This window comes from Cyprinodon tularosa, unplaced genomic scaffold, assembly GCF_016077235.1.
Source record: "Cyprinodon tularosa strain WSP-4 unplaced genomic scaffold, ASM1607723v1 ctg501, whole genome shotgun sequence".
Lineage (NCBI taxonomy): Eukaryota > Metazoa > Chordata > Actinopteri > Cyprinodontiformes > Cyprinodontidae > Cyprinodon > Cyprinodon tularosa.
The window spans coordinates 144,411-247,399 of NW_024039232.1; the positions used below are offsets into that span (position 1 = coordinate 144,411).

General features: G+C 39.0%; 2 protein-coding genes across 3 annotated transcripts; both read left to right on the forward strand.

The window, feature by feature from the left end:
- Positions 1-6,044: 6,044 nt before the first annotated feature.
- Positions 6,045-65,165, forward strand: LOC119795168 (xenotropic and polytropic retrovirus receptor 1 homolog). The gene is made up of 15 exons (XM_038303023.1): positions 6,045-6,484; positions 31,742-31,793; positions 44,540-44,641; positions 44,725-44,948; positions 47,834-47,983; positions 48,122-48,205; positions 49,026-49,107; positions 51,468-51,557; positions 53,131-53,228; positions 53,336-53,515; positions 56,353-56,794; positions 58,765-58,925; positions 59,002-59,135; positions 60,515-60,736; positions 62,226-65,165. The coding sequence occupies exons 1-15, from the start codon at positions 6,416-6,418 to the stop codon at positions 62,278-62,280; spliced, it is 2,145 nt and encodes a 714-aa protein (XP_038158951.1). The 5' UTR covers positions 6,045-6,415; the 3' UTR covers positions 62,281-65,165.
- A 12,047-nt stretch (positions 65,166-77,212) lies between these two features.
- Positions 77,213-93,142, forward strand: ttpa (tocopherol (alpha) transfer protein). 2 transcript variants are annotated; one of them, XM_038303022.1, is made up of 5 exons: positions 77,213-77,438; positions 86,682-86,835; positions 91,341-91,534; positions 91,899-91,991; positions 92,067-93,142. In XM_038303022.1, the coding sequence occupies exons 1-5, from the start codon at positions 77,259-77,261 to the stop codon at positions 92,295-92,297; spliced, it is 852 nt and encodes a 283-aa protein (XP_038158950.1). In that variant the 5' UTR covers positions 77,213-77,258; the 3' UTR covers positions 92,298-93,142. The 2 variants fall into 2 exon arrangements, with proteins under 2 accessions (XP_038158950.1, XP_038158949.1); XM_038303021.1 differs by having other exon boundaries at positions 77,214-77,438; positions 91,881-91,991.
- Positions 93,143-102,989: the final 9,847 nt, after the last annotated feature.

The window sequence follows — 102,989 nt, forward strand, 5'->3', positions numbered from 1 at the left end:
TGCAGCATCTTTTTATTATTCCTACCAGAGATTAGAGGTTTAGTGAAGTCTAATCTGGTCATTTTATCATTCAAAATGGCCGACTGCAAACAATCACAATCCCAGCTGTAATTTCTATGCTGAATTTAAATATGTCTGACTTTGGGGTTCATGAATTATCATGGAAAGTCCTCTCTGTGCCCAGCGGGTGCTGATAAACAGCAGGCAGATGTTGGTTTAACTTCTAACCTTGATGTTTTGGTTTGTAAAGAAATCCGTATGGAAACAATAAAGAGATTATATTATTCTGCAAAAATTGGGTCACGTGTTTTTTTTTTAGCTTCAAAGTAAAAACACAGACTTTTTTTTCCTCCAAACCAAAAAGAATGTATGCAAGAAACAACAAAAAATACCTTTTAAACCAATTTCCCTTTAACATGTATTTTACATGAAAAAAAATATCTTTGATAAAACAGGTGATAAAGCCGAGCCTGCAAAAAAAATCTGTATTCTGATTTTTCTTTCCTAAAAACATGATTTAAATTAGAAAACAATACGGAGGTATTTGGAGATTTAATCAAGTTTGATGATGCTCTTTTACTTTAAAGCAGATAATACTTTAACAGAATAGGAAAAATAATGAACTTGTCTCTTTTTTGAAAAAGAAACCCAAATATTTTTAGAATTGTCAGTGGCTGAAAAGTAAATCTTTATTCTAAACTGGGTCTCTTGACAAAGCTCACTTTTTGAGCTTCTACCTTCCTGCAGATGATTCAGGTCACATATAAACAGCACAGACTGAGGGACAGTTTCTACACCAGAGCCCTACAACACAGCCATCTTTAATGACATTATGATGGTATTACTGGTCCAGGCAGGTTCTCGTGCTGGAACGGCATCAGATCTCCCTAACATGCCACAACAAAGAGTTTTACACTCCTCCTACTCATGCGTTTCACTCTCAGGACTTAAAACATCTATTCCTCCATATTTTTTTGCTGTGTTGTTTGACGACACCTTATTGTTAATTTCTGCTTGCAGGTCAGTTCGGACCCCTTACAGTTCACACTGAATTCAAATGCAAACCAAATTTTAAAGGTAATATGAGTGACCACAAACAAAAATCATATTACCAAAATGGGATTCAAGCATTAACAGAGATTTATCAATCAAACCAGCAGGTGATAGTTTTCCATCTGGAAAGAGGTCAAAACATGTATGATATTTATCAATTAAATGGTAACAGTAACATGACTCATGGTGTTGTCCAACAAATATTGTCAAAGATTCAGCCAATCAGGTTACGCTGATCTGCACAACTCTCTATCTCTTTCAAATTCCTAATTTTTATGTAACTCTACCTAAATATTTGAATTTTTAACAGCTTGCAGCACTTGTTTAAAATGATTGTAAATAACAAGTTGCTGAGAATTGAATTTTGCTCACCTGACGTTTTGAATTAAACTGAATGTTGAATGTAAAAATGTTCAAGTGGTTCAATTAGCTTTTTCTGTATGAGCACTCAGCCTTAAAGAACACCTTAAGGATGAATTACAGAGGCTGCAGTTCCCAGATCCTTCAGTACCCTCCCTCTGTCTCAGCTTCCTGCTTTTCAGCGATCCTGCTGCCATGTATAAACAGTTCTTGTTTTTCTCGGTCAGTGTCAGATACCTCGTTGTTACCATCCTGTTTTTTTTGGCATCCTGCATTGACATTAAAATCCGCTCTCACTGCGCACCGCAGGCCTTACCTGTGCAACTGGATCCTCAACAAAAGAATATAAAACAGAACCCTACAAACAAAAAGCGTCTGAAAATATTGGTGTGGTAAATAAATAAGAGAATCCACATATAATTTCCCTGTTTACATTTAAACAGCCAAAGTGCTTTGTTTATAAATAGTAAACTGAGCTAATCTGGCCTCGACCGCCTGTTAATCCGCAGTAAGTATCCATCGACATTTAGTCCTAAGTCATGTCTTTATGTTTCTGCAGGCTTTAGTTTTCAACTTTGCTCAGTATTTCTTAAAAAGTGTAAAACCCATTTTACAATAACCTTCATTGTGCTCTATGTTAGATTTATTCGCTCCCACAAAGGTCGTTCCACACCCACACAGGGTGTGCACATGGATTATGTATTCTGACTGCTTTCTTTTGATCGAGTGACATGCTGAGATTTATTTTCAAACTAAAGCATTCTATATTAGTGCCTTATGATGACACATTGCGCAATATCTCAGTCAATACACCCAACCCATTCGGTTTTCTGTGTGCAATGTCATTACACTCACAATCTTCTCAAGGTAATCTGAAAAAAACACTTAAAATGCATCAACAAAGCTAACTAATTAACAGTCATGTAAAAACAGATTCAACCTCTTTGATGAAAAATATTTAAATACCTATTGGAAAAAAAGTATAACCACTAAAATGGATTTAAAATGACATAAAAGAACCTCGGATCAACTGTTATTATCCATTTAACTAAACACTGCACAAACATGAAGCTCACTCTAGGTGTTTTCATGGTACCTAAATGGTAATTACAAAACATTTCATTATGGTGATAAAATCTAGGAAGGAATATCCAATAATCAGCAAATGAAAAGTTTGTGAAAGCTGCTGTTTTAGCAGTTGATTAAAAGGTCTGCCTCTTGTTAGTACGTTTTAGGCTTAAAACTCTGCTTTTTGGAAGCATATAGTTATATAGTGACTCAGGTTATCCTGAACTATCTCTATAGTTATGCTGCTATAGGCTTAGGCTACAGGAGGACATCGGGACAGCTTTTTATAATTGTTTTTAATTTTATAATTCTTCTCTGTCCTCCAATGCTCCAGTAAGAGTTCATTCAACCCCTAACTTTATCTTATCTCTGCTTTTTCTCATCATAATAGCTACACCTGGTCCCGTTTGGCTGTGACACCATCAGGTGGTCCGCTGCCATCAACACCTTGGATTATAGATGATAGTGTTGGGCCTGTTATTTTAGGGCTTAATCCTGTCTCTCTCACAGGCATAACTATGGGTCCCAGCTTTTACTGTTACTACCTATGTGCTCTTTTTCACCCCTTATGGCAGGAAAACTTTCTCAGAACTCATCCTCTTCCCTAGACAGCATGTATATATGTTTAGATCAGTGTTTTTGTGTTCTTCTTGTATGTCTGCTTCTATCTCCTTGAATTCCATCCACATCGACATACGGCAAGTACATCACAACATACTTGATGTATGTCAAAGTGTTCCAGCGTGCTTCTGCTACTTCAGCATGCTCATAACTTATCTTATCTTATCCCTTCAGTTTTCGGTCACATTTATTTGCTATGGACAAGTGATTAAATGTTCTTGATGTGTCTGCTCTATGAACTTATCAAATTAAAGTCCATTATTTTATAACTAGGATTGGGTAAGAAATTCATCTTACTGAATAGAATGGAGTATCTAGTATAATACCTGGATTGGTCTGTTTTGTGAAGAGCTTTGAAACACTGCTGTCAGTTGTGATATAATAAAGTGATTTGTATTTAATAGAGAAATAAACAGGTATTGCTCATGCAAAGCAATGACAAAGAGATCTTTCATATTTAACAGTTAACAAACATTTGGAAAAGATTAAATGAGGATCTTATGGTTTGCAACAGGTTAAATTGGAACGTTTAACATTTAATTTAACTTAGAGCCAGTCTGTTCATGTATTTTTAAGTTGGAACTCAAATAAATTATATTGTGTGATATATTAAAACAAAGAAATTCTTAAAGTAATCAGCAGAATTGTGGACCTCCACACGCTCAGTTTCTCTTAGGACGAAATCCCCAAAGTTGGTCGTTAAGGACCGCTGTCCCGCAGGTTTTAGAGGTTTCCCTGCTCCAGCGCAGCTCATTTTAATTGAAAGCTGTTTAACAGGCTTTTGCTCTACTGCAATCATCATAATCAGCTGTGCTAAAGCAGGGAATCCTCTAAAACCTGCAGGACAGCGCACCGACTTTGGGGATGCCTGCTCTGAGGGTTCAATTTCTAGATGATTGAAGGAGCACTGTCTTTGTTTAACCAATTATAACATCAATGTAAACAGCAAAGATATCCAATGATGATGATATCCATAAAAGTGATAACTCCGCTGTCCAAAAGACAAATGACATGCTGTGAATGTGAATATAGACATTCAGAGGTCATTACTCCAAATAAAGCCATAAAAGCATGTTTACAATTTGGAAATGCAACAAATAACAGTGACCTTGATTTTTAAATAGCTTGTCCTGTAGTCTGTTCCAACTAAAGCTGAAGGGTTTGTTACATTGAACTTTGGGGAGAAAAGTACCAGGCTGTAAACATAAATTCACATCTCGGATTTTAGTGAAGGAAATAAATGCAAAAAAAAAAAAAAAAAAAAAAGATAAATTGATAAAACATAGAGGGTGTTGAAGTTATCCGAAATGAAGCAGTGCAAGATATAATCAAACACCAGAGGGCGTCATTCCTCATCCTCCGATGGCTGCATCTCCTAAAGACATTTATGTGACTATTTCATGTCGAACTTGGACAATTTATCTTTTGTGCATCTAAAAAACGATATTTTTTTTTACATTGCATGTAGGTATAACATGGCTTCGACAGCGTTATGACTTTAAATAATTCCGTAATACCATGATCTCTTTGATTTTGTATTAAGTAATTCTATTAGGATTTCGGTCATTTAAAATAATCAAATTGTAAAATATTCAACATGTTCTAATTTGGGGAAAAAATGTGTTTCTGTTATTTATTCGTGACTGCATCGTTGAGGCACGTGCGCATACAATATGCAGTGGAAAGTTTCCACATGAATTTTCCACCTCAAAGAAGAAACGATTACATCTACGTCATTTTCACCCAAAAGTGACAGGGCAACGTCACAATTGTTGTGTTCACGTGACACCGGAGTGCATATTTAAGCTATATTTTTAAGCTAATAAATATTAGAAAACCATTGAAAGCAAAGATTGATGCAGAGACAGTTCTTGATGATATGTGTGAACGGAACTTTGTTTTTATTTTCAATACACAGTAATTATTTCCAGAGATTGAACTAATAGCCTAAATCTTCTAAATGTATATATTTAAAAATGATGGCAAGGGAAATTATGCAAAATTAAGAATATATGAGTGAGTTGAATTAAAAACCATATAGTCTAAAATTTGGATTATTTGTTATATTGTGTTCTTTCGTTGATCTATAAGAAGATCTAGCCTATTGAAATAACAGGGGGGAAATCGCTTCGAGATTGTTTTTAGGAGCAGTTTTCCCACTGTACTTGAAAGCAGCGCGGGGGAGGAGGTGGATAGAGATGTATGGCAGGCTAATTTGACATTTACTTAGCTGACTGAATATATATATGTTCGAGATGTCTCAAATGCATTCCTTCCTAGACAAAATGATATCTGAAATAGTAATTATGACTAACAGTAACTCTACTATGTAGATCTGAAATTAGAATTCATCCTCGCCAGAATTTATTTTTAGATAGGAAGAATGTTATTTTAGATGTCTAGAAGTAAAAGCCCAAGACTTTGACTCAGACAGATTTATTTTGTCATTTTGAATACACAAGTGTAAACAAAACTACTCTCTAGACAATTTCACTTTTTAAATTCACATGAATGGGAAACGTGACGTCATTTGTACAAGGAAGAATTCAATTTCAGCTATCTGAAATGTTAATTTTAGATAGGAAGAATGTTATTTTAGATATCTGAAATGTTCAGTTTTACTAGGAAGAAATGCATTTCAGACATCTGAAATATATAGTTGGTCAAGCTAATAAATGTCAAAAGGACCACTTAACATTTCTAAAGATTTCTAGGTATTTGAAAGGTTATTCTTACTAGCACAATTATATTTTTAGCAGCCTGAAATGTAATGTTTTTAGGAAAAATTTAGCTATTTGTACATTTCTGGCTTCGAGGAATGTAGTTTTGACTAGGAAGAATCTTATTTTAGAGGTCAACAAATGGAACAATAGAGAGGAAGGTGCTTCTAATTAATGTTAAAACGGCCTGCCATAACCCTGAGGATGAAGGTGCGTCAGAGAGCGGGAGGAGGAGGATAAGGGGGGGTAGCTAGACCCAGCTAACACCAATACTGGCAGCTTGTTTATCTGTGTCTCAGTGCAGTCTGACTGACATTGATGTCACGTACAGAGACAAAGAAACGCTGAAGAAACGAGTTGATGTGTAAACCAGCGGACACTCCGTTTCGAAAAGTAAAACAATGAGCAAATGGTGAAGGAGGGCAGGGTGAAGACAGAAAGGGCATCTCTGAGTGAAGCAGCAGCAGCCTCCTCCTCCCGGACTGTAATCTGCGGATGAGAGTCGGTGTGTGACCCGCGGCTCAGCGGGAGCTCTGCTGCCGATAGGAGCAGCTGATTACCGGTGAAAACAGCAGAGACCGCAGACAGCCACCATGAAATTCACCGAGCATCTCTCAGCTCACATCACACCGGAGTGGAGGAAGCAGTACATCCAGTATGAGGTGAGCGAGCTTCACAGGTTAGCCCGGCTAGCCGTCCGGCTAGCTCTCTGGAAGCCGGGCTGGATGTCTGTCCAGTTAAGGAGGATTTGTTCAGCCCCAGAGCGGCGCGTTAACAACAACCTGCCGCCATGGAGCAAACAGGAAGGGAGGGAAAGTGCTGCGAGTTGTTAGAGAAACAGCAGCAGCCCTTAGCTAGCAGAGCAGCCTGCTGGGTTTGTTTAGTTTCTCTGTGTTTGTTTTTTTTATCGGGCTGTTTATGGGACAACAAGATGTCCGGCTGAGTCAGCGGGTTTCACATGATTTAATCTTTGCGTCCGTTGACCCCGATGGCGGCTGTGAAACAGCTGAGACAGCTGCTGATCCTGCGGCTGTTTAAACATCAGAGGCGCTGATAACTCAATCTGCGACCTTTGACCAATTAGGGCCGCAGGGATGAAGGCCCCCCATGACTGAATGTCGGTGGGACACTTTATCCATCCTGCTGGGGTGTGCGGAGAAAAATCTGCAACTAAAGGTTACAGAACAGTGGAAAATCACCATCTTCCCCAGCTTATTCCCAGGCTCAACATGGTTGGATATTTAAAGAAAATGTAAAAAAAAAAAAAAAAAAAAAAAGGGCAAGTTAGCATTTTAGATCACTTACCCACCCCTCACAAATGGAGTCTCCCTCCAAAGATCTACATTCAGCAAAGATAATGCTACATGGCTGGACATCTTATTTTGGCGTTTGAACAATTCGATGAGCCCTTAACCAATTAAAAATCAAGAAAATCATCAACCAGTAAAGGTCCAGAGACATTTTTAGAATTTAACACTGAAATCAAATGAGTTTTTATGCATCCATGGTATACACTGACTTTTCAAATAAAATATAGAACATTTTTCCATTGTTAAAATCTAAAGTGTTTAGAGAGAGAACAACAAATCGTTCAGTTTGGTATATTGACAGTTTCCCCATTCAAATATTTTGTAAAGTACCTGAACTGACCGTTTGTTATTTCTTTATTCTGGCTTAATGAGAGCAGTGGGCTTTATGCTGCCATAGTGGAGAATCCTGCTTCACCGCAGCAGGTTGAGCCAAACATCCTCTAAATGTGCAGGGTCATCTTTGAGCACCATTTCACTTTTCTTTCACCAGTTCACCACAGTTCTTCCAGCAGTCCACTCTTTGTCTGCTCTCTTTTTCTCATCATCTTCTCCTTCTTTCCCATCGCCCGGCTAGCCACAAGTTTGCCTGCTGTGTCTAAAAGTAGCAGCAGCAGCAACCCAGCCTGACAGCAGCTCATTGGCTAATTTAGATCACATGCCGCCTGGTCATCACAGCAGGTGGGTCCAGATCTAGACTGCAGTCTGCTATTCCCTGACCTCTAATACATGACCTACTGTAAATTAAGTTGGAAAAAAAGTTAACAAGTCAGAAAAAAATAAAAAGTTAATAAGCCTTGTTAACAATTATATTTAGGTCCATAAACAAAAAAATGTAAGTGCCACTATCATCATTCTTCCCACTTTACAAGCAAAATCAATGGGAACTACTAGACACATCTGCAATCAACAACAATTATTGAAGATTTCCAGAGGACTTCACCATTGAAGTTCACCAGAGCTATAGTGAAACTGACAATGCCCACGAGCATGGCAGCTGGATGTTGTAATAAATTGGGTAAAAGTGGAAAAACATTAGTTATTTCACCTTTCTGATTCCTGATCCTCCACGGCCGGGTTCGTCGTTGGATTGCCAACTTGAAGAGGGAGGATTTGCAATCGAACTTCTGGCCAGAGAAAAAAACATGTAATATGAAGCCAACATTTGGAAGAAGAATGTTTTCAAGATGACTTTGATAATAGCGTGTTGTAACAAATGCCAGATACAGCACTAGGACTTGATCAACAGCCGATACCGCACCGTGGCAGGTGGCAGTAGTGTTCTTTGAAAAACATGAATGCCTCCAGTAAAGCACATTCAAATGAAAATTACTCTTCATTAAAACCACTTATCATTTATTTAACAATATGTAATAATTTAGTACTTTCAGAAGTCTGAATTCTGAATATGATCACACCTTTCCATTAATGGGACTGTGGTCTGCACAAAATAAACCCAGATGCTACTAAATCTACACATCTGTGTCTAATTTTATTAAAGAGTTCACCTTTAATTCACAGTAACAAAAAGCGAAATGTCTTTAAACTTGGAAAACAAAGTCCAGTGGTTTGTTTTTTACCTTTTTAAGACTTGTTTGGAACAAAAAAAAAGTAATTTTGAAAAGAGGAAACTCTTTAAGTTTTAAGAAAGAGAAAACCTTTTAAATGAATCCATTTTAAATGAGAAAAAAGCTGCATTTGATAATGAAGGCTTCTTAATTTGAAGATGAGTAAAGAATGGTGTGAATTCCCTCCAGATGTGCATGCACAGGCCTCTGGTTTCTCTTCAGCATCGATACCATTTGCTGCAGATTTTCTAAGATCAGACCTTTACAGCCAGACAGCAAGCTGACTTTCTGACACCTTTCATTGTGTTTAGATTGTTTAACAAAACATTTCATTCAGCAGAAAAGTGTTTTGGTGATTGGAAACAAGGCAAGCATCTTTTAAATACCGTAATCTCCTTTTACTCAAGCTTCATTAGCTACATCACAGTTAGCATCTGCTTCATAGGAACAAAGTGGAAACAGTGTTTCAGAGCCACATATTCTGCCTGTGTGAAATCTCTCTCTACATTGGAAATAATGCGTTCCTCCTTGTATATACACTATATTGCCAAAAGTATTTGCTCACCTGCCTTGACTCACATATGAGCTTAAGTGACATCCCGTTCCTAATCCATAGGGTTCAATATGACGTCGGTCCACCCTTTGCAGCTAGAACAGCTTCAACTCTTCTGGGAAGGCTGTCCACAAGGTTTAGGAGTGTGTTTATGGGAATTTTTGACCATTCTTCCAGAAGCGCATTTGTGAGGTCGCACACTGATGTTGGACGAGAAGGCCTGGCTCTCAGTCTCCGCTCTAATTCATCCCAAAGGTGTTCTATCGGGTTGAGGTCAGGACTCTGTGCAGGCCAGTCAAGTTCATCCACACCAGACTCTGTCATCCATGTCTTTATGGACCTTGCTTTGTGCACTGGTGCACAGTCATGTTGGAAGAGGAAGGGGCCAGCTCCAAACTGTTCCCACAAAGTTGGGAGCATGGAATTGTCCAAAATGTCTTGGTATGCTGAAGCATTCAGAGTTCCTTTCACTGGAACTAAGGGGCCAAGCCCAGCTCCTGAAAAACAACCCCACACCATAATCCCCCCTCCACCAAACTTTACACTTGGCACAATGCAGTCAGACAAGTACCGTTCTCCTGGCAACCGCCAAACCCAGACCCGTCCATCAGATTGCCAGATGGAGAAGCGCGATTCGTCACTCCAGAGAACGCGTCTCCACTGCTCTAGAGTCCAGTGGCGGCGTGCTTTACACCACCGCATCCGACGCTTTGCATTGCACTTGGTGATGTATGGCTTGGATGCAGCTGCTCGACCATGGAAACCCATTCCATGAAGCTCTCTGCGCACTGTTCTTGAGCTAATCTGAAGGCCACATGAAGTTTGGAGGTCTGTAGTGATTGACTCTGCAGAAAGTTGGCGACCTCTTCGCACTATGCGCGTCAGCATCCGCTGACCCCGCTCCGTCAGTTTACGTGGCCTACCACTTCGTGGCTGAGTTGCTGTCGTTCCCAAACACTTCCATTTTCTTATAATACAGCTGACAGTTGACTGTGGAATATTTAGGAGCGAGGAAATTTCACGACTGGATTTGTTGCACAGGTGGCATCCTATCACAGTTCCACGCTGGAATTCACTGAGCTCCTGAGAGCGACCCATTCTTTCACAAATGTTTGTAAAAACAGTCTGCATGCCTAGGTGCTTGAATTTATACACCTGTGGCCATGGAAGTGATTGGAACACCTGATTCCAATAATTTGGATGGGTGAGCAAATACTTTTGGCAATATAGTGTATATTCCTAAGTATGTGTAGCTAAATAATGAATTACTACAATTAAGGCCCTTAAGTTAATGGAACAATGCCCTTGATCTAAAAGAAAACCTGAGGCTTTGTTTTAGAAAATGGCAGATTATCAGTTAGTCTTTATTCGATTGATAAGAATAACAATTTTTTATTTAATTGCTGAAGCTGTCTCTCTGAGCATCTGCTCCTCCTCCTGGAAAACAAGTTGCCGCCATCATCATTCAGCGCAGAGCAGTGATTGACTCTCCTCCCAGGAAGCACCTACCTTGAATTTGGTTTATCTGCCCAGTAAACGGCTTACCCTTTTACTCAGATCTGCAAACAGTGATTTGAGGCAGAATTCAATCATTTCTGATCAAAGTTTAGTCAAAATGTTTCTTTTAGCAGTTCTGTTCACAGGTACTGTCTTCCACAGCCACGCGACTGAGTGATAACACTCACAAATAGTCCTAGTAGATATGGAGGTCTGGTAGAGCACCTGGATGTTTTAAAATTGCTGAAAAAGTCTAACAAAACACGTGCAGTTTTTCTAGCATAAAAAAACTTTATTTGGGCCCCTTAAACTACCAGAACTACTTTTTCTCAGGACGTAACCGGGTAGAGGTGAGTATTGGCATGAGTGTTGCGATTCGATACATGTCGCGATACTTGGGTCACAATACGATATTATCACGATATTGCAGTATCACTATATATTGCCATATTTTCCCCAGCTATCAAAATCAAATGATGAGATAAAACAGCAAGTGCTGTATATTTTCATCAGAAAATATTGATTAGGTATTATTATCCATGTTGTTTGGGGTTTTCTTCCACTGTCACTGCCTCAAATACAGATTTGGTGCTGCACGCACAGTTAAAGGGCTCCACAGCGCTTTCTGCCAGAGTGGTGGTGCAGAGGTAGCCCATTTTCCCATCAATGTTTTATGTAACCATTTTTTTTTTTAAATCGATACTAAGAAGTGAAAGATTGATATTGTGTTGGGCAGCCGAATATCACGATATATCGCCAAAACGATTATTTCCCACACCACTATAACTGGGATACTGTTGCTTCTCAGTTTCTGTTTCACACAACTGATTGTCCGATAAGCGGAACTATCTTTTTACAGATACATAATGCCTGACATAAGATCTTTAATGTTGATTCAGTGTTAAATTAGCTGATTATTATTTTAATAAACATTGAACCCTGATTATCTGATTGTTTCAGCTCTACAAGCAATCCAGATGCAGAGGTGGATAATCCAGGTCCTGAAAGTAAAAAGCCTGTACACAGATCACTTCCAACCATTGGCTTTTCCAGCCACACAGCACAGACTCCTCACCTGGTTAAGTGAACGGGATGAATGAAAACAAGGCACGGTTTTTAACTTTCTGGACCTGGATCAGGCTTTTAGCTGGGGATATTTCATTGATGTATCACATCTTTAGGCTTTGTATGGCTTAGGAGGGTCCGGGGGTATCCTCCCCTGGAAATTTAGACTCTTTGAAATGCTATTTCTTTCATTTTGAGGTGGAATGCTGCAAACTTTTGGTCTTTGTTACAACACTACCTTTGTCCTGATTATGGGAAGAGCTTGACTAGAGTTGGAAATTTCATAAGGAAGACATGAGATCATTTATAGGTACAGGATTATATTTCATACGATAATTCAAACAATGATACGTTCACGCCGCGATTTGAGCAGCAAGAGGTGCAGCAAAAACAAAGCCTTTTGTGCTTGATGCACAGTTAAAGGGGAACACAGTTCTTTTACATTGGACCCTTGATTTTACGTTATTACATCATGTTCTACTCACCCATATGAGTTTTGTGCCATTTGGAGCTGTTCTGAAGATATTCTGTTAGGTTATATGCAAGTAACGTCTTCCTATGGGCAACGAGTTGAAGGCACAAACTAAACTTTTCATAATTTATTCTTTATGGTACGCCAGCATTCATAACCTGTAGGCGAATCGCTGTCCTCCAGACATCCACGGTTATATTTTTTATATTTATATCGTTTAAAAACAAAGCGGACTGTGTATGACATCATCTGGATGCCGGACTAGAGTTGTGACAGGCAGCCCGGGCCGCAGGCGGCTACGCTCTTCCCCTTCTATTCATTCTAGCTAATCTGAATCGTTCAATTCCATTTCCAGAGCGAGCAGAGTGGTAGTAGCACTAGACATCTTCCAGGCATGTGAGGAAAACTAGCTTCAGTTTAGCGGACAGGAAGAATGAACGGTAGCCGGCGCGAACGGATGACGTCATAAACACGCTGCTTTGTTTCAACAATATCTAAATATAAAAAATATAACCGCGGATGTCTGGGGGACAGTGATTCGCCTACATGTTATGAATGCTGGGGTACCATAAAGAATAAATTATGAACAGTTTAGTTTGTGCCTTCAAGTCGTTGCCCATAGGAAGAAGTTACTTGGATTACAAAACCGAATATCTTACAAACAATTGTGCTGTGATTAGTGGGTATAAAGGGGGGATTTGTTTACCTCACAGACAAGACAAAAAAACTCCCCAGGAGCCAGCAGATGTGTTAGCCATGATGCAGAAATGTTTCTGACCAATAAAAGACGTCAACCAGAGGAGAAAGGCAAAAGCCAAACAAACATGGCCGCAACGGCTTCAGCTGGAATACCCTTGATTTCTTTTTAGTTTTGTGGGTGGAAAGATTATGTGTTCCCCCCAATCAGACCTGGGCAGATCTGTTAACAGTGCTAGTTGTGAATCCAATTAATCTGCTACTGCAGCTGTGATTGACTAAACCGAGGCAGGAAGCCAGTCAGCTCGAGAACGTCCCTTCTTTTGGAAACATTTTCTATATGAGGCTTTCCTATTGAAGTCCGTTTTCACCACATGAAAATAAAAAAATGCCAAATAGTCATAAATATGAGATACAAAGTCATAATTTCAACTTTCAAAGTCATAATGATGAGATACAAGTAATTCCATAGAAAGGGGCTTCCCTTCTTTCCCTACTTTCCAGTTCGATAGCGAACTTTAATTTGAATTCTACACGGTATCACTGCTTATGCCAGGTGACAATTTTTTTATTGTGACATTTAAAGAGCCTGTGTTTTTTATTTTTATTTTAATTTAGGATACCATCCACTTTGCAGTTACAAGTAAACATCCCAGATTTTGTCTTGCAGAAAAATTCCAGAGGGGTTGTTTATCTGCCATCATTTCTCATGCAGGGATTTTGGTTTATAAATTCTATTTAATGGTTTTGTTTTGCGTTTATCAGCAGCTTCAGTGTCTATCTAATCCATTTGTGGTCTTCTGAGTTTTCTTGGAATCAAATCTCTGCTCACCAAGATCACATATCTAAATTTACGAGACAGTTTAAGATCATTATGCTTTAGCGTCGTGAATGAGGCTGTGAGTCTTTGGTCATGAGTCGTAGCAGCTGTAATCATATTTTGCAGCTGTAATCATATTTCATAGCTGTGGAAAACCTACAGGTCGGGCTAATAGTGAACCAGACCTGAAATGTTCCTCTGAATCCAAGAAGCGTGCTGCTGTTCTCAGACCTACAGGTCAAAGGCTGCAATGAGCTGAGCTTGCTGTGATGGATTTCTAACAGCGAACAATTCAATAACACATCTTGTGACTGAACCCTATGTAATCAGCAGCACTTAAAAAAGTCATTACATTTTAGATGACTTTAATTTTCACTTTCTTGTTTAGATAGAGCTGAATCTGAGATATTCCATTTTACAGTTGGTAATAATAATCTTAATCTGTCATATTAGGTGGAGTTGGTTCCTTTAGAGTTGAACCACATGGAATCTGCAGCCGCTAACCGCTAGGCCACCGCCCCACCATCTACTGTCATGATAAATTCTGCTTCCAAACCTTAAATGGTGTGATGCTTAAATAGTTTTCTTTATTGGACCAAAAAATGTTGGTTGTGTTTTAATGTTTGAAAATGTGAAACCTATTATAGCATACTGCTGTAAATTGTGTGATGCTTCTGTTTTTGATCAGCGATTGTTTAATCAGAGTTTGTGCTAATTTTCATTATCGATTGAATGATGCAGGTTTTTTTAAGCCAATGCAGATCCAGATTTATTGGACATCAGTCTAACCCGTCTGCAAAATGTGCTGCACATGTTTTTGGGGTCCATTTTTATATAAAGGACATATTTTGAAATTAAGGTTTGATAAACCTTTTAATGAAAAAAAAGTTTTGAGAACGCTTTGTTGTTTCCTCAGATTTTCTTTCCAAGTAATTTTTTTTCTTTACTTTTTTGAAACAATTTTTTTTTTTTTTTTTTTTTACAGGCTGTACATTTTCAAGTTTTATTTTTCCTCAAAAATCTTTTTTATAGATCGAGTTTGATTGGTTACATTCTTTTTCCATCATGTTTCACCTTCTTTTCACTTCAGGCTCAAATAGAAAAAGCGGCTCTTGACGTCGACACTGACCAATGAAATGTTCTTGCTAACATCCAGCAGACCAATCTTCACTCTTCACTCCAGATTAAAGCCCGCCTTATAATCGAGAAGAATTTAACTCGTGAAGCTCGATCTAAAAAAGAGAAATTTTGAAAAAAAAAATCTTAAATTAATAAGTAAAATTTGAAAAACAAACATTTGAGCAAACGGTAAAGTTACCAAACTTTCTTTTGGATTAAGACTTTTTCCAAAGTTGTTTTCTGGATTACAATTTTCAAAATTTCCATTCAAACAAAAAACATGACAGAAATAACATATTGAAAAAAATAACAGAAAATATTAACGATCATTAAACATGTTAAAATTTGACCGAGCCGGTTCTCATTTTTAAAGTAGGTCATGTCTGATGATTAATACTTAACTGTTGTAGCTCGCCTGGATTCTACAGCTAAACCGCTGGGAGGCTAAAACCTTTGAACATCAGGTTTGTGTATTTACCTGGAGGAAGCTGTAATTTAATCAGTGTGCCTTAAAGAACGTGCCTCAGTCAGTGGGAAGGTATGCAGCAGAGCAGGCAAAGAAAGGACCAAACTTACCAGTTGCTCCACTTCTTCCTACTCCCTCAACAACAACCAGGCCCAATCCCAAACTGGCCCCTGGAAGCAAAACCTCTTTTTGTGCGCTCCAATGGAGGGTCCGCTACATTAAGGGCCGTCACAAACCACATAGTGGGTAGGGTGAGTCTGCATCAGTGCAGGCTCACTGGAATTCGGCAGCAGGCGTTATGACAAACTAGTGGCGGAGGAAACGCCAATGTAAGTTCTGCTGGTTTGCTGCATCTTCGTCACGCTAATAGAAAATCACAAGTTAGGAAAAAAAGACGTGTTTAAAGCAGAGGTCACTGATTCACCTGCTCGCTAATCCGGACCCAACCTGATTTTAAACAGCTATAAATTAAAGCATGTTGTCCGGCGACAGTGTCTAACTTCACTTGCACCGCTTCTCCTGTGAATACGGTAAAGCCCCCCAGAGCGTCCGGCTCCAGGCTGCATGTGATCTAAATCAGCCAATGAGCTGCTGTCAGTCGGAGTTGCTGCTGCTGCTACTTTTAGACACAGCAGGCAAACCTGTGGCAAGCCGGGCGATGGGAAAGAAGGAGAAGATGATGAGAAAAAGAGAGCAGAGAAAGTGTGGACTGCTGGAAGAACTGTGGTGAACTGGTGAAAGAAAAGTGAAATGGTGCTCAAAGATGACCCTGCACATTTAGAGGATGTTTGGCTCAACCTGCTGCTGTGAAGCAGGATTCTCCAACATGAACAGAATCAAAAATAATAAATATGGATCCAGGCTCAAAATGAGCTCCTTATGTGCTTTAGAATGGCTTTGTCTCCATTCAAACCAGGTTTAAAGCCTTGCAGGGCAGCATAAAGCCCACTGTGAACATTAAGACAGAAAAAAAGGGGGAAAAAAAGGTCTGTTCAGGTGTTTTATAAAAAAAATTGAGTCAGGACCTGAAAGATTGTTGTTCTCTACTTCAAAAACAATTTATTTTAAAATGCAGAAACGTTCTATTTTTTTATATATTTTTTTAATTTAAATATTTAATGTATAACATGGATGCATAAACTCCTTTATTTTATTCTAGTGTTAAATTCTGTTTAAAGTAACGGATTATAATTAAAAATGTCTCCGGACCCTTACTGGTTGATGATTTTCTTTATTGGGACTCCATTGATTTTTAATTGGTATTTAATTGGGGGGAACGCATAACAATCTTTCCATCCACAAAACTAAAAAGAAATCAAGGGTATTTCAGCTGAAACCGTTGCGGCCATGTTTGTTTGGCTTCAGCCTTTTTGCTCTGGTTGACGTCAAACACATCTTTTATTGGTCAGAAACATTTCCGTATCAAGGCTAACGCATCAGCCGGATCCTGGGGAGTTTTTTGGTATTAAGCAATAGTAAAGGGCCGTGCAGGTGGCGCAGTGGTTAGCGTGCACAACCCATGTACGGTGGCCTTAGTCCTCGACGTGGGCGACCCGGGTTCGAACCGGCCTGTGGTCCTTTCCCCCATGTCTCTCATACCCCCTTTCCTGTCAGCATACTGGCAGAAAAGAATGAGCCGCTAGTGCCGTAAAAACTTTCATTTTGTAATAATACAAATTAATTTGAGTTAATTTATATTTCAATAACAGTCATGTTAAAAGTGAAATACAGATTTCTCCTATTTTGTTTTTTTAACCATTTAGCTTTCATGATTAGCTTCAACCTCTGAGGGTTGTGAGGTTTTGATAAAACAACAATAATCTGTATCAGCCAGAGTCCACCTGATTGGTGCGTCTCTGACTCTGCAGCCTGATTTGGAGTTTCTCTTTGCTTAAAAATCTGCTAAACATCTGTTTGCAATCTCCCCCCTCTCTTGATGTTATGTACTATTAAGGATGATTTTCTCATAGTTCGATATGTTTGTATTTAAATGCTCTCTGAAGCACAGCAGCAACTATCATGTATCCCTCTCAGGCCGCTCTCCCTCTCGCTGCCTGAGCTGTAGGTTCTGCTCCGGTGGCTGCAGTGTTCTTCTGCAGAGGTCGGCATAGAAATAGTTTGGTTTTTTTCCCAGCTGTGACTGCAGCGCATTATTTATGTGAGCCGCTCTGTTTATTACGATCTCACAGAAATAAATCGATTGCTTCAGAATAACACTTTCCTCTGTTTGCAGTTCAGCCGCTTTAGCCTTGTTGCCTGTTGTTATAGTGAGCTTCAGCAGCCAGCACATTTTTAGGATGCATTTCATCTTAACTTGGCTTTAGAGGCTGGTAGACGTAAACAACTGTCTTTTTAATGAAAAGGTCATATACGAGGAAAGAAAAAGGTTCTTCTGGTCTTTGTCTTTAATCCACGTTGAATTGGCGTGCCTTCAACAGTTTTTAGTGTGAATCATGTAGCCAAAAGTTAAATTTTTAAGCATTATAGTGATTTTATTTAGATTTCTCTTTGCATGAACAACAAGCTTGTAATTTTATTTTTTCATGTGCTTAGTTTGCTGCTCCAGTCCTTGTTTTCCAGACTCTACTGCGACCTTTAGTGTGAAAAAGTTCTTACTTCTAATCACATGCATGGATCTGCTGCTAGCGCTGCTTACTCTTTTTCTATAGACGATTTTTTTCTGCCAAAAACCAAGAGCATGCGTTTTCAATTTGACAGCAGGAGTTTCAGGAGCTGAAGCATCTTTGCTGCTCTAGCTGCACGGTGGTAAAGTGGATCTGATGCGCATTGGACGGAGCTACCTTATCCTTTCTTTCCCTGTAACAATTGCAGCTGTATTTGCAGTAATCAGTGGGTAAAAACTAGTTTAAATATGTTTTTAAATGAGAAAGTCCACCTGAAAACTTTATCTGAGCAGTCAGTTCATCCAGATTACGATCCTGCCTTCAAATATTATTTTGCTGTCAGAGCCGCTCAGACCCCCGTAAACCAGCGGTGCGCTGTCACTGGGAGTCCCGTTCAACGTTGGCCTCTGGCCCGCTGGCCTCTTCGCAGTTCACTGCTACTGTTCACAGTGGCTGGAAGTAGATGTTAGCGTTTTACACATATGGAATCCAAACTGCAGGCACCAATTAATAGAATCGAACATATTTTGCCGGCAGGTTTTGGCATTTTAATTTAATTTAGACGTTAATAAACAGTTTTAGAGGAGTGATCATAGTGCTCTGCATTAGCAGCACTGTGTCCGTCTCCCTACCAGCTCCCAGGTCAGCTTCTCTGATTGGTTGATGTGTTGATGTGTTTTTCCAACACCAGCATCTGCTGCTTCTGAAGCACGTCATGCTTGTCAGAAGCTCAACTCACGACGTGCTGCGGGACCTGTTGCTGCGGCTTGTTGACCAGCCATTGACTTTGTGTATAAACTAGCTGCTTCTGCTGCTTGCGGTCTGACTCCTTGACTCGGAGGCAATCCGTCACACTAAGCATGCTTGCAGCGACTGTGGAGAGAAAAAACTCCCTTTTAACAGGAAGAAACCTTCAGCAGAACCAGGCTCAGTGTGAGCGGCCATCTGCTGAGGCCGACTGGGGTTCAAAGAGACAGAAGCAGAGATACAAAAAGCAGCTGTAAAAGGCGGCCCCGTCCAGGAAACACACAGCCAGGCAGACAAGCTCCAAGGCAGCTCCCATGTCAGAGGATGAAGAGAGCACATCCAGCCAGTCATGGTCAGAGAAACAGGACTACACTGAAAAACAGGCAGATCTCCAACATCTACAAGCAAAGGTGTTGATGGAAGCAGCACAGCTGATATTTCACTCCAGGATGCAGTCACAGCCAAATAGGAACAGATGAGGTGAAGCTCCAGCAGTCTAAGCCTATAGCAGCATAACTATAGAGAGAGCTCAGGATAACCTGAGCCACTCTAACTATAAGCTTTATGAGAAAGGAAAGTTTCCAAGCCTACACTTTAAAGTAGACAGGGTGTCTGCCTCACGGACTAAAACTGGTAGTTGGTTCCACAGGAGAGGAGCCTGATAACTAAAAGATCTGCCTCCCATTCTACTTTTAGAAATTCTAGGAACCACTAGTAAACCTGCAGATTGAGAGCGAAGTGCTCTGTTAGGAACATAAGGAACAATCAGTTCTCTGATATAAGATGGAGCTTGGCCATTTAAGGCTTTATATGTGAGAAGGAGGATTTTAAATTCTATTCTGGATTTAACAGGAAGCCAATGAAGAGAAGCCAGGATAGGAGAGATATGATCTCTCTTTTTAATTTTCATCAGAACTCTGGCTGCAGCATTTTGGATCAGCTGAAGGCTTTTAACTACAGTTTGTGGACTTCCTGATAGTAAAGAATTACAATAGTCCAGCCTTGAAGTAATGTGGGGTTAAAAAAAAAACAAATTAAAAATTATATATATATATATATATATATATATATATATATATATATATATTAGTATGTTGGAGTTTTAAAAATGTGCAACTTGAGGTTGACATCAGGGGAGCACAGTTTCACACGTACGGTTCACATCTTTCCTGCTCATCTCTGTTTGTTGGTCCAGGTTCCTGCTGTGTTTGCAGACGGACCAGATGTCTTAAGTTGCTCCTCACCGCTGTATTTAAAGCCCTTTGCTCGTTTGCTTTTGGCTCTCTGAAAGCTGTTTTGGGCCTGTGGGCTTTCTGAAGCGTTTCTCTGCGAGTGTCGTGTTGTTGCAGCAGCAATGTTTGGTTGGATTCGCTGCAGGGCTGCCTGACTTACAGGGGGATGCCGGGGCTGCTGTAAAGCAATGTAAGCAAAAAGAGAGACAGGTTTCTGTGTAGTTATTCATCCTGCTGACTGTGGCTCAGAAGGTAGGGCTTCATCCAATGACCTGTAGACGATATTGCGATATTTTATCCAGCTATCAAAATGGAATATATAGATAAAAAAAGTATTTGCTGTCTATGTTCATTAGAAGATATCGATAATTCATCGCTGATTGTAATCCATGTTGTTTGGGGTTTAAGTAAGCCAACCTCTTCCACTGTGACCGCCTCAACTACATGGCATTACACCGCACAGAAAAATATGGCAAGCCAAAAATGCCAATATTCGCATCTAATTATCATGTTAAGATTGAAATTCACCCGCTAAAACATTAGTTGGCGATGCATGTCGATGGAAAACGGTTTTACATGAAAATAGGCATGGAAATGGATTTAAAATAACAGCAAAGTGCATGTAGTGGTTATATTCCTAAAATTAAGGCTTTGTGAAACGACAATGCAGAGAACTTTGGCAACAATGCTGCCACACAGCGCTCTGTGCAGAGCTTTCCACAAAGCAGATCTGTGCTGAACTTTATTGGTCCGGCTGCCTTGATCAGCGATGGGACGCAACCAGTTCAAATACATTGGCTGTCGGAAAAGAAGGAAGGACATTATTATCATATTAGGAAAATGCGCTTCTTTTATGCGTATCGTCTTGGTAAGAAAGCGCGTCAAGAACACACGTTTTGACCTGTCACTACGTGCGTTAAGAATGGTACCATCATGACAGACGTAAAAAGTCGCGCTTGCTGGTAAAAGACGGTGGAAAAAGCTGTGAAATTTCTGAAAAACGGGCGATTTTAGTGGTTGAATTTCAATCTTAACATGATAATTAGATGCGAATAGTGGCATTCTTGGCTTGCCATATTTTTCTGTGCGGTGAAAAGGGCTTCACGGAGCTATCTGCCACAGTGCCGGTGCAGAGGTAGCACATTTTCCCCTCAGTGTTTTAGATAAAAATGTTTAGTTTTTTTTTAAATCAGTATTAGGGACTGAAATCAACATTATAAGCCCTCGTGTTTGAATAGGAGAATAACTTCATGTAGGTTGAAATTCTTTGCAGTACTCAATGTTCATAAAAACCTTTCAGATTAGTTTGCCTTTAACTACAGAAGTGTAATGCTCTTTAGTCAGATTGTTGAAACATTGCAGCTGATTGACGCAGAGGGGAAAAAATAAAATGGTTCTGTTTCATCTTGCATGATTGTCAGAGAGGAACTTTAAAGATAAGATGTTCATCTGGAGCAGATGTGAGTCACAGGACTGTGACTGGATCAGTGACAGACCGTCACTCATCCGGTGTTGGTTTGAAAGATTAAAACATTATTTTACAACCCAGATATGCTGACATGAAATGATCTCAGGAACCAGATCCGGGATCATTGACAAAATGCTTTCATGTTTAACAAAATATAATCATTAGTTTTAGATCATTGGCAAACTAAATTAGGTCGACCATTCATAAAAAAACAAACAAAAAAAATGACTATAAGCCTCCAAAATCTGGTCTTTTTCTGATCCGTGGACAAATTTGCTTTTTTAGTGCTTTTTACCTGAACTGTTACATTTAACTGAACTTTTTAAAGTAAGATCAGTCACCTCTGCCTGTTCTGAGCTTCCTTCAGTCAGCATGACCACCTGTTTTGGATGTGATCAACCATTAAATGGCCGTTATTAGGAATGGCTTCAGGCTGAGACTCTGCTACCTTCCAGTAGGTTTCTGATGGCTGCAGGGCTCGATGTTAACCATTGCCCGATCGCCTGGGGCAAGTAGTTTTTATTGTTGGGAGAGTTTGTTGCATTTGCCTGCCGGGCAAGTGCAATGATCGCAAAAAAAAAATATTTATCACTCAAAATTACTTTAAAATCACTGACATTCGCTGAAAACAACCCACAAGCGTTGCCGGCGCCATCTTTGTTGTTTTGTACACATTCTCGCGTGATTTGAAAAAGCCACGTGATTTTGCGCTAGATGGCGTGATTCAGCTCTTGGGGAGAGAATTGGGGAGAAACAGCAGCTGGATGATGAATTTAATCTATACTATAATACACGCTAGATTAGAAAATGATCAGTCAGGGATTAGGAAAATAATAATAATTGTATGCGCACAGTGTAAATATTTCTATCATATGGCAGTCTTCTGTACACATACACATTACAAAATGTTCATAAATTTTTTTTTCTCTTAGACATTGGAGTGGTGCATTAAAATGTTATAGAGCTAAACATGTTAAATTGGTGAGTAGTAGTAGTAGTGTAAGTTTTTAACCTGTCAAGTTTTTTTTTTTTTTTTTTTTTTAACATTAATATTTATATTTTTCCAAGCACACAACAGTTTAAAGCAACGTTTAGTTTGAAAAGAATGTGCAGGAAGGATTGAAAAGCATGTTAACACGGTAATGTAGGCGTGAGTTCATTATCTGACGCATGCATATACACACCAGGAACCTGGAAACTTAAAAAATACTGAATTACAATAAACATTTAAAAAACAAACATGTTTCATTGATATATATACAAAAATGAATATTAGGAACTATATTTATCAAACATTATACTTGGCAAGTAAAAATTGTTTCTGGGTAAATGAAATGTGAAAGTCACTTTGGGCAAGTGGTTGACGTCAACCCCTGGGCTGATACTAGGCAACTTTTAGGTGATAACGGCCGCTTCAGCCGTCTCTGATACTAAGTTTTATTTACAATTAAAAAATAAATAAAAGTAGACAGAGTGTCTGCCTCACTGACTAAACCACTAGTAAACATGCAGATTGAGAGTGAAGTGCACAAGCAACAATCAGATCTCTGATATCAGATGGAGCTTGGCCATTTAAGGTTTTATATGTGAGAAGGAGGATTTTAAATTCTATTCTGGATTTAACAGGAAGCCAATGAAGAGAAGCCAGGATAGGAGAGATGTGTGAATAAATTCCACGTTAAAGTCCATGCAGATTTAATTTGGTCAGTTAACAGGATATAAGTTGTTTTTATTTTTTGGTTTAATATAAGTGAGATGCTGATACATTTTTTTTTTTTTTTTACAATACATAAAGAACTACTAAAATGATTTTCAGATCAAACATGAATAGAATATTTCTGCTGTCAAAAAGGAAATTAATTTAGGATTAAGATTCACTCAGTAAAAACAACCTACTGAGCCTATCGGCACAATCTGAAGCTTCTATGGAAGTGATAACCACTAATAACGGCCATTTAATGGACGATAACATCGAAACCAACACAGATCTTCCTTCTTGTTTTGCTTCTTTTTTTTTGTTATTTTTTTTTTATGTCAAGAAAAAGGCCACTTCCCAGCTGAGTCACAGATTTGGTTCCATGCATTCAACTATTCCTATTAGTGCTTTTATGTCGACGGTTTCATTGAAACCAGAAGGAAATACTTTAATATTTCAAATATCAAAATATCCATAGCCTCAATATTATTTTCCACTAAAATTAATGCTTTATTCCTCCACTCTAGATGTTCGGTGGGTGTGTTTTGAAAAATGATTTGTTTGGAAGAAAAAGTCTCAGCAATGACCTTTGCATTTGGAGAAGAAGAGATCCCAATCTGAGCTTATAGGTCTGCTATGTTTTGGTCTTATTACTCCCTAAATGAGCATTTTATGTGGTTTCGCTTAGTCAGCGCAGTGTTGCCGTTGAGGTTACTGGTCCTTCAGCAGTGGGAGGAAGTTAAGAGCACAGCAGCCATGTGTGACGGAAAGTCAGCTGCTGATGGAAGCTGCTTTCAGGTGCAGCGAGGAAAAGAGAAGCTGACAGAAAAGCAAGGGTCAACCATTCTTTTTTTTTTTTTTTTTTTGTAGACATTTGCTTAAAAGACAAAACAAGTCATGTTTTTTTTAACAATAAAAACAAACAAACAGGTATTTTAATGACTGGATATTCCTAGTAGTTGTGGCAGGATAAGTTCATGTTGTGTTCAAATCTTTATAGCAGCAGAGATGATTAAAGTATGAAGCTGCAACATCTCCTAGCATTTATAGACTGATAAAGCAAAGAAGCAACACTGATCCAGCTAATAAAAAGATGGCTTTGTCCTGAAAACACTGACAATAGCAATAAATGATGTTTCTATTAGTATTTTGCTTCAGATATTGGACATAAAACTTTAAGGCCAACCAGGATGAAAAGTGAACATTTGTAAGATTTTGTCATCAGATTGTTACCGACATAAATATTTAATATTTAAAGTGGTAGAAAATGACATTTCTGGATTCTGCAGTGATCATCAGTTATCTCTGCTCGTTTAGACAAAGTCTTTTTGGTTCCATTCAAACTAAACATTAAATGACTTTATGCTACTTAAAGGAACATCAAGCCTTGAAAAACTCCAGTAAGGCAGGCAGCTCAGACTTGGTGTGTTTAGGCTCGTAGTTGGCCTTGGAAGATGGCTTCCTGTTCTGATTGTCTCTTTTTCTGATCAGGAGGAAGAAAAGCAGGAGGACCAATTAAAAAACAGACATGTCCTAAAGCACTGTGGACAGAGACCTGTTAGTACGGTCGAAGAGAGAGAATGGTGAACGATGGAGATGCATGAAAAACCACCACGATGGTTGCTATAAAGCAATCCTGGGTTCTGCTCAGTAGGAAAAGTTTTCACATCCAACGGTTCTCAAGCCTCTGAACTGTAGCTAATAAGAGTTTCTGATGAGATCTAAGAAGTCAGCAAACAGCCTGAGTTCAACCTGAGTGCCACTCAGATCACCTGACTCTATAGGACTGAAGATCAAAGTTGATAGATGATTGATTATTTACTTATTGGTTCACGATTACTTATAAATGAAACTACTTAGAAAAAGATAGGAGATAAAACATGTTTTTTTTAACATTAATGGCTAAATATTTCTTTAGAATATGCTGAATTAAAAAAACTAATTGCATCGCTATATTTTAACAATGTACTGTGCTAGCTACGCTAAACACTAACTGTATAAAATTAGGACTGCAACTAACCATTATTTTCCAAATCAATTAATCTGTTTTGTATTTTTTCGATTAATTTATTAATTATCTGATAGCCAGAGTTGCCTTAATGAACATTTTTTACTAAATTGAACTTCTTCTGGAAGAGTATATTTGATAAAGCATATTGACTGATGGAAAAATGTTCTTTAACTTTCATGCAAAATATTTTTTTACTATTTTGACATAACTAGTGCTCTAAGTGGGTCGCTCTGTCAGCTAAAGGCATGTTTTAGAGTCTCTATATTCCAGTTAATGATTAATTGATTTCTAAATTAGTAATCAATTAATCTTAAGCTTTAGTGTGAGGAATTGCTGAAGAGTCAATGAGTCGATGCAATCAGCTGGTGTTCCTTAGATAGAAAACCTTGAATCAATCAGACTGGATGATCTGGTTGAACTGTAAAGTGCCTTTAGATGACGTTTGTTGTGAATTGTAGCTATAGAAATAAACTGAATTGAATTAAATTAAATAATTTGACAATTATTAAAATAACTGATTGATCGCGATTAATCAGATTGGTTATTTCAGCCCTAATATACATTAAAATGTTTTCTTACAGGGCTGCTCTGTGGAGCAGTGGGTAACACTGCTGCTGGGCAGCAATAAGGTTCTGGGTTAGATTCCCGGCCCGGGGTCTTTCTGCATGGAGTTTGCATGTTCTCTCTGAGCACGCGTGGGTTCTCTCTGGGTACTCCGGCTTCCTCCCACAGTCCAAAAACATGACTGCTAGGTTAACTGGCTTCTCTAAATTCTTAGGCGTGTATGATTGTTTGTCCTGTGTGTCTCTGTGTTGCCCTGAAATTGACCCCGCCTCTTGCCCGGAGACGGCTGGAGATAAGCGCCAGCACCCCTCGCAACCCCGCTTGGGATAAGCTTGACGGAAGATGGAGGGATGTTTTCTTTTACATTTAGAAACTAGACGCATTTATAAGATGGTAACTTGTTGGGTTACTGAATGATGTGAAACACTTCAGTGAGTAGGAATAGAAACTCTTTGTTTTAGTGTTATCCAGTGGTGGCAGAGATCCTGTGCTGTTAAACAGCGTTTCTGGTTCTGAATGCTAAAGCCCGGCTCCATGAGGTGGATTAACCCTCTCCAGCTAACGTAATAAATGCAAAATTCTTCTTTCATGTCAAAAATCTGGTTTCTATCATCACATCATCGCTTTCTGAGCATAGTGGAGGATTTAATGCTGCTCCGTCATGCTGATAACTTCAGAACCATATTGAGTGTTTGGATTTACTAACAGGACCAGAAAAGGTCAGTTCTTCACACTTATTACTATTAATTCCAGAAAAGACAAGACCAGCTCCATCAAGCATCCCGTCTGGCCTTCATTTGCTTAAGAATAAACGGCTTGTCTTCTAGACTAATAAACAGTGAATATCTGCATGTTGTAAAATTAATGCTACTATTACTGCAGTAATTGAATAACCAAGTTTCTTCCATATGCCGCTTTTATTACTGCATCTGTTTTGAACATTGCTTATATCTGGGAAAGCCACCGGCCACAGAAATGGGAAGAACATAAAGATCAGAGGCTTCTAGAGCACCCAACTGCAAATATAATCCAGTTATGATTCACATAATCCTTCTGACAGATTCACGTGGAGATGCGTGTTTGTCTGGATCTGAGAGGTGAGGAAAAAGAGCAGAGAGATTAATTATAAAGATTAGGGATACATATATATATATATATTAGACACACGTTTTCAATGATGAATCAACAAAAGTATAGATGGAAAAAGTCAGAAAAGGGAATGAAGAGTGATGGATTTGAAAGGGCAGTGGGCGTTTAAGTAGTCCTGTCCGAACAGCGAGGAGAGGATGAAGGGGAAAATGTCAGAAGTAGGGTCATCTGTGAGGATGATGAGCTCCTTGTTTTGGAAACTTGAGCAAACCCACTGAACACACACACACACACACACACACTAACAGATGGACTTCTATTATTTTTTCATTTATTTCTATGCTCTAACCAGAACCCTTGAACTTATTTTACACCTCAGTCCTTAGGAACCAAAGACACACAAGGAGAATCAGATCCTCCCGACTAAATGTTGCAGCACACACCTGCACACCCATTCTGTGGTGGTGTGAGAAAGAAAGCCTGCAGGTTTTATTTTTCTGTGAAGGTTGTGGTTTTAGTGTTTATGTCAGCACAATATAGGACTGATGAATTGTGCCTCCACAGGTTACTGTCACATGAAATGAAAGCTTGTTGTTCAGTCCTGTGTGCTGTTTAGACACCAGGCCCCATACACAACACAGCCAGATACAGCCAGCTGTTGGTGCTTACAGGCAGACGCAGCGAGCTTAGAGGTCATTGAGGCTTGGAGTGAATCCAGCCATTGATTTCCTGAGATCATCTAGAGCTGCTACTGTATCACGTTTATTATGGTTCTGTTAACTTTGTTTAATTCAAACCTCCACAATATAGTTTTCCTGCCTGAGAAGGAGGTCATTTTAACCTTGTCCCACATGTGAGGGCTGGAGTTTTAATGCTGAGTTTTTAATAAAGACTTCCTGATCAGGCTTTGATCAATGATTGAATACGTTAGATCAGGGGAAACCAATTAAAAATCAGTGGGGTCTGAATAAAGAAAATTAACAACCAGCAAAGGTCCAGAGACATTTTGATTATAATCTGTTTCTTTAAACAGAATTTACCCCTGAAATGAAATGAGGTGTTTATGCATCCATCTTATACATTGAATTTTTAAATAAAATATATAAAAAATAGAACTTTTTTCCATTTAAAAATCTAAATTGTTTTTGAAGTAGAGAACAACAATCGTTTAGTTTGGTATATAGACAATTTGCTGATTCACATATTTTATAAAACACCTAAACTGACTGTTATTTTTTTCTTTTTTCTGTCGTAATGAGAGCACTGGGCTTTATGCTGGTTTGAATGGAGACAAAGCCATTGTAAAGCACATTTCAAGGAGCTCATTTTGAGCCTGGATCCATATTTATTTATGATTCTGTTCATGGTGGAGAATCCTGCTTCACAGCAGCAGGTTGAGCCAAACATCCTCTAAATGTGCAGGGTCATCTTTGAGCACCATTTTACTTTTCTTTACCAGTTCACTGCAGTTCTTCCAGCAGTCCACACTTTTCTCTGCTCTCTTTTTCTCATCATCTTCTCCTTCTTTCCCATCGTCCAGCTTGCCACAGGTTTGCCTGCTGTGTCTAAAAGTAGCAGCAGCAGCAACCCAGACTGAAAGCAGCTCATTAGCTGATTGGCGTCACGTGCAGCCTAGTACAACATGCAGTAATTTATAAATGTTTTAAATCAGATCCGGACCGCGGTCCACTAATCCGTTCGCATTAGAGTTAAAAAAAAACATCCGCCAATGGAAACAACTAAAGCACAAAAGTTCAAGTGATTTCACTGTCTATGAAAATACGCTCAAAAGGTATTGGACAGACAAAAATGCACCGTTTTAACATTTTACATAAAATGTTCTACATTTAAAATGGTTCTAAAATCATATAATTTCTCTTAATAATATAAAAATCTTTTTTATTATAAGTCAGCAGAATGCCTTCTTTCTCATTTCTCTCAATCACATAAAGGCTTGAGAGACTCTCGAATTGGGAGAGTCAGGCACACCAGAAGGTGTTTTCTGTCAAACTCCCTGCAGTGTGTGTTTGGTGCTCAGACTTCCAGTTTGACCCTCTTCTATTCAGAAACATTGCTACTTTTTATGCAACGTTCTGCAGTTGGACTCTAGTGCACACTTCAACACATCGTACAGGTGTTAAAGGTGATGATTAAGTGCGGGCATACACTGTACTGTCATCGTAATTGGAAACTTAAGCGTGGGTTTTACCTCTGTTTTCAAAAGAAAATACAGGATAAATCCACATATGACGAACATATTTAGACTATATTTTTTTAAACGGGCACATATTGACCTTCTGTCTTGGTTGTAAGTTTAAATGCAAACCTTTTCAAAGGGGAAAAAAGTCCTAATTCCACATTCAGTAGAACCGATGATGCTTCAAGCATTGATAAACAGCATCTAGTGTGTGTAGTGCTGATAAAATTAGTATAAACATAGCAAGAAATGCTTATTTTCTCTTTAAACCAAATGATGATGATGCTCATGTTGAGCATAAAAAAAGAGCATGCATGTTTTTCTAAAATACCAGTGACATCAGACCAGTTGTGTCCCTAGTATTTTAGAGTATTATTTTGATCTTTAGTTCTTTGTGTAAGGTAGAACTGTTCGATAACATTTAAATAGCATAATAATATCATTCTTTTTGGAGGATTTTGGAGTTAATAAAGTCACCTGTGACATAAACACAGTGACTCAAGTTCCTGCCAGCTGAACTAATCTATGTTGTTATAGTGTTATTGTGAAGTTTAATTAATGGTGCATAAATTCACCTGAGAACTGATGATGTCGTCTGTGTTACAGACCCTGGCTGCGTGCACTGAAGTGTATTTGACAATAAAGTAGTGAATCTCAATCTATTTACTTATTTATTTGTATTTTAAATAGGTCTCTAGGCTCATAGGTCTTTTGTCCAAAAAAACAAACATAAAAATGTTCACAGCACCCCCTGTTCAAACTACTTCCAGTGGCCGTGGTTATCACTGACATTTTCCCACCACTGTTTGTTTATTGTTTCTCTATGTATGCTTACGTTTCTAAGAAAACCCGCTGGTTTAAATGGTGGTGGAAGGAAAAGTGTTTGCAATGGGGGCCTGAATGAAATGAGTTTCTTTAATATATTCCAGTTGTGTTTCAATCTTCCTCTCTGTCTTATTCACTTCCATTTACTTCACTTTACGTCGATCGCAAACCTTTCAGCGGACTTATTCTCAGGTTTTAATGCGCAATGAAAACACTATCATCTGATATGTTTTTAGTGCGGTACAGAATGTTGATTTCCTGTTAGCACCGAATATAAACCTTCAAATAGAGCTAAACAATTAATCGGATTGATCGTGATTAATCGATTATTGAAATAATCGGCAACTAATCTAGTAATCGGTTTATCAATAACTGGAGCATAGGGACTGTAAAATATGCTTTTAGCTGTCAGAACAACCCACTTAGCAGGGGCGGCACCAGGAATTTGGGGCCTCATAAAAAGGCATTGATATTGGGGCCCCACCCAAAAAATATATGTAAGCCTTTAAACTGCTATAAAGATGTATTAATTTATTTAATTCATTATCAGTATGTAAAATGACATGTGGCACGTAAACCCGGGTATAAGCAAACTGCCGGTGACAGATTGGGAGACCTAATGCGATGCAGGATGGGTGTTTTGGTCAATATATATTTATGCTTTGTTTCGCTGGTTTTTGCTTAAAAAGAGGGAAAACACAAAATTATTTATTTCACCGCTCAATTTTCTTTTTATATTTGAAAAATATATCGGGAAAAATCTTTTCTTCTTCTTTTGGGGCCCCCCTCAGGCAAGAGCCCTTAGAATATTCCTAAATTTCCCCTCCATGTGACACCCCTGCCAGTTAGAGCTCTAATTTTAATAAAAAAAAATACATATATGAATATTTTGCATTCAAGATAAAAAATAAATGTTTTTGCTGGTCAGTATGCTCTATCCAGAACCCCTCAAGTGGAAAAGTTTTAGTTTCACCAGGCTTAATTTAATTAAAAACCTTCTTAAAGCGACCTTTGGCTCTCCGATTATTAATCGATTTAATGGAAAAAATAATCAACAGATTAATCGATTTATAAAATAATCGTTAGCTGCAGCCCTACATTCAAATATTCGATAATGCTTAATTGGGAAGGCTACTCTTCCTCATCATGAGTAACAGTGTCGATAAAGTTTGGCCCCCCTGAAACCAGGTTTAGCGTTGCTAGTTTAGCTTTCCTTTACAAGCTGCAGCAGAGCTTCAGACTAGCTGTGTGGGTTATATGATGACCTTGGTTTCTCTACTGTTGGGCACAAAAGCACGTTTGTCCTGCTTGGCTCCCTTAGCTGCTGTTAAACACTGAGTTCTTTGTAGTCTCTCCAGTCCTTCTGACTTTCTGAAACACTTACTGATCACTCGACTATCAACCCTTCAACCAAGAGGGGACAAAAGAGACTGACTGTCCTGTTCTCTCAGTCCTGACTCAGCGTCTGCTTCATCACACCCTCTTCATTACAAATGACCTCCTCCCAGCAGCAACTGTGGCTCCATCTACTGCGTGTTTGCGGTTTTAACAGGACCGACTGGAAGCATCAGGGACATTATCCGAAGAAGAAAATCTTTGTATCTGTTTTTTATTGAAACTTGTAATAAAAAAAATTAAACGTTTTTTTTGTTTTGTTTTTCTAAATGAAATGACAAAAAACATTATACATGGAGATAACGGATGAAATCGGAATAAAGGCTACAATTTTATGCCAAACTTTGTTAATATTCGGCTAATGTTGGGGGGGGGACACAATTTTGCAATTGCAACGGAGCAGCAGGGTCCATGTCAGAGAAGGAACATAAACGTTTGATTTGTAACAGAGAAAGAAAAAAATCCTAATCTGCATTACTGATGATGGGTTTTCTTGTTTTGTTGACAGGCATTTAAGGAGATGTTGTATGCTGCACAGGACCAAGCTCCATCCATTGAAGGTATTTCACAGACCAACACCAAGACAAACATTGCACAACTAAACAAGGTCACATAATAAATGTAAAGAACATTTAATAAGCCCCCTTATTTAAAGTCTATTTAGTTAATTTGCACACAAAAAAAAGTTACATTCCTTCCAGTGCCTGCCCGTTTTTGGTTCCTTGTAGTAAAAGAAGGCAGTAAGCATGGCATAAGATGGTTATTATACAGCTTTGACTGCATTTTCTTTCTTTACACTCTAAACATGTAATATTGATCAAACTGGCTTCCATTCACCCTTTTTATGTCTTGTAACCAGATTACAGCCAGTTAAGATGGACACAAGTCCAGATTAGAACAGAAAAATGTTTAAAACAAAAATCATCGTATTGTAGCTGCAAGTGAATATAAAGACTTTTTGAGATTTGTGGGGAAAAACTGCAAGAATATAAAATCGAATATTTTTCACCAGCAGGTTTTAACATTTTCATAGTTAATGTAGGTATTTATAGTGTTTCTCCACAGCTCAGTAAGAACATGAGAAATAATGATCAGAGCTCTCTCTCTCCTTTGTACATAACAATCCATTCTCCTGGCTTTTGAACACCTGTGGAGTTAAACCATTTATTTATTTTTCATATACAGTTTCACAGAATTCAGTTCAGTTTATTTATATAGCACCAATTCACAACACGTGATCTCAAGGCACTTTACAGTTCAACCAGATCATACAGTCAAATGAATTCAAAGTTTTCTAGCTAAGGAAAACCAGTTGATTGCATCGACTCATTGACTCAAAGGCAATCCCTCACACTAAACATGCTTGTAGCGATAGTGAAGAGGGAAAACTCCAAAAGAAACCTCCAGCAGAACCAGGCTCAGTGTGAGCGGCCATCTGCTGAGGCCGACTGGGGTTCAAGCAGACAGAAGCAGAGATAGAAAAATCAGCTGCAAAAGGCGGCCCCGTCCAGGAAACACACAGCCAGGCAGACGAGCTTCGAGCCAGCTCCCATGTCAGAGGATGAAGAGAACACATCCACTCTGTCACGGTCAGAGAAACAGGACCACACTGGAAAACAGGCTGATCTCCAACATCTATAAACATCGATGTTGATGGAAGCAGCACAGCTGATATTTCTCTGCAGGATGGAGTCACAGCCAAACAGGAAGAGACGAGGCGAAGCTACTATGAGAAAAGGCAGAGAGAGCAGAACGTTAGAGACTGAACTAACAGATTCTGCAGAGTGGGAAAATAGAGATAGAATGATGAAAAAGGGTCCCTATGTCCTCCAGCAGTTTAAGGCTATAGCAGCATAGCTATAAAGATTCTAACTATAAGCTTTATCAAAAAAGGAAAGATAAAAATCTCCTGGAATAGGTTTTCTGGTTGTTTGATGCTGTGCATCCAGCTGCAAAAGTTCAGATACACTATATTGCCAAAAGTATTTGCTCACCTGCCTTGACTCACATATGAGCTTAAGTGACATCCCGTTCCTAATCCATAGGGTTCAATATGACGTCGGTCCACCCTTTGCAGCTAGAACAGCTTCAACTCTTCTGGGAAGGCTGTCCACAAGGTTTAGGAGTGTGTTTATGGGAATTTTTGACCATTCTTCCAGAAGCGCATTTGTGAGGTCGCACACTGATGTTGGACGAGAAGGCCTGGCTCTCAGTCTCCGCTCTAATTCATCCCAAAGGTGTTCTATCGGGTTGAGGTCAGGACTCTGTGCAGGCCAGTCAAGTTCATCCACACCAGACTCTGTCATCCATGTCTTTATGGACCTTGCTTTGTGCACTGGTGCACAGTCATGTTGGAAGAGGAAGGGGCCAGCTCCAAACTGTTCCCACAAAGTTGGGAGCATGGAATTGTCCAAAATGTCTTGGTATGCTGAAGCATTCAGAGTTCCTTTCCTTGGAACTAAGGGGCCAAGCCCAGCTCCTGAAAAACAACCCCACACCATAATCCCCCCTTCACCAAACTTTACACTTGGCACAATGCAGTCAGACAAGTACCGTTCTCCTGGCAACCGCCAAACCCAGACCCGTCCATTAGATTGCCAGATGGAGAAGCGCGATTCGTCACTCCAGAGAACGCGTCTCCACTGCTCTAGAGTCCAGTGGCGGCGTGCTTTACACCACCGCATCCGACGCTTTGCATTGCACTTGGTGATGTATGGCTTGGATGCAGCTGCTCGACCATGGAAACCCATTCCATGAAGCTCTCTGCGCACTGTTCTTGAGCTAATCTGAAGGCCACATGAAGTTTGGAGGTCTGTAGTGATTGACTCTGCAGAAAGTTGGCGACCTCTTCGCACTATGCGCTTCAGCATCCGCTGACCCCGCTCCGTCAGTTTACGTGGCCTACCACTTCGTGGCTGAGTTGCTGTCGTTCCCAAACACTTCCATTTTCTTATAATACAGCTGACAGTTGACTGTGGAATATTTAGGAGCGAGGAAATTTCACGACTGGATTTGTTGCACAGGTGGCATCCTATCACAGTTCCACGCTGGAATTCACTGAGCTCCTGAGAGCGACCCATTCTTTCACAAATGTTTGTAAAAACAGTCTGCATGCCTAGGTGCTTGAATTTATACACCTGTGGCCATGGAAGTGATTGGAACACCTGATTCCAATAATTTGGATGGGTGAGCAAATACTTTTGGCAATATAGTGTATCTTAACTCCAGCATTGAATACTGGGACCTCTTGACACGGCTTGATGCTGTCCACCACTGACTTTGCATCTTAATCAGATGCTTCGACGTCCAAAAGGCGTTTGACACCAATGCATCGTAACCAGTGAAGTTGTGAGTTGCAGAACGTTTATGATCCATCAGCTTGTTTGGCCCTTAACAGAACTAAATGAGACCTGAGAAATAAACAATTTTATTTTTTAAATTCTGATCATACTGGAACTCATGCGCTCCGATGTGGACGTAACTGGTGGCTAAACGACAGACAGGTTGGGGTGTAATTCGTGGCATACCTACTTTATATTTTGTAACGTTGCATTTGATTTACAAGCAGGGGAAAACTAACTTTGCCTGTAAGTTCTCGCTTAAACTGTTGTAGACTAACCCAGAACCTGTGGACCAATCATGTTGGTTTAAGCCGGGGCTGCAGCCGTACCAAACTAAATATGGCGGCACTGGAGCTGCTGCTATCACCTAATTTTTTTGAGTCAAATCAATAAATTTATCTGTGAAGGAACAGCAGCAATGTAAAAGTGCACGCTGTTGAGGTTTCTCATGATGTCTGGGCGCTGGTCCAGATTTATAATGTCTAGATGTAAACTTTTGCGCTTCAGATGATCAATCTGGCTTGGTAGATCAAAAGAAATTGGGAAATGTTTCTTTTTTGCTTTTATTAAGGTTTTATTCAGTCATTTATTTAATCTAGAGTTTTCATATTTCTAAATAGAATGCACTCAATTATTAATTACTAACTTATTATTCTTTCAACGAAAATCTAGGGTCATTACAACCAAAGGCTTTTCTATATTTTAATTAAATAAAAGCAATTTTCTTTTATATACTATTGGCTTTAATTGTATAACTAACCTCGGAACATGTTTATAGGTTAGTTGTTAAACACTGCAAAAATCAAATGATCTTGCAATTCTTCGAGACACACTAAGGATAAAAAAAAAAACCCATTGAAATGCTTTTTCTAAATAGTTCACAACTTTCAATCAGACTGAATTGAATTTAGTTGAATTAGAGCCACAATAACTTTTCTAACAAAAACAAGTGTATTTATTCCTCATGACAAATTAAATTACACGACTTTTTGGAAAGATTTTTATTTTATTTTAACTAATTTGAAATCTGAGTTAAAAAGGAGAAGTCTCGTTCTGTTTCTGATGCTTCTGCTTCTTTCAGAAAGCTGAGTAAGAATAAAGAGGGGTGTTGCTGGAAAAATAAACCTTAAAAAACCCTCAATTTTAAAATGGAAAGTATAGGCTGTTACTGAGACAGACATGTCATAAAGATAATGATGATGATGATGATGCAATGTGTTGAGACCTAGAGTGAAAACAGCAGAATAAGGCCAAAATGGGATAAGAAAATTACCGTCTTCTGCCTCCACCGTCTGTCCTTTTGCTCTGCAGGGAGACGATAGAGGGAGTGGTCAGCACTCTCCAATTTAGTTAATTTGGTGTCTTGTCTAAAAGTGTCTTTAGTTGGAACACTGTGAATCACTTAGTCTGCACAGAGTGACTCAAAACCACATGCTCAGACTGATGGTTGGATGCTGTTGATGAGACACAGATATAAAAGGTCCCCAAAAAACATTGTAACTGGAAATCTTTAATAGTTTGAATGGGAAAAAGGGAAGAAATATTTTTGTGTATAAAATAAGTTTCTGTTGATAGAGAAGCCAGTGTGTAGGTTGTTGAAATGTTACTTATTGCAAAGGTTTTTTTTTTTAATAAAAATATAGCGTTGATATTAAATATTTGTGTATATACCAAATGTTAAGTTTTAGAAAATGCTGTGATGAGCTAAGGCTGGGCGATATGAACAAAATCTAATATCACAATATATTTTGGCTATAATCAGGAAACGAGTGAATAAAATTGCACTGATATTCACATTGAAACTTTTGGTTTCACATTTAAAACATTTTATTTTAACATTTTATTTTAAATCAAAGCTTTTCATCAATAATGATACAGCCACAGGGTTAGGGTTACAAGGTAACAAGATCCCAGCAACCAAACAGGAAACGAAGCAAAAACACACAATGCTAAATAAAATGTAAAATAAAAAAGAGCTCTTTTGTGCATAATAAAAAAATGCAAATGAAAAACGAAATCGACCTCAAATTACAAAAACAAAAGTGGAAATACTTTCCAAAAATTGGAGCATTATCAGAGCATCTCAAAACTATTTGTATCGATCTTGCTGGGAATTTTATAGATTTTAAAAATTGAAATTTCATGTAAATTTGAGAACATTGCCAAGTTCAGAGAATGGCTGCAAAACCTCTGAACAAGACCACATAACATTACTGGTATTAAAGCATCTAAAAAAACATTTAAATAACATAATAAATAGTGTCTGTCATTTCCCTCCATCTTATTCTTTTTCTCTCATATGAGATAGCAGCCAATCGGCTTCACAGCTGATTTATTTAACATTTCAACTTGTGTGCAGGCAGACGCTGACATGTGGAGGATACAACATTCTTCATTTTGCAGCGGATGACATTTTAGGTGGAGGAATAAATGTGTAAGGCTTCCTTTTGCAGCAATGGTTTTACGGCACATCTGACAAATTACTGCCTTTTGTTCGACGTCCTCGGTGTCTGCTATATAAGATTGCTCATCTGAAACAACTGCTGTCGCCATATTTCGTTTGCCGGTTTCTGTTGTGTTTATTCCATGCAGAAAATAATCCTGTTTGGAGGAGGGGTTTATGATACATTCAAAGTGCCTGGAGAAGAAATAAAACTCTCAGTGAAAAAGATGCAGCCGGCTTTATATCCTCATGAATTTGTATTCAATGGTTGTGCTGTTGAAGATTCTCAGTCATCCAGGACATAGTCATTCCAAAAAAAGTTTTTAAAAAAATCCATTTGACTTTTTTTCCAAGTTTGAAGACATTTTTCGTCCCATACAGGAAGCTTTTTCAATTCAATTCAGTTTATTTCTATAGCGCCAATTCACAACACATGTCATCCTATGGCGATTTACAGTTCAACCTGATCCTACAGTCAGATTGATTCAAAGTTTTCTATCTAAGGAAACCAGTTGATTGCATCGACTCATTGACTTGAACGCAAAACCTCACACTAAGCATGCTTGTAGCGACAGTGGAGAGGAAAAAATCCCTTTTAACAGGAAAAAACCTCCAGCAGAACCAGGCTCAGTGTGAGCGGCCATCTAATGAGACCCACTTCGGTTAAAGGAGACAAAAGCAGAGATACAGAAAGCAGCTGTAAAAGGCGTCCCTGTCCAGGAAACACACAGCCAGGCAGACGAGCTCCAAGCCAGCTCCCATGTCAGAGGATGAAGAGAGCACATCCAGCCAGTCATGGTCAGAGAAACAGGACTACACTGAAAAACAGGCCGATTTCCAGCATCTATAAACAAAGGTGTTGATGGAAGCAGCACAGCTGATATTTCTCTCTAGTATGACACACAGCCAAACAATTTCAATTTCCAGCTTTTTCAATTCAAATGTCAGAAATAGTGTTGAGTTGGTTTCTGCAGAAGCCCAACAATGTCTTGTTTTTGCTTAGACAGCTCTATGGTTGCGATAGAGTCATTTCAAGTATTATGCGTGTGCAAACTCAGATTACATCGAGTATATTCGATGCAATGCCCACCCCTGTTATGAACTATGTTCTGATGATAACTATGATGAAGGTAAATCTTGGTGGCTGTTAATCTTTATGTGCAAAGCACCCAAAACTTTACCAAAGGAGACACAATATTCGAAAAAATACAACAAAAGAACACAAAACAAAAACAGCTACACTCATTAGTGAAACTTTACTGCTCTAAGTATACTAAGTATGAAATTTCAATGTAAAAAATTCTAGAAATGCACAGATTTAGGTTACTGCATGTTGGAGTACTTCTGTTAGGTTGATCCTGATGTTCTTTTTTAAGAGAAATGTATTCCCTCTGTAGGCAGATCAGAGTGTTTTACTTTTTTTTTTTTTTTTTTTTGTCTCTGGTCTTGAATGCTGGGAGGATTTTTGCTGGTATTTCTCTCTTTTTTTATATTTATGATGCATAACCATAACAAGTAAGGTAATTGTTGACATCCGGGAGCAACTCATTAATTCAGTTTCAAGTCAGTTTACTTCTATAGTGCCAATTCCCAACACGTCATCTAAAGGCGCTCTACAGGGACAATTCAACCTGATCAACCAGTCAGATTGGTTCATGGTTTTCTATCTAAGGAAAGCCAGCTAATTTTATCGACTCGTTGACTCAACAATGCTTGCCTCAATTCAAGCCCCATCTTCCATCAACTCTTAGGCCCACTGGGAGACCTTTAGTAAACAATATGGAAGAACTCCAAGCCTTTGTATCTCCATCACAGAGCGCTGACTTTAGTACAGTAATTTTTATTTTATTTTTTTACTTTAAATGCAGCAGGTTATTTTTTGGACTCATGTACAACCATCCAGATCTTGCAATAAAAAAAATGTAGGAAGATGGTCGCTGGAAGCCAAGGGACCCTGCAACAGTGTTTTGAGGCTACAGAATGGACTGCATTGGGCAGCCACATGGAGAGGACATTGGTGCAAGGAGTGAGTGTGTGACTGACTACATAAACTTCTGTGTTGATAATACCTTCCTTACCAGAACAGGAAAATGCTTCCCCAATGATAAACCCTGCATCACCAGTAATCTGAAGGAATTGCTTAGCAAAAAAAAAGAGCCTTCTGGAAGGGATTTGGGGAATTATTGAGGAGCATACAGAAGCCATTTGAGGTGTGGATGAGTAAAGGCAAGGAGGCAGGGAAGTCACCAGGTCCTAATGGTGTCAGATCCAGAGTCCTGAAGTCCTGTTCTGGGCAGCTCTGTGGGATTCTACAGCACCTCGTCTACCTTAACCTGACCCTGGAGACAGTTCCAGAACCAAAGAAGATGCAGCCATCAGTCCTCAGTGACTATAGACCGGTTGCCCTGACATCCACATCACGAAGGTCACAGAGAGACTTCTTTTGGTTCATCTCAGCAAACAAAGGAGCAGCTATCAAGACCCTGCAGTGTTTATATTGCTGTGGAGCTGGAGTTGAAGATGCCATTATACACCTGATACAACAAACCCAATGTCACGTAGACAAGACAGACAGAGCTGTGACGATCATGTTTTATGACTTCTCATCCTGCATTAAACATGATTCAGCTTGACTGACTTTGTTAGACACTCTACAAGACTCAGTGGGAGGCATCAAGAATAGCCTGGATTAAAAACAACCAAACAGATCACAGTTTGTTAGACTGAGGGGTCAGCTGTCTAATTAAGTGGTCAGCAGCACTGAGGATGGTAAACTCTTCATTCCTTATAACTTTGTACAAGTCTTACTTCCAGTACCTGACAGAGTCCTGTCATCTAGGGCTGGGCGATAAGACGATACATATCGTACAGACGATCAAGGATTTTTTATCAAAAACATAATGTGCACAAATTAGGAATAGTTGTTTTAGCCATTCATGTAAACAGAGTTTTATGGGGCCCCCAGGGCCCTACTGTAGGCAACTACCCAGTATTGCCTAATGGTAAATCCCCCCCTGCTGACAGGCTTCTTATGCATGTGGTGTGAATAGATCAATCCGCCTACTAAACTTCTAATTAGAAATCATCTCCTAGTCCCTTTAATTCACTTTATGAATCCCAAAAGGAAACTAGATGTTGTTGTGTTGTTGCCCATAACCGGACGTTATGGGTGATTTTCTCATCATGGAATATTTTTATTACTAATATGCTGGATTACTTTTTATCTGTGGACCCTTATGGCTGAATGGAGTAGAAACAATTGAAGATTTCATTTATAAAACTGCTACTGGACGCCTTCAAAGGTATGTCACTGTGGCTGCTTTGATTGTTTACATTTTGACATGCTGCTATATCTGTTTTAATTGTGCTTTGGTGCTTGCTATGTCCATAAAATTATCTTGGTGGTTGAATTGTGGAGGATCTAAGCTTTCCAATGATGTCTAACATCTCTATAGTAGAAAAGTTTTTACCGGTGGAATTTTATGCATTCTGAGTTATTACCCAACTTAACATCCACCGGGTCGCCGGCGACCTGGATGTCTTAGAGAGGTTAAGAATTTTTTGAAACTCATACTTTTTCCCTTTTTCTTGAGTAAAGAGGTCAAGTTGATGCTTCAACTTTTACCAGAGTGTTTTTAAACTGCAGTATCTATACTTCTACTTAAGTAACCAATGTGTGTACTTTTGACACCATCGTGTTGTTTTTAGCCATGGGGGGTTTCTTTAACAGGTTGATGTTGATGACTGTAGGCAGGAAGGTCTGGAGAAGCCTTTAAAGTCTGAAGACAATGCTCAGGGTTGCCATTTTGTTCTTTATAATCATTGGTCACATTTATTTTGAAATTCAATGTATTCATCTACTGATGTGCATCTAAAAAGTGACAGGCTACATCCTGACACTGTTATTCCTTTTTTAGCCTCAGTATATTTGAAAGGATAATCCTTGTTTCTTCAGTCTGTGTTTAAGTTGACTAAATTAAGTCAATATCTAGATTTAGCCTCTTTGCGTCTTTGATGTTTGGATGAGAATTGGTTTGTTGTTAGAGTTTGATCTAACCGTACCATTACTCTGCATGTATCAACATGTGATTACTTTAGATATTTTTATCTCTGTACCTCAAAGACTTGCAGCAGCCTTTTTTTGTAGTAATTTCACACTGGGATTTTACGAAGCTAAACGATCTAGTCAGAAACTGTTTCTGCTTTGTAAAAAAACAACAAAAACCTTTTGCTTTATGACATGATCAGAATGAGCAATTTTACATTTTTTATTTCAAGTTAAAGTAAATAAATCAAATTAACCTTTTTTTCTTTTAAAAAGATTGAATTTAAAAAGGTTTCGGTACAAAAACTCTACCAAAGGTAAAATTCAACAGCAGTAATTAAATAGTCGCTTTAAAGTTCACACTCTGAAGCTTTCTGCTGCCGCAGAGCCACTTTTGGACTCAAATATTTAAACTAAGTATTAAAATGTAAATGTAATGAACACAATACTTTTTTGTCTCCAACCTCAGAAAATACACTGTCAGTATTTCCTATTTAGGGTTCTTTTTTGTCTTGTGGTTTAAACTACACTTTATTGTCTTAAAGTCTTGTTATTTGTATTGTTATTCAAGAAAACTAATGATTCATTTAAAAGTCTGATGACCAAACCCAATTTATATTCTTTACTTTATAAATTTATATGATTTTTTTATAGTAGATATTGTAAAAATAAAAACATTAGTTTGGTGTTTCTCTTAATTTGTTTTGTTTACTAGACCATCGGTCTGCAACACAGCGCCAGAGCCTGGCTGTTTTAACCCTCTATAATGGATCATAATAAAAATTAAAACATATTAATGGTTTTGAATGTAGTATAATAACATTTTCCTGTCCTGTAAGCTTATATTTGAGGTGAACTTCCCCAATCTAGTTTTTTTTTTACACAATTCTCCACAATTAGCAACATCTGATAAAATAATCTGTGTGTTTTTATTTTTCCTAACATCCAAAATCTAGAAATTCAAATCCATAGGAGCAGATTTCCTATAGCAGATATTTTACAAAATGAATAAGTTGTTTTATTATAAAGGTTATAAAAAATGTGAGGCTTCCTATGATTTTAGTTAGGCTGGACTCTTGGATTTAAAGGTTGCCGACCCCTGCAAGTAGAGCAGTGATTCCCAACCCCTACTGATCCACGAATGCATTGCAGACGGTACAGTAAAATATTTTATTTCTTAGGTAGTTAAAAAAAATAAGGCTGGGATCTGTTTTGCTTTGTGAGGACTCAATTTAAAAATTAAACAAAAAAGTATTTTAGTCTTACTGTACATGTTTGAGTTCAGCTTAAGCTTTGACACATCAAAACCAAGCGGAAAACAAAGTAAAAGTACATCAGTCCGACTATAATTTTTGTTCTATATTTTGTTTTAAATTCCTCAAGTTTAAATGTGATTATTAGGGAGCTCCAGTTTGATAAAGGCAGATTTATAGTATAACTTTATTTAGATTGTTTTTCATTTTAGATGGAAAGCATACGGTACCTAACAATTGCAGGCTCAAATTAAAATATTGAGTAAAAAAGTTTTTATTTTATAATCAGTTATTGTACGTTCCACTTTTGGACAATCGTCAATACTTTTGAGTGAGAGGGGGACGGATGGTACGACAAAACACTGAAGGTTTACACAAGTCAAAAGAGGTTGGGAGACACACTGCTGTAGAGTAGCAGACCAGGATGCATGCAGGTCCCATGAAATGACTTCACCACCAAGTGCAGGATAAGGCAAGGAAAATATTTGGACTATTAGTCCTATTTATAAATGCATAATGATGGTAATACCTCGCCTATTAAGCCAGGCCAACAATCCCCTTTAAATACCCTTTCAGAGACATAGACATGTATGGGACATTGCAGACTGACAAAGAAGCCAAACGACCTCTATTCCAAAGGGATGGACCCGTTCGTCCGTTACAATTTGCATGTTTTCTGAACGCTTTGTTAGGCTCTGTATAAAGCCTTGAACTCAACGCTATTTCTGACATTTTGAATTGAAAAAGCTTCATGGATGGGAAGCGAAACGTCTTAAAACTTGGAAACAAAGTCCAGGGGATTGTTTTTAAACTTTTCTAGAATGGTTATACAGATGTTTAATTGACAATGAGAGAAATATAGATTTTTTCTGCTTTAAAATTTGTCTTGTTGATTCACTGAAATGAGTATTTTTAAATTCATTTAAACTGCCAGTGATTTTGCAACTGATTTGACTTTCAGTCATCATAGCATGTTTCTACAAGATTTCACCTTGATGAACTTTGCACTCCTGTGTTGCTCACAGTAAACGTTAAGGATTGTAAATAGATTGTGAACAGTGTCTGGTGATTATCAGTGAGAAAAAGCCAGCGTATCAGCACTGTCTGCGAGTTCAGCGTCTAATCAGAGCCTTGTCAGCACAGAGGTCGATCGCTGCAGAAGGTCAGATGCTGCTGCTTAGCATGATGTGAATCACAGGCTTTTCCATTCTTATAATCTGATGAACCTGCTAATCCAGACTATCACTCAGACAGTTAGGTCATTACTAACTACTCATTTTAGAAACGTCTGTCAGCTGTCTCCACCTCAGAGACACAGAGGATGACGGTAATAATAGAAAACAGTTCATTAGCAAACTTTCTCTTTACGACTGACTAACACATTAAAATCTGATTCAGTTCCTCTTCAGCTTGATTCAAATAATAAATCTATGAATTATTCCTCCAGTTGAAAGTTTAGCAAAGCTGGGTGACCTCACTGAACCTGAAGCAGAGCGTATTTGTCGTTACTTTGACTGTGTTGGCGATGAAATAGTTTTAATGACTGTTTTGAATGGGGGGCTCTCTCGTGGAAACATGCATTTGTTCATGTTTCCATTCAATCACTACTATTGCTTGAAAATGATTTCAATAATCTATTAATCTGGGTTAATTTTTCAGCCTTAACAGAGATATAATATATTAAATGATCCTGAGTGAAAAGGTGCCTTGGTTCTGATTTAAAAAAAAGTTAGAATCAACTAATTTATTAATCGATTAATTGTTTACTGGAATATAAAGACTATAAAATATGCCTTTAGCTGACAGAGCAACCCATTTAGAGGAGTAATTTGACCATCCATCCATTTTCCGTGTAATTATACCCAAATTGTAAAAAAGTATATAAACAGCATAGGTAGGTGATTGTACTTTCCGTTGACCTCAGCACTGATATGCTGTGCTTTTTTTTACTTTGATTGAAACCAAACTTAGTTCTTGAACAAAGTTCTCATAAAGTGAAGAGTTCTCCTTTCAGTGTCAAACTGTCTTTCTGGGCCACAAAAACAGAGCATGATTACAGACTGATGCTGTGGTAGATCCTGCTGCAGTCTAACTGCGCCCTCTGCTGGTCGGTAACCATAATAACGGTTTTTCATTGACTTGTGGGCCTCAGTGCTTTACCTGAAAGACGTTAGCATTAACATGAAAACATTACTGTATGCTTTTTATTTCTGCTTCTTTGCAGTCACAGATGAGGATACAGTCAAGAGGTACTATGCAAAGTTTGAAGAGAAGTTTTTCCAGACGTGTGAAAAAGAGCTAGCCAAAATCAACACCTTCTATTCTGGTAATGACAATGCAGAGTCTTCCTCATACATCTACCAGAGCATTTGTGCCTTAAATCACCTTGTTTTCCCTTAATCCCTCCAGAGAAGCTGGCTGAGGCTCAGCGGAGATTCGCCACGCTGCAGAATGAGCTGCAGTCCTCACTGGACGCCCAGAGGGAGAGCTCTGCTAACGGGCTGGGTGTCCGGAGGAGAAAAACTGTGTTTGCCCTTTCGCAGAAGGAGAGATGCAAACACAGGAACATAAAGGATCTGCAGCTGGCCTTTTCAGAGTTCTACCTCAGCCTCATTCTGCTGCAGAACTATCAGGTGGATGACAGCACACAGTTACAGCCTACTGGGCTTCAGATAGCACCTCTTATTGCATGTGGTGGAGCTTTTTCTCTGATACTTTACTGAAATGTTTTAATTTAAAGGTATAATGGAGCATTTTTGCTAATTTGTTTAAAGACTCCACTTAAAAAAAAATGCACGTACACAACCCTGTACATCTATTAAACGCGTGCGAGAGCGTGCACGAGTCCATTTCTCCTCGTGCACGCTGTTTAATCGTTGCTGTTCTCATAGCTCATAAAAACGTATTGTGCCTGAACGTCCGCCCTAACCCCTAAATCCCTCAATCACTATACAGAGTGGGGACTATATAGTAAACTCAGTCAATTTACCGTTCAGACAGATGATCCCTACCTTTTACTCCCTGTTGTTAACGATAATCAATTCAATTCAGTTTATTTATATAGCGCTAATTCACACTTTACAGTTCACCAGATCATACAATCAAACTGATTTAAAGTTTTCTATCAAAGGAAAACCAGTTGATTACTTCGTCTCATTAACTCGAAGGAAATCCCTCACGCTAAGCATGCTGGTAGTGACAGACCAGGAAAAAACCTCCAGCAGAATCAGACTCAGTGTGAGCGGCCATCTTCACTAAAAGAAAGAAAACTTTCTAGCAAATCTGAGCTTCCTAGTTTCTTCCAGAAGAAACTGAAAGAAACAGTTTCTTCCAGCCAGAAAAATCCTGGGGGGAAAAAAAACGGCATTCAGAAGAAACTTCCCACCCTGTGAGAAACCAACTGGACACCATGGACGTCCACATGTTCACCAGACAGACAGAGAATAGTTAATACTTCAGGCCTGGAGCTTTTATTTATACTCCCTGCAGCTTTTTCCTGCTTATATCCAACTAATATTACAGCAGGACGCTACATGTAGCAGCAGAAACTCAACATTTTTAAGTTCTCTTCTTGTCATCCCGGGGTGACAGTAGAGGTGTTCACAATCTGTTGATATTTATCACGTCTGACTTTATCACATCTGCACAAAGCTCCAGTTTTCAAACCATACATGAAATATCCCAACAGAGAAACCTGGGTGGGATGAATTATTTATATCAAATGGTTTAAACTGATGCCGAGCTGATTATACAGCTGATTATAGAAACGGGATAAATCTATCAGTTATTCCCTAATGTCAGTAGATCCACCTTCATAATATAACTGATTTAGTTCTGGATACAGCGTCCATCATTCACATGGTTTTCCTTCACCCTATCAAGATAAAATTCCCTTGATGGCTCAAACTACAGACATCTCACTGGAACAGTTTTCAAGCAGATCCTCCAAACCTGCCTGAAAACTAACCTTTGGTGGATTATTTAGGATATATTTTACCCTAAAGAAAACTGGATGCTGGTGAAATATTAAAGTGGCTGAAAACCCAGGAGCTCTGAAGGCATCAGGCATGCATAGCAGCTTATGGAGGCGTACAGCCTGAAAACGGGCCATAGTTGCTTCTCTGCAGAGACAGTTCAGCAAACTGACAAACCTGTTTCATCAGTTTCCCTTTAGTCCCCCTTTCATCAAATGATGAGACATCCTTTTACTCCTCTGTGTCGAGATGCATCGCAGGGTTCTTTTCCACTTAAAGGAATAGTACACCCAAAACATGATTAGCCTTCATTTTCTACTCACCCCCATGCTGAACAACACTCTGGAGTACTTTTTTGATATCTCAAATGCATCTGGAGATCTGGGAGGCTTCTTACTGTCTGCTGACATTCAAATAATGGAGGTCTATGGCGCCCGAGGCAGAAAGGTCCATAAAAGTCCACAAAAACGTGTCAATATTCCTCCATACTGCTCGTCCAATGTATTCCAAGTGTCCTGAGTGGGTAGCATCCAGAATTTACTCGAAACGAAGTCATTTAGAATGTTTTTAGAGCATAAACAGTAGTGTATAGGATTTCCTGAAAGCGCGTTCATGACGCTACGGAAGCCGGCAGACCAAACCAGATGAAAGTGCGCATTCAGCGTCTGCTCTTCCGATAATGCTAGCGTAGAAGAAGAAATGTGCTGTTTACCTGTGCAAAGAAAGAAACAACGAAAAAAAAATGTCTGAGGACTTCAGTGTTGAGGAAGAGCATGAGTTCTTTGCCGAGCTGAATGCGCTGGTTTGGTCTGCCGGCTTCCATAGAATCGTGAACGCGCTTTCAGGAAATCCTATACACTACTGTTTATGCTCTAAAAACATTCTAAATGACTTTGTGTCGAGTAAATTCTGGATGCTACCCACTCAGGACACTTGGAATACATTGGACGAGCAGTATGGAGGAATATTGACACGTTTTTTGTGGACTTTTATGGACCTTTCTGCCTCGGGCGCCATAGACCTCCATTATTTGAATGTCAGCAGACAGCAAGAAGCCTCCCAGATCTCCAGATGCATTTGAGATATCAAAAAAGTACTCCAGAGTGTTGTTCAGCATGGGGGTGAGTAGAAAATGAAGGCTAATCATGTTTTGGGTGTACTATTCCTTTAAGAATGAAAAATTTTTAGAAGATCTAAAGCCAGTTTCTAGTTTCTTCTCATATGTATCTGACAGAGGCACCTTGATCGAACTAAAGACTGGATTATGATCGTAATAGTTATACTTTTTACTTCAAACACTGTGCAGCAACAATAAGGCAATAGTAAACAATATTCAGGCAGCCAGTGGAAACATGCAGCCTTAAACAGATTTTAGCCTGGACTTAAATGATCAGTGTTCAGATCTTTCTCCACTCTGCTCCCTGTGGTGATGAGGCGGACAGGAGGCTCCATGGAGTGAAAGAATCATCAGCTCTGCTTGTGCGGCCTTAGAAACCAACCTTAAACTTAACTAACTCTGTCTCTCTGCCTTCATATCCTGTCAGAACCTGAACTTCACAGGGTTCAGGAAGATCCTGAAGAAACATGACAAGATCCTGGAAACTTCAAAGGGGGCCGATTGGAGGGTGGTCCACGTTGAAGTGGCTCCGTTTTATACCTGCAAGAAGATCACTCAGCTGATCTCTGAGACTGAGGTAAGACACGCGGCACAGATTTAGAATAGAATAGAATAGAATAGAATTCAACTTTATTGTCTTTGCACTGTCACAAGTACAAGCAATGAAATGCGTTTAAAACGAAGCAGAGACTCACTCCTCTTCTCTGCTCGCTAGGCGTTGGTCACAACAGAGCTGGAAGGTGGGGACCGTCAGAAGGCCATGAAGAGGCTGAGGGTTCCCCCACTGGGAGCTGCACAGGTGAGTCACACACTTTCTATGATCAGACTTCTTCTGCTCCGGCTTATTCTGTCAGTAAGGAAAGTAAACGCTTTTTGTGGTGCAGCTTTGAATGTATTGCTTCGTTTAATGAGAAATCTTGTTGGCACATTATCAGCCAAAACTTCTAATGATGGAACCTAATGATTAAGGAAAAGTCCAGTCAATAACAAATAATCAATGGATCATTATTTATACCTAAAACAACTACGATCGCAGTGATTGAATGAATTTTGTGATCTCTGCACAGTGACGTCACAAACCAGTAGGTGGCAGCAGTGTTCTTTGACTAACATGGATGTCTCCAGTAAAGCGCATTCAATTGAAAATTTTTATCTTAATTAAAAAACGGTTATTTATTGAACAGTATGTAATCATTTAATATTTAAAGTAATTTCAGAAGTTTGAATTCTGAATATGACCGGACTCTTCCTTTAAAGAAGTATTACACAGGTTCAGGGGTTAAATGTTTTTTGTTTGTTTTTTTTGCCCATACATGCTCTTACTTTTGAATGACATGTAAAATTATGTTTCTATTAGTGGGTTATGAAAGATATTCTACTTTGAGTGTCCGCTGCCATTGACCCATTAGAAAGAAAACTTAAATCTTTTAAGACGTTCCACCTATAAACAAAGGATTTAGCCCTTCTACCCTGGTATCATTTCAACTCATCAACATGTGAGAGAAACATTTGCCAACATTCTGGAAGTTGCACTAAACTCCTTTCATTTACATTTTATCCAGATTTCGGATGATGATGATGATGTGCATTTCAGAGATTTGTTTTTTTTTTTTTTACAGCCTGCTCCAGCGTGGACAACCTTCAGAGTTGGGCTGTACTGTGGGGTATTCCTTGTCTTGATTGTCACTGTGGTCATCACAGGTATGACCTCCTAATGTTGTTATACAGCCTGATGATATTTACACCGCATCATATACCGTTCCTTCCATCTTAAGAAGAGGGGAACGTTATCTGACGGGGTTTAGAAGCCCATCAGATACCGTTCCTCCCATGTTAAGCAGGGGGAACGCTATCTGACGGGGTTTATAGTCCTTTCAGATAGCGTTCTCCCCTGATGTCATTCACGTTGAGTTGCAATAAATGCAAAATTCTCTGCAGGTTCTTGTCTTTGTCGTCCTCTCTATTCAGTTGGCTTTTGAAACACACAGCGAGAAGGTGGGGGTCGGGTGGTGAGGGTTACGGGGCGAGAAACGCAAAAGTTACGCAATAGTTACTCTAGAAGCCAATATGTACAAGCTCTATAAAAGAAGGGAAATGATGTGTTTTGGTTTGACCGCTTGGCGAGGAAACGCTGTCGGCTCACAGCTGGTTGTTGTATCATTTTTATGTTTTGTAAGCAGCAAGAGTGGGAATAAATCAGCCTTTAAACAGCCAGAAAAGCGTCTGGACATTTCCTGTTCACCGTCTCACCCCGGCAAAGCGCGTCAACCATAAGATTCCGGTTTAAAAACAAACCAGTGGCTTTAAGCGTCGTCTTAGCCCCTACAGTTACTTTTACTAGAAACTAGTTACTTTTATTGTGGATTAACTCGGTTAGTAACTGTTACTTTTTGGGAGAAGTAACTAGTAACTATAACTAATTACTTTATTAAAGTAACGTGCCCAACATTGGTCGCGCATATATTGAACTGACTGCAGCCTCTCCAATCTATACTGTATATATTGTAAATCAAAGTATCAGCATTAACTGATGATTACAGATATATATTCCATTAAGCTATAGCTTAACCAAACCTAAAGGTAGGATTATCCTGACTTGGACTGTACCTATAAATTTTGAAATTAGTTGAAAATATTCATACACATTTAATAATATAAATATAGCAATGTTTTAATCTTCTGTGGAAAAATGTTATATATTTTAGATAAATGTTTAAAGTTTAGTTGGAGAGCTTGATCTAAATTACTGCTGTAGGTCAAATCTGTGTATCATAACTCAAGGTAAAGATTCAGATATTTATTACCAAATTAGCTGATTATTTTTTCATTGATTATTCAATTAATTATGATTAAATTGGAATAAGTAATTATCCCGTAAAAATTCAAAAAATATCCACTGGACTTGGTTTTCAAGATTTGAAGACGTTTCTCCACCTCTCCAGGAAGCTTTCTCAATTCAAATGTCTGGATCCGCAGTGAGTTTGAGTTTTATATAGACAACGCCTTGTATCGCTTGGAAACATGCAATGGTAACCGATGAATGGGTCGTTAGTTCCATCGTTAGCGTGTAATATCTGAACCTGTCTATGATTCTAGGGGTCGGTCGTTAAAGGGGGGATTGCCATTAAGGGGGGGGATTGTCTCCTGTAATACCTGACAATCCCCCCCCTTAATGGCAATCCCCCCTTTAACGACCGACCTCTAGCATCATAGACAGGTTCAGATATTACACGCTAACGATGGAACTAACGACCCATTCATCGGTTACCATTGCATGTTTCCAAGCGATACAAGGCGTTGTCTATATAAAACTCAAACTCACTGCGGATCCAGACATTTGAATTGAGAAAGCTTCCTGGAGAGGTGGCGAAACGTCTTCAAATCTTGAAAACCAAGTCCAGTGGATATTTTTTGAATTTTTACGGAATGACTATGACCTGGATGACTGAGAACCTTCATCAGCAATAAGTAATTAATTCTGAATAGAGCATACTTACAGAGAAAGTTTTCATTTTGTTTGGTTGTTTTTGAACCTCGCAGATTTGCCAAATTTGAAAAACAATGCTTGCTTTTTTCTTTTACGTTTATATATTTCACGTTTGTAATTTAATTATTGATTACAGTAAGACACAATCTTGTGAACTAAGTTAGTTGGGTTAAGCCAACCAGAAAGGGCTGAGCTGTTAACATGTCCATGGTAGAAAATATTAAGCTGCATATTAGAGTAACAGATTGTTTTGCTGGATTTTTTTTTTACTTATAAGTAATGAAGCGATAAATCTGCAGAAAGGACTAGTTGTTTTATACAGTAGATCAATCATGAGAGCAATCATTGATATAATCAATATGTGGACATATTTGGAAGGAAACTATTAAACCAATGGCGGACGGACTCGTCTCCAAGCACAGATGTCAGGATTCTAGTGACACGTTAGCAATTATGCAGGTTGTGTTTTATAGTTAATAAAACAAATCTGGATGTTTCCATGGCGATGACAGTCATTCTCTGCTTTTTTCTCTGTGTTCCTCTGCTGTCCCATTTAAACCATTGTTCCCAACAGGAGCTGTGATGATCGACAGTTCTAAAGTCTGGCCTATGATCAGGATCTACAGAGGAGGTTTCCTGTTAATCGAGTTCCTCTTCCTTTTAGGTAACGCATATGTTCACTGCCTCATCACACTAAAACACTTTAACGCTTGGTTCTGTTCTACCCTTTGAATCCATCCATGGAGTCTCATTTCATCCGCTGTGTCCAAACCAATCATGTGACCTCTATGCTTGTCAGTCCTATGATGTTAAACTTTTACACAGTGAAACTAGTATAAAGTTTCCAGGAATGTGTCCATGCTCAAAAAGCCACCTTTGCATATAAAAAGCTTTTTAAAGCTTCAGTGTATCTCTGTGGCCAGATCCTCACAATAATTATGAAATTATTTCTTTGGTTTGCTGTTTATTGATCCAGATTGTTCTCATGAATTAATCAGTCATTCGATAGATCCTTATAATACTGAACTAATTAATACTAAATAATATTTTCGAGTTCATAAGCGGTAGAACCAGATATCACATTTAGGCTACTTATTTATTAGCTGCAAGTGAAATGGTTATTGTTAGGATTTCTAAATTGATTTTGTAACATTTTTTTAGGTACCGTGTGTGCCTCACAGATGCAGTCATATTCATTTAATCATTATTCTTTTTTTTTTTATAGTAATGGGTTAATGAGGCATCTTTGTTTCATCACATTGCCAAACTGTACTGATGCTGCGTTCGTACTGTCTCACAATACTGACACCTGCTGGCCCTTTAAAGACACTACAGGCAGCTTATTGGACAGACTAAACTGAATTGATTTGATGACCTAGAACAATTAAATTATTTAAGTTATTGTAGGTTATGTTGTATTATTTCATATCTATGTTTAAATTGAAATTGAAATTTAGATGCATCAATAAATAATGTAAACATATAACATGACGTGAGAATTTAGGGGAAAAAATGTGCATGAGAATGATTGTGGACTAGAATTTTAAATAATATTTTTAAAACAATAAGTACAGTAAAAACAGTAAATAAACCAAGAGTCAATTTGAAATTAACTTTAATTAAGATAAGCTGAGTGATGACTGAGAGGAAAAGTATGACACAATGAGAAAATAAAAACAACGACTGAAACCTTCCTATTCCTTTTAGGCTGCTTCAAAAATATTGATAATTTTATTGATAAATCGCAAAAGATGAGACTTTTTTCATCATTTTGACAGATACATTTTTAAACACAGTTTAGTGACTCAACTCCTGTATCGGTCACATGACTTTCCTGAAATGACACGCGCACCGATGCAGTGTTTTTCTCTTTGGGCTCCATGCATGCACTGATGCGTCAGTGTTGCTGGACCCGTTAACAGTTTAAATACAACAATCCATGAATGTGGATCCACAGATGTTGTAACCTTGTGCCGCCTGCAGCCGTTCTAGTTAGATAATAGTTTGTGGTAATAACAGCTCCAGCTGGTCTGTTTTTATCTCCTCCCCTCACATGAAACAAAGGCCTGTATTGCTAAAGCAGTTACCATGGAGGCTGCTTTAAAGTATGAAGCTTATAAATGTGGTAACGCTGCTTTGCAAGCAAAACACGATCGCACAGACTGAGGTTTATTAGAGTGGACTATAAGATAATAACTTATCCTGTCTTTTAAAATCTTCTCTTTTCTCACCTCCAGGAATCAACACCTACGGTTGGAGGCAGGCGGGAGTCAATCATGTCCTCATATTTGAGCTCAATCCCAGAAATAACCTGTCCCATCAGCATCTGTTTGAGGTTAAAGCTCTCGCACACAGCCAATCAGAGCCTGTTTATATGGACTGCATGCTACTGAAGGTTTTCAGATTTTTACTGACTCATCATATCCTTGTGTGTTGATGCAGATTGCAGGTCTGTTGGGGGTGCTGTGGTGCGTCAGCTTGCTGTCGTGTCTCTTCTCTGACAGCATCTTGGTTCCGATGCAGGCCAATCCTCTGGCTCTTTATGGCGTCTTCTTCCTGTTTCTCATCAACCCTTCGAAAACCTGTTACTATAAATCCCGTTTCTGGTTGCTCAAACTGCTGGTAAGACCTCCCTATTAATAGATCCAACTTGTATGGAGCTTTTCTGGTCAAAATCGATACTCAAAGAGCTTCATTACTACAACTACATTCAAACAGCCGATCTCTTAAATGGGTAAACCTACAAACAGATAAGCAGATTGGTAGGCAGCTCAGGGTTATGGGCTTTTCCCTGAGGCACATCGACCCTGACCCACAAGGTAAATATTTGACTGAATATGGGTCAAAGGTCTGGTCAGCCATTGCTGACTTGTTCTAACTGGCAACAGACCAATAGTTCTTTTCTTTTCATTTTTAACATGTCCTGTTAATTCCCTTATAGCTCTGAGAATTAATGTCCCGGTGTTGGATGATGGCCCAACACATTTGCCTTCACAAGGCGACCATTATGGCTGTTGCCATAAGGTTCTGCTTAGTAGGTGTGTTTGAAACTTTGTTAGAAGTGGTTTGGGGGGAAAAAACGTATGCGTATTTTAGGGATTTTAACAACACTTTATTTACACAATTCAAACAATAGAACCAATTTTTTATGTAAAACAAAGTCAGTCAAAAAATCACTATTAAGGTAAAAACAAGTATCAGCTAAAATCATTAAATGAGGAGCTTGTTGAACTGTTGTTGTCCCTCATCTGATACAGTACATAAAACTTTGTTAAAACCCCACAGCTGAATAAAATCCTCCATGTTCTGTGTGGCTCTGTGGAAGCGAACCTCCAGTCTTATTCTGGCTTTAACGTTGCACTTCCACAGAGCCACGGCATCAAGGTAAAGTCCCTCCTGCAGTCTGTCTCTGCGGGACAGGTAAATGGCCATCTTTGCTTTGCTGTTTAAAACATTTAAAAGTCGGGCCTTTGGCTTATTTTTCCTATTTTGGCAAACTCCTCCTATAAAAAGAGCATTTGTAAAAAAAAGTCCCAGAAAGACTAAAAACACTAATTAAAAAGCTAAAAATTGTCTTTAGTCTTAAGTTGTTCTGTCCAGATGCAGACCTGCCGGTCCTGAAGATGTCTTTGGTTTATTGCTTTTGTGCAGCTATGGTAAAAGGCTTTCTGGTACATATTCTATCAAGCCATTCTCTGTGGGTCCAGGCTGGAGAGCAGAGGTCCGCTTTCCTTGGGGAGAAAGAATGAGAGGAAAAGACAAAAGCTGTGTTCACACCAAATGCAGCAGAAGCAGCGAGTTTACATGCAAAGTCAAAGGTTGACGCTCGTCAAGGCGCAGCAAAATGTCCCGCACCGCATTAACCAATCAGAGAAGCTGATCTGGGAGGCCACACATCTTGCCAACAAGGAGTTAAGCTTTGTTTCTACTCAGAAAAAGGAGTCTTGCACTTAACACAGATATGCCCCCCCCCCCCTTCCGTAGACAAATTTGTAGGTGACCGCAGACTGCAGATGGCATTGCAGGGAGGACAGAAAGGAGGCCTCTAAATGGTCAATTCTACATCAGCTCTACACTATGAGTATTTCCTGTTTGGTATCTAATGACAGAAACTCTGGCTGTAGTGCTGCCTGGCACACCCCGGGCACTATCCCAGACACCGTCACACAGACCTACAAACTAGCATCCTGTACGATCTGTTGGTTTGCACCCAAAGGTAAAACATGCAGCGCAACGGCCAGCCTTTCGGGAACACTCCAGGGTAAACTGTGTGTCGTCTGGCGTTGGATGAGGGGTTGTAGACGGCGAACAAGCTCATCAAACGGACATACAGACATCAACAATGCTAGCTAGTTTGTGATTGTCCCTCTTGCGTTGTGGCATGGCATGACATAGCACAGATCCCATTTCAATATTGTGCATAAATCAAAAATATTTGATTTACCTGCGCCAAGCTAACTGCAACACACAGCTGCAGGAGTATAACCAGCCCTTTAGACCCAGCTTTTTTTGCCAGTGGAAAGGGAGCCAAAGGCTGATTGTTTGCAGGTTGACCCGTGTTTAAAAAACATGCTTTAACGCCCAATTTTCAATGGGGAAAGAGGTTTCAGGCTCCCTAAGCAGGAAGATATGCTTAGTAGCTCTAGATGATCCTAAACTACCTCACCCTTATGCTAGTGAAGATTCTCAGTCATCCAGGTCATAGTCATTCCTAAAAATGTAAATAAAAAACAATCCACTGGACATTGCTTCCAAGTTTGAAGAGGTTTCGCTTCCGATCCATGCAGTGAGGAATGCTCTGATCTTTATATCGGAGAAAACAAACAACCTCTTTACAGACACATGGCCCAACACAGAAGAGCAACCTCCTCCGGACAACACTCTGCGGTACATCTACTCCTTGTGGACAAAGGACATTCTTTTGAGGACCAGAATGTTCACATTGTGGACAAAGAAAACAGCTGGTTTGAGAGGGCGTGAAGGAAGCTATTTTTGTTAAGAAAGAAACTCCAACCTTAAACAGAGGGAGTGGACTCAGATTCCAGCTTTCAAAAACCTACAATGCAGCAATTAAGTTGATCCCTTCCTGCTATCATCGCTACCCTGTACAGGAGGGCAGAAGGCCTCGCCTATTCAGCCAGGCAAACAATTTTAACGACCCCCCTTTCAGAGACATAGACATGTACGGGGCATCGCAGGGTAACAAAAGAAGCCAAATGATCCCCCTTCCAAAGGGCTGGACCCATTGCATGTTCTTTAAAGGCTTTGTTGGGCTACTGTGTAAGAGCCTCAAACTCAACGCTTTTTCTGACATTTTGAATTGAAAGGGCTTCCTGGATGGGAAGCGAAACGTCTTCAAACTTGGAAACAAAGTCCAGTGGATTGTTTTTTAAGTGTTTTGGGAATACCTCACCCTTACAACTCAGAAATGCGCTCTGTCTGTCTGCTCCTCTCCTCAGTTCAGAGTGGTGACCGCTCCATTTCATCATGTTGGATTCGCAGACTTCTGGCTGGCTGACCAGTTAAACTCTCTGGTGGTGGTTTTGATGGATCTGGAGTACATGGTTTGTTTCTACAGCTTTGAGATGGACTGGACCAAACACAATGGGCTTTTCATCAAACCAGGTGAGATGTGTAGAACCAAGCATTGGTGGAGCACCTTTCAAAGCTGGAAATATCAATGGCTGACGCTGTCTTTCTGTTCAGAAAAGGCATTTTGTAACACCTACACGTACGGCCTCCGGGCAGTGATAAAGTGTCTCCCTGCATGGTTCCGGTTCGCCCAGTGTCTTCGCCGTTATCGGGACACCAAGCGAGCCTTTCCTCACTTGGTCAACGCCGGGAAGTACTCCACTTCATTCTTCGTGGTCACCTTCTCAGCCCTGTACAACACACACAAAAGTAAAGTGGACTTCGGTTTGACTCTGTTATGACCTTATTTTAAGGCAGATACCTGTTTATTTAAACCTGTCTGGAGTAACCAGAATATAAATCTTTCTGATATCTTATAGAAATATGTTTCTTTCCATACATTTCTATTGTCAGACTTTATTTCTTGCTAACATGTTTTATCCCCCATGAAATCCGTTAAATCTGCAGCCACCACATTGTTTGCCCCATCACCCCCCCCACCCCCATTAATTCATCCCCTCATCTTTCCATGCATCCTGTGCTCCATCTATCTATCATCTATCCATCCGTTTCTTCATCCATTCATGTCTTTATCCAGTGGGTACGGACTAGAGACTTATCCATATGGGTTTTTAAGGCAGATTATTTTGACATCAGTTCAAGGCTACCCAATCCTTTTTTTCGCTTGTTTTAATTTGTAACATTGAATGTGATAAATGTGCGAATTTTATCATCTAAAGCAAAGACGCGCATCAGTCTAATTAATGGTTCATAACGAGAAACGTGTGGATTGCAAAAAGAAAAAAAATGATCTTTCTTTTCCTTTTTTATGGGAATAGATTTCCCAGAGCTCGATGATAAACCAACCGTTTTGGTTTCACAAGCAGACCAGTGTGACTGTTGCCATAAGGTTCCACTTAATACTTGTAAATGAAACTTTATTCAAAACGATTTGGGAGTAAAAGCATTTGTTACGGAGACGAATAGGGAGGTGACAAAGAAAGAAGGAATAAGAACTAAAGCCCCTCTCACACCTTGATGATTTAGACAAGCTTCTGTCTGATGTACGTAAAATCTGTCGAAAACGCCGGCATACGCTGGATAAGTTATGGGTACATTTCGTATAAGTTATGAGCACGCTGAAACACGCTGGCAAACGTCAAACACGCATGTTCAAAATTTCCCCATGTATGCCAGCATATGCCATATAAGTAGGTTATCTGATTGTTGGCATACGTTAAGTGTAAGTTACTCATAAGTCGTGGCGTCCAGCTTATCCAAAACCTCTGAGTAACTTCTCCTCCAGACTGCACCCCCATCATAGGGTGAGCAAGAAGGTGAGTGATGGATCCTCCCTGCGTTCACGTCCACGACCAGCAATCTTCCTAGCAGACATGACTCTGAATCTGCTGCGACTGCAAACCTTCTTTCTTTCTTTTTATTCTGTTTTTTTGGGGGGCTGGCGGTATGTATGCCAGCGTTTTAGGAGATTCTGGGACGTCGGGCATACGCTGTCTAAATCGGCAAGGTGTGACGAGGCCCTAAGGGGAGAAAGAGAGATAGACAGGAAAGAGGAAAAAATTTAAGACAAAATGGCAAAAGTAGACAAAACAAAAGATATACAGTAACGGGTGTGCAGGTGGCTCAGTGGTTAGTGTGCGCTACCCATTGACGGAGGCCGTAGTCCCCGACGCAGCCGACCCGCGTTTGAATCCAACCTGTGGTCCTTTCCCCCATGTCTCTCCCTCTCTCTCATACCCTCTTTCTTGTCAGCCTAATGTCGAAAAAACAAGCCACTAGTGCCGTAAAAATTAAGAAAAAAAAGATATACAGTAACTTCTAGAAGTCTGCTTAGATGAGAGGAGCAAATAACAAAGAACATAACAAAAAGAAGAAAACAGAAAACTATAATAAAAAAATAAATAAAAGCTTCCAGAGCAGCAGGTATCCCTTAGATATCCATCTGTGTCGCAGTCAGAACCTACGGTGATTAAACAATATTAATCAAGGTAGTATATATCTATAGCTGCAGCTTAATATTTAGTATTAGTTTGTTTCTGTGAACTGCTGTAACCAAAATCCTTGGATCTGTTCATATATACTTTAGACAGACTGATGAGCAATGTTGCTGCTAATACTCATGTAATATTGTTGGGGTTTTTTTCAAAGGAGAAATTTCTGTTGTTTCCTATAATGTCTGTAATATTTATCCCATGACTGACCGCCGTATTCCTCCACAGAATCCAACCTGGAAAGCATCTTCTTATACTTGTTCATCGCCTTTGCAACTGTAAGCTCTTGTTATACTCTGATTTGGGATCTAAAGATGGACTGGGGCTTGTTTGACCGCAATGCAGGAGAAAACACCTTCCTGAGAGAGGAGATAGTCTATCCACAAAAGGTATTCTTATGCAAAGTCTGGCAGATCTGCTCATGTATTGATTGACTGTAACCTGTGTTTCCTCCGCTCCCTCCAGGCTTATTACTACTGTGCCATAGTTGAAGATGTGCTGCTGCGTTTTGCGTGGATCCTAACAGTCACTCTCACCTCTCTCACCTCGGTGGAAGGCGACATACTGGCTACTCTGCTGGCTCCGCTGGAAGTCTTCAGGTGCATAAAGCATTTCCCCCTTTTATTATCTGTTTCCAGTTTCTCCCTCATGATTAAATGTCGCTTTTGGTAGATTCTTTACTTTTCTTTCAGCTTTCTAAATCCAAAGGAAAGTACTCTGCAGTTGTTCTAGTTTTCAGTCTCATCAGCCTTGTTCTGAAATGTACTTTGCTTAACTACCGCAGATTAAAATTCACACTGCAAATATTTAAATATGAAATAAGTGGATGATAAGAGATTTTTCCATTATTTAAGGAGGTAAGAAGATATGCAAATGGAATGGCACGATAGACATTTAGAAAAAGAAAAAACAACTTGAATTCAATATCTTATAATAATGATCTTATTCCATTGACATATTGTGTTGTTTGTGTTCTTAGATGAAGTGCTGATGCACATGTGGCCGATCCAGTTCTATTGTTTTACTGGAGGGTTGTCTTGTTTGTCCATTTTAAGTTAGAAACAAATCATAAGGAGAAAACAGTGAAAACGTGAAGCCTTCTTTATAGGTTAGGAATGTTATGCAAAGCAGGATTTACTTTTTTTTTCATGTAGGGTGGAAATTAGATTTATTGTTTGTAAAAAAAAAAATTGGTTTACTTCTTTAGGAGGCATTAGAGTTATTGGACATCAGGCAGATCAGACTTTATCACACTGTAAGAACTAATCTAATTACAAGTAAACATTTCTTTAAATTAGCATCCTTGATATGAATTTGAATATTTAAATAAGATTCTCTGTAAATAGAGTTTCTTTAACACTTAAAATAAGGGAATCGGATATAAAGCACTTGAAAGGTATATATGGATTTTCTTGGTTAGTACGTCCACTGCTTGTGAAGTTACCTGTGAAACGTCGTCCCACAGCCGGCAAGCTGCTTTTTTTTTACAGCCAAATGCTGCAGATGTGGGCATTTCCACTGCGTGTGTCTGTGGGAGTGGGGAGTACCAGCATGGTGGACGGTGGCTTCACTTTTTACGACCAATCAGCAATCCAGTCAATAAATAGAGATCAGTGGGTAACCGCAGTACAGTAAGATAAAATGGATCATATTGTAAAAATAAAAAAACATAACTTCCGTCAATAGGAGTCTAAATAGTGATGGTGATGTTTGTCGCTCCAGTTTTGAGTGAAATCATACTGAAGTTGAGTGATTTTTTTATTTTTATTTTCGGTTCTGGCAAACGTCCAGAATGGGACACCAGCTAAATTTGAAGCTGTCGCTTACTGAATGAGGATTTGTTGATTTTTTTTTATTTTTACTTTGTGTAATTTGTTTTTAAAGCAAAACAATTAATTTGACCTTATTTATTTTGTAATAAAGGAAGGAGCTGTACTCTGATTCAGCCGCCGCTAACGGCTCGTTTTATTTTCTCCAGGCGCTTTGTGTGGAATTTCTTCCGACTGGAGAATGAGCATCTAAATAACTGTGGTGAGTTCAGGGCTGTCAGAGACATCAGTGTGGCTCCGCTCAACGCCGACGACCAGACTCTGCTGGAGCAGATGATGGATCAGGAGGACGGCGTGAGGAACCGGCAGGGCAAGAAAAGCTGGAAGAGGAGCTACAGCATGAGTCTGCGCAGACCACGCCTGGCCTCCCAGTAAGCACCCATCAGGGACATCTACCTGATTACTACCTCATTCCACTATCATTAGGGCTGAATGTATGGCAAGAACTAAACAATATAATTCTGATAGAAATATAAACAGTACAAAAACACGAGGAAAACAACCTTTGCCTGTCAATGAAACTCCTCCCACAAAACATTTTTAAAAATAAAACGCCTAAATGATTTTTATGTGGACTTAAAAGCTCAACAGATGAAATGCAATGTTTTTGATGGTTGAAGGAAAGACAACTGAATATAAAATAAACTCTAATCCTCTTTTAAAGTGCAATTATTTTAAAATATAACTGTTCACTTCACCATTTAACTGAATTCAGCATCGCCATCAATAAAAATCATTCATTCAGTTCAATGGGGCTCATTTGGCTTCTTCTAACCCCAATAGCACCTGATAGAGGATCCTTCCATCTGGGGACCAAAGCATTTGGCTACGCTAAATTACTGCTGAAATGGTGACCGTGCAAAAATACAGAGAACTTTAGCTGGAAATTCAGTCTGCCATGTTTAAATAAAATAGTATTTCTATTATATTGAATCGTTGTTTTGTCCTAACTGTATATACTTTGGACTGAAACATATTTTGCTTGTAGTCAGAATGAAGTGGTCAATCTCTAAGTTTTGTCTTCAGTGTTTTTCCTGCAGGTTGAGTTAATCCTAGATAACTGGTACTAGTTAGATCAGAGGTGACAAGTAACAAAGTACACATAATTTGTTACCTTATAGATAACAATTAATAAAATTTATTGATCCCCAATTGGAGAAATTTACCGATTTATCCCCTCCCTTTGGGGAGAAGTGGGCTGCCGTCGAGGGGCTCAAACTTACAACCTTCTCACATTAAAAAAATAGACTCGTTTTTTTTTTTTTTTTTTTGAAAAAAAAAAGATCAAAATAATTTGCTTCATCGAGAGAATTAATTTCTTTCTGGTTGGACTCATCAACACCAACATGTTGTTCACCACATGCCAAAGGAAATAGTTTTTCATGATGATGCAAAGTTAAATTTGACTCTAGTTAGACATTAATATACAAAGTAAGAAAATTAAATATTAGGAAGTTATCATCCAGAATTGTATAAAAATGTTCCTTTAATAGGCTAGTGCAGTAAAGCTTCTGTCCTTAACAAGTTTTCTTGCTTTACTTTGGCTTTTATACTTTAAGTAGTTTTAAAAAAGGTACTTTAACTCTTTTACTTCAGTAAAAAACCAAAGTTTATTTTAAGTTGAATCTTAAGTTCTACAAAAGTGTTGGATGGAACAGATGGATTTCTACTTGAGCACTAAATATTAATACTTTTGACACAACTGAGTTAGAAGTGGATCATTTCTGAAAAAAACATGCAGAAAGAAAGGATCACGGTCACTAAGCCATCATCACTAATGGTTAGTAAAGTTGTTTTTTTATGTAAAAGTATGTTTTATGTATGTATTGAAGGCCTTTATTTCCTACCTCTTAATTCCAGGTCAAAAACCCGCGACACCAAAGTCCTGATCGAGGACACGGACGACGACTCCTGACATCAGGCCACGCCCCTCGCCTGGGTCCACAATCTGTTCAAAGGAGGAAACTCTGCCTCCTAAAGAAGAAATCACCTGGCGAGTGGGCGTTCAGCTCCAGTAAGGACCAGCTTTGATCTCTGGATCCTTTTTCCCACCTGTGAGCCTCTGCTGGGGTTCTGAATTATTTCAAGGGAAGAATTTTCACCATTTTCTGAACTTTTGAACCAGCTCTGCAGCTCCCCCTCCGTACTCCGAACTCTGCTCTTGCTAACCTGATGAGTGGGTGATAATCCTTCCTGATGATCACCCAGCAGCAGACTCCTCAGAGCCTCAGCATGAACAACGCAGCTAAAGAAAAACCAAGCAAACTGGCCTCTCATGTAGTGTTACTGCCCCCTTTTCAGTGCCACAGATCTCTGTGGGATTCCCACACTCAGAAAGGGGCGTCCAGTGACACAGAGTCCCTCTGCTGTAGAGCGCAGAGGACAGAATCTCCCTTCTCCTTATCTCCTCCATCATGATGCAGCAGACGGTACTGATCAACATATACGGCGAGGCCGAGAAGTCATTCCCCGTATCGAATCATCCCATCTCCTCATCACAGAGATGCCTTCTTGCACCTTAGACGCTTTGGAAAAAACCAACATGCACTTTGTAGAACAGGTCAATAGAAACTCTTTACATCCACTAAAGCAGTGATGATAGTTCAACTTTTCTGCATGTATAAAGAACCCCGAGTGATGATCAACACATTTTCCATTTTTAGAAATGTTTTTTAAGTATTCATTTAGTGACTGTCTTAAAAAAAAGGTCAGAAATGAACAAGTGGTGGGTCTGACTGCACAGAACAGTAGCTGGAAGGACAAAACAAACAATGAAAATGCAGAAGCACTTCTGCCACTAGGAGACGGTTCTCTTATGCACGAGTGTGACAGAAAGCAGCGCCCCCAGAAAAGCCCACAGAGCTTCTGAAATCTTCGATTCAACCATCCAACGGCAGAAACTGAGGACTGTGGAGGAATAGGGGGGGAAATCATTGAAGCAAAACTTCCAGCAATGGCCATTATTAATTTGAGGAGGAGAAGAGGTCACCTGTCTGCCCCTTACTGATTTACTGCTCCAAAATCCTTAAATATTAAAGCCACAAACAGAAGCTTCAATAGCAGAAGCAAAGGGAAGGAAGGAAATCTAGCTTAGAAATTGACCCCAGGTCTGACTGGAAGCAGGGCAAATTACACAAAAGTCAATGATTTCAGGTCATTTTCAGATAAAAATCAGAGGTTTATTTTGCTTACATTCCAATAAAATTTGCCAGATTTAGTTTAATGTCCGTTTATTTTTCTAAAAGCACAGTTAAAAGCTCTCCATTTGGATCTAAATGAAATGAAATCCTTTTGTTTATGTATTTTTCTTTCAGATTTAAACCTGTGATGTTAAAGGAGGGTTACTGTAATTATCTTCCCAGATATAAATCAAGATGATATCAGCTTTTTATTGCCAATGAACTGATCTAAAGTTGTCGCTCTTTGCACGTCTCTCAGGCTTTGTTTAGAGTAGAATTGGAACGTTTTTTTTTGGTTTGTTTTTTGTGATTCTAAATGTGTTCAGATTCCAAAATGATAAGTTATGGCTGAATAACAGGGCAATAGAATCCAGAATAATGCAGGACCATTCAAGGCTCAGCAGGACTTTTTAATGGTTATACAGCCTAACCACTGTTAGAAGAGGACCTATTACAGTAGCAGCCGTTCAAAATGGCCTTTCCCAATCAAACCCCATCCTAATGGTTAGTAAAAACTCCCAACTTCCAGCTGCTGGAGGGATTCCCCTCTTGCATATTTTTTTTACTCTGACTCCCCCCTTTCATTGAATTACAGCGTCTGTCCAGGAGAAGATGCTTCTCTTTAGATCTTAATGTCCAGAAATCATGACAGAATATTTTATTACAAATATTGATGTTTAAAAGGAAGTGAAGGGGGCCCAGCCAAGGGCCCATCAAGGAAAGTTGGGACATTTTGAATGGCTACTACTGTCTATGTTGAACCAGGTGTCTGCAAGTATAAGATCCATGAAGCCGGATGGAAACCAACCTTCCTGGGAACTCTCTCTGTGGAGGAATGTTAAATGAGTTTTGACCAACATGCTGCTGTAGCTATTTCTATAGTGGCAGTGCCCTGCTGTCAGACTCTTTACTGGAAGCTAGCTGTGCTAATATCACACACCAGGTTGGCAAATCAGACATACTTTCTTTTTTTCTTCATCTTTTGATCTTGAACCATCTGTTTGTTAAGCAGCAGTGAAACCTGACCTTTTGTTTGTTTTTTTACAAAGCTTTTTGGGTTGTAGTTTCTGGAAGGATCCAAGAGAGAAACCTTAGAAAGGTTTTTGGCTAATTATGGTTTGTGTCTAATATCTTAAATACGGTTATTGTTGGTTTCTAATTTGTTGAGCATGAGGAAGGAAGCCCCTTAGTTTTCTTAACGGGATCCAGGACTAGTAGAACATTTCGGACTAAACATGTTGTTTTTCTTCTAACTTAAAAAAAATTCTGGTGATCTTTCATTCATTGGAACTCGTTGTAATATATGTGAGAAAACGTTTTGATCCTGATGCTAACCGTAACGGGAGCTTTCTCTCCATCTGGGTTAGCATCTCCTAGCAGCACAAACACCAGTTTCTTCAGCCAACTCTCCCCTCTTCCTCATCTTCATCACCTCTCATCATTTCTATATTCTCAACATGTTCTGGTTCAAACTGAAAAGGATTATTGTGACCGTTTGCAGTTTTAGTTTGATTGAGCTAGTACTACAGCACCTAGCATATGTCATTTACCCATAATACATTGCAGCATAAACGTTGGTGACAATATTTTATTTAAAAGTATTTTTGAAAAGACCTGCCCTCTCTTAGACTAAAAAAAATAAAAATGCACATGCACACCCCGTTACCGCTCCCGAGAGGAAACGCCTATCAAAGAGCGTGCATGAGCCCGTTTCTCCTTCTGCACGCTCTGTTTAAGGGTTGCTGTTTGCGTCACTCGTACAAGCAAGACTAGCCATTTTTCCACTATGTGAGACTCACCACTGGTAAGTGAAAATGAGGATTAGCACGTAGGGCTGAACAATTAATCGCATTTTCAATTTAATCGCGATTGAAAAAAATGCAATTTCCAAATTGCGGACGTCTGCAATTTTTGGCTATGTAACAATTAGTGAATCAGACGCGTTCTTTAGGTGTCAGTAAAATATTTAAAGTGGATTTGCCTCCACATGGAAGGGAAGACAGTTGCAGCAGTGAGATAATCTAATTTTATTACTTGTTTTAGAGTTTATATATTCATACATAGCACTAAGTACCAGTTTATCAGTTTAATACATAGACTGGTTTGTTGGTTGGATGTTCAACAAGGACTGATGTCCAAATCAGTTAAAAGCTGTTCTTTTGAATAATATTCTGATTAATAAAAACATTAAAAGTTCTTGATTTAAATAGTCCTTGTTTACAATTGTCTTTATTTAGGGGCCATTTTTGTTGCTTGTGGTTATGTAGAGAAAAGTCAAAATTAAATTGCAATTCTGGTTGAAATATATCGTACGCAGAATGTGATCATTAATTAGGACACAGTGTGTCTTTTAGTACCTAATCTGCACAGCGATGAAACAGATTGATTTGTTGTTTGTATATGTTTAAAAAAAGACATGATCAATTAAACTGGGGGGAAAAAATTGCATTAAATCGCAATATAAAGAAAGAAAAATTGCAATTAGATTATTTTCCAAAATCGTTCAGCCCTATTAGCACGTAGGACGGCCTTATGTAAACAGATCACCAGAATGACCTTTTCTATTAACCTTTTCTATTTTTACATACATATATCCTGATCCTACTTATTGTTGAAAGTGGAAAGTTTCAGGGACAGCCCTGAATGTTTTGTAATTGTACGCGTTTCCACCGAACATTAAGCCGATGGTTTAGAGTTATGAGTGCAGGCAGATCCATCACCTGTGGGTTTGGAAGGAGCTGCCATGTCTGTGTGTGGTGAACCCAGCAAAAATGAGGCTTATAGGACGGACCGCTTTTGTTTTGATCATGAAAGGTTTGTTAAAAAAGCCATATTGTTAGAGAGAAGCATCTCTCATTAGGACAGCAGGTTTTTTGTTTTCCTCCAAGATATTTTCAGCACATTTGCACCTTTTCCTGCCGATCCCAAAGCATCGCAGCAGCTTCTGACTGCTGTCTAGTCAGCAGCCATTGATTCCTGAACGTACTGTGAATGTATGGGATTCAGGAATTCTCCTTGCTCGGGTTCGGCCATGTGTACACTGTTTTTAACATTCCATATATTATCTGACAAACAGCAGGTAAAGAATCGCACGGCTGGCTCAGACAGGTGAACTCACCCTCCCTTTGGTGTTCATATAAGAATCTGCTTAAATCTTCAAACTCTGATGAGTTCTTTATTATTTGTGATTTTTTTTTTTACTTCTTGTTTTTATTTATTCACAGATCCAGGGTCCCTTAAAATAACAGACTTTTAAAAATGTTTGGAAGAATCTTAATCTTGTCTTGAAGGGCGGGACTTCAGGGACCAAAGCCTGGGTTCTTTCAGAAAGTCTTAGAACGTCTGTGACTCTGGAACGGCTCCCTCCGTAGCAACAGGTTCCAACCAGCTGCTCTGGAGAAGAGGTCAAACGCAGGAGTCACAACCTGCAGAAATGTGTGTTGTTTTTTTAAGAAATCCAATCTTTGGTTTTCTGTTTTTATTGTTCGTCTCCAGAATCCTGGCATTACTTTGGACTGAGCGAAAATTCCAGTGAGGTTTTCCATGTGCATCAATCGGTGATCAGGGTTTCTTCTAAGGCCTTAGTCCACAGCTTTAGGCTCAGTTCTTCGGGCCAGCACCTTCCTTTCCTTTCCAACAGTCTCTCCCTAAGACTTTACTATTCTTTTTTCCCGAATTGTTTACTCAGTCTGTGATGACACTGTGGTAACATCAACCTTCTGAAAACAGTTTCATATATACATCGGAGAATTAAGTTACAAACTGCCTCTTTGCTGTCATTTTACTCCATGAGCCCTTTTTTTTTAGGTTACTGAGAGTTCACTCTTCTGATGGCTGTAAAATATCTGAGAATGGCTTTTGATGTCAAAGATTGGAACCACTGTAGACCAGAGAAGTTTGATCTTTTAAAACACTTCTGACCCAGTTGGCCAAACCCCGGGACTCCTGGTTACATATTATATAAACTGATGAATAAATGATTGACAACATTGTATAATCAGTGACGGTGTTATTGTTGTCTTGTCTATGTTAGCAGTGTGATGCTACAAAGCTTCCTGGTTCACCAACCTGTTCAAAAGTTTGTAGTAAAAATTGTTAAATCTCTAAATATTGGTTTGGAGTTAATTATTTTGTTTTTTAACAATAAAGATAAAATTTATAAAGCAATAATTAGATATCTAACTATATAGATAAGATATTCCTGTGTCTCTCCTCGACATACAGTAGCTATGGATTGAACTTTAACTAAATAACTGGATGTTCTGCCTTTCATCAAGCTGACATGTGGGTCAAAGACTATAAACCAACATGAGGAGGGAAGCTTAAACTGATCTACTTGGACAAACAAAACCTTCAGAGGAACAGCTGTGTGTATAAATGAACATCTGAGAAAGAACTGATAGCAAGGTAAGCGTCTCAGGGAGGAAAGATGGAGTCAACATGGACAAGAAGTGCCAGGAGTGGGTAAAACTGCCTGGTTGACCAGAAGAAGCTGGACTGGTGCTGATATTGAGGAGCTGGACAAATTCAAATGACCGTCACCATTCCAAAACAACAGCATAATGTTTAATAGCATTAAAAGATGAAAACAGGTCAAAATGAATCACGGCTTCCATTCACCCAGAAAACAATCATTTTAACAAAATAACAAACAGGATGTCCTTTTAGCAGGAAAGATAGTCATGAATACAAAGCAGTTTTTATCAGAAATTCAGATTAACATGAGTCTTTACAACAACTCTGGGAGATTACATTCAAGATCATAGCTCTGTGTGAGACATGGATTAATGATGGAATAATTTAGATGGTTCTGAACTGTACATCCAAAACAGAAAATGGAGGAGCATTGTAGCAGCTTTTGACAGGATTTTAAAAAGCTAATATCAAATATCTCAACTACAGTGGATGAGATGATGGAAGGTCTAAATATCGAAATTATAATAGAAAGAAGGAGGATTATACTAGTAAGTTGTTCACATAAAGAAATTGGTTCAGATATGGATATTTCCAAAAACACTAGAGCAGATGTGCTCCAGAAAGATTTTTTTATTTGTGGAGATTTTAATGCAGATCTTATGAAAATAAATCAACATAAACCAACGGAGGATTTCTTACACATGATGTGTTTAACCATATCAAACACACTGATCAAAAAAAGTAAAGGAACACTGAAGACATCAGATCTCATTAGGGCAAAAATATCATGCTGTTTATTTCTATTGATATGGAATGGGTGATGTGTTAGGAACAAAAGGATGCCACATCATTTGATGGAAATGAAAATTATCAGCCTACAGAGGGATGAATTCAATGACACCCCAAAAAATGATGCCGCAGGCTAGTCCATTTCGCTTAAGTTTCAACAACTCAAAATGGTATTCAGTAATTTTTATGGCCACCACGTGTGTGTGGGACATGCTCCTAATGAGACGACGGATGGCGTCCTGTGGTTTCTCCTCCCAGATCTGGGCCAGGGCACCACTGAGCTCCTGGACGGTCTGAGGCAAAGCAGGGCAAATGTATTTGTATAGCACAATTCAGTACAAAGACAATGCAAAGTGCTTTACATGATTAAAATATAGGAAAATAAAATATAATCAGAGCAAGTAGAAGAAAAAATAAAAGAATAATAAAAAAGATGCAGAAACAAGAAAGAATATTAAAAACAGTTGGACTAAAGAAAATAAAGAAGTAATGTTTCAGTTGAACTGTTTAACTAGAGCAGTCGAAGGCAATCCTAAACAAATGTGTTTTTAGTCTTGATTTAAAGGAACTCAGGCTTTCCGCACTTTTACAGTTTTCTGGAAGTTTGTTCCAGAAAAGTGGAGCATAGGAACTAAATGCTGCTTCTCCATGTTTAGTTCTGGTTCTAGGTATGCAGAGCAGGCTGGAGCCAGATGACCTGAGTGGTCTGGAGGGTTGGTACACTGATAGCAAGTCTGTGATGTATTTAGGTGCTAAGCCATTCAGAGATTTATAGACTAACAGAAGTATTTTAAAGTCTATTCTCTGAGATACAGGGAGCCAGTGTAAGGACTTTAGAACTGGGGTGATGTGCTCTACTTTCTTAGTCTCAGTGAGAACACCGACAGCAGTGTTCTGGATCAGCTGCAGCAGTCTGATCCACTTTTTAGGCAGACCTGTGAAAACACCGTTGCAGTAATCAATTCGACTAAAAATAAACGCATGGATTAGTTTTTCCAGATCGTGCTGAGACATTAGTCCTTTAATCCTACAAATGTTCTTCAGGTGATAGAAAGCCGACCTTGTAATTGTCCTTAAATGCTTTTGGAGGTTCAAGTCTGAATCCAGTACTACACCTAGACTTCGGGCCTGATCAGTGGTTACTAGCTGAAGCGACTGTAGCTGTGTGCTAACTTTAGATCTCTCCTCTATTGGTCCAAAGATTATTACTTCAGTTTTGTTTTTATTCAGTTGAAGAAAATTATGGCACATCCAGGCATTGATGTCTTCTAAGCATTTCATCAGTGCTTCAATTGGTTCATAATCATCTGGTGACATGGTGATGTAAAGCTGTGTGTCGTCAGCATAGTTATGGTAGCTAATGTTGTTTTTTTAATTAACTGAGCGAGAGGGAGCATGTAGATATTAAAAAGGAGGGGACCCAGGATGGACCCTTGGGGAACCCCACATGTGATTTTTGTCATCTCTGATGTAAAGTTGCCTACTGACACAAAAAAGTCCCTGTCCTTTAAGTAGGATTTAAACCAGTTGAGAGCTGTACCAGAGAAGCCGACCCAGTTTTCCAGGCGTTCTAACAGGATGGAGTGATCGACAGTATCGAATGCTGCACTGAGGTCCAATAGTACCAGCACTGTGGTTCTTCCACAGTCTGTATTTATATGGATGTCATTAAACACCTTGATAAGGGCGGTCTCTGTACTGTGGTGAGCACGGAAACCTGACTGGAACACGTCAAAGCGGCTGGTCATATCTAAGAAAGTGTTTAATTATTGATTATTTTCAATAATCTTACTGATAAAGGGGAGGTTTGATATGGGCCTGTAGTTCTGGAGTAGTAGTTTGTCTAAACTGTTCTTTTTCAGCAGTGGTTTTTTTTAGGGACTGCGGGAAAACACCTGACAGAAGGGACTGTTTATTATCTGAGCCAAATCAGACGCTATGACAGGCAAAACTTTCTTAAAGAAAGCTGTGGGTAGAACATCAAGGCAGCAGGAGGAGGAACTTAGCTGCTGAATGATTTCCTCTAAGCTTTTATAGTTTATTTGGCTGAATTGGGACATTTGGTCAAGATCAGTTCCAGTTGGAGACAACTTTATTTTTATTTATTTTATTTACGTGTTTATTCGAACAGGGACAGTGCACATTAATAAACATTTCTGTAAATGAGCCAGTGTTAGCTAAGTAGCTAATTTTCAACTGTAGTCCCTGGGCAAGGTTTAAAATGCCAACATAATAAAACAACAACATTAAAAATTAGTGCAAACAATAAAATACATAGTTAGTAATCTACATAAAAGTTGGACATTGATCTGTAAAAAACAAAGACATTATTACAAATATAAGATTTAAAAAGCATTGACAAAAGTGCATCAGACAGGCAGACAGAATTTATTGATTATAATTACAGGTTTGATTCTCCTGTAACCATGCTTTTAACATGTTTTTGAAAGTTCTGTATGTGTCTGCATTGCGTATATGAGTTGGTACTGAACTTGATATGGATGTATAAACTGATCCTCTGATCTTTAAGATTTTCTCAGTAAAGAAATTAGCAAATTCATTGCAGGCTCTGGTGGAGTGGAGTTCAGGAGCCACGGACACAGGAGGATTTGTTAGCTTGTCAACTGTGGCAAATAACGCATGAGTATTATTAATGTTCTTGTTAATGATTTCAGAGAAGAAAGATTCTCTTGCATTTTTCAGTTGTAAGCTATATCTGTAAAGTCTGTCTTTATAGATGTCATAGTGAACCTGGAGTTTCGTCTTTCTCCACCTGCGTTCAGCTTTTCGACACTCCCTTTTTTCACTTCTAACTGCTGGAGCACTTCTCCAAGGAGATTTTTTCTTTCCGGAAAAGACTTTAATTGGAGCAATGCAGCTAATGATGTCTGAGACTTTAGACTGAAAGTTATCTACTAGCTCATCACTGAGTTGCAGCCCAAGGTTGAAGTAGCAGAGTAAGCATGAATAAAAGTTTCTGTGGCATTTTCCTTAAAGGTGCGTTTTCTTATGATGTCCCTTTGGCTAAATGAGTCACTGGAAATGATGCCCTCAAAGGTAACAGAAAAGTGATCGGATAGGGCAACATCAGTAACACTGACTTTAGAAATCTTCAGACCTTTAGTGATGATCAAGTCTAAAATATGTCCCTGTTTGTGTGTTGGTTGTTTAACATGTTGAGTTAAACCAAAGTTTCTAAGTGTGTCACACAGTTCTTTTTTGCACTTCTGTCTTCAGGGTTGTCAACATGAAAGTTAAAGTCTGCCACAATAATTAAACAGTCATAATCAACGCATATCACAGACAGGAGGTCACTAAAATCATTTAAAAAGTTTGACATGGACTTAGGAGGCCTGTAAACATTTAGAAACATAGTTCGTACCGGGAGAGCCAAATATTCAAAAGAGTCAAATTTTCCCAGAAACACCTTTTTACACTTCAGTGCATCATTAAACAATGTTGCCACTCCTCCACCTTTCCTTTGTTCTTGCAAAGAAAATTGTAGATTGGAGGAGACAACTCTAACAGAATATGTGCCTCATTAAGTTCATGTAACCATGTTTCTGTTAAAAACATAACATCAACATTATTGTCAATAATAAAGTCATTAATTAAAAGGGATTTTCCTGACAGAGATCTAATGTTTAATAAAGCCAGTTTATATGACTTAGTGGTTGATGTTGTCTCTGTGGCAGGCTGCATCTGACAGCTTATGACTCTTAAGTGTCTGTTCCTGTTTGTTCCCATTTTGTTTTTCTTATTTCTGCCACGTATCATCACAGATATTCCATAATCTCCAGTGGAAGGCCCAAGCTGATGCTGGAAACTGTTATGTTTGATACGCTTGTTGCCAGGGCCCGGTGTGTATCACAGAGAAGTTATCTGAAGGTCCTGAGCACCGGCATGTTCCGTGATATGTAAAGGAGGATTTAGGGCTCTGCGGCTTTTAGAAGATGCTGGTTTTGTCTCATAGCTGCGGCTTTCAGAATGGCTGTGTGGAGAGGATGTCAACTGTAGGCCAATCTTAAAAACTTTGTTCATGTTATGAGAAAATTCCAGAAAAGGAACATCTGGGCTTTGTGGAGAAGAGAGGGAGGTGGGTGCAATCTGGACTGGTGTCTGTTGGGATGGAGGTTTTTGGTTCTCTTTGGAATTTAAAGGGGAGTCCTCTTTTTGTCCTGCTGAGATCTGGGATGAATCCTCCTGTAGTTCTGACGTAGGCTCTTTCTGTGTCCTCTTTCTGGACATCTTTATCTTGGCTTGTTCGGGCTGTACTGGGCTTATCCTTTGTTTAGGCACTGGTTGTACTTTGTTTTGGAACAAAGCTGATGGTGCATGGTTCACAGAATAGAAAATGTTTTATATGACCTATTTAGAGAGAAACCATCTCTGTTGAACAGATGACTCCTCTCCCCAAAGATGTTAAAGTTGTCTATGAACGTTACAGCTGTTTGTTTGCATGTTGTGTTCAGCCATTTGTTTAACATCAGAACTCTGGAAGACATTTCATCTCCACAATTAATGGGCACGTGAGGGCCGCTGAGAAACACCTTGACATTAAGACCATCAACTAAATTCAGCAGACAAATGTAATTCTCTTTCAATATTTCTGATTTTCTCAGGGCTGCGTCGCCCAAGGCTTCAGCTTGTATGATGAGTTTTTCCAAGGTCGGGCGTTTTTTCATGATCTTTGGAATGATGTCTGATACATTAGACAATGGTAGTAATGGAATTAATCATTAACAGATTATGACCTAAAGACACATCTGCTTAATTTGAAAAACATTACAAGACATGAAAATGGTGTTTATAGAGAGAAAGATGTGAAACCTTGCATATAGTCATTCAGTTGATATATATTTAAACTAATATACAATAAAAATTGTTCAAACAGAAAGATTAAGTATATATAAATATAAAAATCATCCATGGTTAGCCAGGGAACTAAAGAAAAATGTTCTTCATGGAAAATGTATTAAATCAAGAACCAGTGATTCAGAAACCAGATACCAAAGCTATATAAATGAGTTAACTGGAATAATAAGGTCTAGAAGAAAAAACTTATATTGATATGAATCTGGTAGCTAATAAGGTGAATGAAATCAAAAATACCAGCTAATATTTCTATGCGGTATGGTGTGACAGCCAAACAGGAATAGATCAGATGAAGCTACTATGATGAGAAAAAGCAGAGAGATCATAAAGTTAGAGATTGAACTAACAAATAGAATGAGCGAGCAGAATCAGAGAATAGAGATAGAATGAAGCCGAATTATGAAAAGGGGTCCTCCAGCAGTCTAAGCCTATAGAAGAATAACTATAGAGATAGCTCAGAATAACCTGAGCTATCTCTAACTATAAGCTTTATCAAAAGGAAAGTTTTAAGCCTTGCCTTAAAGTAGACAGGGTGTCTGCCTCACGGACTAAAACTGGTAGTTGATTCCACAGGAGAGGAGCCTGATAACTAAACTTATTTTTAGAAATTCTAGGAACCACTAGTAAACCTAGTAGGCCAACAACCTTCTTTGCAATGATGGAAGCAACATAGGAAATAAAAAGACACTTAATCAAGGAAATGTGCAGCTGGTGATTCATAGTTTTTAAGAAATTATTTGATACAATAAACCACTCAACACTAATTAACAAGCTACAGCAGTACAGCATCAGGGGAGAGGCGCTGGATTAACAGTTACCTATCTGAGCGAAAACATTCAGTCAAACTGGGTGATCATGTATGGAGATTGCTTTAGGGTCCCTCAGGGATACGTGTCAGATTATTTGATATGTAGATACATTTCAAGTCTTTAAATGATCAAAGGGATCTTATATGTTGATGAAACTATTATTCTGGAAATGATTTTAATGAAGTAACTACAACTATAAATCATGAGTTAAGTACAATTAAAGCTGGATGAATACTAATAAATGATCATTGAATGTAGAGAAAACGAAGGATAAATGAACATATAAAAATGTATTAGTATAACTGAAAATATAAAGGCAATCAAAGTACTGGGTGTGATAGACAGAAAAATCTATGGAAGTCCCAAATTAGATACATCCAAAACAAAATGGCAAAAATGAAAAGAATAAAGCAGCTGTTAGATTACAACTAATTACCAAAATGCATTAAAGTCATGATGAGTGTTGCAGAAAAGTATCCATATCAAACAAAGGTGGATATCTCAATCATTTAAATGACTTAAACTTAAGGTTTGTTATCATACAGAACAGATCATGCATAAAGCTGGCAAACAATTAATACCGCTAAATATCCTAAATGTTTTAAGTCATAGAGATAAGGGCTATCATTATTATTATTACAATTAGTAGTCCTTTAATCACTATTGTTTTTTATTGTTATGGATATTGTTGATAACCTATGTGATTATAATTATTCAGAGAGAAACTTTTTAGTTTTGTACAGCAAAGATGTGTTATTAAATAACCAATGTCCCCTCCCCTGCTGAACAAAACTTTTTTTTTTTCATTTGTTTCTCCGGATATTTTTTATTATCGTCTAATGTTCGTCTAAACTTTTAAATCATTCTGCATCATTCTATATCTACTCTCCCACTCTGTGAAATCTGTTAGTTCAATCTCTAACGTTCTGCTCTCTCTGCTTTTCTCATAGTAGCTTAATCTGGTCTGTTCCTGTGTGGCTGTGACACCATCCTGGAGAGAAATATCAGCTGTGCTGCTGCCATCAACACCTTTGTTTGTAGATGTTGGAGATCGGCCTGTTTTTCAGTGTGGTCCTGTTTCTCTGACTGTGACTGGCTGGATGTGCTCTCTTCATCCTCTGACATGGGAGCTGGCTCAAAGCTCGTCTGCCTGGCTGTGTGTTTCCTGGACGGAGCTGCCTGTGGAGTTGGTGTACAAGTTGCCTTTTGTATCTCTGCTTTTTCCTGTATCTCTGTTTCAGTGCCCTTGAACCCCAATCAGCCTCATTAGATGGCTGCTCACACTGAGCCTGGTTCTCCTGGAGGTTTCTTCCTGCTCAAAGGGAGTTTTTGCTCTCCACTGTCGCTACAAGCATGCTTAGTGTGAGGAATTGCCTTTGAGTCAATGAGTTGATGCAATCAGCTGGTTTTCCTTAGATACAAAACTTTCAATCACTTTTGACAATTATCTGGTGAACTGTAAAATGCCTTGAGATGACATGTGTTGTGAATTGTTGCTATATAAATAAACTGAATTAAATTGAATTAAATAGAAAATAAAACTAAATGTCAGGAAAAGATAAAGAACTTAAAGCGACAATATCTACAGTTTACTGTGTCCTATTTTCACCTGATATCTGATTAGCTCGATTTCTAACCAGAAAATTTACTCGTTAAAGGAGTAAAACTACAGGAGTTTAAATTCTCAGAAAGTTTTTTTTCTTTTCAGAAATGTGCTCAGTTAAATATAATTAGCTTACACCCACCTCTGTGTACATATAGCTACTGATTTCCTTCACAAAGATGTAAATTAAATGGTTGATGGTCACTGTTCACAATTATCCAGCAGGGGGCGGTGCTGAGCTATGTTCTGGAAGCGTTTGAGAGACACAAACCTTTATACTAACCAAAAATCAGCGCACTCAAATGATTAAGTCCTGCAATTGAGATGTTGATCGGAAGTGCATTTAAATTTGGCCTCTTTCCAGATTCACCAAACTTGGTTGTTGTTTTGTTGTGATACACAATAAATTAAAACAGTGATACCCATTATACCTTAATATCACGATGAAGATAAATCCTCACAATAATTGAGATGTGACAAATTTTTTTTTATTATTATTAAAAGTGATATTCAGATGGTTGTTTCTCCAAAATCTGAAAGAAAAACAAAAAGCAAAACAAGTCCCGTCATTTTTGTTTTGTGGCTAAACTTTATAACACTATCATTTATTTAAAAAAGGATAAAAGAAAACATGATGTAGCATTTTAATAGCAGGCCTAGTTCTCTGTGTGTAAGATGCAGGTTTTCAGCTGACTGATAAGGAAGAGGATTAGGGCCACTGGAAAAATTTTTATTTTATTTTATTTCAGTTTAGTATGGGAAAAAGTCAGAATTCTGACTAATTCTGACTTTAATCTCAGAATTCTGACATTAAGAAAAATTCAGAATTTTGAGATTAAAGTAAGAATTCTGAGATTAAAGTCGGGATTACAAGAAAAAAAGTCAGACTTGTGACTTTTCTCCCATACTAAACTGAAATAAAATGTAAAAATCAGCTAACCTTTTTTTTTTTTTCCAGTGGCCCTAATCCTCTTGCATAGGACTGATGATCATCAACCATGAAAAAAAAACTCCTTAAAGTCATTTCTGCCTGTGAGGACTTCAGCAAAAAGAGCAAAGATGTCAGAGTGTGATGATGACATGAAACCAAAACATGTATTCCTTAAAAAAACATGGTGCCATACAATCCCGCCCCGCACCCCTCCCCTGATGCCGCCCCTGTCCGGACTTTGGCACATTTAGGGGAGAAGCAGCAGCAGCAGGATCCCATCCTGAGCGCGAAATGAACGGATCACAGCTCAATGAGCTTCCGGATGACTCCGAGCAGCTGAGGCCGTACGTGGTGAGCCTGAGGCGGGCAGCAGAGGAGGCCGATGACCGGTCCTCTGTGGGAAGCTTCTCCGACTGCTTCCTCATCAGGTTCCTGCGCGCCAGGGACTTCGACCTGCAGCTCTCCCTCAAGGTAAAGCACCTCTATGTCACCAACATGTGAAAGGAAAACAGTACATCTACAAGATTACTGCACTTTTGTGTTTATTTTTTTAGTAGCATTACTTTACTTGATTATTTTTTGTGTTCTATGTTTTTTTTATTTTTTATAACTTATACCTTTCACTACCTTTCAAAGTCAAATATTCTATATTATTACATTACATTTCCAGGAAGCCTTTAGTTACTTGTTCTTTTTGACTCAGCTTAGCTCTATAATCCCCTATAATCTGCTGTTGCTATTTTCTTTCTACTTATTTCATGGGACATTTCCATTTATGTATTTCATATTTTTCAGCCCTCTATTTACTTTAGGGATTACATCAACATGACTATCAAATCATTTTGCAGCCCCCCAGGGGGAATCTGTGGTCTAGGCATCGTTTTACATGCTTAACAGAAGTTATCCTAAAACTGAATCATGTAAAAGTAAAGAAAAACATTTGGTTTAAAGATTTCTTGATCAAAGGATAACTGTCTAATCTTATTTTTAATCACAATATAGAGAAAATAAATCTTACTTTGTCTGCTATTTTGAAGAAAAAAGTAAAAAAATAAATAAAATAGAGAAAAGATTCAAATCTAATAATTCAAGTGCAAGAAAATTTTTTAAATAAGATCTCTGGAGAAAAAGATTTCTTGAAAGTTACCATAGGTGAGAACAGCAGAAACGATATAGTAAGTTGCCCTAAAACAGCAAATCAGATTCACATAAAAAATAGATAATGAACAATGAGGACTGAGTCCATGAATAATGTCTGCGGTTCAACAAAGATGCCAAACAGTCTTACATTTCTTTGGGTTGGTATTTTATACTAAAAACTTTTCTGAACTAATTAATAAAATCTTGTCAAACATAGAAGGCAAAAACAAACAGCCTCTCTTAAAAGCATGAAATCTGGATTTATTTGACTTTATTGTCTTCTTGTTATATTTTCTTTAAAGACAAGCCTTTACTGTTTGTTTTGGCACTTATGTTTAGAGACAGAATGTTTCTAAGCGTGAACAGAGAATAAACCCAAACAAGCGAGCCTCAGAGACTAAAGCTCAGCCAAGTGGATCAGAGCTCTGCAGTTGTGACACACATAGTCTAACTTTAACACAGAACACAAGAAGCTTTTCCTATTTTCATTTATTTAGAAATGTTTATCTGTTTTTTTTTTTTTTTTTACAAGATCTGTGTTGGGTTTTACTGCAGTTACAGTTTGCTGCAATTTCATTTCTTTAATAAGGAAATAATAACAATGTAACATTTTATTATTAAAAACTTAAAAGATCTAGGTCCCTTTTCAAGACTGTCCAGCTTTGTTAGAAATGTTTTGTTTGTTTTGATTGTTATACAAAGTATATAGCAATGTGCTGTACCTGAATGCAGAACATTTCCTTTTAAGATTCCCTAGAGTTGCATTTTATTAAAGGATACAGTTTGAAATAAATTGACACTAGAGACAGCATTTGATCAGTTGATTTTTTTCTGATATATGCAACATTAATATTATCCTAATGTATGGTTGGTAGTTTCAGGTCAGTCATTTAAGTGCATAATGTTTTAAATGTATTGATTTGACACAAAAAAAAAAGAAATAGAAAATAACTAAAACAGACAGGACTTCCAAGTGTTTATATGTGTGTATAAAAAATGCAGCCAAAGTAGAAAGCATGTGCCAAGCTTATCTACAAACCAAGGAGAAATTAAATGGTATGTGTTTAAAATGAGCTTTCTTTAGTGAATTTGTGTATACACACATAGAGCAAGAGACAGAGAGAGAGGGAGAGATATAGATATGGATATACAGGGGTTGGACAATGAAAATGAAACGCCTGGTTTTAGGCCCCAATAATTTATTGGTATGATGTAGGGCCTCCTTTTGCGGCCAATACAGCATCAATTCGTCTTGGGAATGACATATACACACACAGCGGTCAGAGGGATTTTAAGCCATTCTTCTTGCAGGATAGTGGCCAGGTCACGACGTGATGCTGGTGGAGGAAAATGTTTCCTGACTCGCTCCAAAACACCCCAAAGTGGCTCAGTTATATTTAGATCTGGTGACAGTGCAGGCCATGGGAGATGTTCAACTTCTCTTTCATGTTCATCAAACCAATCTTTCACCAGTCTCACTGTGTGTATTGGTGCATTGTCATCCTAATAAAGCAGAGGGAGGAAAATCCCTTTTTCGACTTAATTAGCAACATGCTACCGAAATGGCAGGATCTGGCACCGGATAAGTCATTCACATTGGAACAGGTACACGGCACACCGGCCTCTGGGAAACCAAACCAAGGCAGAGCAATTCTGATTCACTTTTTAAAGGTCCCGGAAAAGGAATTTACGAAAGCTAACTAAATTGAAACAAGTATTAGACCGATTCAAATATTTGAAATCTAGAATCATTTTTCTACAAGAATCTCATTTGATTGAGACAGAAATACATCGTATAACCAAAAGACAGTAGGATCAGGTATATCACTCGTTGTTTACCAGACATGCCAGAGGAGTTATTATTCTTGTGCAAAAGTCAAAACCATTTCAAACTATAAAGCCAATCAAAGACCCCTATGGGAGATATATAATTGTGCAGGGACATATTTCAACATTAAAACTAAATTTGATAAATATTTATGGACCTAACAATGATTATCCATCCTTTTATGAAAATTTATTCTTAACCTTGTCAACCCTGGAGGGACTTTATATTATAGGAGGTGACTTTAAGTGCACCCTGAACCCAAGTCTGGATAAATCTACTCAAAGTGATACCCGTCATTCACAAACCAGGAAAATACTCCTTAATTATATAGAACATTTAAGAATTAATGAAATATGGAGAACAAGGAACCCAAGCAACAGGGGATTTTCATGTTACTCAAGCATACTTCAATCCCATTCGCTTATTGATTATTTTCTTATCTCTGTGGAGTTATTGCCTCACGTGGAGAACTGCTGGTATGATCGTATTGTACTCAGTGACCATGCTGCAGTGTCCCTGGAAATGAAAGTAAATAGGATTGATCAAGGAGTGAAACGATGCAGACATCTTTGCTAAAAGACTCAAAATGTGTTACATTTATAGAAACTTGCATTGACAAATATTTTTAATTGAATAATGATGAAACAACAGCTAGTATTAGAAGGGAAGCTTTTAAAGCTTACATCAGAGCAGAAATTATCAGCTATAGCAGCAATAAAAATAAATAATATAACCAAGAATTAAAATCATTAGAGGAACAGATTAAATCCAGCGAAACAGAAATTTATCAGAGTAATGATCATACAAAATTACACAAACTGAATGTTTTAAGAACCAGATATGAGACATTAACAACAGAGAGAGTGGAGAAAAGCTTAATGTGGACGAAACAAGCATTCTATGATCAAGGAGAAAAGGCAAGTAAATTATTGGCTTGGAGGATAAAACAGATGCAAGCAGAAAGAGCAACTAACAGCATCAAATCCATATAGGGCGTTTTAACAACAGACCCTTCAGAAATAAATTAACATTTTAGAGAATTCTACAAAACCTTGTATAAATCTGAAAATTGTGGAAATGAAGAAACTCAAGCCGCATTTCTTAATCAATTAAAATTCAAAACCATTTCAGAGGAGGAGAAAACAACTCTTAATAGTCCTTTAAAAATAAAAGATCTATCTGAAGCAATAGGCAGCATGAATAGTGGTAAAACGCCAGGTCCTGATGGACTTCCAATAGAATTTTACCATAATATAAGACGGGTTCTTAATGTATTACCTGAAAAACATAATTGCAAAGACACAGCGAGGTTATCATTGGACGCACATCAAGCTTTTGACAGTATAGAGTGGACTTATCTGTTTAAAGTGCTCCCCAAATATGGACTGTCACCATTTCTTTATGTACTGGCAATAGAACCTCTGGCGATGGCTGTTGGAGCGAATACAGGAATATCAGGTATTAGAATTGGAGGAAGGGATCATGTCATTTCCCTGTTTGCGGATGACATCATATTTTTCATCAGTAATTTAAAGATCAGTATTCCCAATTTATTAGATCTAATAAAAGAATTCGGTGAATTTTCAGGATATAAAATTACCGTATTTTCGCGACTATAAGGCGCACGTAAACGTCTTTTTTTCCCTCAAAATGTGCTGTGCGCCCTATAGTGCGGTGCGCCTTACATGTGTTGTTACTGCGGACTTTTGAGACCACCATGAGATCGTTAAAGGGAGAAGTGTGGGCATGGATTGTGTATAAAAGAACAGGTATGTGCTTTATGCAGAACTGCTCATCTCCTCATTGAGGAGATGATGAAAGAGTGGCTGAGGCAGGTGAATGTAAGGAGACCAGGTGGCTTTTTTCCAAACATCACCATCGCTGTTAATCTGTGACTCCATGCGTGCCCATCTCACAGCCGATGTGAAAAACATGGTGAAACAAATGAACGCTGTGCTTGCTGTTATTCCGGGAGGTCTGACTAAGGAAGTTCAACCGCTCGACATCGGTGTGAACCGGCCGTTCAAAGTAATGCTGCTTTCACACCGGATGCAGCAAGAACAGCAAAATCGCGTCTGCTGCTTGATTTTTGCTGCTTGTACCAGTTATTTCTGACGCGCGACTGAAGCAGCTTTGCTGCTCTGGCTGCGCGGTGCAAAAGTGTGTCTGACGCGCGTTGGGCGGAGCTACTCTATTCTTTTTTTGCCTTGCAGCTATATTTGCTGTTATCAGTGGGAATAAAGTAGTTTTAATATGTTTTTAAGTGAGAAAGTCCACCTGAAAACTTAATCATTGCAGTCAGTTCATCCAGATTACCATCCTGCCTTCTAATATTATTTCTGTCGGAGCCGCTCAGACCCCCACATACCAGCGGTGCGCTGTCAGTAGGAATCCCATTCAACAGCAGCTTCTGGCCGGGTCGCCTCCTTGCGGTTCACCGCGGCAGCTGGTAGGTGTTTTTCATCTAAATAATCTAAACTGCAGGCACAAGGATGATAAAAGCGAACATATTCTGCCGGCAGATTTCTGCATTTTAAGTTAATTTATGCGTCAATAAACTGTTTCAGAGGAGTGATCACAGCACTCTGTGTCATCAGCGATGTGTCTGTCTCACGGCCAGCTCCCAGGTTTGATTAATACTTTGTAATAAATACATGAATAAAGCACAATCATACTCAGTTTTGCTCCCGCTCTATTTTTAAATACGCAATAGAGGTATTTAAACGTAGTAGAGGACATGTACCGGTATATAAAGCCTGCGCCCTATAATCCGGTGCGCCTTATGTGTGTGTTAAATACAGTAATGGCACACATAACTGAGACTGCGCCTTTAAGTACGGTGCGTCTCATGGTCGTGAAAATACGGTAATAATCCTAAATCAGATTTAATGTTTCTTAATGAAGAAGAAAGGAGAAGTCCTAGTGTGGTTACCCCATTTAAAACGACTGCAAAAGGTTTTACATACTTAGGCATTAAGATCACGCCATCCCTCAATGAAATAAGTGCAGTTAATTATTATCCCCTTGTGGAAAAAGTCACAGAAATGCTAAATCGATGGTGAAATCTGCCTATATCCATGATAGGACGAATACATTTATCAAAAATGACTATTCTGCCCCAATTTTTGTACTATTTTCAAACACTTCCACTGTCTGATTCATTTTATGACACTTTGGACAAGCTGTTTAACTAATTTATTTGTAGTAATAGAAAATCAAGGCTCCATTTAAGGCTACTCTTTCAGCCTTATGAAAGAGGTGGACTTCAAGTCTTGAATCTCAGATGGTATTATATGGCCGCCCAACTAACATCAGTTACTCATTACTTTAATCTGAGGACGCCTCCAGCTTGGGTAGACATCGAACAGCAATCTGCTCCAGATTTTCCCTTAAGCGCCTTTCTATATTCTTCGGATATAAGGACACAAAAACCCCCCCGAAAAGAATCCTTTCTTAAGAAATACAATTATAATTTGGCATTCAGCACATAAACATGTAGGCGACCTTCCAGAGATATCACAATTTGCCCCTATATGGGGTTTTGAAAAGTTCACTCCAGGGAAAAATGATGGAGGATTTAAACTATGGAAACCAAAGGCATTCAGAAAATTAAAGATCTATATGATGATGGCAGGTTGCTTACTTTTGATCAGGTATGTAAAAAGTATTTAATACCCCCAAAACATTTTTTTAAATAGTTGCAATTGAAAAACTATATGACTTCAAAACTGAAATGAATAGTTGACATTCTAACAAAAATAGAAGAAGTGTGTGTTGGGGATTTAAAAGGAAAAGGTTTTCTTTCAGTTTTCTACAACCTGTTGATGCTTTTCTCTAAGGATTCAGCAATTGATAAGTTAGACGTTTGGAGAAGAGACGCTTTCGAAGACATAGATGAAGAAGACTGGAATCAGGCATGTTTAAAAGCACAAAAAGAAACGATAAATACATGATTTAAACTTCTGCAATATAAATGGCTTATGAGAACCTATATAACACCAGTTATGCTTCATCATATGTCCAGTGATTTTCCAGATACTTGCACTAAATGTTTATCTGAAAAAGGAACTCTTATCCATTATTTGTGGGAATGTCCTAAAGTCCAGAAGTTTTGGAAGGATGTTATTAGGTGTCTATCTGAATTGCTTAAAGTAAAATTCCCATTAGAGGTTAAAATATGTAGGAATATATCCAATAGAATTTAAACAATCACAGAAGATAACTACATTGATAGACTATGGACTTCTTCAAGCCGGAAGATCTGTTGCACTATGCTGGAGGAGCATGGAAGCCCCCTCCATGGGACTCTGGAGAAGGAGGTTGCAAGCTCGCTTGGACTGGAAAAACTAACACACATCGCAAAGGGCAAACAAAGGAGCTTTGAGAATCTATGGGTTCTATGGGAGCCAATATATGAGGATTACAGAGACTGAAACTGGAGCTCACTGATGGCAGTTTACTCCCTTTTTTCTTTTTCTGTCTCTGCCTTAAAGCTGAAGTCTGTAAGTTTTTAAAAATCACTTTTTTGTCATATTGGCTAAAACTGTCCCTATGCCCAGACAGCAGTACATGTGATATGTAACCTGTGAAAAAAACTGCTTCAATTGGTACCGCCTACTGCCTGTATTTCAATCTGGAAAGAATAATTCGGGACGAGTGAAAACAACCAATCACAGCCAGAGGAGCGTCTGATGGAGTGTCAATCACAGCTCACACACGCTGAATCCCCCCCCCCCCCCCCCCCCCTTCTGGTCGCATGCGGTAGCCACGCAGATGCTGTGAGAGGGGTGGAGCTTGGAGGTGGGGCATGAGTGAAGCAGAGAGGGTGGGGGAGTGGCGTGAAACCTGTTTTTCTTCAAATTTTCAGTCGAAGTCTGCTCTCTCCTCAATGTTACAGACTGCAGCTTTAATCTAAAGGGCATTGTATATTTTTGGAACTAGACAGGTGCAGGTTTGAATGGTGAATGAATGAGTGAATGTGTGTATAAAAAACATGTTACAAGGTTAAGTTTGTAATCTTTGTTGTATTAAAAACGAGAACATTTAGTAAGATATATTGGAGAAAAAAAATGTTGGTACCATAATGACATTATTTATTGAAACCCTGATGTATATCTGCTTGAACATGTAAAAATAAGATGATGGTAAGGATCATGCTTCGGGGACGGATTTGCTAGTGACAAGTTCAGCAACCAGCATCGGACAGAAGAAGCGGAAATGAAAGTGTAGCTTCAAGGATAAACTGCAAAAAAAAGTTTTTGCATGTACCATCCCAGTCGCGTCAACTGAGAGACTGAGTGCACCGTGTGCAAAGCTGGCACACATGTTGGCCAGCAACAAAGCTCTGTTAGGTTTATTCTTTATACATCATGTGCATTGTTACTTTGTTAGCCAGATTAGACAGAATAGAAGGCCTTCCTTCACATGGTGTATGACACTGTGTGTATGGAGGCCATCTAATCAGGACAGCTTTCGTGTCTTTAAAAATACACAGGATATGGGCAAATCTTGGAGCCGGACTGATAAAGGAGAGCAATGTGTAATCCTGGGGTAAAGAAGCAACGTGCATGAAGGCATGGATGGTGTGTCAGTTTCTGATACGGACAGTTAAGCATCCACCTGATGCAAAACATGGACTCATGAGGTATAAGAAGGAGGAGATGACCTTGTTTGTGGCTCAATCTTTGCTCAATCTTTGCCGGACGCTTGCTGACGTTTTTTGAGCCCACAGCTGTGCCGACTCCAAGCCATTTCTCTGTCCTGTAACGACCTGATCTGGAATAAATGCTGTTACTTTTTCACTCCTGTTTTATAGTCCTTTTTTATATGGTTTTACCCAGTTTGAGTTAAGAGTAGTAAATAACTTGCTCCCAGGTAAAGAACCGGTAGGGAAGTTCTGAGGCGCAGCAGCGTGCAGGCGGAAATAACTTCCATATTAAACAAGTGGTGTTTCATGTCCATGGACACTGAAAAAAATAAAAAAAAAGCTCTGCAAGGTGAGAGGTCCTCTGCAAAGTTGACTCAGTGTGAGCCGCCATCTGCTGAGGCCGACTGGGGTTCAAGGAGGCAAAAGCAGACAGAAAAAGAAGCAGAGATACAAAAGGCAACTGTCAATTAGCTCCACAGGTGAAAACACGCAGCCAGGCAGTCGAGCCCTGTATCCCATGTCAGAGGATGAAAGAGAGCACATCCAGTTAGTCACAGTCAGAGAAACAGGCCTACACTGAAAGACAGGCCAAGCTTGAACATCTATAAACAAAGATGTTCATGGCAGCAGCACAGCTGATTTTTCTCTCCATAATAAAGTCACAGCCAAATAGGAACACAGCAGATGAAGCTACTGTGATGAGAACAAGCAGAGAGAGGTTGACCAAACAAATGCTGTTGACTGGGACAATAGAGAATTAATTAAGCTGGAAAGTTGTCCTTATGTGACCCAGCAGCCCAAATATATAGCTGCTGGATTTCTGCTGACTTCTGGTCTATGGAGGGTTCTAAGGAGGTACATTTGCATATCCTCCTCCATCTTTTTTTTGTTTGTTTTACCGATCAGCCCATTTACAGAAGACTGGGCCTGCTATTACACTCATGTCAAAGACCCAAAGCAATTTAAACCTATTCAGCAGATCACCTTTGCTTTTGCTATTCATTTTGTAGGTTGTTATTTGAGCAAACTTGTAAACCAGGCCTATAATGTGGAACATTTTTATGTGTTTCTCTAAGAACTCTATGACTTTTGTTTCCAGCTGTTGCTGAACTACCTGCAGTGGAGGAGAGTGAGTCCAGAGATCAGCACATGCCTGTGTCCTTTATCAGTGTCTGGCCTCCTTAAAGCATCCTACCATGCTGTTCTCCCACACCGGGATCCTGCTGGAAGCAGGGTACTCATCTACAGAATTGGTTTGTATAGCTATGTGTGTGATGTGTTTGTCTAACATCTGTCAACATCGACAGATACAGGTTTTTTAAGGCCCGTTACGATTATGTTGACATTTGTTTCCGGGGTTAACCCTGTTTTTCTGCCAGTGTGAAAGAGTCATTTTAGAGAGGAGTTTCTAGAAATTGGAGAAGAGAGTCTAGCAGCAGAGCAAGCCTGCATCCTCCTACATCAGTGATCAAGGTTAATATCTGCATGGACATGCTCCATGTCGTAAATGAATATCATGGTTCATGGCTCAACATTCATTTAGCTCTTTAAAAAATCTATTTAGTGGTTGCACAACGAATAGTCCCCATTGTGTTTCTTTTGAAGTAGCTGCAAGGATAATTTCTACTCTAGCTGAAATCTGCCAGCTGCCTGTTTTATGTCTTTTCTCAATCCATGCTGTAAGGAAAAAGCAACATGAATGATGCTATGCTATATTATTTGGGCTGTAAGTGTTGGATACAAACATTAAAAGGCATCTTGTTATAGAAACCTTGTGTCCAATGCAAGAGCAAGATTCAAGGGAAACTGGCAAAAGGAACCAAGGCCACATTAGGATTGTTCAAAGCCAATCAAGACCATCCTTTCATTACGTATCAGCATTAGACTGGCAGACTTACATCAACTGAAGTCTACAGTAGTTTGTAACCAAATCAAAAACAGTAATTAAAACTTCCAGCTCATGAAAACCCAAAATTCCATCTATTCATCCGACACACTTGTCCCAATTGGGGTCGCGAGGGGTGCTGGTGCCTATCTCCAGCTGTCAACGGGCAAGAGGGGTACACCCTGGACAGGTCGCCAGAGACAAACAGGACATACAACCATTCACACACACCCACACCTAAGGAGAATCTAGAGAAGCCAATTAACCTAACAGTCATGTTTTGGACTGTGGGAGGAAGCCGGAGTACCCAGAGAGAACCCACGCATGCTCAGGGACAACATGCAAACTCCATGCAGCAGTGGGTAGCAGCAGTGCACTGCTGCAAGGCAGCAGTGCTACCCACTGCTTAATCTGAATCGTTCAATTCCATTTGGAGAGCGAGATCATCTGTGGTAGTAGCTCTAGACATCTTCCAGGCATGTGAGCAAAACTAGCAGCAGTTCAGCGGACAGGATGAATGAACGGTAGCCGGCGCGCGCGGATGAAGTCATACATGCCCTGCTTTGTTTAAAAAATATATAAGAATATAAAAAATATAACCACAAATGTCTGGGGGACAGTGATTCACCTCCATGTTCTGAATGCTGGCGTACCATAAAGAATAAATTATGAACAGTTTAGTTTGTGCCTTCAATGCGTTGCCCATAGGAAGACGTTACTTGGATATAACCTAACGGAATATCTTCAGAACAGCTCCAAATGACACAAAACTCATATGGGTGAGTAGAACATGGTGTAATAACGTAAAATCAAGGGCCCAATGTAAAAAAAAAACTGCGTTCCCCTTTAAGGGATGAAGACATATGAAGACGTAAACGCTTAGACGTAGGAAGATGTATGTTAGCATGTGTTGTACAGAGTCCGCATCACAAAATGTTGTATTTGAGTCCAACTTCTTGACATAGGTGTGCAAAAATGTCACACAAAGGATTGTGGGTAATGGTATAGCTCCAAGCACTAGTTGGGAACATCAGGGTCAACATCTATGCTAAATGAATTGGTGCTGGGTAGCATCCTGCTTCCTGGTTCTAGCTACTTTCTTATTGCTAACTGGATAGCACTAATTATGGCAACAACCCACACACTTAGGCCATTGCTCCTTAGCGATTTTAGGTATTTGGATCGAGTTAATGTCTCCTAGGCTGCCTGTGCCAGGTTGAGATTTGTCCTCTACTAGGCAGGTCCTCTTCTCCTAAATAAACATTTGTGGGAGCGGTGTGATACTAAAGAATCTCAGATGGCAAGTTAAAGCATACCCTGTCTCCAAAGAGGAAATCATTAAGAGGATGTAGTATTTGTTACCAACTTCCAGAGTCCCCTCTACCTGCTGATATAGGAACAGTCTAGCAATGTTTGTTTGTTTCAGGCTACCTAGTGAAGCAAGTGCCAACCCACATCTCAGCCGGAACCATTCAGTGTTGCTTTGTTTTCTCAGTAGGTATTCAGGTTCTTCTCAAAATATTAGTTTATTATGATAAAGTTAATTATTTTCCATAAAGTAATGATAAAACTTAAACAGTCATATATTTTAGATTCATTGCACACTAACTGAAATATTTCAGGTCTTTTATTGTCTTAATATGGATGAGTTTGGCATACAGCTCATGAAAACCCAAAATTCCATCCATCCTTCCATCCACCCATCCATCCATCCATCCATCCATCCATCCATCCATCCATCCATCCATCCATCCATCCATCCATCCATCCATCCATCCATCCATCCATCCATCCATTATCTGACACAATTTTCCCGAGTGGGGTCGCGTGGGGTGCTGGTGCCTATCTCCAGCAGTCAATGGGTGAGAGGGTACTCCTTGGACAGGTCACCAGTCCAGGACAAACAACCATTCACACACACTCACACCTAAACCCAAAATTCCTATCTCACAAAATTAACATATCATGACAAATGTCTGTAAACAAGCTATGCACCTAATCATCTGAATCAACAAATGAACTCTAAACACCTGCAAAAGATTCCTGAGGCCTTTAAAACTCCCAGCCTAGGTTCATCACTCAAAACCCCAATCATGGGTAAGACTGCAGACCTGGCTGCTGTCCAGAAGGCCATCACTGACACCCTCAAGCAAGAGGGTATGAGACAGAAAGATATTTCTGAACGATTAGGGTGTTCCCAGAGCGCTGTATCAAGGCACCGCAGTGGGAAGTCTGTGGGAAGGAAAAAGTGTGGCAGAAAATGCTGCACAATGAGAAGAGGTGACCAGACCCTGAGGAAGATTGTGGAGAAGGGCCAATTCCAATGGGCTACAGGTGCCGCATTCCCCAGGTCAAGCCACTTTTGAACCAGAAACAGCGGCAGAGATGCTTGACCTAGGCTACAGAGAAGCAGCACTGGACTGTTGCTCAGTTTTGCATGTCATTTGGAAATCAAGGTGCCAGAGTCTGGAGGAAGACTGGGGAGAAGGAAATGCCAAAATGCCAGAAGTCCAGCTGGTGTTGGTCCACTGTGTTTTATCAAGGGCAGGGTCAATGCAGCTAGCTATCAGGAGATTTTGGAGCACTTCATGCTTCCATCTGCTGAAAAGCTTTATGGAGATGAAGATTTCATTTTTCATCATGACCTGGCCCCTGCTTACAGTGCCAAAACCACTGGTTAATGGTTTACTGACCATGGTATCACTGTGCTCAATTGGCAAGCCAACTCTCCTGACCTGAATTGTGAAGAGAAAGTTAAGAAACGCAAGACCCAACACTCTGGATGAGCTTAACCCCTAGAACCCTACGGACCCACCGGTGGGTCCAGCTGCTACGTGACCTCGTAATTTTAACAAACCCCCAGTATTGATGTAAAAAACACATTTGGCACAGTTTGGTGACATTTTTGGATAAATGTGCCAAAATGGCCTCTCCGCCTAAGAAATTTCTCACTAATACCATTCTAAAATAAATATGATTCATCTGATTGAGTCCAAATTTGGTATATTTTTACACAACATTTAGATTTAAAAGTCTGTACTACTTTTTTGTGCTATAAATAATATTTTGGTAGTGTTTTGCAATGTTTATTTCAAAGAAAATTTTGGCGAGGTTCAAAAAATGCAAAATATTTTGTATTTTGTCCTTAATATTTCAGGCAGGGTCAAAGCTACAATGGTGCTGACACCAGAAAACCATTCTATTACATCTTACCTTTACAGAGGTACCAAAGGTTTCTTCTTAAATCTAATAGCTGTGAGGCTATAAGTGATTTACTTTTGTGTGTTTTTGTCAGGTAGAAATGTATTTATTCCCCCTGAGGGTGTAAGAGGTTAAGGCCGCTACTGAAGCATCCTGGGCCTCCATAACACCTCAGCAGCGCCACAGGCTGATTGCCTCCATGCCACGCCGCATTGAAGCAGTCATTTCTGCAAAAGGATTCCAGTCCAAGTATTGAGTGCATAATTGTACATAATTATTTGAAGTTTGACTTTTTTGTATTAAGAACACTTTTCTTTTATTGGTCGGATGAAATATGCTAATTTTGTGAGATAGGAATTTTGGGTTTTCATGTATGCCAAAATCATCCGTATTAAGACAATGAAAGACCTGAAATATTTCAGTTAGTGTGCAATGCATCTAAAATATATGAATGTTCCAGTTTTATCATTACATTATGAAAAATAATGGAATTCATCACAATATGCTAATATTTTGAGAAGAACCTGTATTCTTAAAAATAGTGCTGGTATTTGTTTAATAGGAGCGCATTTGTGTTTGGTTTAGTTCCTTTGAGTTGCCATGTCACGAAATGCTGACCATTTATGTCAACCTTTGGTTTCAATTCATATTCAAAATATGTTCTTTTTGCAGGGCAATGGAACCCAAAAGACTGGTCAGCCTTCCAGGTGTTCAGAGTCAGTCTGATGACATCGGAAATCATTTCCAGGGAGACAGAAACACAGAGGCGAGGTATAAAGGTGATATTTGACCTGAAAGGGTGGAGTCTAGGCCATGCCTTGCAGATAAACCCCTCCCTCGCCAGAAAGATATCCTCTGTGCTTTCGGTATGAACATGACATGCAACTGAAATGACCAACACTGACCTTTCTGCTTGCCTGTGTAAATCTTCAGTTATCCGGGTCATGACAACCACAAAACGGGTTGAAACTGGAAAGCAACAAGATCTTCGTTCAATCGCCTTTTCTGAATAAATTTCAGCACCTGTCCAGGAGTCTTTGTCATCCTGTCAGCTTGCAGCAGAGCCAAAACTTGGTGTGAGCTGACAGAACTGGCAAAGAACAAAAGTCTTGTTGCCTTCTATTTTAAACCTGTTTTGTGGTTTCTGATAAAAACAAATGAAACAATAGTTCTAAGTAAATAATTTATGTGATTGTGTATCCCTTTGTTAAGGACTCCTTTCCTCTAAAGGTGAGAGGCATTCATCTGGTCAATGAACCAATGTTCTTCCGTCCAGTCTTTGCTATGATTCGTCCCTTTCTGGCAGATAAGATCAAGCAGAGGGTGAGACACTACCCACTATCCACTTTGGAGGCACCCTGAGGTTTACATAAAAACTCAAGTTCTTCTCTCTTACAGGTCCATATGCATGGCACAGACTTCCACCACACTTTAAGTGACTTCTTCTCACCAGACGTCTTACCTCCAGAGTATGGAGGAAGAGGCTTGGAAATTGAAGAAGTCTGTCAGGCTTGGACCGAGGAACTGCTTCAATCTGAAAACCTCCTAAAACAAATTGCTTCTCACCCAACTGGAGACACGTCATTGATCTCAGAAGAGAATGAGACAAAGAAACACACCAATATATGAAGTTTTGGATGATGTTACCAGCTTTAAGCTTGAACATGACTGCTTATCATACATGACTAAAGTCTTTACTGCTTTTATACCTTTCAACACAATCAGCCATAATGATTAAAGTGAAGTTTACCTTTAAGCTAAAAGCCCTTCATGTTACATTTAATGTTCAAATTTCGGGCAAGAGGATGAAGTTGCAACAACGTCATTTATATGCAGACAGTGGCTTAACATCAAGATGAAGATATTGATGTTATGATCATGTGTTGCCGTGATCTGGAATCTGGAAAGAAAGGCCCCTTCCACCACCAGGGTAGGTGTTTCTGTAAAGCTCTGCCGCTTTGGATCGAGACAAATGTATGTTTCCATATGTTCTTAAATCTGTCCCTTTAACCTGCATGTGCCTCTTTATTATTATGTCAACCTTTTTTAATCTCTTACAGGTTGTTTGCACATGCCTGTTGTATTTTCTGACTGTTTTTGTTTATGTCTGTGGTAATTTCAAAGCACCATCATACATAGTATATTTCTTTTGTTGTGCTTTAGTTCAGCACAAACCTTTTTGTGACCAAAATGAAAAAAATATGTTGGAATTCACATTTACACATATTCACACATATGTGGGATGTGGGGCGGGGTTTGGGTTGCACTGTAGTCGACCAAAATCCCGGTAGGTTTTGAAATTTCCGCCCGGACATTTTTTTAGGTATGAAAAGTAGGATATGTCCGGGAAAAAGAGGACATCTGGTCACCGTACCATATAAACAATGAGATGTTTCAGTGAGTGCTTGTTGCTATGATGCGTCTTCGCTCAGCAGCTTCACTCCTTATAAACCAACCATGAGCATACCATCAAAGGAAGAAAACCTGTCATTTCATTATGGGGCTTATAACCAGGCTTGCATTAGGGCTCATAGAACAGCAAATATGCCATTTTCACACCCTATTCAGAGACCTTAAGGACCAGCACCAAATAGAATATGCACTGTGTCTGGACATGGCTAGATACGCACGTGTATGCTGCAAAGTGTATGTCCAAGAGTCATTTAGTGGAATCCTGATGTCTATTCGCTGCTAGCTATTTCAAAGAGGGTAAAGGATCATTGACTAAAGGTTATTGGTTCTTGATTAAGCAAATCATTCAATAAAACATTGTTTGGCCAAATAATGTTTTTAACCTCATGGATATACATTGTGAATTGGTCTGAAAACATTCCGATTTCTTTAAATTACTGAAAGCTAATTTGATCATATTCCAGTCTTCCTGATAAACTGTGCTTGTAAACTCATAATCCACCTTAAACTGTGATATGATTTTTAAGCATGTTCCCCTTCTTCTTTGTACATAGTAGTTTAGTTTAGTTAAGTCTCCCTAGTCTTAAGAGTTTTAAACTGAAATATGTTCGACTTGGAGCTGAATGATTTTTGTTAATAAACTTTTATATTTTGAACAGAAGTTGTGGTGAATTTATTCCATGTATGTGCAGAATTAACTGTTTAAGCATGATTAGTGCTCGAATCACTCTATCATCTGTTGTTCTAACACACAGTTAGTAGGGTGTGTGTTCATAAACTATATATAACACCCGAAATAATATCTGATTAAATAAAATATTTTACCACCCCTACCGGAGAGGGCAGTAAGCATTTTAAAGTATCAGAAATATAAATTCCCAGCTGACTGGGAACAGAATAGAATATAAAATCCCAACATTAATGTGGCATCCTACCTGGATGGGCATTGAACATAAAAGCACAACACCAACAAGAACAAATGTATAGGTAGGTGGGGTATGCAAAAGCCATAAGCTAACAATATTTGAATAGAATGACCAAAGCTGTTTCATTTCTGTAAAAATGATTAATAAATCACTGTAGAATCACTGTAAAACATAGTCTCCCAAATATGAACATTAAAAACAAACAAAAATAAAAAAGAATATTCATACAGCGGTGTGAAGGATTGAATCTTTATATTCTACCTGATATTCATGCTGACATGTTTTTATGGACTTCGTTTTGACATTTGGTATCCATCTATCGTGTCTGTTTGTTGCTACTTGCTGAGATCCTTAACTATTATCAGAGCAATGTCTAACAACAGAGCAGCTCTATGCTTTGCTACGGACAAAATATAAAACTATCCAAGTTTAAACTGGGAAATTGTCAGTCTAAATATTACAGTAGAGTATGTCAAGCATCACCAACATAATATGGGTTCCAAACTATTATCTTTTTCCAATATTGTTTAATTTAATCATAATCTGTATTGTATGGAAGCTATGAATTGGGTTTGCTATGTTTTCTATTTCCTGGCCGTCTCTGTTCCTCATACTAATAACTATGTTTTTGAGTGATATCAATCTCATAAAAACCATTACATGTACATTATTGAAAGAAGCAATGTCTGCATACTGTTGATTGTAATATACAGGGTTTTTTTTGTTTTTATATTTTTTATATCTATAATGCACATGAAACCAGGTCTGTGCTATAAAGGTTTCCGGAATGTAATAAACACACCTGAAACATATCTGAGTATTTGTGTTTTTTTTTAACTTAAAGAAAATGCCCAGTTTTGTCTAATCTTACAACGTATGAACATGTTGTCCATCTGAAGGGGAGAAATGTGATGGGAACATTGCAATTACACACATTTATCATTCTGATGAAGTAAATAATATAGTCACAGAAGAATTTCACACAGTATTTATTTTTGATTTTTTAATATGGTTTAATAATTTTTTATGATGATTACACTCTCAGAAATCTCTGTCTAAGTTGGCCTTTTCACAGGTGAGGATGATTCATAGTACAGACAGTGGACCCAGGACTGCAGACAGGTTCCAGCAGAACCTTTTCTGGTCAAATCAGCAGATACCAAGAAGCTGGTGGTAGATTTCTGCAAATGCAAAGCTACCTCACTAACACCAGTGTCACCAGGAACTTTCAGTTCAATCTAGTTTAGTTTATTTATATAGTAGCACTTCAGAACGTGTTATCTTCAGAACATGTCGTGTTTTTATGTCTTCAAGAGATAAAAACCTGGATGACTCTTAACTTTCTGCTTCTGAATGCAGACAGAACAGAAGTTATAGTCTTTGGACCAGAGTCTTTGAAAAAGAAACTGATTAGTCAGTCTCTTCATTTGGATGGGATTAAACTGATTTCAGATAAAGTAAAACATCTTGATGTTGTTTTTTATCAGGACCTGTCATTTAAATCCCATATTAAAGAGGTTTCTAGAATTTCCTTCTTTCATCTGCGAAGTATTGCAAAAATTAGAAATCTCCTGTCCAGGGGTGATGCTGAGAAACTAGTCCATGCATTTGTTACTTCAAGGCTGGACTATTGTAATTCTTTACTATCAGGAAGTCCACAAACTGTAGTTAAAAGCCTTCAGCTGATCCAAAATGCTGCAGCCAGAGTTCTGATGGAAATTAAAAAGAGAGATCACATCTCTCCTCTCCTGGTTTCTCTCTTGGCTTCTTATTAAATCCAGAATAGAATTTAAAATCCTCCTTCTCACATATAAAGCCTTAAATGGCCAAGCTCCATCTTGTATCAGAGATATTATTGTTCCTTATGTTCCTAACAGAGCACTTCGCTCTCAATCTGCAGGTTTACTAGTGGTTCCTAGAATTTCTAAAAGCAGAATGGGAGGCAGATCTTTTAGTTATCAGGCTCCTCTCCTGTGGAACCAACTACCAGTTTTAGACACCCTGTCTACTTTTAAGGCTAGGCTTAAAATTTTCCTTTTTGATAAAGCTTATAGTTAGAGTGGCTCAGGTTATCCTGAGCTATCTCTATAGTTATGCTGCTATAGGATTAGACTTTTGGTGGACATAGGGACCCCCATTTCATCATTCTGCTTCATTCTATCTCAATTCAATTCAGTTTATTTATATAGCGCCAATTCACAACACATGTCATATCAAGGCACTTTACAGTTCACCAGATCATCCACTCAAATTGATTCAAAGTTTTCTATCCAGTTGATTGCATTGACTCGTTGACTCAAATACAATCCCTCACACTAAGCATGCTTGTAGCGACAGTTGAGAGGAAAAACTCCCTTTTAAAAGGAAGAAACCTCCAGCAGAACCAGGCTCGGTGTGAGTGGCCATCTGCCGAGGCTGATTGGCACTGTGTTCTTATCGCAAGCATGGACCTCTGGCTCCATTTTTACATTTTTATATAAAACATTTAAAAAGGCTGATCTATATCATTATATCTTATCCCTGACTCTCTTCCTTGTTATTCTAATGTTGTTGCTGTGCTTTTCTGCTCTGATCAAACTGTATAGACCTTTGGTCTCTACAGTCAAACAACTCAAACTCTGCCTGACAAACATTCTCTGCTCTGCAGCTGCTCATCTACTTGATGATGAATCAGCTTTGAATGTTCAGCTTTACTCAGAAAGCCTCCTGTGACATCACATTCTACATTTTCGAGATGCATAATATTTGCAGGAAGGTATATACGAATTATCATGACCTAAATGTCTCTACTTGTGTTATAAAAAACAACTTTTCTTGATAGCAATTAAATGGAATATACCTAAAAATGGTTCATAGATAATTGCAACAGCAGATGAAAACAAAAAACCCAAATATTTCTTCACAACTCAACTTTTTTTCAGTGATTACTAAAGAAAGAAAACAGAAATCAGCAAAAGGATTGGGATGTGCTGGACTACGTGTATCTTAACCATTATTTGTAAATTCTCAAACCTCTAACCTTCCCTCCAAATATATTCTAAAAAAAAGGGTTTAGTCAACATTATATAACATACAGTTCTGTGAAGGTTTGTATTTGAACTGTGACCAAGTGCACACCCAAAGCAAAGCAGTTAATCATTACATTGAAAATGGGCTGGAATGAAAAAGGAAAAGATCTGTTGCTTTTATATTTTATTGACATGACCAGTCAAAGTTAATCATACACAAAGGAGTGGATCCAGATGATTTGATACACATGTTTAATTGAGCAAATGTAGGCACCGTAGTCTTTAAGTTTCACATTGTATGGAGATTATTCTGCCTTTGCCACCACAAATTCTTGCAAAAAATAAGAAACAAACAGCTTTTAGTTCGATATTCTGCAAATTTTGACTTGCAGTGAACTTGCAAATGATTTTAGCTAAAAAAAAAAAAAAAAAAACTAGACACATATTTAAAAAAAACAAAAAAAAAAAAACAGGACAAACATGAGCATGAACACCGGTTTTATTTTTCTGTTAAAACTAAATAGGCTGTTGGATAGTGTCTTTTTCCTAGTGGTCTCTTTCCTTTATATTTTTCCAGGAAAGGTGTTACTCAAAGATCTTCATTGGTTTAGAACACTTTACAGTGTATATATTTAAAAAAAACACTTTCTATACACTTTGTATTCTAATAAGTGTTATGGATCAGAATGTTATTCAAGCAACTCTCAACCTCCATGTTGATGACACAGTGCATTATTTTCATAGAAACACAACTGGCCCTGCTGTTTGGTTTTGTCTCCTCTCAAGGAGAGAGTGCAGTTGGAAAATAAAATGTCAAAACCCATAACAGGAACTATCAAATATAGCCATCAACTGCTAACTGGACAGATTTCCAAAGGACACTCAACAAGGAGGGAACGATTGAAAAGTTAGAAAAGAATAGAATAGAAAATCCCTTTATTGGTTATAGTAGAAGTGGTCACACAAGGTGCACCTTAGAAAAGTGTATAAAAATAACAGATAGTAAAATAAAACAAATAGAGTATTGTACTGTAGAGTGTTTTACGATACTCAGACATAACTACACTTTTGTTTAGTATTCAAACTAAGTTCCCAGGATAGAGAGAAAATCCACATTCATTAAAGTTCAATGTGGATTTCTTACATTCAATGATTTAGAGCAGAGATCACCTAAAGCCTCTTTACCACTGAGAGTAGGTAGTGTTTTTTAAACATGGGTCTCTGTGTCCCCCCCACTGGGTTAGCGATGATGTCACCAGTGCCACAGAATTCAGGAAAGTAAACAATGGAGAGCAACATGTAGGGAAGCCAGGGTACAATAAGTATGCTTTATTGTTTCACTCTATTATCTGTCAGAATCCCTCTCACCAGAGCTGCGCCATGTTTATGGAATGTAAACAGAGAGTGTGTTGACATCTAAACGTTGAGCTCAATGGTATCATGTAAATTAGTGTTTCAACACGGTTCTGGTGTTCCCTCAGCATACCGATCAGATCTGAAGAAATTTTGAACAGTATGGCTACTTCTGCTGATGAGTTTCTTTAAGATGCTAATATCATTAATCAGCAGGAATTGCTTCCCATGCTCCCAAAAGCACAAAAAGCTGTTGTTTCAATTCGTGATTGGCCTGCAAACTCATCTGACCCAAACTCCACGGTTGCTCTTTGGGTTGTCAACACCAAACCCAACAAGGTAGATTAACTGAAGGTAGCAATCAAAGCAAACTGGACTTCCATTACATCTCAGCAGAACCACAGGCTGATGGCCTCCATGCATGAAAACAGACTAAAGGAGACCATTCATTAATAGGGTGGCATGTAACTTCCACAGACCTTGCTGTGTCTGATCATTGTTGCCCTTTATCCAGCCATGATCACCTCAACAGGTGTCTCTTTTCCTTCATCTTTATTTTTTCAGTCTGACTTTAATAAACAGCATTAACAGCTGAAACCTGTTACTCGTTCAATTTCATTCAGTTTATTAAGGTAGCGCCAATTCACAACACACGTCATCTCAAGGAACTTTACAGACAATTCAACCGGATCAAACAGTCAGATTGGTTCAAATTTCCTATATAAGATAAACTAGCCTATTGCATCAACTCATGTAGACAGGTAGACATTTGCTTGCATTGTGCCATTAAAGGCCAATTTATGCTTGCTAACCGTCAAATCTGTCTCTGACCACGCTCCCCACGCAGAGGTCCTGCAACCATCGTCGTGCACCTCTAAAAAATTCTGACTACGCGTCGGACAGTCACAAACCCGCGCAGACCTCAAGCGGAAGTGCGCAGACAAAAAGCAGCTGTGATTGGTCCTTGGTATGCCTTTCCGGCTGTCTGTGTGGTCGTCCTTCTCAATTCAGTGCCGGGGTGCGCCATTTTTAAAAACCGAGGAACAACTATAATGGACAACTACAACGGAAGGTTAATCTGTCTTTTTGCTAACTTGGTATCTCTATAGTTATGCTGCTATACGCTTAGACTTCTGGAGGACATAGGGACCCCCATTTCATCATTCTGCTTCATTCTATCTCTATTCTCCCACTCTGCAGAATCTTTACAAAATGTATATTGAGGTATACAAATAAAATGGATACAAACTAGTGTTTAGTGCCATCAGCTGAATATAGATTTAAACGTCCTCAACACTGCATGCATTGTTGATTCCGCAGGAGCAAAGAAACAAAAGGTCTATAACAACAGAAGTAAAAAAGTAACAGAGTTTATTCCAGATCAGGTCGTTACAGGACAGAGAAAATGCTTGGAGATTGCACCGCTGTGGGCTCAAAAATACCACGGGGAGCGTCCGGCAAAGATTGAGCCCCGAACAAGGTCATCTTCTCCTTCTTATACCTCATGAGTCTTTGTGTTGGATCAGGTGGATGTTTAGCTGTCCGTATCAGAAACTGACACGCCATCCATGCCCTGACCTGTATGCGTCTTGCCTCTATGCCCAAGAATTACAGATAGCTTCCCTTTATCAACCGGCTCCAAGATGTTCCCATATCCTGTGTATCTTTAAAAGACAAGAAGGCTGTCCTATTTAGATGACCTCCTTACACACAGTGACATCCACAATGTGAAGGAAGGCCTTCTACTCTCTGTACCTGGCTAACAAAGTAACAATGCACATGATGTATAAAGAATAAACCTAACAAGAGAAATATCAGCCGTGCAGCTGCCATCGACACCCTTTTTATAGATGTTGGAGATCAGCCTGTTTTTCAGTGTAGTCCTGTTTCTCTGACTGTGACTGTGGTCTCTCTTTTTAATTTTCATCAGAACTCTGGCTGCAGCATTTTGGATCAGTTGAAGGCTTTTAACTACAGTTTGTGGACTTCCTGATAGTAAAGAATTACAATAGTCCAACCTTGAAGTAACAAAAGCATGGACTAGGATATTTCTATTTTTTTTCAATATTTCACAGATGAAAGAAGGAAATTCTAGAAACCTCTTTAAAATGTGATATAAATGACAGGTCCTTCTAAAAAATAACATCAAGATGTTTTAATTTATCTGAAATCAGTTTAATCCCATCCAAATAAAGTGACTGACTAATCAGCTTCTTCCTGACTAACTAATCAGCTTCAAAGACTCTGAAAGAAAAGTGATAAAGATAAGCCATGACCCGCTTGTACACACATGAAAATAAGCCTTTACAAAATGTAGATGGAGGTATGCAAATATAGTGGGTACAAACTAGTGTTTTGTGCCATCAACTGAATATAGATTTAAACGTCCTCAACACTGCATGCATTGTTGAATCCGCAGGAGCAGAGAAACAAAAGGTCATAGTTGCAAACCTTATCCACTTATCTAGCTTTGCCTCATCTGTTCCTGTTTGGCTGTGACTCCATCCTGGAGAGAAATATCAGCTGTGCTGCTGCCATCAACACCTTTGTTTCTAGATGTTGGGGATTGGCCTGTTTTCCAGTGTAGTCCTGTTTCTCTCACTGTGACTGGCTGGATGTGCTCTCTTCATCCTCTGACGTAGGAGCAGTAGAGGACGCTGTTGTGCAAAATGATAAAATGATATCCTGCAGATAATGAATAAATGATTAACTAGAACTGGAGTTATATATATAGTTAATTATTTAACCTATTCAAAATCGGAGGTGAAATCAATTTAGTGTTCTTAGTTGAATAATTGTAGCTTTAATTTGCTTACTTACCAGGGTTTGTGGTTTTCACCTCTGGAGGGTTCCTGGACCGGCTGTTAAAGGTACACTATGCAACCGGTGTTGATTTTCCAGCGAGGCTCCCCCCAGAGGGCGAAAGTAAAAGTGCACTGTCGTAAATATGCACAGCTGTTCTCCTGGTTTCTCCGTCAAGCCAGGCGCGGTTGTTTTGAGCTTAGCAGACAGGCAAACGCAACGAATGACTGATGCTGCGTTCACACCGCAGCTGGCGCGACAGAAGCAGCGAGTTTACATGCAAAGTCAATGGTTGACGCGCGTCAAGGCGCAGCAAAAGGTCCCGCGGCGCGTTTTGAGCAGCAGGCGCAGCGCGTCTGAGCAGCTGATGCTACGTTCAGACCGGACGGCCAGCTGCCCCCGGTGTGAACGCAGCATGAAGCAGCGCGTCGGGCGCGTTTAATCATCTGACGCAGGGAGAGAGACACAGCGCTGATGATCAGAGGCTATGATCACTTCTCTTAAACAGTTTATTGACGCCTAAATTGACTTAAAATGCAGAAATCTGCCGGCAGAATATGCAGTTTGGATTATTTAGATGAAAAACACCTACCAGCTGCCGCGGTGAACCGCGAGGAGGCGACCCGGCCAGAGGCTGCTGATGAAGGAATTCCTACTGTCGGCGCACCGCTGGTATGTGGGGGTCTGAGCGGCTCCGACAGAAAAAATATTGAAGGCAGGATAATAATCTGAATGAACTGACTGCACTGATTACGTTTTCAGGTGTATTTTCTCACTTAAAAACATATTAAAACTACTTTATTCCCACTGAACACAGCAAATATAGCTGCAAGGCAGAGAAAGGATAGTGAAGCTCCGCCCAACGCGCGTCAGACACACTTTTGCACCGCGCAGCCAGAGCAGCAAAGCTGCTTCAGCCGCGCGTCAGAACTAACTGGTACAAGCAGCAAAAATGAAGCAGCAGACGTGATTTTGCTGCTTTTGCTGCGTGAACGTAGCATAACTGCACAAAGATCGCCACTGTGCTTGCAACGAGAATGCTTTTAACTGGGGGGTGTAGCAGTTCTCGCCGTAAAGCAAGATTGACTCTCGTGAGACTTCTGAGCCTGTGGGTGCGGGTCGGTGCTCCTGCAATTGCAAGTGCGGTATTTCCCCCACAGACCACCAGGGCAGCCGAGAATACCTTTGTTCAACCTGGAATGACTCATTTAATCATCCAAAACGATATGGAACACATTAATTAACTGAAAAATGTTGCATAGTGTGCCTTTAAAATCCAGGTATACACACCAATCTAGTAACCCAGGCTAAGTTATCAGCAGAGCTATTATTTATCAATCGAAAATCTTTTTATTTCTGTTTATTCACACTTTTATAATATATATATATATATATAAAAAAAATACACATATATATATATATATATATATATATATCCGCAGTTTTAAGCTTACCACTCTCCAATTGTTAAAACACTGTTTGTCCACAGCACAGAAAGCAACACTGTAACAGCATAAAAAAAAGACAAAAAAAAACAACTCACCCCTTCCTTACACCATTCAGCTGCAATTTTAGAAGTCACCACCAGGGGGAGACAAGGTGCCTTCACCTGGGAATTTTCAAACTGTGGTTGCAATGACACGCCTACCTATCAGATGGCGTCAAAGAGAGCACTACACAATTTGGATCTCAAAACACTGGAATCAGCTGAGTAGTTGTAATTACACAAGCTACCACTAGAGGGAGAGACAAATCTCTGTCACTGTGGCCTACACTGACCCAGTTGATGTGACTTTAAGAACCTATGTGATGTACCAATC

What these genes read in the sequence shown, in the direction of transcription:
- ttpa (XM_038303021.1), top strand. Translation starts at nt 77,259, where the DNA reads ATGAACGGATCACAGCTCAATGAGCTTCCGGATGACTCCGAGCAGCTG. An exon ending in ACCTGCAGCTCTCCCTCAAG is followed by an intron (nt 77,439 to 86,681) that starts GTAAAGCACCTC and finishes TTTTGTTTCCAG; the next exon opens with CTGTTGCTGAACTACCTGCA. An exon ending in CAGATAAGATCAAGCAGAGG is followed by an intron (nt 91,992 to 92,066) that starts GTGAGACACTAC and finishes TCTCTCTTACAG; the next exon opens with GTCCATATGCATGGCACAGA.
- LOC119795168 (XM_038303023.1), top strand. Translation starts at nt 6,416, where the DNA reads ATGAAATTCACCGAGCATCTCTCAGCTCACATCACACCGGAGTGGAGG. An exon ending in TGTCACTGTGGTCATCACAG is followed by an intron (nt 49,108 to 51,467) that starts GTATGACCTCCT and finishes TGTTCCCAACAG; the next exon opens with GAGCTGTGATGATCGACAGT. An exon ending in AGACCACGCCTGGCCTCCCA is followed by an intron (nt 60,737 to 62,225) that starts GTAAGCACCCAT and finishes TCTTAATTCCAG; the next exon opens with GTCAAAAACCCGCGACACCA.